Genomic DNA, 126,732 nt, shown 5'->3' on the forward strand with positions numbered 1-126,732 from the left:
CAAAGTATTTTGGTCTAGGTTTTAGTGCAAATATCTTGAAATAAGACAGAACTAACTTAAAGGTAACTATTCAGCAAGAAATATGATTTTGTTATAAGTAATTCCTTAATACTGATTTTTTTTTTTAAAAAAAAAGCACAAGTTCCCCTGGCAGATTATTTAGACTTAGAGACTTAGACTTAGACTTGACTTTATTGATCCCTTGGGAAGACTCCCTCAGGAAATTATAGTTACCAGCAGCTCACAGGCAAAAATGTGGCACACAGTAAGCATACACAAAATACAAAAAAATACAAATTAAATACAAAACAAAGAATATAAATACAACACAAAAGGAAATTATAGCAATTTAAGAAGACATTTTTACCATATTATAAGGGAAATAATCTTTCAGTGGTATTTTTTCATCACTATTGAGGAATCATTGACACAAAGGACAAGGAAGCTGGTCAAAGTTGAAGAGACATGATACTTACCTTCCAGCAGGACTGTAAGCATACATAAGTATCTGTTTGAATGGCCTATTCAAAGCCCAAATCCAGTAGAGAATCTGTGCTAAGATTAAATAAAATAATGTTACCCCTCCAGTCTGATGGCACTGTTTTCAAAAGAAGAAATCAGTTTCCAGACCGCCAAGAGGCTTGCAGAAGGTTCTACAAAGCCTCAACAGAGTTAAACACAAATGCACTCCACACCTTTCAGATTTTTCCTTGTAATGTCTGTTTCCACTTCACTATCATTTCAAATCCAAACAAAAAATGGTTACGTTTTTGGATTCAACAGTGAAATATGCCAATCTCAACACTTTTCCAAGGAAATATTCACTGAAATACAAAACCACAGCTTTCGCCCAGTGTTGTCTAGAGTTTGTCAGTATTGCTAAGAAATTTTTTTTTATCTTCTTTACAGGTGGCTACTATCTTACAACTCTATATGCCTCTCTCTACTACATCACTAGCTTCCAGCCACGGCTGGCTGCCCGCCAGCTCAGTGTAGAGGCCCAACACTCTATCAACCAATGGCATCGCAGACGCACGCTCCACTGCAACAAGTCCCGTCGCAGCATGCACAGACGGACAATTCGCAGGCAGACAGCCAAGCAGAACTTAGAGACAGAAACTGAGAGCAAGAGTGAAAGTGGGAAAGAAAATGAGTCTGAAAATGCTGATGTTTCAGAACGACACACAGAAACTAGCGCAAATGCTGAGTGGCGGCCAAGTGAGAACACAGAGTGTGAACCGGAACTAAGAGACCAGCCACAGACCACGGTGCAGACAAAATTTCAACCTGCAAAGCAGCAAGAGGTGATGACCAGCGAACACGAAGACAAGCTGAGTGTTTGCATAGAAACAGAGGAGGCCAAAGACGATTCTGATGGAGAGCTTAGAGAAGACCTGAGGTGACATCATGGGACAGTTTGTCAGTCTTTCCTCCTGGGTCAAACAAACCCTTCCTAAACCCACATTAATCACTCCTCTAAAACAGCACCATGGTACCATCTGCTTTTTCACATGCAGTTGTAAAAGTCCCTGATGTAGGTCTTAGTTGAGGGTGTTCAGTGTTGCTTTCTTTTTGGGCCCCTGCCTCTGTGCGTTTCCGCTCTGTGTATCGACTTTATCTTCCTGTTTAGATGGTGGTTCTAATTTAACCCATGTACGTGTTTGTATTAGACCTGATGCACAATGCTTCTCGCCTGTTGAAATTGGACATTAGGTTAATTTCTCCTCAACTCTAAACACCGAAAAGCAGAGTCAGCGAATTAGACAGCGATCTTAAATTATAGCTTGTCAATCAATATAACCTTGCAAAATTATTCATACCCCGTGAACTTTTTCGCATTTTATGACTTTCCAACAATGTATACGTCATACGTTGGGATGGCCTGGTCACAATTTAGATGTAAATTCAAATGAGAAGCAATGGCTAGCTGTTTCCCAGTGGGACCACTGACAGGTGACCTGATATGGAGTCATCTAGTATGTCAATTAAGCTTCTACCATTTTTAATATGCAAATGGAAGAAATATCAAATATATTGTTGTATTCAGATTAAAATTATACACTTGGCATTTCTTCTCAAATAGGCAACTGCTTCCAGCTAGAAGCATCACTTGCTTGTTTCTTTATCACTGTACCTCAGACAAATTGTTACCAGTGGGGGTTTGTTATAGGTCAGTAATATTTAACTGAGATTTCTATCTTTAAGATTATATCTGTGTAGCACACACAAGCTTTTATTTATCAGACAGCGATAATGTTCAATGGATGTGTAGCACTGCTTGCTTTTAAATAAAGATCTCTTCTCCTCCCTGCTAACCTGCCTGGCATCCAACAGTTAATTAATATAAAAATTTATTTCTATGGTTTTCAGTTTTCTTCAGAAACCTTAACCCAATCAAAAGTTAAAATGATTAAAATAGGAACGTTTTGCTAACTCAGTAGATCAACAAAAATGATTTTCATCTGCACCACTAGATGGCAGCATTACACCTTCGATAATATCTTAATTGTTTAGTAGTACGGCTCATAGTTTATCTACAAAACATGTTTCATGAGTTTGCGTCTATTTAGAATAGGAAGTAGTTGTAAAGCATGATCTAGAAGCAACTACTCTAATTAAAGCTGGAAGGCTGGTGAACATTAGGTTATTCCCATGAACATTAAAAACAGTCTGAAAATGGATACAAATAATTATCAGTGAGAACAAAAACGCATCTTGGCTTGTTGTTTAAAATAAACATAGTATGCATTTTTAGTTTGTAGAAACTCCCTTATTACAGAGGGGAATTTCCATCAGTAGTTTGAGATGTACATGCTCCACCTGACAGCAAACTTTGTGAACCTTCTGATTTCTTTATTTTCTGTTCCACTTTTGTCCCTATAGGACACTGTTTCACAGTTAGAAGACTGTCATATGCTTTTCAAATATCTTTAATTAATTCATTGACTTTGGTATTGACCATGCTAAATAAATATAGTCATAAAATTTCAGAAATTGTAAAAACAAATGAACTGAATTACTTCCTCATGTTCTCCTGAGTCCTGCTAATGACCTGATTATTTGACTCAGGTGTGTTGATGCAAAGACGCTTCTAAAAGTTGTCAAGGACCAGAGTAGAAAGGTTTGGAGCTCATCGCAAAATGCAAAATATTAGGACTATATATAAACTACTACACATAAATTTGTGAGTTTTAAAGCTAAGTTGTTCCAGTAAAATGAAGTTGCAGTGAAGAAGAGGCTCAAAACACGTCAAGTTCCAACTGAGGAGGGAAAAATTATTAATCAAGCGCTCCCTCATAAGTGTTTAAGGAGCTTAAAGCTGAAGGTTAATAGATGGTGTTGAATTTGAAGCACAAGCTAAAGTAGCTACTTGAGTTTTAGTCTGTGAACTGAACGTTGTGACTCTTAAATCACAGATCCTGTTCAAGTGAAAGACAACTGAATAAACTCCCAAGATCTGCAGACCTTAAAGGTTAAAAAGCTCTAAGAACTTTTTCTGGCTGCCTTTTTTCATATCGAATTATTGCAGTTATTTTTTTTATTGCCTTTTAATCAAAGTGTTGCCTGTAAATCCAAGTGTTCCAGCACAGGCTAATGAATGCATATGCACTGAGAATGCACACATGTAAATAGTTATCCAGGGGCCCTCTTATGTAAATGTACACACTCGAAGTCATGGACACTCGCATATGAAACTATCTCGCCTCTGCCTCCTGAACGCCCGAGCCAATCAAATTTGCCTAATGAGACATCTGGCATTCTGCCCGCATGTGGATGCTGAGCCCAGAAACACCTGGGTCGTCTCACACACACACACACACACACACACACACACACACACACACACACACACACACACACGCACACCACACACACACACACACACACACACACACACACACACTTCGGCCTAAATCTGAGGAAAGTGCTGTGGTCCAGACTAAACTAGCCAGAACCCAACCTCACACTCTGACTCTCCTCTGAAACGGACTTCTTTTACACGTGTGATATATTATGCATACATGAGTCTGTTACACACTCAGCATGGCCATAAATTAGATATATGGCAGCGGTGACTGCTGGAGGAAAGGGTGCACTGAGAAGAGAGGAGTGGATGTGAAGTAAGGAGGAGGAGGGGGGCAGATGGCTGTGGCCTGAGGCATTAGAGGTACTGGCAACTAAACATTGAGACTGCTGCAAATATACACATACCTCATATACCTCAAATACATACAGGATCTTATATACATTTATAAGATCTTATATACAAAGATGTTTATGTTTTATGTTTATGAGAACTGTTTAACATAAGTCAACGTAACTCTGCATCTAGTGAGAGCCAATTAAGTGAAACCTCCTTTGAATGTTGCTCTGAGTTTCTGCTTTTTCAAATGACACAGAATCAAACACAATCATCTCACAAATCATTACCTATTCTTTCACATTTTTTGCCTTAACACTGTCTACCTCTGTCGTTAGACGTGCAATACTGCATAGTTTGATCCAATACTATGTAAATACGAGACCAGCATCTCCGATACCAATACCTAGTATTATTTAAAGTTCATCTATAATCAAACTTCTGACCTTCAGGTGTTTTTGTGTATATTCATTTGTTTTTTTCTTTTAAATTCTCAGACAAAATTTTGATGAAGTTTATAGGTGTCTGCAAAACACTAATAAAGTATTTACAAGGTAAAAGAAACATTTTATCTTAGTCTTTTACATACGATACAAAAAAAATATCAATAGAGAGTAAATGAAAGCAAAATTTTTTTTTGATGGTAGAGTTTAGAAATTATGTTTTTTAATGTGTGTTATTTAAGTACATCTAAAAGCCTGGGAGATATTTGTGAAACACTGACAGAAACATCTAAAATCTGGTGCTGCTTTGATTGTCAAATTTGATTGAAAATCAAATTTTATTTTAACCTGAAAATCTGAAGACAATTATTGTAAATGCTGCTCATTAAAGTTCTCAATAAAATCATTATCCACACATGAGGGATTCTCACAAAAGGAAACTAGATTGTCCCCGGAAAACTGTAATCAATGCAGCTCACTAAGCTTCTTTTGATCCAAAGTTTATTGAATATTTCTGTTTTAATCCAAGTAAAGCCTCCCTCATGTTTCAGCCTGTCTTATTTCATACGAGATTTTTAAAATTAATTTTCCTGTTTGCAGCCCTTAAAGGTAACATGCACACACACACACACACACGAACAAACACGCACGCAGTTTGGCTGCATCTTTACCATCCTGCACTGCTTTGTTCTTATCTGCCACATGTTCGCTACCCTACATGTTTGTGTCTTTGTCTTTTCGTCGGCCTTTCAGAGACTTTCACCATCCAGCAGCTTGCCTCTGTCACAGCTTGTCCGCACAAAGACAATGAGCTTTTCCCCCTGTTGCTTCTTTACTCCTTTCAGTCCTGCTGGAGCTTCGGCATTCCCTCTAAAGTCATTCAGTTCCTCCCTGTTCTCTTCCTCCTTTCCCCGCTGCATTCCTCTGTTTCTTTTTTTACTGACTCCACCCCTCCCTCTTCCTCACTCCCCCTCTTCCCTTTTCTCCCTCTTGTCTGAACTCTGACAGGTGTGTAATTGAATGATTAATGATCAGAAGAGTGACCCTCCTCCTACGCACACACAAACTGATTATGTTAAAATGTGATTTTACATATTTATATGCACACACACACACACGCTCAAACTCCCAGTTTCACATTGGTGTGCACATTTTCACATCTCACACATTCATATTACCCCAACAGACTGAATGGTCAAAACCAGTAGGAGTCTTCAAAAGAAATGAAACATAATCAGGACTGTTGCGATTCGCTGAGAGGGAAATATATGGAGACGTGTCGACACAGAGGCAGCGCTGCACTGTTTCCTTAAAATGACAATCATATGGTTTTCATTTTACAGAGCTGTTTCCTTCAGAACTGGTGAAAATGTGGGTCACGCTTCAGTGTCTTTCAGATGTTAGCTGAAATCTCAGGTGACTGAATTTGTAGAATTAGATCCTCAAAGAATACATCAGTCTCTCCAGGAAGTTCCAGTGTTACAAATTTCTTAATTATCAGTAAATATTGCTCAACTTGCAATTTTGCCCAAGTTGGGGAAAATTGTTATCCCTACTTTTTCTGCAAATCTGACCAATCACCTTAACGTTTTATGCATTTTCTTGTTTTCTGCATTTTTAAAAAAATCGAAATCACTGCTTTTTTTAACCAGTCCAAAAACAACCAAAGTGAGCAAAAAGACCTAAAAGAGGTGACTATGGTTGAGTGAATAGGGTGAGTTCTTGACTCATCCCATATGATGAGTTTCATTTACAGTCAGTGACCTAGATATCGTCACTTCGTGGAAAACTATAAAACATGAGATTCTAATAGGATTTTAATACAAATGATTTAAAAGGAAATTAAATCAGACACATAATAATTTCTGATAGCAGGTTATCACTCTGAGGTTTAGCCAGGGGTCATAATATGTCACACATCTTGTGAGTTGATTAGCCCAAAAATATAGATTATAGTCACTATCAAGAGGAGCAGGATGCAATATGACAACCTCAGGTAATTATTTACAGAAAGAAAATATAAGTATGATGATTTACTAAAATACCTAGGAAGCATCAGAATCCCAAACCCTTAGAAATGTCTTTTCAGACTAAATCAGAAACTTTCTTTATCATCTGACATGCAAGAGGTGTTGCTTTTAGCCTACTTCATGTTGTCCAATAGGTCCTTGTGGTTTGTTGATTCTTCAAGCGTAACATAACAATCACAAGGCCTGGATCTGATTTGTGAAATTAAGCCAAAACGTCTGGCTAGTCACACAAATCCTTGATTTACAAAGGCATATATGTCATAATGATCTGGAACATTAGATCATTTTAAATTGTGATTAAACAATTTAAAATAAGATTTATCTAGCCGTGATATAAAGCCAATGTTGGAAAATGAAAATCAATAGTCATTTTAAAGAATTCCTTATTAAAATAGTTCATAATTAGATAAAATTTCTTTCCTGATCTCTTCTGGGTAATATTTTTTTAAAATCATCAGTATTTGTTGTTTTAAATCTACGACATTTTAACGTCCGAATTAATGAACGAAAAAAGATATTTTCTTGTTTGTCCCCAACAAGCTTTGCAACAAGCCGGAGTTCAGCCTTGTTGGAGGTCACAGTGAAGCAAACACTCCTCTGCTTAACATGACAGTGTGTTGGGAAACATGACGGGGAAAACAATCCGGCGAGGAGCTGGAGGAGTAAAAGTGAGGCCAGCGTGGTCGAGGACTGAGCGTGTGAGGGGACAAAGAAATGAAAAGTAGAGGGCCACCTAGGTCAGGACCTGGTGCCAAGGAGAACAACCATTTCCTGTTGACCTCCTACTGAACTCTGGCCCCTGATCCCTCCCTTCTTCTCCAGGCTGATTGGGGGCAGGGAGGAGAGGGAGTGGTGTTCAGGGTCTGTTGTGGGGTTGCAGGGCTGTGGATGAATGAAGGAGGACGTATCAGTGGATGTCTGATGGAAAAAGGAAACACTGAGTGCAGAATGGTGTGCTTGAGGAAGGAAGTGTAAAACCAAATTCTGAGCATGGTTTACAATTGGGAATAATAATCTGAAAGTTACTCTGTGCTTTAAAGCGTTTGGAGAGATTCAGTCTCGTGGCTGTGAAGATCCAGTGTGTGTGACAGATCGCTGCAGCTGCAGCCTGAGGCCTCCATCAGAGATAAAACAGATAGTTATGGAGCAGGGAGGGACATGACTTATGACTGCAGAAAAGGAGGAAGATCACACTATTTTTCAGGGAAAGATGCTTTTGAAGTGAATGGCTGAGATGTTTATCATGAATGTTTTAATATCTCAGGGGTGGAAAAAAAAAAATCCCAGCCGTGTGAAGGGCTGTAAATTCAGAGCAAACACAAACATGAAGTCTGTTTTATATTTTCAGGGTGTTGGAGTTTTGGCCTTAAGCATTTCTGCAACATTTCTATCAGTTTTAACACAACGATCCACTCAGTTCATCATCAAAAGTGACAGTTGCTTATTCTTCTGAGTTTGTGACATGCAGTCATATTCAAGAAATAAAAATATTATTTAAGAGTTTCTTTAGTTTAGGTAACTCAATACAGAAATTAGAGTTTATTTAAAAGTGTTTTTTACAGTTTAATAAGTTGGTATTTTGAAAAGGTAATTTTAATCTAATAGGATGTTGCCTCATTGAAATACATATTCTAATTGCAAAAACCTGTTTTCTTTATTTTTTTTCCTTAACTAATTAAATAAAATTACAACTAAAGGTTTTATACTTTGCTAAATAACACTTATTCTGAAAATATGTAAGCTCTCCCCTAATACTTGAGTGTTTTCTACTCTTAATTGTACTTTTTCTAAAGCAAGTAAAATGTCAACCTTTGTTTAATTAATTTTAATGTTTCTGAATTAAAAAGTGGTAAACTGTAAACCAGTCATGCTGCTGCATGATTTTTATTTTATTTATTTTTTTGTACTCTGAATGCTGACATTTGTATTTACTGAGGAGAAATATCAACAAGGTGAAAGAGTAAGAAACAGAGAATTTATATCTTTGATGCAGTCAGAAACATAATGTTGTGACCAATGAAAGGAGCTCCTTCATGCTGTTTCATTGGCTGTTCTGTGATTTTTGAAGCTATTCACACATCTGCAACTTTTCACATTTTGTCACACATCCCAGTAGATCAGCAGTTCCTGAATCTGAGTTCGTCTGGCACCAACCACCGCGCCCTGAAAGCCACTTCCACCAAATCCCGTTTCCTGATACTTAACTTTGACTTCATCACATCTAGAGTTGCCGCCATGAGATTGGCTAATTGTGTCTACCTGCAATTCAAATGGAGATGATTCTAAAGTAGGATTGTATTGGAATCCCAATCAAATGATGTTGTATATATAAAGTAATACCTTTTTCCTATTTTTCTTGAAAAGTGTCTTGAAATTATTGGGGGGTTTTGCTCATAAATTCTGTACACAAGGGGAAAAAAATTTTAAAAAATTAAAAAAAAAAAGACAGAAGTTATTTTAATAATGTATTTTCTTGAACTCTGAGCATGATATTTGTTTTGCCTGCAGTTGTTTTGTACTCTTAAAGTGAGTTTATGCACATTTCTTTCCTGAAGAACGTCTGGAGCTGCAGTGACTGATCAGCAGGTCGGAATATAATTTCATTCAAAAATATGAGGCTCATTATTTTCAACAGCTATACCGATCATGTCAAACAAACAGATGACAAGTGACAAGGCTTACAAAAAACATTTTAATACTTTAAGTTTTTTTTTCACCATCATCATCATTCAGAAATTCTTCAGCAGTCCAAGCAAGAGCAGAGAAGGAGCCGAATGTGTGAAGAGTCCTTTGGCTGCAGCTTCCCTCTCATAGCTGTGACAGTTGAAAGAAATGCTTGCAGAAGTCCTTCTGTATGTGTGTGTGTGTGTGTATGTGGGTGGGTGTGGGTGGGTGTGTGTGTGTGTGTGTGTGTTAGAATGGCTTCCTGTGTCGTGTCTGTTGCTTGATCTATCAGTGAGTTGGAGGAAAGCTTCTAACGGACGGCTGCTGGCGCCTTAAGGAGGTCAGTGGTGCGAGAGCGAGGCAGACTGGAAGTCATTCAGAGTGTTTAGCTTCATGCTGAGGAAGAGCACTAACATTTCAACAAGCTCACATGAAGCTGCATCTGCCTGGAGTGGCACACATAAATATAAAAATATAAAAAAAGAAAAACAAAGAAGAAAGCTTTAAATAAAGTGTGTGTGGATGTGTGTGTGTTTCTGATAGTCAGCGTGTGCAGGAAGACGGGGCGGCTGTGAAGAAGGTTTGGCTCGCAGGATCGAGTCCCGTCCAGGAACATCCAGGTGGTTGTGTTTCTGATCCGGTCGTCCTGTGGTTCACGAGGCATGATGGGAAGTGTAGTTTAAAGCGTGTGTCTCACCCACAGGACACAGTGGAGACATTTGAAGAGGAGGAAGCACTTCTACTCAGAGAGGTATGGCTTAAACCTGTGGGTCCAGACTCAGGAGTGTGTCGGTGAAATGTTTGCGTGTGTGTGTGTTTTTTTGTCAGTCGATCAGCTACATTAAGGTCAGTGTCTCTCAGTGAGGAATGTAAACTTTTGGAGCAGTTTGTCTTTAAATAGGTTACTGGAACAGCCATTACACACACACACTCCACACCCTCACATTCATACAGTAACTCTTTTATACCCACACACACACACACTCTCTTCTCCCCCAGATAGCTAGTGTGCGTGTATGTCCAGTCCTTGGGTGATGAGCGGCTCCGCTGGGTGTGCATGCGGCGGCGGGTGAAGCAGCATGGCGGGGTGGGGGTGCGGGCCAGGGTACGAATGGAGGGACGTTCCTGGGTGGGGGGGGTAGCCCGGCTGGGACAGCAGAGCGGCGGGGTACTCGCCCTGAAGAGAGGACATTCCCGGTAGACCTGGTGGAAAGTAAAATAAATATAATTAAAATTTAGACTGCATGATGTGAAAGCGACACTCGAGTCATATATTTTTATGTCCATGACTACAAATCACAATTACTATCCGTTTAGAGTCTCTTTTGATGGGAACAAAAATGTAAAATTGTTTTGTTTACATCAGAATAAAAACTAACCAACATGATTTTTATCTGAACTGATAGTTATCGTTGGTCTGAAGCGGTTGCTAAATAATTTTCCCCTTGTGACTTAAATAATATTTATATGAATAATTTAAAACTAAATATAACCAAGATGTGTAAAGATCAGCAGTGGAAGGATGTTTGCAGCAAACTCAATGTCAGAACTTGCATCCAAATGAACGATGCCTTTCAACTGATTGTAAAGTTAAACTTGAAAAGAAGACAAAGGCCTATGTGGTAAGTTAAGAACCGGTAGTCTGCATCTGGCGATTAAAGCGGTAAGGTTCAACGGGTTGCAAGAAGATAAACATTCTAGTGAGTTTTGTGACCTTAAGTATGATTTTATATTTTGCTGTTCTTTGTTTTATGATTTGACAATTAATCTACATATGAAGGAACAACAGAAAAACCCTGATCTGTTTTGACTGAACATGGAGAATCAGAATTCAGTTTTTATGATTCACTAATCTGGAACAAAGTTCCAGAAAACTGAAAAACTGTTGCAACACTGAGTTTCTTTCGAGTTGCCTTTGATTAATAATAACTGGAAAATTGATCAATATATTTGATGTTATGTTTGGTTGATGAATTTGATTATGGCGTTTGACAAAGAGTAATGCTTATTTATGTTTCATAAATGGTTTTAGTTTACTTTGAACTGGCTTGTAGCTGAAATGTGCTAATTGATATTTTGGCTATTTAATAAAGAAATGTTTGTTTCAGCAACATTTATTGAACATGTTTTGCAGCCAAAAAGAAGATTTTGTATCCTCTATGGTACATTTTTATTATGGAATTTCATTTGTGTTAATGTTTTACAATATTTTGTTTTGGTGTCTATTTTGGCATCTTGTATATATTTATGTCTTGTAAATAAACAAGGAAAGGCTGGGAACCATGCAATAGTCTATGACACTTAAATTTATTTTTAGGAACAGCTCAGGATTTTTGAAGCAAGGTTATGTCAAAATGTTACAAAAGTATCTTAGATAACAGCAGTAAAAATATTGGTGTTTTTATACTTATGCTTTATGTTGTATAAGTGACGATCAGCTGGTCCTGAAGGTTGAAGGTAACAGAAAGTAGTGGCTCGCTGACAATTTGGGTAGCCTATAAAAAAGTATTCACTCCACCTGTTGCAAATTCACAGATTTATGTGGGAGGTCATTGTGTTTCACCCTGCTGGACCTCAGATAGGGCTCATGGATTCCAGGAGGGCCCACATGCAGATGAGGACCAAGATGTCTGCCAGGTTCAAGGTTCAATCTCTGTCAACATTCTAGCTGAAGAGTTACAGTGCAGCTAACCTATGCAGTTCACCAAAGCTGAAGATTCCCAGAACTCTGCTGAGAAGTCGTACGTCTCACAGATAACCCTGATATAGTATGTAGAGACTCTTTTGTTGATTTAGAACAGACGCTGAATGTTGGTGAAGATGTCTGTTGTTGTTTTTATTGTTACGAGAATTATTTAAAGTGTTGGTTAAATTACTAACTTTACTTGGCGACTTAGAGGCCAAGCTGGACTTTTAGCCATATTACGTATTTTTCAGAGACATTGTGCCATTTTATAGCACAATAAAGTAACTATGTTACCATCAGTTGTTATAAAAGGCTGTATGTCAAATATGACTTTAAAAAGTTTGACTTTGTAAATTTAAATTGGGTCTCTGTCTCTTTAAGAAGCTTCTGATTAATCTGACACTCGGCACAACAATGCTTCTCATGATGCCGTTTACAGCCGTTCTTCGGAGCATTGGACTGAGAAATTGTTTGTATGATGAGCTCATCAGCGGTGCTTTTCTGAGAGCAATTGTTGAGGTAACGCCAAATATTTGCCATTGGAGATTCACAGCTTTCTAAAACATACATGAAAGAATAAAAGCAACACTCCAGGTATGTTTTTGATGAGGCAACTGCATCGCATGAAAAAATGTCTCCACCTCCCTTTACGACAAACATCAGTGATTTATATAAATGCTGTTTCATCTGTATCCCATCTGCATTGGGCAGCTGTTTACATCTGTCGATTACTCACACAAGAATAAAAAAGGAGGCAGTATGCCACCTATGATCTAATATCCAAAAAATATTCATTTTTTGTTTTGTTTTTGTTTTCATAACTGGGCTGTGGTATGTAATCTTAACAGCTGTAACTGGGGACAAAATTGAAGAAAACGAATATTTTTAACTTTAAGTAAAATAAAATGTTTCCTCAGGTATCCCTGAGAAAACTGCAGTAAAGTGTATATTTGTCAGGGACTATTTGTCAGCAGTAGATAATCCCGCGGTCAGCGTTCTGGTGAACATTTTCAGCGGCAGCATGGTGTCTCAGGAGGCTGAGTCACATTAAACTAAAGAGTCTCACAGTAAGTGTGTGACTCTCATATTTACATGTTAAACTGCGTGTAGATGAAAACATTCTTTACATCAGAGGGGTTGAGTCAGCCGGCTGTACCTGCCGTTCGGAGCCCCAGATGAGCCTGTCCGTCGAGGCCGTAGCCTCCCAGTGCAGCTCCCTCTGGACTGTAGGGACCGCCCTGACCTGGGAGACCACACACACACACACCTTCAGACACAAATACACACTCAGACACCTCACATATATACACAAAGACTGGCTGAACATTGACCTGAGCGGTTTGACTGATCTATCATCGGCTGAACTATTCTCCTCCGGGCGTTGATGAACCTGGACGAAGCAAGAGACGTGAAGACAGGATGTGAAAAGAGAGAGAGAGAAAAAGAGAGATGGACAAGGTCGACTGTTAATGGAGAAAAAGGCAAAGAGGGAGACTATTAACCTTTTCCCTTTTACAAGCACTTAACCCTTTCAGAGAGCAGAGTAAATCAACGTTAGGGCAGAGAGCGAATTGATCCGCCCTGTGATAATTGATTGATCTGCATTGATCTGCTCACTTTGTGTGCTGCTGCTGTGGCGAAGGTACACATAAAAACATGCAAGCTGCAACAAGAAGGAAAATCCTTTGGTCGGCGTGAAACAAAATAAAAAACTCTTATACACAGAAAATGAGCCACGTGGAAAAAAAACTTTCTGGAAAGCGAAACTGCATTTATGTCTGCGGCCATGAAAAGGAAACGGAGAAGCAGTAAATAATCTGATTATTGGATATTGATCCATAGTTTCGTTTTATGGGCAACAGGGTTTTACTGGACTGCAGCTTGAGGGAAAAAATGCTTTACAGGGCGTTTTTCTCTGCGTCATAAACTATGCTCCAGTGAACTAGATCATAATGATCTTTGTGAAAGTCTTGTAAAGCTGTGACCCTTTTTTTATTGACACTAAATGTGAGCATTATAAAACACTTCGTATCAATTTTAAAGTATTCATACCCCTTGAACTTTTCGCATCAATTTATAATGAGATGTATTTTATTGGGAATTTACGTCATAGTGCATAATTGTGAAAAAGATGGAAAATGGTCCTGAGTTTCAACATGTTTTGCTAAACAAATTAAAATGTGTTTCATGCACTTTCCTAAGTCTGCACTTCGGAGCTACAGCTTCTCTAACAGCTTTGTTCATGTAGAGATTGAGAATCTACCCTATTTTTCTTTGTTAAATACTTAAATCTCAGTCAAATTGGCTTGAAAACATCCTTGAACATCAGTTTTCAAGTCTTTCTCAGTTGGATTCAGATCTGTTTTCTTTTAATTTTTACTGCTTAAAAATTAAATAAATAAAAATAAATAGCATTTCTCATCTGTGAGATGTTAAACATACTGAGGTAACCGTACTTTAGATATCTCCACAGCCTTCTTCCTGCTTGTTTACATGATGCTTTTTGTTCACTAATGTTCTTCAACAAACCTGGATTTATATTGAGTGATATCATATTGTTATATATTTTTATGTTTTCTGGATTATGATGTACAGGGGTTGACCATAAATGCAAGACCACACTTTTTATTTGTAAAATATTTTAATTACCATGTGTAATTCTCCTTCCATCTTAAAATTATGCACTACTTTGTGTTGATCTCTTACATAAAGCAACAATAAATTACACTGAAATTGTAATTTAACAAAATGTGAAGAGGTTCAGCTGGTATGAATGCTTACGCAAGGTGAAGAAAATTTATAATTTCCTCTTAAACAAGAGAGTTTAACTGATTATTGGAAAGCCGTGGGGCTGGGATTAGTGTATTGATCGAGCAGAGCACTGACCAGTTGTTGACCTGTAAGATGGTCAGCCCGGTGTCCTGCGACAGCTGCTTCTTCTGCTCCTCCGATGGGTACGGGTGCTGGAAACATGGAGACACACACACACACATACACACACACACACACACACATGGATGGCGAGTGGAAAGTTAAGCAAATCAAAGCCAGGCCCTGAGGTGTGTTGCTGGCAGCAGTGAGACGACTGATGGGAGAATCCTCCCAGAGAAACATGAAGCCTCACCTTAAACCCAGACTGAAATAATGTGTGTGAACTCTGAGTGTGGATTCAGAAGACCCTTCATCTAAATTCCCGTCTGCTCTCACATTTAAAGCCTCACTAAGCCCACTAACTCTGTCTCTTTTTCCCTTTCCACCGCGCACACAGACACATACTGTAATAATTGGAGTGAAGCAACATTTGACCTGCCTCATTTAGTAGCTAATTACTAATCTAACCACCTTACCAACAATTACACACTCCATTTCTATCACTTCTAATATGAGCATATTCACATAATCACTTAATCCCCCAGTTTTTCATTTAATTTAATTGACCTCCATCGCACACTCGCTTCCTTTCTTTGTCTTTCCTCGCACATGACGTTTTTCCCACAGTAAATCCTCTGCGCAGTAATCACTCTCCCACCACTGTACACAAGCTATCTTTGTTTGCCTATATGTCTGCAGGGGTGGCCCCAATGAATGCATTTCAAATGTAATGGATAATTTTGACAATATGTGATTGGAAAAGAAAAATGAAAAGCTCACCGACAGGTGCTGGAAGAGCCACGCTCTCATGATGTTTGTGGCCACTTTGGGGAAGATGCCCCTCTTTTTGTTGTTCCTCCTGTCCCGGTCACTCTCATCCTCCTCCCCCGTGCTGGGGGAGGCCACTCCCCCATCGAGACCATCTCCTGCAAGAACGACCTTGACGTCATTGCATGCCAGCAAACGGACATATTCACACACGTCCAGCTGATATACAGCTCTGGAAAAAATGAAGAGAGCACTGCAAAATGATCAGTTTGATTTTATTCTTTATAGGTATATGTTTGAGTAAAATGAACTCTATGAACTACTGACAACATATCTCCCAAATTTCAAGTAAGAACTTAGTGTTTTTGCAAAAAATGAGAAATGGTACAAATAATAAAGAATGCAGTGCCGTCAGACCTTGAATAACACACACACAAAAAACAAGGCCATATTCATTTAGAAACAACAATTCTAATGTTTTAACACAGGAAGAGTTCAGAAATCAATATTGAAACATTGAGGTTTTCAATGAGGATCAGTGCAGTGAACTCTTAATTGTTTCCAAACTGTATGGAGGATTTTGTTTTTATTGCACAACTTACAAAGTCATCTGATTGGCGCGCACTGCCTGCAGAACTGACATGTACATTCATATTCAATAAAGTAATACATTAATTCACGTGAGGCCCATTTATCATATTAAAGCATCTTTTGTTGAAGCTGCAGAATGTAACTTTTAAAATATTATGTTTTTCATATATATTTGTGGGTTCTTTTGTTTCAGGGGACGTCAGATTTATGAGTTTCATCCAACAGCAGCTCCATTGTCATTGATGAATATTTGTCTAAATGAGACTTTTGTACAACCATAAAAGCTAAAATTTGCAGTACAAATGCAGATCATCAAACAGTTTACAAGACTTACTAGCTGTGTCAGACGTTTACCAAACATTTGGTCACATCTTGGTTTGCAGTATTTTCCAGCAGAGCTCGTGTGAACATGTGTGCAAACCTGCGTCACTGCAGTTGTCCCCTGTGCTGTGTGAGGGCAGCCCACAGGTGCCCGGTGTTCCTAGAGGCGTAGTGGCACATTCATCTGGCTCCCGTAACCACGATGCATTCTGCAGTGCAGAGAAAAGGATGGAGGAGAGAATGCTAGACAGAAACTCCTGCGAGGGACCATAAAAATGACCGGGTGTCTCACCTGTTCTGACAGACTGGTGCAGGAGCCGCCAAAGTCCTCCATGTCCGACTTGGAGCCGCCCTCCCGCTCATCCAGCACCAAGTCAGTGGGCATCTTTCCCTTCAGGCAGGTGATGTAGCGATGGCAGAAGTTATCACACAGGTCGTGCACCTTCAGAATCAAATTATGTCTTATTATGGTTGACATCAGCATGTGCCAGGAATATGCTGAGTATGTCAAAGCAAAGTCTCTCTATTATGAGCTTTCAAGAACATCTTGTTAGAAAATCTGCCAGGTTTGGAAATTTCAGGTTATTCATTTTTATTGAAAATACACATGAAGACTGATGTTTACATTTAGTTATGATGACTACAATAAGAACTAGACAAGATGCTAAAGACAATTCAGAACGGCAATTCCATTATCTCTTCACCCGCAAACTTTGTTTTACAGAAAATCACCTGGCACTTAAGTTTTATTGTATAAACAACAATGGCGGCTCATGGCAGAAAGTTAAGAAAGAGAAATGTTAAACACGGTTAAATTCTTAGGAAAATTAGGCAAAAGTCAGTATCAGCAAAAACACAAACACCAGAAAGCTTCCTCAAATTTCAAAGAGTAATGTCTGTTGATGCATTCACAGACCAAATTATGAATCTGAAATGCAAAGCCGACAGTTCAAGCTAACCAGAAATATATATATATATATATATATATATATATTATATATATATATATTATATATATATATATATATATATATATACAGACTAAAACTAAAGAGTTATTTGAAATCTGAGATAAATTAGCACATTTTAATAACAACATGTTGGGATTTGACCAACCTTCTCTAGCTCCAGTAAATGAAAGCGAAGAACCTGTATGGCCTGGATCATCTGTTGGAGAGGATTATCATGTTAACATCTCTCACAAAGTGCATTTGTGAGAGATGTTGTCAGTTCATGAGTCATACCAAGTTGTCAAGCTCAGGATTGGAAGAAAAAATTGGCTTCTCAGAGCGAATCTGCAACACACATTCAGGATCACAACACAAAATGCTTCAACAACAACAACAACAAAAAACGCTTTGCTGTTCCCCTGCTTCCTGGTCGGTGCTCACCCACCTGCTTGGCGAAGGCGGCGATGTCATCGTTGAAGGACTCGGAGGAGCAGACGTCGCTGTGGTTGGCCATGCCGGGGAGGTGGGAGGTGGCTGAGAGGGAGGAGGAGGAGTCCCGAGGGGAGCAGGTGGCCAGCTCACACTTCTCAAACACTAAGGCCAGCAGTGGAAAGAGTGGGTGACTGCCCACACCCACACACACGCACACACACATGAACATAAACAGTTAACATACTGGACATAAACACCGTAACAGTTGGTATAGAGAACACGTGATACAGAACGTGATACACAAACTGTACACAACAGCATGTATGAAGCAGACAGCTGTAAACACTTCACACGTAATTTCACATTTAGCATGCACTGTAAATACACAATGCTTGTCAGTCTGCTGCCAGGCCACATAAATCCTCCTACCCATAGATCTGGTCCTTGTGGTGTTTAAGGGAGTCAGGGATGGCGGGGCCGTACTGCGGCGGAGGAAGCGCCCTGACGTCGTCCCCGTACCCCCCCACCGGCATGCCCTCCGACCCTGAGTAGTGCACCAGTTCTTCATACTGAAACACAATTAGACAGAGAGACAGAAAGAGTGAGACACACTCAACATCTGCGGCCGTGCGACACAAAATCTTTCTGTTATTTTATTATGTGACCGATCTGTCAGGGGGACCAGAGCTACACGGCTTACTGGACTGCTGTACCGTTGGTAAACATGATGCGATTTTATAATTTAGGAGCTTTTGTGTGTGTGTGCCTCTGCAGGGACTTTGAGCTGTGGTTTGATCAAAAATTAACTATTGCCACTGCCTTTTATGTCGCTTGCATTGCTGTTCTTTGTGTGCAATTTTTCATGTCCTGCAACGCACTGAACTTTTTCACATTTTGGCACAATACAGACACAAACCTTTAAGGTACTTTATTGAGCTTTTCTGGGTGAGATCAGGAGTCAGCAAAGTTTACAATACAAAGATCCATTTTTGACCTAAATCTAGCTTAAAGCTGCAAAGGTCACACTACCTTTTGAAAAAATACAACTTGTAATTTTAGATAAAAATCTACTAAAGAAAAATTGCTGTCATTTTTAAAGAACCACCATTTTATGTAAAATTTGTAGGTTTTTAAATAAAGAAAAACAACCACCTTTTGCAAAAGTGGATGAATATAGTCTTCAGTGTAATGTTGATATTGTTGAAAAATGAAAACAAAAAAGCACTTTGTTTCCAACCAACTGCAAGAAAAATTGATCTCAGAATTATCACTCGTACTTTTAGAGTTGTTCTGTTGAGGAAATTAAATGCAATTAATCCATGAAGAAAACAATAAACTGCTAAAACCTGAATTTATTATCATAACTATACTTATAAGCATTAGTCTGTCTGTGAGGCTGGAAGCTCCTGTTTTAGCTCAACACAGAACAACACATTATTATGACATGGAAAGGAAATTTCATGATTTTAAATGTTAATGTTCTGTTATTTTCTAGTCAACCTTTTGCGACATTTATAGCTGAAAGTGTTTTTGTAGTATGTCTCCAACTTTTCATACTGAATATTTTGCTCATTCCTCTTTGCAAAATACCTCAAATTCAGTCAGACAGTTTGGATGAGGAAGCATCCATGAACAGCAAATTTAATGTCTTGAACAGATTCTCCAAAGGATTTAGCGCTGAATTTTGACCGCTTGGAGCGGCTTCCCTGTCTTTGCTGAAGACTTTGCCATTTTTTAGGGATGGTGTGTTCAGGGTGATGCACAGTGTTAGTTTTCTGCCACACGCTCTGCTATGCATGCAGGCCGAGAAGTCCAAATTAGGTCTTCTCTGAGGAGAGGACCTTCCTCCACCGCTGTGTCCCCCTACAAGGCACACTGCAAACTGGCTGTTTATGGATTTCCTTCAACAATTGTCTGTGGCAACAAACTTCACCAACTCCTTCCTAAAATCTAAACCAGACGAAGCCGCGCTGAGACATCCCCCATGACCCCGCTGCGAGACCCTCACATGGGGCCTGCTCGCACAAGCAAAAACCACCATGACACAATGAATCAGACACACATATGGCACGCTCTCAGGCGCATGGCACAGACAAATTCATAAGGAAAACACACGCTCAGCAGCAGGCCGTCAGGGCGCATGTTTCATGAATAAACACATCAGTCTGAGTGTGTTATGGAGCTAATCTGAGCCTGTTCGCTGCTCCTGCATGTCTGTGCTCAGGTCAGCAGATCTGCTTCTGTTTCTCTTTCTGATGAATTAAAGGGACACAGGTCACAGGCCCACAGGACTGCTCGGATCACAGGCGCACAACTCAAACGCACACCTTTCACTTCACTGTTGTTTTAACCAAGCCACAGTGTGCTGACTCTGGCTTTCTTCTGTGGAGGAAGAATATTGCAGCAGCTTACAGCTGAAATATGAGGCTCAAAAAGACAGCTTTTCTACAGCCGCAGGGCTGTTTGGAGCCATTAAACATTTCAACAAAGCTCAGAGACAAGGACATTTTGACCCAAACTGTCTGATTTCTGCTAATTTTGACTCCATGACTGTACAACCCCTGGTGAAACAAAAGTTACACTAGTTATTAAAAGCTGTTTTCTGCCTTTTTTTAAACTGAACTAAAATCCTTCCCCTCCACATCTACCACTGCAACCCTGCCAGCCTTCTGATGAACCCAACTTCTGTCCTAAATGGCTAATCCAATGGTTCGGGGCCCTATGTGGTCACAGAAAGCACCTGCTCTGAGGCCCAGTCCCGGGACACCTTCTCGTTTTTATGGTGGCCGGCTATTAAAACAATCGCAGCTATCAGATTGCGCGTCTCTTTTTACGCACGGAGCGAATCGGGTTTCTGTGCGTCAGGAGGATCAAAGCGCGCGAGCTCCGACACTGAATTTCAGGAATTTGTATGTAGCTACACAAAAATAAAAATAAAACAACAAAACTGGTTAACGACTGCGCTGTTTTCAACGGGAAAGTTATTAAAAGCAAATTAGGCTTGATGAGGCTGCGTCAGATCAGAGCGTCTGCTGGAGAATAACGTAAATATACGTCTCAGTGCTCGGCTTAATGTCGCGTTTAATGAAAGAGGGGCGAGCTAATAAACGAAACGTAGTTCTTAACAGGAAATACTTCAATAAAAATCAGTTAGTCGGAAGGCATCATGATATGGCTCAGTTTTTAAGAGAAATGGCGGAATAACTAACCAATTTGATGTTTATTTTAGAGCAGAAAAGGTCAGAGTATATGTCGAGATTTTCACCTAAATTTATAATATATTTAAGTGTAGAAATGGACATTTCAATCCCTGCTTAATAGGCTAAAAATAAAAAATAAATAAAAAAACCTTTGGAACAAATTCAAACCTAAAGCGTGAAAGCTTCGGGATGAAGGGAAAACATCTTCACGTAAATATCGTTGGAGTGATAAATCATGCTGATTCTTAAAATGTATAAAGCTCATAAACATGTAATAAGCACATTAGAAATTAAGACATTTTTAATCAACTGTAAAGGATTTCACATGGAGCACACACAAAGGAACCTGTTGCCGACTGGAGCGTCTCCAAACAAGATTTTACGCAGCGTTTTATCCATGGAGGCAAGGTTATTTATCCAAATAAGATTAATCCAGCATGGCTAGATGCATTTTTATTCCGACAAAAAATTGAAGACTTGTGTTCCTGAATTAGCTGGCCTGGATAAAATCTCAATCTTTAGTTTTCAATCTCAATCTTTAGTTTTCAATATCACGCATGCGCTATAAAAGGTGATTTTTGTACAGCATTCAACATCAGAAATCAAAACTATAAAAACAACAAACAAATATTAGTTTCTAAATGTAATTTTCAATCATGGTTAAAGTCTCACAACATTGATTCCCATCAGTACTTTGAGACGTTTAAATCAAACTTTCACTGAAATTGTTGCTTCAGTTGTTTTCATTGTGTTCCCAGCAGAGAACAGGAAGGTTGCCATGTTTATATTGGTGATTGTATGAATAATTTATCAGCTTAGTAAAACTTAACAACCATCAGATGAATTATGGCTGAGAAAGTAGGTAGAAAAACTAGTTATTTGAGCCTTAACTCTGGGGATCTTTATTCACCTCATCTGTGGCTCACTGGTCAAATGTTTCCACATCTCCTTGATGGAGCAGCTAAACAAATATTTATTACCCTATGAACATTTTGTACCTTCATCACAAGCCAGTTATTTTACCATGTTTCTTGTTTACAGGAGGCAAAGCGCTTAAAAGTAGTTTTGTCAGTTGTTTTAGATTCAGTGTGTGTTCAAATCTACTTTTTAAAATCCCTGCCTGTTTTCACACGGCCCTGGTTTTCTGTCTGCACACCCTACATCCTCTAATTGCTCTGTTCTCAGTAAGAGGAGCTCAGTCTGCCTGCTGCCCCTTCAGCCTCAGCCTGTTCCTCCTCCTCCTCCTCCACCACCACCACCGAGCCTCTGAATCAGTGTAGCAAAAAAACTGACCTACATACCGAGCTGAAGAGCTGTATCTCCTCTGCTCTGCCCTGCCTCTTAATGACCAACTCTCTAACCCTTAACTGACTGGCATCAGTCTGAAATCAGGGCCTTTTATTTCAAGTTGCCTCATCCATAGTCATCACTGAATTGAAGTTTATGGCTAAAAGTGATTTTAAAAGTGCTTGAGAATGAAATTTCTTGGCTTAATTTGGAGGTTTGCGATCAGGCTTCCAAGCATAAAGTAATAAACACTCCCTTTACGGTGTTTCCCCCATAAACATAAGCTGATGCATGCCACTTCCAGCCCACTGGTCTCCACTGGGCCTGGTGTGTTTTTGTGGCGGCTGTCCACTGCAAACAAACCTCCCAGGCATGTGCTCCGGTTCTGATGCTTTAAACCCGATCAGACTGTTCTTACCCACAGCTTCTCACATGAACTAATAAAGAAGCCGATCAGACCTACCCTTTTCTCCATGCGACTCGACAGCCAGACCTACACTGGAGAGGATGATGCGCTGCTCGGCTGTGCTCCAGCGATCCTTCCCCCCTCCCTTCCTCTCTGTCTCCGGGCTCCTGGAAATCAGAGTGCATTTGCTTTTATTTATTTAATTGTATTATATATTTTTTTGTTGTTGTTCTTCTTTTTCTTCTTCTTCATAAACGAATCAGTAATTAAGTTGCGAGCACGATCAACGCGGAGACAGAACAGCCCGCAAGGAGTCAACACAAACATTAAGTGAGCGGAGAGCCGCTGTGTTTACTCCCTGTCCATCGCGTTTTATGTTACAACATAATGACGGCACTGGAGGTTTTATATGGGCGGCTGATGACCGCCTGCGTAAAGCCTAATGGTTTATAATGCGCTCAAAGGTAATAAAGGCTTTAACTGGTTCCCGCTGCCTATTAAAGGCTACTGCTTGGCGAGTAGGAAGCCTACGGAGCTCCGGTAGAAAAGCGTGAAATGTCCCACCGAGACGTGAATATCCAGTCCGGTTCGGGCCGTGTCCGGTGTGGGATTTCGGGGAGGTGAAAGGGGAGCAGCGGCTTCCTGCAGCGGCTTCCTGCAGCGCCTCGCCTCCGCTTGGTGCGCCTCCCGCTCCGGATGGTGGAGGGATGATGCTCGGTGCTTCTCTTAACGGCGTCCTCCCCCCCTGCGCTCTCCTGCTTTTTGGCTCTCTGCGCTCGCTGTCCGCGCAGCAGCATACGGCGACAAGCTGGAAAATGTCACGGCCCGGAATGAGCGATGGTGTTTTCACCCTCAAGAGGAGAGAAAGAAGAGGCGGCGGAGGAGGAGGAGGATGAAGAAGAAGAGGAGGAGGAGGAGGAGTGACACTGGTGGTGGCAGGGCGGGTTGCTGGAAGGTTTCGGGGGGTCAAAACGCGACGGGATCTCTTTCCCCCCGCCCCACCTCCACGCACTCCACCCATCCCTCCCTCTATTCCACCATCCCACCGATCCCTCCCTACTATCACTCACAAAAAGCCAGCGAAGAACAGTCACAATGTTTACATCTTCTTTATTGTTTTCTCCTTCTTATATAGAAGAAAAAAAATACATAAAATAATAATAAATATTACATTTATATAATAGATGTAATTCCGATATTTTCTCATGTTGATCTCATGAGTTGATCAATACTGATATTCCACCTGCATCAAAGCATTAACACAGCATGATGCTGCCACCTCCATGCTGCAGAATTGGGTGGTGAAATTATGTGTACAACTTTAATCTTACTCTTTTTTTGTTGTTTTGGAGTAAATTTTTTCTTGGTCTGAGTGACTTTTCAGCTCAAGATACATTTCATTTTGGCTAATGACACTTCAAACCAACTTTAATCTGTTTCTTGAGTCAGTGTCTTTATATATATATATGTTATTATTGCCGTTTTTGTTACACATTTCACACAAAATCAGGCTCGTATCTTTAAAGCAGAACTTTCAACGTCCTTAGCTGTTTGATGGTTGAACATTCCCCTCATTTTTACTTTTACTGAACCTGTATTCATCTGGAAGAGGCAGAACGAGACTAAAGCAGTTATTTTCCTGATAGTTCAGTTGATTTGTTTTGATTGTCATTGTGTACATCCACATGTGTGTCTTCATTTGTCTTAAATGTCGCCAATGAATTGTTTTACTCTAGTAGATTAAATGAAAGAATTACGCCTGAAGAGTCATGTTTACTAGCATTTATATTAATTTAACTAATTACATTGTCTGGATTTGTCCAAGTGTTTCGGAGACAGACTAAACTTAGTGTATGCAAACTTCAGATTTGAAGAGAATAACACAAAAAAATCTCTAAAAACTGAATGCCACAGAGTATTAGTGATTCTAACTGACCAACAAGCTGAAACGTTTATTCAGAGTAATTATATGACCACCTATTTTATCAAATTGAGATAATACATAAGATTAAATAAGTGTTCACTTCTTCATATCTTTTCAGAAAATAAACAGAAAGGAAGTAGGAAAAATTATTTTGCTCTCATATGCACATGTTTTCTCTGTCCTACTGACTGATTGTTTTCTTGTTAAAAGCCTGTTTAAAATAAATAAATCAAACCACCTACCATTAGATCAAACCACCTAGTTGATCTAACGTTTGCCAATGCTCTTTCGTGGGTTTTTGAAAGCGTTCATGAACCATTTTTGGTTTGTGGTGGCATCCATTATGCAGCTGAAAGAGGCAATAATCATAAGGAAATAGCCTTTCAGTCAATCAGTAGGGTGTACATAGTGTTTCGGTGGTATGAGTGAAATTAATGGTCAAATTGATGGTTTGATGCCAGGTTTATCAGCAAGTCCCAAAGCATAATACTGCCTCTGATGGTTCACCTTTTCCCATGGTGCATCTTGGTGCCATGTGTTGTGACTTAAGAGGAAACCTGACCTTGTTGGTCCAGTTCTGATGTTTCTGGTCACCTCTAACTTCTCAGCACTTCCCTTGTTCCATCAACGACTCTGGTTGAGGTGAGAGTAGCGAAATAACCCTCTAATCTGGTGTTAGTAGGATGCACAAAAAACAACAAAAAGAAATGAGTCCCAACTTACCAATAATCTTTTCTTTATTTTTTGACTTCTTGTGCTCCTGATGAAAAGGACACCCTGGACTGAGAGCCATATCACTCATTCTACTTTTGCAGCTCTGCACTGATTTGATCCCTTCATCTGCTCCTTCCTTCTCCCTCATTCTCCCTGCAGCTGTGAGAGATTCATCAGGCCGAAGCTCCAGAGGAGAATCGTAATAATTCTCTCTGTAGAGCTTGATGTTGAAGAGACTCCAGGAAAATCTGGACTGGACAATCAATTCAGTGATTAGGCTGCAGCTTTACATCCAACACACACAATCCCACAGCCTGCAAAAATCAGGACTTTACCCATAAATTAAAACAAAAATACGTTGTTTGGTGATTTATGCGCCTAGAATGGTTGTTTTCATGCCTGAGGGCTCATTTAAGCTTCATTTTAAGGCTAATTAAATAATTTTAATTAGTTCACTTCTAATCTAAATAAATCTGAAACGTGTTTGTTGACTGACAGAGAGCTTTCAAACTGTTTTTTGTTTTTGTTGTTGTAGACATTCATTAAAGACCAGCCTTTTGACACATCTCCAAATGTCACCCTTTGGTCTTCTTGTTTATTGAAAAGAAGAAGAAAAGAAATGAAAGGAAAAAACAAAACCCTGAAAGTGGGACAGTTTAATTTTAACCAAAGAGACACAGTAGGTGAGAAAAAGACCTTTCACATGTTAGTGCGGCAGCCAAACTTCCAGGCTTGTGTTGTAAATGACACCTAAGTAACATAATAATTATCCAAAACGCAGCTCTTTGACGGGCCCTGTTGTGAGGGGTCGCTGCACTTCAATCAGCAGCAACGTGGAGGGGATCAGCGGGCCGGGGCAGGAGTCTCCGTGGGCGGCATGCTGTTTGACGGAGGGGCCGTCTGTGACCGCGGGCCCCTGCACCGACCCCTCCGTGCTGCCATGGGGTCTTTTAACTCCGCGGGGTGCGGGTTTCCTGCGGGGCTGATCACAGCGCTCGACCCCTCCTACACCGAGCCGCAATAATGCAGCCATGGAGCTGCGTCAGTGGTCTGGAAGAGGCGATCCCAGGCGTGTTTTTTTTACTCCAACAGGTCGAACTGGAAAGGATTAACGCTGAAACAAAGTTCATGTTTACAAGGATTTACATTTATCTCCCGCATGGAAACGTCCTGCGCAAAGCTGATTGTTTTATTGAGACGAATCGGACCATAAATCTTCCACATTTATCTAACAGGCTGTAATATAGACGCGACGATTAGTCTCATTACCATAAAAATGCGACAAGGATGAGTCGGTTTTATCAGAAACCTGCTCCTACATTAATAAAACACATCATTAGAGGTTAACAAGGAACATTGTTGTAACCAGCAAATAATGTTAAATCTGTGCGAAGTGCATTTGGGTAGATCTACATCAGTATTTCTTTAAAATTAAAAACTACCACAATTTAATACCAATGTTTAAAATGTTCTGCTTTAATTTTCAATATATTATAAAGACATTGAATTAATCTAATAAAATAAAAAAAGGTTTTAGCCACTATGTGTGCATCATAAACTTTAGATTTTGTAGATTTATAATATAGTAATTACGTAGACCTTTTAAAAAAATTCTAACTAAAAATGGCTCATAAGCATTTTCAGCCCAAAGTGATCAAAACTTATATGTAAAACCTACAAGTTGTGATCAGCTAATAGCTGCAGACATTGCATTAAAATATGCAGAAATGGGTTTTATGGATGCAGAGAATCCACTTCTGCTACAGAATCAGAGCTAACAATCACCTTCACTGCTGTTTCAATGAAATCATCTGCTTTATTGTTCAAATTAGAAAAAAATGTATGATTTGCACATGACACATTACAAAAACATTAACAATGTGAGATGTAAACACAACTTGGCTTAGGTTTTAGTTTGACTTTAACAGTAGCGCTGTGACTAAGGAAACTGAGGACAAACTTAAATTTCTGCTTCAATATAAAAACTTCGTCAAACAGGAGCACAAGCTAGTAAGCTCATGTACTTATTCATGTCAAACATGTCAACCGTACTGTTCTCTTTAATCAATTATTTGACAACAAAGGTTACACTGAAATAACATGAAAGTGAAGTTTATAATATTAGCCTCTAAAACAACTCTGGTTAAGTCAATTTGTTGTTCATGATTGACGGCAACAAGCCATGTGATAAGAAAGGCACTGTAAGTTATGAAATACCTGTGTGCTAAATTATTAAAATGCTTTGATATTGTAGAGTTGAGGTTCAAACAAATTGGAATAAATCATATCAGTATGATCAAGATTACCTTTTTATTAAAAATGTTATAATTATTCAGCAGTAATGAGAAAATGGACTTCCAACGCCTGTAAAAGTGATTATCTAAGGGTTTAAATTACTTTCTGAAATTAAACAAATTATTTAATTTTTGGTGTTTAAATGCCCCAAAAATAACCGTTTAACTTTGTTACAACTCTGAAGCTGAATTACATAAAACATCTCCAAGGCTTCAGCCTTTATTCTTATTCTGATTGTTGTGGGAAGGCAATAGATGAGGGCAGATGGGTGTTGGAAGACAGAAAATGGACAGTGCCAGAAGAAACCAAGCCAAACTAAAGTTCACTGGGCACTGATGCAAATTTGTTTTACGACGTAGTGGAAGTTGTGCCATGCTGATGCTGACGGGGGGATTTTCTTATTATCTCAGACAAATTAAAGATTGATAAAATAAAATAAAATAAAACATCTTGGAGGGCTACAAGAAATTCTCAGATGCTGGGATGGATGCCATAAAATGGTTAATGAGAAGCGTGAAAATGTATTAACTTATTTTATTGAAAGGGAAAGTGGTGTTGCATAGCCAATTACGGGTTATGCAGTATGTGCAAAAGTAAACCTTAAAATAGCCATATATTTGTTGATGTAAAAACTGTTTTTCTGAAGTTTAGACCTCATCTCTGTCCATTGTTCTGCGGTCTCAGTTTTTACCACCACTCAGAAATCCAACCTTTCAAATTATTTTCCATTTGTTAGCCTAACATGTTTGGCTGGTTCATACAATCGTTCTGTTCTGACACGTATAAATATTTGAAACTATTTTTCATGTTGTGTCAAAAATTAAAGCTCAAAAAATATATTGCACTTTAACTGCAATATTTTGAAAAATCTGCTGCAAAATAAGTTTTTAGATGGCAAAAAAAAAAAAAAAACTCAAGTCAAAAACAAAACTCCCCAGGTTTTGTATTGTTTTGTTTTAGAAGTATTTCAAAAAATAAATATTTTTTAAGCATAAATCTTCAATGTGACATCTGTAATATTTTGAACAGCATTTGCTTTTAACAACTTCAGATGAATGTGATTCTTGAGTCGGTTTATTCAGGCTTACAGGAGGTTTTGCATTCTATTTCAGAAACCCCCTGTAAAAAAAAAAAAAAGGCTCATTTTCTGCACCACAGAGTTGAATATCAGTCAGCCAGGTCCTCTGTGCCGGGCCATTCTGCATGTCAAGGCTGCTGCAGTTATTTGTCACTTCCTGTCAAGGCTTGAACGCTCGCTGCTCTACACCCACCAAGGCCAGGTGAGTGTGTGTGCCCACACCAGCATAAATGTGTGTTCACAACAGCAGACTCTGGAATGCATGCACTGTAATTTGCGTGTCTGTGTGTGTGTGTGGGCTCTGCTTGCCTGCTGGAAGGTCAGTGTCCTGCTGTTCCCTTTCTAAGTTGGGAGTCCCTCCAGGCGATTCCCAGGGCTAAAAAACATGACACAACAAGCACAGAAGTAGATGTGTCTGTGTGTGCATGTGTGCTTGTGTCTCTGTTTTTCTCTTTTAAAGATGCATCATCTTTCATTTCATTTTATGTCATGAAATGTTAGATTTAGCTGATATTCAAGCAACTCTTTTCCTATCCTTCTCAGCATGATTCTGTTTCTTCAAACATACACGGTTCCAGCTGTTTCACATGGTAATCCATCCTCCACAGTTTGATCATCTTGCCACAAAGGTCTAGTTTTACTGAACTTCAGAAGGCCACCCAGCCTTGTTGACTTTGGTGACTCCGCCATAAAGGAAATCTGGCTGCCATGACCCCTGGCAGCAACGACCAAGCAGCCGAAACATCAGACAACTGTGAACTGAGTCTGGCTGCGTTGGTAACAGAGCGGCAGGGATCAGACTAATGGAGGGATGTAAAAGGAGAAAGGGAGGATGAAGAAAAAGAAAGTGGGGTGAATATAGAGAGAAATGGAAGCATCTCCAGATTCTGGATATTCTTATTAAATATTGGAATAAATCCACACCCCCTTAAACCCCCCTGAAGCCCTCTCCAGGCTTTTCCTCCCTTATTGAACTGCTCTTGCAACCTGTTTGCAAACTTTCCCCTCCAGATTCTCTCATTGCAGCCACCTGGGTCATTCATCTTTAGATGTTTTTACCTGCTGAAGTGAAACATGTGACCAATTTTCCACTCCTTCTGCCTTCCCCTTTACTTTTTTTTTTTAGTTTTTAGTTTTCAGTATTATTTTCTTCTCCACTATCCCTCCCTGTTTTTCTCTTCCCTCTCTTACTCGCTCTCCTCCCTCATAGATGGAGATTAACTGGGGAGTGCAGCACCATCCGTCCTCATGACTGTTTGTTGTTAAGGAGATGGATGGAGGCTGCCTCTGCCAGCCCCACGCAGCCGCAATTACACCAGCCGCCATGATGGATGGGATGGAGAGAGCAGGGGGATTGGGTGGGTGGTGGGGGTGGGGAAAGGGAGATACAGAGAGGGGCATCTATCACCCCCCTTAATCTACCTGCCACTGCTCAGGCCAGGATGTGGAGGGGAAGGGTGGGAGGGTTGGAGAGTTTTGGCTTTTCCTTGACTCCTGGTCAAAGGTGTCTTCCCTTCTTCTTCCCGCTTTCAGTGAATTTAGTGTGCAGAGGCTCGGCATATTAAATACCCTGATCTGAAGAATTGATTTTCCAGAACTGATTGGATTCCTTGAAGCTCCCCGGTTCAGTCTGAATGTGTGTGTTTAGGACCGACATCAGCTTGGTTAGGACACAATCTTTTGACTGAACACCAAAAGAGTAAGAGTCTGTCACTGCCAGTTTAACATGCAGGCTGGAGAACAGGGCACAGAGATTCATATGACAAGTTATTCTTTCAGCTAAATACCTTATATGTTTCAAAAGGTTTCACATGCCTCTCCTTTTTTTGCATTTTTGTCACACTACAACCACAAACTTCAATGTATTTGGTTTTGATTTTATGTGATAGCTCAACATGAAGTATTATTAGATGAAGGGCAATGACAATTTTCAAAGATTTTCACAATTAAAAACATAAAAATTGTAGTGTGCATTTGTACTTATCTCCTCTCAGTTGCCCCAAAATAAAATCCAGACCAACCAAATACCATCAAAAATCACATTAGCGCTGTTCATTCTGCTTTAATTAAACTCTGGTTTGTTTGCAAGTTCTATTCATTGGGGATGTGTGAATTGGACTCTGATGAAACCAAAAAATGCTAGCTCTGGAGAGCTTGCTGCGGTCTCAGTTCGGTTGAAGTTAATATGTGAATGCAAGCGGACCAATGATCGCTCCAAAAGCAGGAAGTGAACTTTACCTCAGGACATTCTGGGCAAATACAACCAAAAACAAAAACTGCATGAGGCTAACGCTAGCGAAAGAAATAACATGTTTTTTTCTAATGGCAATAGAGAAATCCAACAACCACTGAAATCTGACACCACTTAATTCTTGTTTACATTTTGTTAAGAAGGATGTCGCGTTCAGGTTCTACTTCAGAGATTGTTGTTGTTTCCTTCAGTGGTTCTTGGTGAAAAATGAGATGTTGCAACTCATCAGTCATTATTTCATCCTCCTTCAAACTTGTGAGATCGTAATGGTCATTCCTGTCTGCCGTGATCACTGTGTTAACTAAACCAGTCAAAACACCGTGGTGTACTCTCTGGGACAAATGTTAGAAAAGGTTTACAGGGGCAGTAGCCCAGGGCTCCAGGTTTTCTGGTAGGCAAAGAGGGTTGAAAAGTTTTTTTATTCATTTACTTTTTTACCATTCTTAATCAATGCATCTTATGCAAAAAATCATGCTACATATAAACTCATAGGCTGAAATTAGATTTGTTTCTATGAATACTTTGGGGTTTTATTATAATTAATATCTTTGAAAACAACATAAAACTACTCAAAATCACTTTTGGCACACAAAAAAAAGCCAGTTCATTATTTTAGGAAAGTAAAGATTAATAAAAAACAGAAAATGTCATTAGTGGTGGATATAGCACCAAAACTGGCTGCAGCCCCGGGGCACAAATCCTTGTATATCCGGCCCTGGATATTCTGAAGTGGAGGGAGTTTTGCAGGAGCTCGGCACAGTCTGTGCTGCGTGTTGTGGAGGGGGTTCAGCTTCCAGCAGGAGAACAATCCGAAACACACAGAAAGAACTACAATGTAGTCAAAGCACATCCATGTTCTGGATGTGTTCATGTTCCTTGTATAATTGAGAATCTAAAGCGATAGATGTTCTTCACCCAATCCATCTGAGAGGGAGCAATGTTGCAAAAGAAACTTTTCAGATTTATTCATACTAAAACTTTTGAAATCTAGATGTTTTTATTCCTCTTCACTGTTATGGTAATATATGTTGATCTGCAGCATACAATCCTAATACAATACATTGAGATGAATTGTCATTGATTGAAAAAGTGAAAAGATTCAAGTCCAAATATTTCCACACAGCACTTCATGTTGAACCAGCGCAAAATTATCCCCGCGTGTACCTGTTGAAGGTACAAACACCTGCCATGCCTCATCATAATTTCCCACAATGCTACAGAAATGTTATGAAAAGTAATCGGAGGGCTTCTACCCTCTACCCCTCCTCCTCCAGGCCACATTTTTCTCCTCCACCTTCTCATCTGTCCACAGGAGTGAGAGATGGGATGGCGGGATTAATACTCTTCCGCCCAAACCAAGCCGGGGAATGATGGATGGACGGGCGCAGGAAGGGAGAGGAGGAGGAGAGACAGATTAAAGGAGAGAAGTCTGAGGGGTTCATAAATCCAAAACATGGGGTTGGAGAAGGGAGGGGAGACCTGCATCGTATCAGACTCTAATAACATCTGCAAGAAATCTATGAGGAGGTAGACAGAGGTGCAATGAGGGGGCTGGAGGGGGAGAGATGGGTGCAGCGTAATAGCATTAGATGTAATCCAATCATGGCAATAAGATGTGAATGGATGAGTGTGAGCAACTGTGATTATGCAGACAAGACACGTCGATGTGTTGAGGAAGGACAGGTCTTGGTGTGAGGAAAAGTTCTGAAGGAGCTTGCTGCTGCAGAGACGCCAAGAAAACACAGTTTACTTACTGGAGTTTTGTTATTTTGACTCAGAAAATGGAATCACACTGCTCTATCATGAAACCCATGAACTCTGTGTGTCTCCATGTTAAGAGCGGTTGTGCAGCCGTGACCTGACTCAGTTCAAATGGAGTGCTTCTTCACCTCCCTCCTCTTCTTCACGACCCCATCGCTGCCCCCCTCGCTCCACCTACCAACCTCCTCCCCTTCATCCACCAGGGCCACATTTTTCATGGCCCAGCTGTCGGAGAGCCGTGATTGGTTGGCTCAACGGACAGATAGCCGATAGGCTCTGATTAATAGTTGAGGCCCAAGAACTTTCTCATTGATCAACAGGACAGGCTGCAGAGAGAGAGAGAGGAGGAGGAGGAAGAGCGGTGGTGAGGAGAGAAAAAGCATTCCCTGTCGCTTTGCAAGTGCTGGCTGATAATCCAGATAGCAGCTTGTGGAGTTTGTACAAGTGTGTGTGTGTGTGTGTGTGTGTGTGTGTGTGTGTGTGTGTGTGTGTGTGTGTGTGTGTGTGTGTGTGTGTGTGTGTGTAAGCTTGCTTTATTGAGGGGATAAAGATTGTTTGAAGCAAGATGCAAAATAAAGAAATGCTTTTTAAAACTCCTTCCTTCTCATCAACTGGCCCCTGTTGTGAGATAACATCTGAGGTTTAGGTAGATAAACATTTACTTTCAACATAGATCTAATTTGAGTTTTTATTCCATAAAATCAGCTTTTGCTATTGTCAAGCCATGATTTAAATTAGCTTTTTTAAAGTGTTCAATCCCAGATTTGTGTTTCTGTGTGTGTGTGTGTTACAGTATCAGTGTGTGTTATAAAGCCTGCGTGCCTGTGTGTGCCCCCCTGCGGTTCTGTCCAACCTCTAGTTGATTGATGAGCTTCACTCCCACGGAGGTCAGCAGGGTCATGACCTCCCACTTTTGACCCCCCTGTTGAGAGGTTCACGCATAGATGCACACGCATACACACACACATGGGGAAACAGATGGCCTTGGTACAACTGGTTCTTCCCTCACCTTTTCTCCTCAAACACACCCCAAATCTTCATGATTCTCTTGATGTTAGAAATTCAACTGTGTCGCCTCCTTGCAAAAAGTCAGACACAGCATCCTGGTTTATTTTCAATTTTTATTTTTTCTTATCGAGAAAAACGAAACAAATCTGACCAAAATGTTCCACCATGACAGGCTTACTGCATTTAATCAAAAACAGCAGATTAACGGCTCCAAACTTTAATATCGGGTGTTTATCAGAGTTTTCTTAGAAAGTTGCAACACCACACCCTAGTGATAAAATATTGTAACAGCAGCAAGTGAATCTTGTAAAAACCACACAAAAAGATGTTTTTAATATCACAAAATGCTAACGACGGCATCCAAATCACACAAGCACAGAGGCTGACTGCAGAGCTGAGATTATTATGGACACAACAAGAGGAAATGCAGGAAAGCAGTCAGATTCTCTCAGTTTCAGAAAACATTGATAAGGGCTGATCTGGCTTTAATATCACTGATCACAATTATGCTCCCGATTTTGTCATCTTCTCCAGGGCGGCTGCCCTCAACCAGCGGGCAACATGGTTCTCAATTTCCTGAGAGATGAAAAGCAGGAAAATATTATGCTTAAAATGTCCATATATATAAGACTAATTTTTATGTTGAATCTTAAAGTAAAAGATGCTTAAGTTTCCAGTGACTAAGAGTATGTTTTTTTCTGATATTATTACACATTTTCAGATCCAAATTAAGTGTGACTCTTTTCTAGAACTAAAGTTAACATTTGACTTTAACAATGTGGCAAAACCAAAATTCAGGCTCCTGAGATGATGCTGTTTTGTTCATTATATGTAAATTATGGATTTTATTTAGAATATCAGAGAGAAAGCAGTTGAATACTTTTAGTGTTTCATTTGTAAAAAAAAAAAAAAAAAGTGGAAGTCATGTAAACTTTTACATAATTTATGTTTTGTTCATCAAAACATAAATATGTTTTATGTAGAGGCACACACAACTACCTTATGCTGTTCTGGCATAGGGATGGGCAGATGTGAAAACTTGGACCAATATCAATATTTGACAATCATATAGCTGTTATGGTCAATAACCAATATTTAGTGGTGGTCACCATCACATCACACTATCACTATCACATGACCAACCTCCTCCCCCTCCAGCAGCACAATAGAAACAAATATTGGTTGTTAATATTGTCCCAGATTCATTTATCGCACTAATATTGAGAAGTTAAAAAATGACTAAATCGACTCATACCGATAGTAGCACTAATATATCCAAGTTCTAGCTATTTAGTCCTGAGAAAATACATTGAAGTTTATGGTAGGAAATTAATATGGTTTGAATATTTTTCCAAACCATACTCGGTGCTGATAGCAGTCAGGAGACCATACCTGCCTGGCCTTCCTGAGTGAGTGGCCGTCTGTCAGTCTTTCCTTCGACATGTCGGCACAGTGTGCAGTGTCCTTAATGAAAACTGTCTGAGATTCCTCACTGCTGTCCTGAACCACTGACAGCTCCTTCCATGGGTCCACTCCACCTGCGGTGATGATGATACAGATGTATTTAATGACCCTGCTACGCTGTTTTCTTATCTAATCTTGTCACAACAGGCAGCTTTCTTGCTGCGGTTGACTGTCCAGAAAATGGGTCTGTTTCTGTTCACTGTGGTATGGAGCTTCAATCATTTGCTGCATGTTTTTTCTTTTTTCCTTCAATGAAGAGAATCTTACCATTAACATAAAGGACCCTGTATGTGTTGGGGTTGTCACCTCCGTAGTAACTGTTTGTGAAGGCGATGCGTGAAGGCAAAGATTGCTGGGAAATACCAAACACCTTGGTACAGATCTTAGTCAGGGCCTGTAGGGTTACCATGCCAGAGAACGGACAGGTAATGTCCTCACAGGTCTGATCTATAAGAGCAACAGAAAATAACGTTTAATATACAGGAGGAGCGACATTTGGGTGATTATTTGAGTGTGTGTGTTGTACAAAAGCCAAATTCAGTGCAGGTCTGGTAAGTCCACTGTCTCTCTGCTCTTCTACGGTTCTTGTGAGACGTGTCCTTCAGGTCCTTCACCGTTTTCTCATGAGAAATGTCCAGACACGATTCATCAGCGTTGGAATGGTACATCTACACATATTTACACATAAATCATTTTACCTTAGAGCTACTCTTTTACTGGTACATCTAGAAACATTTGAATATTGCACACAAATTTATGAAAGAAATCCTAAAGATTTAGTGTCTCAGAAAGTTAGAAGACTACATTAGTCCAATCAAAAATCAATGTTTTAATGTTATGATTATAGAAAATATGGACATATGGACTCAGTACTTGGCCTATGCTCCTTTTACATTCATTACTGTATCAATGTGCTATAGCATAGAGGCAATCAGCCTGTGACACTGTGTAGTTTTAGAGGAAACCCAGATTGCTTTGATATCTGCCTTCAGGTCATCTGCCTCATCTTCCTCTTGATAACACCCCGTAGATTTTCTAAGGGGTTAAAGGTCAGGGGAGTTTGGTACCTCCCAATCAAGAACAGGAACACTATTGTCACAGAACCAGCTTTTGGTACCTTTGGTTGTGTGGGATGGCACCAAGTCATGCTGTAAAATAAAATCATCATGTGGTGCTCTGGAATTTCCAAGAACACAGCTGCACTGACTGCGGATTTCAGAAAACCCAGTGGACCAAAACCAGCAGATGACACGGCAACCAAAACCATCATTGACTATGGAAATTTCACAGTGGTCTTAAAGCAGCGTGGTTTCTGTTTCTCTTCACTCTTCTCATAGACTCTGGGAGCTTGATTTTTAAATTTACTTTAATCTGAAAATAAGACTCTGGACCATTGTGCAACAGTCCAGTTCCTTTTCTACTCAGCCAGTGTAAGACACCTCTGATGTTTTCTCCGGTTCCCTGTGTCAAGTCATTTATTGCTCATGTCTAGTATTTATCTGTGTGTGGTCACAAAGCTCCCAGGACAGAGGTCCTTCCTGTTGCTGGTGAACTTTTTCCATCCACTCAATTTTCTGTTAATGTGCTGGGATACAGAACTCTGCGACCAACCAGGTTCTTCAGGAATAATCTTTTGTGGCGTTGGACATCTGTCCAGTCAGCAGTCGCCCCCATACTTATGTAACCGACTGACCACGAGTAACAGATTGTTCAAAAACTCAGGAAATTGTTGCAGGTGTTTTGAGTTAATTAGCTGATTAGGATGTGACACCAGGTTTTTATTAATGAGCTTTGTCACATTTTTTTATTTGTTGAGCCACTGAATATTGGGTTTTTATAATCATAAGAAATAAAACTTTACATCACTTTCTGAGATGACTGGCAAGAAATATTGCACTTTTACAAAACATTCCATTATTTATTATCTCTACCTGTAATATCCTAATTTTCTTAAATGATTTCTTACTGGCACCACCATATTTTAAACCTAAGTGGCTTGCGTGAGGAATTCACTGAAATGACTCTCTGCTGACCTCTAGTGGTCATTTCTAAACATGAACATTTAAAAAAGAGCTTAAAAAGCCATTTGAACCTGGGAGAGCTTCACAAGGCGGTTGTAGGCCTCCATCTCTGCCTCCTGTGTGACGTCATGACTTGTTTCGGTCATAACACCACATAGCTCCTTTATCGACATCAACACTCCTTCTTCGTTGTACTGCACACTTCCCATGATGATGTCAGCCAAGTTTTGCACCAACTCCATCTGAAGAAAGGAAGTGTGGGAAAAGTGTTCTGTATTTGTCTGTGACATGTATCTGAATCAGAATATTGTAAAACCAAGTTTGGAATGAAACAACTAAAATACATCAAGCTAAACTAATGATACTACATGGGCTAAATCGTTCTTGGTCATCTTTTCATTTTTTTAATTTGTCTATCAATAAATCATGTTCTACCCATGTACTTTAACCTTTGTTAAGCTTATTTTTATTACTATAAAAATCAACTTAACTCAACATTTTTAAACATATTTATATAGTCAACTTAATTGTTTTCTGAATCTTTTGAATTCATCCTTAATTTGAGGTTTTTTTGGTTTAGATTCATTAACTTCTTTGAAATATGACAAATTGTGCTCCAGACTTTAAGGAGATTTCCTTTAAGCAGCTGGTTTGTTACTTAATTGAGTCATAGGGTCACATTTTGTTACAGTAGATCAGAAATTAGTTGTAGAAAATTATGTTTGTCATTTGTCAAAGTAGGAAAAAGAAGTAAATATTACATTCTGTCGCATCTTGAAGCTGATTGCTTCAATTATTCCCAAAAAATAAGGACCGAAATTAGACTTTGTCAAAATAGCAATGAGATGAAATGACCAGCGCCCAAGGTAAAGCAGTTTGAAAAGTTTTTCAAAATTTCCAGCTATCTTTAAAATAAAGAGTAATTTGGCAAAACTCCACATTATAACTTAAATAAAAAGCAAACTATTTAATTTTAAACTATTTCTTAAAAACTGTGAAATCAACCCAGAGTTGAAACAATCAAGTGTTTTATTTTTGATGAGTCATCACCTGATCATCAGGAGTTTTGGGAGTCTGACAGCAGCCGAAGTCTCCAGCCACCTTGGTGAAATTTCCATCCAACAGCGTTGCTTCGACAAGAACAAATGCCTCCCGCACTTTAGCCAGACACTGCAGACAGAAGATGGAGCTGAATATACTTCGCACAAACACAGAGAGGAAGTTAATGATTCCCACATGATGAATAGACAACCAGCCTTCACACCTTCTCAGAGCCACCAACGGCCTCATTCATCAGGCCCAAGCCGACAACCTGAGACGGAGGGAATGGCAGGCGTGAGTAAGGAGCAAACACAAAGTTCCAGTCTGGAACCTGGAAACATTCTGTTATTTCTGCTGCAGTCACAGGCCGGGAATCCAAAGTTACATTGTTAAATCAGTTTCTTAAAATGTGGTTTTAAGGTTCACTTGGTAGATTGTAAATGTAATTCCTTACATTGCTGTATTCAGAAAAATCCAACTTTGCCTTCACAGGTGCAGAGGAAGCCACAGCTCCGTACACCAGATTTGGAAACTGCAACACAAGAAGGATAGACACAGAAAATCTACTAAGTAACTGTGCTTCATTTATCCAGTTTTTTTTTTTGTTACCTGTGAAACTTATATAGAAAGAAAATGTGTCGAGTTTCATTCATTATGAAACATGAAACAGTTAAAAGGAGTTTTTCCACAGAAGTTTGGTCATCACTTGACATGTTTCCTGCCCAATAACTACTATCATAAGATGTCCAGTTACATTTTTCTTGTTTTTTAGTCCAGAAACATGAGCTAAAATAAAAAGATATCTTGTTCAGCTTTACAAACAATAAACTAACAGTGGCAACAATACCGAGCAACATTTGTTAAGGCCTCTATGATCTGTTTTTATCACTGCGTTACATAGCAACTGAAAAAACATTTTACTAAAATTATACAATTAGAAATTAGAATATAACTAGAAAGCAGCAGAGAATATCGAACACAGGACTAGAAGAAACTGTTGATCAAAGTCGTCTGAATATGCTGCTATTGAGTCTTTCCATGTGACGTCAGATTATATTCATGCTGGTAAAGAATATAAAGACTAGAAGTTTTAACATGTTGTCCACAATGTCACAAACAGCTCAAAACATTAAATGTTTCTCAATGATCACTTCTGGATGAGATGAAAATTATAACATTGCAAGAATTATTTCAGAAAGAGGTTTAGAATTAATTCACAAATGTCTCTTTTCCATTTTATACAATTTGCTATTTTAAAGTAACATTTATGAAACCAAAACATTGATTGATGTGAGAGATTCATTTGTGAAGTGCTGCACCTTTCCTCTAAACCAGGCGGATAGAGATCCTGAGTATGAGCCTCCAAAGCTGATCCAGGTGTTTCTGCTGCTTAGATTGAAGCTCTGACTGATGTACTGATGAAATCCAGCCAAGTCGGCAAGTCTGAACCAAAGAGAATAAAAGTACGGAGTGAAAATGACCCAAACATGCTCTTTTTCTGTTGTTTTGTCTCAGATTATAAAACTAAACAAAGATAGCCCAAGTAAATACAAATGCAATTTCTGAAGGATGATAATTCATAATTCAAAAAAGTAATCTGATTGTGTGCATCATTAGAAAACTCTGTGACCTCCTAAATAAATCATGAATTAACAGTGACCAGCCAAAAACTTTTGAAAGCTGAGTTCAGTTTCATCAGCAACACTGATTACTACTAGAAACCAAAATCTCAAAAAACTACATGAAGTGTTCTGATATAAAAATAAATATCAAGAACGGATTAAGTTATTGACATCCTTCAGTCAGCAAACGAAGTGTATTTGCTGCTATGAATATGCTGGTCTTTCTGAGTCCAATGAATCAAAAATAAGAGCCACAATCTAAAAATCTGGACCAAAATTTCCAAAATTACTCTGAGAAGACATCATGACCCATTAAGGAACCCTTAAGCATGTTAAGCCTGTCTTGCCTCCATTAAAATCAATGTTTATAAGTCACAAATAAGAAAGAGAAACTGTGTCAAAAGAGCAGCATTTCAGGAAGAGAACATGATGGGTTCAGTCAAACATGGAGGTATGGAGGTGTGGAGGTGTGGTACTGTGACGCTACTCTGCTTCCTTACGATGTCTTTCTTGCTCCAAAACCCTTTTATATGGTTGACTTCATACAATTTTGCAAACAAGACGTAATTGGCATCCAGGTTTAGGGGAAATTTCCATTTTGATAAAGAACCAGGTGAGGTTGCAAATATTTCCTGAAGTTATTTTTAGATCTGTATACTAGACCTGAAGTATATCTATATACTGTATAAGTTACAGTACGCAAATATCTGCAGACACATGCAAAAGCAGACGAATCTATAATGACAGCGCAGTATTATGTGGAAAACTGAGTGGCTTTAACAAGGCTGGAACTTGTCCTGATTAAAGGAGAGTGCTCCTATTTTTGAATTACTGTCCTGGAAAATGAGCTTGGTAATTTGAATTAGAGTAGCTGAAAATGACTTTATGTCCGTCATTTCCCAAGGAGTTGGAATAAGCTAAGGTTTCTCAATTTACAGGGAAATTGTTCTCTTCATATAAGAATGGTAAATGTGACACCCAAAAATCTTCCCATATGCTACGAGCTATGGACATTTGGTTACATTCTAAAAAGTGCAATTAGACAGAGGGAAACACACGCACACACACGCAAGCTGACACACACACTAGTGAAGAGTCAACACTAACGCCTGCTGGCTGCTCAGGTCTGCCAGGTTCTCTGTTTTCAGGCCATCAGGATTGATGCTGCCGCCATAGAATCGATGCTCCACAGCCAGTAGCAGAGCCCGATGCTCTTTAGCTATGTCTACATGATGACCTGGGAAAACATGGTAAACACCGCAAAAAAGTGTGAAAGCAATTAAACAAGAAACAGAATGGAGCTGACTTAGACCTGAGTTTTCAAAGCTGTCAAAATGAGCAAAAAGTGAAAGTGAAATTTTATTTGGTCACAAATCTGAAATGAAGCCTGTCTGTCTAATTATTATTCTGAGGTTTGGTCTATAATTACTTATGCTGATTTTTATTCAAGTATTCCTGAACAACATGCCTTTGACATGAAGTTCTTCCACAATTAGGAAGAACTTAATATGTGGAAAGCAAAGCAAGACTTATAAAGGAGTTAATCAGATGCTAAGTGTCCCCAATAGGAACACATAATATTTAATGACCAATTTAGTGTCCTCTTTGCTTTTACTCTGACTTTAACATTTTAAAGTCTAGTTTAAAACAATGTTTTGACATTTTTATCCAGCTATGTTTCAGCAGTTTCACCCAAATCTGCTCATTTATTCAAGAAGCCGAATTAAACATTGAAATAAAAATGAGATATTTTACAAATAGGATTCTTTTTTTAAAGAACAAATGTATAAATGAGCTAACTTTACGCTGCACAAATTATTTTTAAAATTGCATCCCTCAATGAATTTCCTGTCTACGACAAAGAAATAGAAAGTATCATGCTTGAATATTACTATGTTAAGCTGAACATAAGAGATTACAGTAAAGTTGAAGATTTAAAATCTAAAATGAGTTTCAATATGTAACTATTCTCAATATGTAGTTTTGTTTCTATCACTATTTCAATTAGTTAAAATGAAAATAATGGTTGTGCAAGAATTATGTTTGGTTCATTTTGAGTTTTAAAACAAGTTGATCTATCCCTGTCCTTTAATAAGATTGATATTTCAATATAATATTGTGCAAAAGCTACATGTAGAAGTCATAAAGGTGAATGTTACATTTCTGGTTTAACATAATTTTTCAAAGTCAAAAAGATTAAAGATCAAATTATTAGTATATGATTGAATTTTTGTCTTGCCTTTTTCACTTCCTGGTGCTGTTTAGCCCATTTGTGGTAAGTTTAGTGGTAAATTTAGCACAAATTTACCACTGTACAAACTTGGTTCAGGCTCTCAGTATCTTTTCTGACATCACAGGTCTTTTACTTACATCCGTTTGTCAAAAATACACTTGTTCGCTTGTAAAGTGAGCACAGAGTGTTACATTAACAGATAAAGACTTGTGTGTCATACGGTACCTGCAAGAACATCAAAGTTATAGATGGGACCTTCTCCACCAATGAAGAGAAACACTGGACCATCGGGCCGCTGCCAGTACGCCTCGTTTACAAAGAATCTCTGCCACCCAGATAGACACAAGCAGGCGGAAATAAACAAAGTAAAAAATATGCAATAATACTTAAAACAGAAGCACATTTAGAATTTATTTCAACTACAAAAGTCCAAATTTGTAGCTCTTGCTTGGATGCAGCATTCTGTGTGAGAGAGATCCTGTGATCTGGCTGACTAAAAATAAATCTCACTTAGCAGATCGATTCACACCTGGCAGTTCAATCTGTCCTGAGCAATCAAATCACAGTTATGAACTTAACATGCAAATAAACACACGTTCATGTCACTTACTGAACTGTCAGCTGAGCAAGCAATTTTGAGGTAAAAGGTTAATTTAATGTCATGTGGAAAAAAGTTGTAACATATCAACATTTGGAAAAAGTGAAGCTTTTCCAAATGCTTCACTTTGGAAAGTTCCTCTGCACTGTATATTCAGTCACTTGAATTCTATAATTATTCAAGCAATGGTGCTCCTGAGACTCCATTTGTATTCATTTAATTCAGCAACAAATTTCTCAGTGAGCTTCATTCCAGATTAAAAGGCACAATGTGAGGAAATGAAATATCTCAAGTAGAAACTTTTTCAGAAGAAAAGTGACAGCTGTGAGTGCTCACTCTGATCATTGCATTAATATTTGTACATATGAAACATTGCTGTGCCATAAGGAATATTTTCAGGACGCAGTTATCATAGCTCCCTGTTTGACAAGCCTTGAAAAGTTAACCATTCAGACGTCCATATCTCACATAATACTGAGGTGTAACTCCTTATTACTTTACAGGAAATACTTAGAAAAGTTTTTCACTATTTCCTGTTAAGTAATTTTAAAAAACCATATGTGAGGGCAATGTCCACAAAACTACTAACTTTATAAGTTAAGCAAAAATGTTTCTTGGATAAAAATGATTAAAAATGCATAAAAATGTATAAAAATAAGTTGTTTTTTTTATATTTGTACAAAAAATATGGATCAAAAATGGAAGAGTCAACAAATACTTAAGTTACCTGAGTAAAGGTCTTGACATTTTGTCGATTGAAGTGATCCAGCGGTTGGTGAATCCAGCCCTCCTTCACATGTTGAAGAGGTTTACTTTTACTCGCAAGGAGCGACAGAAAAAACTCTTTGTGTTTCCGAGCCTGGAGATCACGGAAACGTTGATTAATCTCTGATAGGATGCGTCCTGCCAATAAAAAAGTGAAAAAAACAAAGACTGAAAATTAGATAATCCACCAAATAACAAACCTGAGCTGTGTGTGGGAGCTAACCCAATAGTTCTGGGTGTTAAACCTGAGGCAACAAAAAATTTTATTTTTATGATCAAAAAAATTCAGTTGTGCCCTAAACCACATTTACTCACCAGAATCTACAATATTCAGAAGAAACAAAAGGACAAAACCGCAGGCCGGAGAGAAAAGCATCTTTGATCGCATTCAAATATTCAAACTGAGCTCGACCTCCTGCATGCAGGATTCAAAAGGATCTCATCGTTCTGCAACTTATTATATACCACATGAAATGGGTTGCACCTCCCTGTCACTTTAGTTTTAGTGTATGTGCAAAATAGACTGTTCAGCATAAAGGAGCATCAATTTGGTTATGTAATTGGATATTTTTGCTTTGTAATGGCTTTTTTTGGAAAGCTTCAGTTACAGGCAATGAGAGGCCGTGTCTTCTTTCACACAGTCCACAAAGATTTGGACTGTAATTTTCCTTTTTTTTATTACACAATTTACAGAGACAAACACAACAATAAATAAATACAAATGGTTGCTAAAGTACTTAATTACCTCTTTAAAGTGATAATTTGTTTGCTTTTTTCACAAATAAATATCTGGAAAGTATGAAGTATGGAAATACAGCTATGAATCTTTTGTGTTTCTACCAGCTTTTTACAACTACTGACCTACATGCAGCTTTTGACAGTCAATCACAAAATATTACTTAATAGATTCACAACAGTATCTGCAGAACAGTCTTCAGGTGGTTCAAATTATACTTTAGTTTTCTTTTCTATTCTAAGCTCTGTATCTAAATGTAGTTGAGAGAGAGTTCAACAAAGCTCCCTCTTAGGTCTGATACATTTTTTACACTTAAGACAGTAATTATTTAAACTTTTGGATATAAATACTTTTCATTTAACTACAAAGTTTGTCTCTAATCGAGTTACAAACAGTAGGACCAGCTATGTGGGAAAACTGATAAGTGAAAATAAAAAAAGGACCAGAAAATATAATAAACAGGAAATAAAACAGCAAGTTAACCAGAATATCTTAAAAAAAAAAAACAGCAACAAATCATCAATAGAGTCCAAAACAGCAGACTGAGAACTGAAAGCTTTGTCTGCAATTCTGAAACAGCCCAGACATAGTATTTTCAGGGAACAAAGTACTGAATTGTCATAACATAAAACTATTAATTATTTCAGACACATTGAAGATTTAATGTGAAGAGGTTTTTTGTCGTGTTTCGGATTTTGACTGGACTCAGGGAAAAGAAGGTGAATTAGAAGAAATACTTTGGATCATTTAGCAGAGCTTCCAGATTATGAAAAATATCTAGTGCTCAATCTACTTTTCTTTGCCAATATGCAGATAAAATCTTTCAGGATTACATGAAAAATTAAGTAAGTTAAAGAACTATCCTTTCCCAAAAATATCCAAATTATTATCACAGAAGTGATAATCAACAAAATATTGCCAAAAAGAGTAAATGGTTAAATAATAGGTCAAAGACAGAACCTTCCTCTTTAAATGTAGAAGCAGAAAATTAAGTCAACCGGAGTTTTTGTGGCTATAAGAAACATAAACCCAGCTTATATCACTGACTGGTTTGATCTGGCTTCAGCAGAGTGCACGCAAAGGTTGAAGTTGTTTTCTAAAGGGGACGGTGTTGCCACATTGCACACTTCTACAAAAACAAGACCTTGAGAAAGCACTTCCTGTTAATTCACGATCAAATCCTATGAGCAGTATGCTGTTCACACATTGCCTAATTCTTTAACCACAAGAAACATCATTAATGCTGAGGAGAAACTTTAATTTGGAGGTCAAATGTGGAGGTTTGCAAGCCTGAGAACATCCCCATCTGTGAAATATGGGGATGGCTCCACCAAGTTCTGTGAATGCTTTGCAACAAGAAGGACTTCACAAAGCAGCTGCATCAAGAGGAAAGAAAATTACAAGGAAAATAAAAGTTATTTCTATTCCTGAAGAAGGCAATGAGCAACTTTCTAAATGCTGTTTCGACAATCTGGCAGGCAGTATTAAGGATGTTTTCTTTAATTTACAAATATTTGACTATTTAATTCTCTGTAGTTTATGTCCTGCATTAGTAAAAAAGAGAAAGTGGACACACACACAGTATATAAGTGAAATATTTGCACCCTCATGTATTTAAATCTGTATTAATGTCATAGAAATCTGTGATAATTTGGACTATTTGGATCCTATTCTATATGCAACAGAGTCAAACGAGTCCAGAGTCGCTTGATGGCGAGTCACCTGAGGGGGTGTATTTCACACCATATTTGAAATGTAATGCAAATACTCATCAGCGGAAAGGTGATATAAGTGAGGGCGTATCAACAGTACGATAAATTCTTTTTACACTTCTGGAAAGTTTTGCTATAAATAAAACCTACTTCATTAGCAACTGTTTCCATTTTAAATAAAAAAAATCCTCATCATAATCTTCTTTTTAGCCACAGAGATAACAAACTTTCAGTGAAATAATGTAAAACCAAACATGAGATTAATGCACTTAATCAGCAGTACCAAGTCCTGAAAGAAACAAAATTGAAATTTATTTCACAAATTTTGGATTAAATTTGAAAATGTTATACATCACAGGGGAAGGCATTGTTTGTAATTACTTTAAGAAATAATACCCGTGAAAAACAAATAAATTGTTTTCAAAGTTCTGTTTAACTTCTTCGAGTACATTTCCATGCAAGTAATTTGCTACCCAAAACGTGAAACCGCTGCCAAAGATTTCAGATAAGTCTTACCCTCTTCCTCTTACTACACAGAACACAGAAAGTTTAGGGTACGTCAGAGAGACCACAACTCAAGCTTAGTCATATACATTTCCTGTCATTTGCTACTTTCAATTCATTTCTCACAGATGAAAAGCAGGGAGAGGAACTGCTCCTTCAACGGCTTGATTGCGACATTTTTCTGTAAACAGCGAAATCATGGCTGTGTTTTATGCTGTGGTTTTTGGTTGTATTCTGGTTTTTGGTCTGCCTCTCAACGCCGTGTCACTGTGGATTCTGCTTTTCCACCATGGTCTCAGATCACCCAACGCAGTTTTCATGATCAACCTGGCAATTTCAGACCTGATGCTTGCCATTACTTTGCCTATGAGGGTTTACTTCTATGCCACGGAGAGTTGGCCTTTGAGTAACTTGACCTGTGTCTTTGTCACGATGCTGTTTCGCAACAACATCCGCTCCAGTTCCATCTTCATCACTTTCATCAGCGTGGACCGACTGCTGGCTGTGGTTTATCCACTGAGGACACGGCACATACGAACCCTGTCCAATGCCGTGAAAGGAGCTGTCGTGGTTTGGCTCTTCGTGTTGGTGCTCAATATCCCGGAGGGTATCCATTTCTCAAGACTTTTGAACAGTATGAAAAACTCAACATGTTTTGAATCTGTTTACTCTGATATAAAAGGAACCTCATCAACCATCTACATTCAATCCACGTTGGAGTTCATCTTGATGGCAGTCAATGTTGGATGCACCGTCATGGTGTTCTGGACTCTGCGTCATCACCTCGGTGAGTCTGCAAAGGTCAACAGCAAGGTGAAAGTGATGGTGATTTTTGCCCTGAACTTGGTCATGTTTAGCATATGCTTCCTGCCTTTGTCCATCACTGCATTAACGAGGACTAAAGGGTCTGAACTCACACCCATGATATGTCTCGCTACTGTGAACTGCTGCTTGGATCCACTGTGTTATTACTTTTCCCTTGATGGCTTCTGGAAGAAAAGAGAGGAAGATGACATAAGAAGAGATCAGAGGACAAATGAAACTGAGTGAGATTCATGATGCTTCACTTCACTTTTTAGTTGTGACTGATTCTTTATTGTTAGCATGTGATATTTGGTGCCAAGTTTGTTTGGTCTGTGCTGCTTTCTGCCGTCCTGCTTTCTTTTTTTCTTCTTCTTAAACAGGACCCAATCCTAGCCGTCCTTTAGTGATATGTTTGTGGTAGAAGGATGTCACATCATGCTGTTGAACTCTTTAGAATCTCATAAATTGAGAAATATCAAAGCATAAAACATATCAGGAAACTGCAAGACATGTAAAACACACAAAACTGTTTTTTATCATTTTGTGATAAACAAAATAAAGAGATAACCTGACAGAACAAAACATGTAAATTTTTTATCACATGTAGACAACATACATAATGACCAGGGGAATATGTGGTGCCACAACAAGTACTTGTGGAAATGATGGAAGAGAACACAATGAAGAGGTAGTTGGCCCAGGTGATGGTCACTCGGCTGATAGTAGCTATACTGACTTGAAACATGTCAGCAATGAGCTGCTCCTTCATGCCCACTGCAACCCTGAATGAGTACATCAGGAACTTTTACCTGCGGGTGGATGTGTCGTGTAGTCATGGTCCGCAGTAGCATCTTCAGCCTGGCTAGCTTTCTGAGAGGACAAACTGCCGTTTCTTAGCCCTCTCGAAAGCAGACTCTCTCATTGCCGGTGCAGTGAAGTTATTCCAGGCAAACAGGGAAGGAACAGCTCCACTTTAAGGCGGCTGGTAGTGGATTCGCTAACAAAATCCTCCGGTGTGAAGTGGCGGCTACATACGAAAGTGCTCCCCGTTTTTATGCAAAAGTCGGGACCTTCATCTCTTCGGATCGCCTGGATCCACTGCTTCCGTTGGTCCGGGTCCGTCGGGAACGCTTGATATGACAGATAAGGCTGTTTTCTTGCCCCACATGAACAACCAGGGACTGAACAAAAACAACTGCGCCGAGACTGAGCCATTTTCCTAGCCTTCTAATGCTAACGCTATAGGCACCGGAAGTTGTCCAACCCCACATCCGCTTTCAAACCCGGAAGGTCTATAAGTGTCTGAAGAAACAACTTGTTGACTAAATAAAATAAATTTAAAACATAAATAAAGTTATTATTATTATATATATTTTTTTTTTTACAAAATTCACATCTATAATGTTTTTAAATTAAACCCTGTTACACATGTATTGTGGAGACGTCTAAGAAAGAGATTAAATTCTAAGATCAACAGGGATTCTTCAACATTCGGCTGAACTGATGCACTGACATGGGGCTGGGAGACAAAATCCTCCTTTGGTCAGCAAAGTCCATGCCAACAAAGTCAGCACTTTGAAGGTGACTAACCTATCAAGTACAATGACTGTTTATTTAATTAGATCATTACTGTGCAGCAATTACTGCTTTTGTATTGCCTAATATGACATTGTTCAGCTCTTTTGTTGGAGTTTGTAATAGATTGTCTGTAGTATTAAGGGTTCTGTTTTTTTTGTGACTTTCTCAGTGGTTGAACCAGCAGCTCAAGTCTTTGGGCATCACCAGATGGAGGGCCAGCAGCATAAGCCCACAGCAGACTGTAAGGATGGATTACTTCAGATTTGAAATGATCCAAAACAAATGGCTGCAAGCTTAGCAGAATCCATCCCTCTATTGCAGTGCAAATTTAGCTGCTAATTCAGTACACACCACTTTTGGGTGCAACATCTCAACTGCTCTTTTTGCAGAGCTAATATATCTGATGAGAGAAGTGGAAAGCTGGTGATGTTAGATAACAAGTTCAAGCTTAAGTCAATGTCATACAAATGCAAGAAAGAAACCTTGGTGCAGAATAAAAATGAAAAGTCATGTGTGGATCAAATGGGTGTGAACATATCTTATTCATATAGGGAAGAGGTTGTTCTATCCTACTTATGGAACTAATCCTTTGGATAATGTCTTGCTGGGAAAAGGTTCACTCTGGTATTTAAAATGACACTAATTTCCTGTGTTAAGGTAATATCAATGGTGAGGTTTAGCAAGAACATTGCTTTACGGAAACAGAATTCTATGTTACTGCAGCTACCCATCAGTAACCTTCTAATAATGTTCAAGAACTCCTACAATGCAAGTGAAGTTAAATTCAAATACTAATTCTCTCACTCTCTGAGCTTCTGTCTATGGTAGAGCTGGTCGCTTGTTGAAATTTCAGAAGTTACGGCTGCTGCATTGCACCACAACAAAGGGGAAATAATGCAGAAACACGGCGAAGAACAATTCAAAACTGCTCATATCTTTCTTGTCTCTGCATCAGGTCTTCTCATACGCATACACACATTGTAGCAACTGACTGACAGACAGCCAAGAGAGAAAAGTGTGTCAACCCCAAACCAAATCAACAACATAACCCCACCAAACAGAACAGGAAGTTCATTACAGTATTATGGAACAACATGGCAGGCACCTCGGTCTCTTTAACATTTATTTTTGTTCCATTACAGCTACTTTGCCCTTTACATGACTGGTATAATCCAAACACTGTGAACACATTGGCTTTGTGTGGCCTTTTAAAATGCAACTTATGGAAAATTTCAAAATAAAAGTTTCTTGTCCAAGCTCTACATATTAAGCTGAGAAGAGAATTCATTGGGATATTGTCTTAGGACCACACATTCTAACGAGAGGGTCAACATGCTTGTAGTTCATCATCCTACTGCTAGCCCACACACTAAAGTTACCATTTCAGCTAACATTGCCATTTTATATAGGTTTTATTGAGTATGTAAGTGTTGGTCAGCATGCTGTTGATAAACTAAGGGTACCATTCATCAGTGGTACCTTTCGATGTTTTATTGTTGTTGGTGTTGACAACTAGTAAAACACTGCTTTTCTTTTTGCTATTATTTCTTTTGAATTATTATTTGTAGCATGTTATTTTCCTGACCACAAACGATCCTGAATCAATGCTTAGCATGTGTGTCATACACTAGACTCATGATATCCAATCTAATAATATATATCAATGAGCCTGACTTTCTCCAAGCAGATAGTTTTCTGCTGTAGGTAACATACTGACTACTGCAAATGCTCCATCCAACACCCGTTAGATGGAGAAAAAAGAAACCCAAATATTCTTCCTTAGTACATTTTTACAGTTATGTACCTTCACAACTGATTTAATTTCATTTTACAAAACTTTTTTTTATTTTATTAAACTTTTATTAAACCTGAAACATCCTATTGTGATTTTTTTAAAGGAAATCTGGCCAAGATAGACAACAGCATTCCCTAAATCTGGTGGTGGCTGAAACTGAAAAGCTGCAACTGTTGTTATCTACTAGTTTGGCAATGAACAGACACAGTGCAACCTTTTTTCAGCAGGCCCACAAAGATTAGCAATCCTAAGGGAATGTCTGACTGTTGCTCTCAGGACTTGAGTGACAAATAATAGCAGTCATATTAAAAACACTGAGTCTGTGCCGTACAATGTTTCCGATATAAGAGAAGTATTGTTGGAGCCTGCAGGTCAGGGAAAAAATGACCCGCAGGCTGAGATTGAAACCCACAGATGTACTTCCAATGTTGATTTGCACTGATTTTGTATGTTATGAGATTCTAAATCATGTGGACCATTTCAGAAAGATCCTGCAGTCTACCAAAATGCACCTTGATGTGACCCTGGACTTTCTTCCTGGGGGCAAAGACATCTCTGACACAAGAAGTGGCTTTTGCTTCAGAATAGGCCTTTGATACAGATATACAAGGAAATGAATGTGGAGGCTGTACAGAAAAAGAAAGTACTAAGGAACATAAAAAAGCACTTTACCTCTGAAATCCCAGAAGAGACTGTTGAAGATGCCTTGAAACAGCCATTGAATTCTTAAAGGATAGGTTTGAAACTCCTATCCTCCAAATCTGAGTTCCAGATTTGAAGTGCTTCTCAATTTCCAAAAAGTGGATGATTAGGAAATGTGCTAACAACCTCTGTAGGACATTATACACTGAAGATGAAAGGGAGATTGATGGAAAGGAGCTCACTATGCAGATCAAAAACTCACCAGGTTTGACTTTTGATAACGTGACTTCTCTTGATCTCCTCATTTTCATCCACAAAAAACGTTTGAGGGAACAAGAACTTTGTCCCAAGAGTTTCCTTCACTCTGTCTTTGAATGTGGCATTGAAGCTCATCCGGACCGACCACAGGCCATCCACAGAACAAAATTACCTCAAAGGTCTTCCAATAATCAGAATCAACCATGAGATGGGCAAGCAGCTATCACACGAGGACATCATTGATGACTTTGCAAGTAAAAGAGCCAGGAAGCAGACATTTTGAGGATAATATTTTATATTGTCAGGTACTATGGTAATAAGTTTGAGGTTTTATAAGCATTCAGTGTTCTTTATTGTTACACTTTGAAATTGATGTCAGCTTGTTGTATTTTCTGATTTAAAGGAAACATTTTTCTAATTTACTGACCTAAATCAATTACTCCACAGTATGAGGGAATAAATAGAAAGGAACAAATAGAATGGGGCCTAATACAGAGCCCTGTGGCATCCCCTTGTGGATTAAAAGAAATTAAGAACACAGACCATAACAGTTCATGTACAGAGATGGTTGCTGAGGTAATATAAAAACTTTGCAAATGTTTCCCAGAGTCAGAAGCTTTGAATTAGAATAAATTATATCCAGTAGGTGGCGCTGAATGGTCAGAATGCAGTTTTTAAGACAAAACAAATACACTTGCAGACAAAAGTGTAGAAGCAGCTACACATCCAATAATGCAGTAAAGCAAAATGTTGGGGTTCATGAAAAAGTAAGACAGGAAATGGAAAATTAAGTTGCTTTCTTTCACAAAATTCCAATTTGAATTGTGTTATAAGACAAATAACCAAATTGTTTTACTGTAATATATTCTTTAAGAAAAGAAGAGCCAGACTCTTAGTTTAGTCATTTTTATTGAATTCACAGACAGGTGCCATTTGGCAGACAAACTATACAGATCAAAGTTGTCAGGTAATGCGCTCCTTTCGTGTCTTTTTGACTTTAGCCCAGTTTCTGATCTGGTCTAAGGCTTTAACATCATTTCACCAAAACACTAAGCTTTACTCCTCTCTTATAGATAAACACATGCAAGATAAAACTATGTTTCATGAAAAATGAGTTTGGCATACTTTTCAGAAATATTTAAATTAAGAACGAGATGTGCATCTTCAAATGGCTGACTAATGGAACATCTTAAACCTAATATATGCAGCCTAAGTACTAATGCAATGTTCTATGCATTTTACATCATGATGGTGCTTTTGAAAAAAGATGAAAGGCATAAAAAGGAGCAAGAAGCATCAAGCATATAAGAAAAGATGCAAGCAAGCAACTAGCAGTTAAAATTTTACATTTCACAAAACAGAAAACGTATTTGATTCACGACTGAAAATCCAAAGGTTGACGTTCGTTGAGCAATGTAAGACTTTGTGCTCCTAGTAGCTCATTGTTAGTGAAGCTAAAACACAAATTGACCTCCAGAGCTTTAGGAAAAATAAAAGCACTGCCACCTTAATGACACATGGATACAGTAACCATCGCACAGAACAAATCCCCACAGAGGTAGAGGAGAGATGTTGAAATAAGCTTTTATTATTGGCTTAAGGAATTGCTACATGGAAAAATCCTGTGATAAAACAAACAGTTTAGTATTGCATCACGACTGTAGGGGTAAATACCATTAATTAAAACAAAAAAAAATAAGAGCAGCAACAACAAAACAGACAGTGGAAAACCATATTTATCCAAGAATAGCAGTAGTAAAGTGCAACTGAGATATGATCAGATCCACCGGAGGGATGGGGGGGTTGCTACAGTGGCTGGGGTAGTGAGTGGAGATGTGCAATCAGGTGTTTACGCCCCGTCACAGATCACCGTCTCCACCACAAACGTGTTCTCAAAGTGGCGGATGTGGTGGCAGTCCTTCGCCTCTCGCTTGTTGAGACCTACGAGGAGGAATGCAAAACGGACAAATCAGTAAAAGTTGGTTCTGGTTTCAGAAACACTTCTTCTCATCCAAACTTACGTCTGCGGGTGACGCGGCGCGTCAGGCGGTACGTATCCTTCCCATTGCACAGGCGGTAGATGAAAGGCCCCAGCTGACGCATGTTGTGCACTTTGCCAGTCACCACCATCTCTTCATGAATGATGTAAGTCTGAGGCAGGTATGTTCCCTTCTGCAAGAAACAAAAACAGAGGAAATATCTCAAGGGAATGGAGTTACCAAGGGGTTTATAACGAGGCAGAGGGAAGAAGATGTATGATGAGTTTTCATGGCTATGTTTGCTCATGTCAACAGATAAATTCATGGACTTATAATGCAAAGTCCACTTTTTTCTCTTCCATTTGCTTCTACTGCCTCTAAAAACAGTCCAACCACCAAGTAAGTCACCATTGGTAGGTACTGCCATACAATCTAGCAACCGCAGCCTTTCACTTAGCAACCCAAGAGGAACTACAGTATCTTTGGTCAGCTGTATTTTTGTATGCGCCGTACAATGATTGCTAGAAACAACTTGTATTTTGTTATTTTTTTATTATTCAGAAACCACTTCCTGCATCCTTGATCTATGTACAGGAGGATCTGCTTCTCAGTCAGACTTAAAGATTTATGGCTATAATAATGTTTGCAGTCATTTCCATGTGAATAAAGTGCAGGTGTAAACATTGAGCAGTTGGGTATGACCAGCAGATTATTTAGATTTAAAGTGATAGAGACCTTAAAACAGCTGGAAGGAGCTAAAAATAACCAAAGCTGACCAGACTAAAATCTTATCTGAGAATAATTTGATTCACAAAATGTAACATGTTTTGTGTAGCATAACAACATGCCCTCCTTTAACATGAATCTCAGCAGGCTTCTGGGACGTCAGACAGGTTCATGATGATAGCGGCGTTACCTTGACGTTGATGAGAAGTTCCCAAAGATTGCGAGGAGGCATCACAATGGTGGTGTTCAGCTCAATAACATAGCATTTGTCCAAAGCAATATCATGGTAGGCGGTCAATCCCTGGTAAAGGCGAGAAAGAAAAAAAAACTAATATAATCCAACAACAGGGATGCTACATTTTTGGATTTATTTTCAGTAACACTGCTTCTTTTTTATTTTTTGATAAGCCTATGATAGAGAGATTAAATGTGTGGAATTTTTTATTTGAGCAAAAACTTTTCAAGCCATCACTTGCAAAAAAGAATATTTACTTTCAGAAAAGCCTTCATTTCCAACTGGAAATAAAAGTACCCACACCCCTTGAAACTTTTTACGTGTTTGTCGAGTTAGGCCCACAAAATTCCAGGTATTTTAAGCAGATTTCATTCATATTTTCACAAGGCACGGTGCTTGGAAAGAATGAGATAAAGAGAAATCTAGTAATCAATTAAAGGGATATGACTCTGTAAATGCAGTATGCGTGTTTGTTTGTCCTCACCCTGTGGAAATCATGGATTATATCAGCAGGGTCACTCCCTCCAAAGTGAGGCACAGGCACAGTGATCTTCTCATAATTGTCAGAAAGGTAGATGCCGACATTTTCCTCCAGCTCCTGGCGTCCACGGAGCGGGGCATAGACGGAGTCTTCAAAAAGAACCCTGCAGTGAAACAGGTTCTCCTCTGGCATCTGTGTGCACACACATAAACATTCATATCAGTAAATCGGTTCAGGAGCCGAACTTAGAGGAATTGCAGACGAATCTTACATGAGGTATAAAGTAGTAGCGATACACATAGATGGAGGCCAGAACCAGACCAGCCATGAAGACCACCAGGCCGAACGTCAGGCAGCAAAGCCCGTTGAGGGGTGACTTTTTGGGGCGCAGCGGCAGCACCAGCTCATCCTCATCCTGGAGGAAAGAAAATGAAAAAGCAGAGATGGCTTGATGAGAGATCTGACCCATTTTAGATTTTCCTCAAGGACTCTCCACCCCAGACCTCCTGCTTGGAGCAGCTAATCATCATTATTACAAGATGATGCAACATCACACATTTTGTAAAAGTTTTACTCATTTCAAAACAAAAAGAAAATGATTGAGCATATCATATTAGCACTTAGCAAAATGGTGCCCACATTTTTGCCACAAGCCAAAATCACCAAGTTCAAAGCATTTAATTTTACTTTCCAATTAAAAATAAAAAACTATTTGACATAAACCAAGCATGTTATATTTTAAGGATCAAAGTATGTTGGGAGGTCTGCAAATCATCTGAAACATAAAAAGTTTTGCGCCTGATGCCTTAAAAAAGGCAAACATTTTTTGGGGGGGAGAAGGTGATTTTTTTTTTTCTTTAGTAACAGTAACAGTGCATAGGTCACTTTTTATTCCAAATACTAACTGCATTTAGCCAAACTGGTGTGTTAAAGTTGAGTAAAAGTCACTGGTTCTGTACTACAAATGTAAAGCAAAAAAATAAAAAAAACACATGCAAGTGACATATACTTGCCGTTGTACTTAACGTTTTACAGCTTAAAATTAAAATAAGCCACTAAAATTTCACTGTTAAGCATCTTTTGCTATCCAATTGTTTATTAGTTTGTACAAAAATAAAAAGCTTTACACTATTGATACTAAATGGCAAATCAAGCAGGAAGGGCTGAGCTTTTCATATGTTGATGTTGGAAGTATTTTCTTTAGTAACACTGGATGCATTTGTAGGATGCGTCCAGCAATAAAGTGCATTTTAGGCAATAAAGTGCTTTATTTCTTATTCAAACAAAATAATTGGATCATTTGTTTATTTAACTTTTAATGTATTTCAAATATTGTATAAAAAAGGCCTCACTGACTGCAGGAAAAAAATCTGCACAATGTGCCGATTTCTTGTTCTGATGATAGATCAATCATCAGAACAATTGATGGACTCAATTGTTTATTATAATAATCCTTAACTGCAAACCCAAGTCACAGCTTCCATACCAATAGTGTTTGGGTAGGCTCGACCTTTGAGAGTCTGGCTAGAGAAATTTTATGGTTCGTCAAGGGTCAGGGTGAAAAATCTTCTGGTTCTGGATAATAAGAACATTTCTTGATGTATTTCTAAGCATACGCTTCCAGTTACAAAAAGATGCTCAAGAAGAGCGCTAGGAGACAGCATCCGTTCTTCCCACTCATCTACACAAAGACGAGGCGCTAAAAATAGTCTGAATCAAACAACTGCTTTAAAAAAAAAATAAATAAATAAATCACAAAAAATGGAAATGCTGCATTTCCAGCAGGAATTATCAGACTGGGCTCCATTCAGATGAAGGCCCGTCATCAACCCTGCTAATGCAAACCCAGACTGGGATGAGTAATCTGCCAAAGCCGCCTCCAGTCTCACAGTCCATCTGCTGGTGCCATGCGCCTCAACCTGTGTGGGCAGAGTGGCACTACACGCTCAGAGCAGGTCTCCCACTTGCAACCGTAATAATTACCTGCAGAAGTGATTCAGCGCTGATTGTGGAAGTGCTGCTGAGTGATTGCAGCAGGTAAACAACAAAAAGTGGCTATTCCTGGCCGAGGAAATGAGAGAAAAAGCAAGCAGGCCGCTCTTAGAAAGAAACATCAAAAGCAAACGACGACTATCCAGTGAGCTCTAAGGGGAATCAACACAAAAGACTTGGAATCAGTGGCTTTGTTAGACAGTACATGGTGCCATTAGTGCAGGATCTTCCACAGAGTTGATGTTCCCGTGTCCTGCTGCTCTTCAAGGAAGCATTTGGAGAAAGAACACAACAGAACATGGTATGTGCGAACACACTTTTCTTTGGGTTCTTTGTGTTCCGTCGTCTCACTGAGGGACGACAGTGTCTCTTTCACACCAGCTGACAGCGTGACACACCAACAGGCCTGTCCGTCCTCCGTTCAATACTTTTGGAACATCACAGGAGGACGTCGCAGAAGCAGCTCTGTCCTTCTGTCAGATCCACTTCCTGTGTCAGCACAAGATCTTATCCACGCTGTCTTGCATTCCAGGCCGTCATCCTCAGAGCTCTGCCATGTATCATTGATAGAGGGAAGGTTGCTGCCACAGCAAAGTTCAGGACTCCCTGCTCTGCCCGCTTTGTCAACTGTAACAAATTATTTTGCATGCACTGCAAGATTATGCATCCCATCTGCCATTTTGATTGTCAAAGCAAATTTTTTCTTCAGCTTTACCCTTTTCCATTAAAACGTAAGGTTTGCACTTTAAAACGTCACTGAGGGGAGGAGGCGGTGACAGCAGCAAAGGCCCTGAGAAAATATTTATTTATTTATTTTTAACAATCCGATCAGTTCTGAACAAAGTGTGCATGTGAAAATGTTTTTTTTTTTTTAACTTGCATGATGCGTAGAGGGGACAAGTGGCGCCATGCAGCAGCAGATGGAATTCTGTTTGCAGGCAAATGGCGATTGATGCAAACAAATTAAATGTGCAGGAGTGCAGGTGCAGGCGGGTTTGCACCAACCGCAGATCGCAGTCTGGACAAAGCGGACATCGCGTTACGTAAGAGGACAAAGCGTCAATGTGAGATAAATAAAAAATAAATAAATAAAAACGGTATTAAAAAAAAACAAAAAAAGGTCTCACCATCGGACGGGGGATGAGGATTTCCGTCTTGTCGCCGTCATTCTCCTTGTCCACTTTCTGTCCCGCCACAGGCTGGAAGCTGATCTTCACCATGATGTGTCCTCCTCACCTCCTCCTCTGGACTGTCTCTCCTCTCGGACAGGAGGCTGGACGCTCGGAGACCCGGGTCAAATGTATCAAGTCCCACCAAACAGCGTCTGCAAGGCCGCGCTGCTCTCTTCTTCCCACAGCGGGGCCGTTCAGCTGGTTTTGTCTCTCTCCACCGGAAGTGCGAGGGGCTTTTTTTTTTTTTTTTTTTTTTTTTTTTTTCCTCCTCCAATAAATTTGGTTCTTAAAGGACCAGTCCGGGAGGGGCTTTTTTTCTGTTCTTTTTCCTTACAATTAAACTCCAATCAATAAAACTATATTAAAATACCAATAATTATCGCTGTAATGTTCGCGTTTTGTCTTCTTTTTCCGCCGTTCGGTCACATTTTAATTCTAGGTAGCAATAATCACATAACAACGGTGCATTAGGCAGACCCTGTTAAATGGGTCACACAGGAAATCTATTTGCAGCTCCTCTCTGCTCCAAAGACAGCAACAAAGCGCCTGTCACTGCGCCAGCGTTTCCATCATTTGCAATCTGATCGGATTTCTAAAAGTGCGATCACGTGGTTTGATATTCAGCGTCCTGCTGTTGCTCCTTGCACTTTTACACCAAGACCACAAACTTGGATGTGATTCATAAATCAAAACAAAACTGCTCATAGATGTGAGATGGAAGGGAAAGGATGGCATTTGCAAAGTAACAAATGCTTTGGTGTATAACTGTAAATATTTTCTAGCACAACTTTGTCTTTTTTCAATACACTTGAAAGCAACACTTGAAAAAAGACAAAACTGACTATAACTTTTCAGCAAGATATATTAGCCTGTTTCAAATCAATAATGCTTAATATTGATTTGATTAATATTGACAAAGCACTAGTTTCACTGGCAGATTATTTCACTTTGAACATGGGGAAAAATTTTTCTATATGTGAAATAATCCACCATTTATATCAATTTTAAAAATCGATATAAAGGAATTATTGACTTGAAATAAGCTCCTATATCTTGTTGAAAAGTTACTCATCAGTCAGTTTTATCTCATTTCAAGTGTACTAAGATAATTGCACAAGTTCTCAATTTGATTTCAGTCTGGACTTGGACTTGGCCACTCTAGTTCAAGAACATACTTTGATCTAAACTAGAAGTGGATCAGATTAATTGCTTGTTACCAGCCCTTAGCAGAGCTGAATGAATGCTAATGAGGAGATTTAGTGATTTAATTCAGGCGTGTTGGAGAAGAAATGCACCTGAAAGCTGCAGAATATTTCTCAAGGACTGGACTTTAGCCCTCTTGATCCAAAGCACTGAGTTGGTTGACCCTCTAATCTGGAAGGTGAACATCCACCCCATTTTCAAGCCTTTTAGAGGTTTCAACATGCTTCTTTCAGTGTTGTCCAATTCTACATTATTCCACAAGCACAAGACAAAATACAATGCTACCACTGTGTTTCACTATCTGTTTCTATCATAGAGTGATTTGCATGTGGGCCAGACATCTAAATTTTGGACTCATTTGACTAGAACACATCCTCCCACACATTTCATATGATACTTACTTATGGTAAACTTTAAATGGTATTTTTTGTTGTTTTTTTGGTACTCCTTTGTTTTCTTCTTGCCACATCTGTGGAGTACACAACTACAAGCCGACCAAGACAAACACTACTTGGGTTCACAGTCAGAAAACTCATCAGATCTTGCCTCCAGTATGCCATGGAGATTTCTTGTTGAACTTTAATTAAATTTATGAACTCTTATTTTCTGGGTTATTTATATAAAATAATATAAAGTCTGCTAAAAAAAATTAAAAGTCAGTTTCCAAACTTGTGGAAGTTCATCCCAAACTACCAGAAAATTCAGGGAGGGTTCAGATAAGAATGGAGCGCTCCTCAATTTTCAGGGTTTCAAAAGTCTTTGTCAACATTATGCTGAGCCAGAAATGCTGGTTCCCAGATTCTCTGTGAGAAACTTTGTGACAAGATTCCTATATGCAGGTAGTGACTAACTCTTTCATGCACAGTGGTCACTTCAGTGGACAGCTAACTAAAAGCCTTTTTTTGTGCTTCTGGTGGATTTTTATGTTATAAATGCACACAAACCACTGAAATGTACACTAATGCATCATAAAATACACTATCAACTTCTGACCATCTGCTGCAAATGCAAGAAATTATTAAAAATTATTTTGTTAAATCCAATATGACTGACAGACAGAAAAAATCATGCCAACTGACCCAGTCCCTCCTTCTACTGTAGGTGACTCTTGCAGGTAAAAAATATTGTGACATCAGATAACCACTAAAGAGCAATACTACTGACGTATTTTTCAAATAACTTTGTATTTGGAGAAAATTACAATTGATCACCTAAAAAAATGAAATAAAAAAATGTTCCTACCTTTTTTCATGCTTTAAGAAAATAAAAAAAATTGAAAACAATCTTGACACAAAGGATCATAATTCATGCATGGAAATAGCTAATTAGAACAAGGCAGACTGAACAGACTCAGCATATCTGCTTCCTGCTTCCATTCTTGCAAAAATTAATAAAGTGCTGTTTGAGTGAAAAATCTGCTATTTCTGCCTGGTAAGTAAAAGTGACAGTTCATTAGTGGAAACTCCTGTTTTCTTCCTTTAAATATTTCCCACTATTACCCCTAAAATCCTGCAGGTGGACCCTGGATCTGGCTGTAAAAATTATTGAACAATAATTTTCTTCTCTTTTCTGTTTTAGCACAGTATTCTACAACATAGAAAATATTTACTTGTGGTAGATTAAGTCTGTTAATACTGCAAAGGCCTACTTATAAAATAAAACAAAGACAGAAAACACTCCAAAAACTTGAAAACTACAGGCACACCTCCAAAAATTGGAATATTGTAAAAAAAAAAAAAAAAGTAGCTTTTTTTCTTTTTATTTTGTAACGTGAAATATGTCTTACATAGATATATCACACAGCATGAATATTTCCATGCTGTGTGATTATGGCTTATGGACAATAAACCAGACATTTCTGTCTAATTGATTTTAATAACAATCTTACCTAATGTTCCACTTTAGTGAGACAAAATGTTTCATTATTTTCTTTCTCAATAAAAATGTCAAGGAATGAAAGCTTGCAATTATTTCCCTCTAAGATTCACTTTCTGTAATAAGAGACAAAAATATTGAACTTTTTCATATTAACTTTTAACATGTACCTATATTTACCTTATAGTTGTCATTTGAAAAAAAAATCGAACCTTTATAAACGTAATTCAACATTTTAGAAAGTTAACATGTCCTTTTGTTATCCTCAGGATGAGTTTTATTCCCATGAATAAAGTGCGACACAGCTGCGTTTTATCTCAAATGTTTATTTAATCGTTGGGCTCAGGCCTTTGACACATCAGAAAGCTCCCACACACTCGCTGCTGAGACTGGAGATAAAGTCAGCACACTACCGTAAACTGTCAAGAATTTGTTTTTTGTCATTTCAATACTGTCCGATGCTGGAAGGGAGACGGGTGAGGGGACCAATTCCAGTACAACTTTTAGTGCAGCATCATGCAGAACCAGTGAAGCAACATGCATGTTCAGAGTGAACGAAGGGGTCACCAGGCTCTGATTGTAGTGTTTTCTGCTCTGAGATGCTTTTTAGAACGTCACTCACTGCAAATGAAGACAATATATGTGGTTTAATCAGTTGTTCTCAGCTTCAGCAAACCCAAAAGCACTCCGCTACCCATAATGCTTTACGCTCACCATTGTACTGGAATTATAAAAAAGGCTCAAAACACAAAGAGTAGGGTGACAGTGACAGTGTTATAATCCGGTCCCACTTGAAGCTCACAAACTGTGGGGAGGCTAACATGACATGGCACTCTGATGTTACAAACCGAAGCGGTAAGAAAACAGGGAGCAGAAGAAAACCACCCCGGTGAGGAGAAACGAATCACCCAGCACTTCGCAAAGTGCAAACACACGCTTTAATGTTGCTGTTAATGCTCTGCTCTTCCCTCCACTCCCCATCTGCACTGCACCCCTGCACATTTTCTGCAGAGATCCTCAAAATGTAAATGAACAGACCCAGAGCTGTTACTATGACATTCCTCTGCTGTACAAATTGTTAAAGATCCTATAGGTTACCTAAATCTGAGCTGGCCCTTTAAGTTATGTACAAAGCAACCCAACCAGCAATCATTTCACCAGTAAAATGAAATGCGGAAACAATGTCACTTTTCTTATGCTTCAGAAAGTAACTTGATAACAACCAAAAACAGTTTGTTTAAGGTGATATATATATAATATATATATTTATGTCAAGGTTAAACAAAAATCTACAAAGCAAAAAAAGGCATATGTACACAATCACCCTGTCCCAGATAATTAAAAAATAAAAATGACCCAAATCACGGGCTTTAACTACTTTATACCCTACAACCCTCCCTCCTCAGCTGTGCTTCAAGCGCTGTGTCATAAAGCGCACAGGAGGTAATTAATGGTTCTGATGGCATCTGGTTGCTTTGTTAGATGAAGGCCAAGATGCAAACTAAAGCGGCCGCTGGGATGCGCATGAAACCGAATGTGGCGGCCAGACGCTGCAGCACCGGCGCCAGCCACGGATCTGTCATATTTCAAGGCATGCAACAATAGTTCTGAAGCTCTTGTTCGTACCGTTTATCCCAATGTCTTCAGTGGCGGCTTGTGTCTGTCTGCATGTTGTATTATTATTATTATTTGCTTATGTGCGTATCTGTTTGATTATTGTCGCACCTCTCAGAAAGCCTGCCTTAGTTTGACTGTGTGGATTTGTTCGTTATGTGTGATGAACTGTTGTGGCAACATAATAAATCAGCAGCAGCAGCATCTACTAGTATTCACTGACATCTTTTGAAACAAAGAATAAACAAAAATGTTCTGAGGGGCAGAACTGGCGACTTCCTGGTGAGCTGACGTGGGTTTGTTTTGTTTTTGTTCCTCAGTTTTTGTTCAGAAATCAGAGCAGCTGCTGCCGATGGCTCCGTTAAGCAGACGCCGCCTGGATGCTTTCCAGACCGGGTCCTGGCGGCTCCGTCCTTGCCCTGCCGCTCGGCCCCTCAGGCCTCCTGCGGGGCGGGCCTCTTCAGGTCCCTGATCTGTTTGATTAAGTAAGTCTTTTCATCGTTGAACTGTTCGTCCTCTGTTCTGTCGTTCTGGAACTTGCTGAGAAACTCGATGAGTTTGGCCTGGTTCTTCAGCAGGATGTCCAGGATGGGCTGCGTCTTGTTGGGGTTGGCCACAAACACCTGGAGGTGGACGAGGACAAAGACGAGAGTCAATCCACTCGTGTTTTTGATGTGAGAATGCAAGCTAATAATTACATATTACAGGGTAGTGGCTTCAAACTAACATCTAAGACTTATTTCATAACAAAACATTTTTTTTCCTTTCCTTTCTTAAAAAGAAATGACAAATGCTGGAAAATATTTTCCAAAATGTCCTTATATTTTAGTAATCTGGACGTTAAACTAAATTACAAGTCTAACTAAATGCAAGCTGAAAAATGTGATGGAAAAACAAAATGGTATCACTGAGCACAACTAGTGCATTTGTGGGAAAAAAAATTATCTTTATTAACAGAAAATGTGATTAAATCGATAAAAAAAAAATGTAAATATTGCATTAAAGTGCAACATTTCTTGCGATTTAATGAGTAAAACTCATTAAATCGTTTTACTCATTAAATCGTCACATAGCTATATCCCAAACTTCTGTTTTTTTTCTTATTTTGATGGGTTAATGTAGATAAATAATGAAAATTCAATTTGACTACTGTGAAAAAGGTAATAATTGGAAACTCATAACGTCACACCCTAATCAACTAAGTAAATTGAAACAGGCTCTCACTCTGGGTCAACAGCTACACCACCATAGGGAAGATTGCTGCTGACATCGACAGCATTCACAAGGAGGATAAGCCTCAAAAAGGTAATTTCTGAAGAAGCTGGTTGGTCAGAGTTTTGTATCCAAGAAAATTGAGAGGAAGAAATAAGTGTGGTAGGAGCTATAGCACTAGTTCAGCTCAATAACCCTGGTTTTAAACCAGTCAAAGTTAAAGTGATTTTGTGTCTAGAGGAGCAGGCAGCATCTAGTTTCTATGCTCTTCAGTTCTGAAAACCTCATGAAAACCTCACTAACTAAATTATGTTTACAATTGTAGATGTAAATAACTTTAGAGGAGTAAATATATTTACAAGGTACTGTTTACCATTCTGCCTTTATGCAAAAAAATTATTATACAACTGCAGCCCTTTGTCATGGTTATCAGCTATCCCAGAAATGTTCACAGTAAAACGATGACGCATTCAGACTCAACTGAAGAAAAGTAAAATACACTTCAGGAGTTTTAAATGCACAAAAAGCTGAGATTTTCCAGGTCCATAAATTGTGGGACATTTCACAAACACTACAGTCTCACAAACATTTCCTAGAAAATAAAATATCTGATCCATCTTCTGCTCTGGACCAAGTATCGCTCATCTTTACCTTAAACACGTGGAAAGCCTCAAACTGGATGTTGCGACTCTTGTCCCGCAGCAGATTCATCATTAGCTTGAGATTCTCCGGCTTGCTGATGTATTTCGTCATTATGGTGAAATTGTGCCTGTCGAGAAGCAACTCCCCGAGCAACTAGACAATTTTAATGAGACAAAGAGAAGCACAAATTAAAAATGGTGCAATTCTGTTCGTTAAGCCAACCTAGAGAACCTTACAACTGTATGTGGTCAATAATGATCCATATAAATCTGTATTGTGAACTGAACATAAGTTTATATTTTAAGTATTAACTATAATTCATTTATAGTCATAGTATTCAGATATTAAGTCAAGTACACCTCAAAGCAACTAGCTTTAGTTAAAATAGTGAGGGTTTTTTTTTCCCAACCACTAGATGGCAGACATGAGGTGGCAGGGAAGGATGCGTTGGAAGAAATCCAACACTCTTCCTTTAACTCTCTAAATAGAGTTGCCTCACTCTGAGATCTTTTTGTACGTGCAACCTGGGGTTCTTACCTTGAGGGACTGCCGTTTAGTCACGTAGTTTTCTGAGTGTAGTAACTTTTCATATTCACTGAAAAACTGGAGGAGGTGGAGAGAGAAACATGGCTGTGGTTAGAGACGAGACGCAGATCAAGCACAGACTTTCACAGCGCTTTCTCCGTCTGATATCGACACACAAAAAAAATCTCCCACACGATCTGACAGTTACTTTGTGTTCTCATGCTGCGGACGGTGTCCCAAATGGCTGATTTGGACTCGTTAAGGAGGAAGTTGGTGACAAGCTGATCATCAAGACAAAGTGTTCATCTGCTGCTCTTAAAGAAATCTGAAGTTCTGGATTCCAATGGAAAAAGTGAACCTAAAAGTTCAACAAGCAGCTGCAGATTTCTTCTAACCATCGATTATGACTAAAGTTTAAATCAATTACAACTGGTTTTGTGAAGTGTTTTTATATTTTAAACCCTTAAAACTTCACTGTCTGCTCAGAGAGTTGTGTGTGAACTCACTCTGTCATAATGTTGCTCCAGAAACTCAGCACTCAGTAGCTTGTGTCTTGTGAGGAGGTCCTGTAAACAAAAACATATATTGTATGTTTACAGCAGTAAAGGTTTCATTTGTTCTGCGTACATCAGAAAACATGTTCAGCATTAGATGGCATCAAGGATTATCCTCAGAAATGCTTTAAAGTTTTGTTCCAAATTAAAGTACAGGTAAGACATCCTGCAGCAAAAGCATTTATGATAGTGACATTAATAAAATCCATTTTCATAAAATAACTTAGGCACAATTATAAAACTAATAGTGATGATGGGCTAATGATGCACTCATTTCTGCTCATCACTTAGTCATTTGAAAACAATATTTTAGTCGTTTTATAGTGTTCTTATTGAACATCAGAGCTAATGCTGCTTGATCATCAGCTGCTTGACTTACTTTGAAAGTGGCAAATGCATCGGAGGCGATGTCGAACGTGGACATCTCCACATATCTGAAGAAGTCGTAGAACTGCTCCGACCACAGCGTGATCTTGGCCAGCGGTTCGTGTCTGATGCATTCCCTCAGCATGATGCCACAGTTCAGGGCGATATCCGGAGACTCGTACCTGCAGGAAGCAGCGATTTACCGTTTAACGCAGGGGTCTGCAACCTTTTCGATCCAAAGAGACATTTTTGCTCCCCATCAAGCTAAAAAGTCACTTAGAGCCACAAATTGAGGATGACCGCTTGGAAAAAAGGCAGTTTATAATTTCTAATGAATATCTACTATAGAAAAAGCGCTTTTGGAAAGTATCCATAAAGAAAATATGGATACATTTTCTTTTATGGGATGTTGACATTTGCAGAAAATCTGTAAATAAATAAAAGGACATTTGTTTTATATCTACTATCTATACTTGAAAACAATAGTTGGCTCTTTAACAATTTTATGCTCTTGTGGAAACTCCAGAAAGTCACTTTGTCAGATCCAAGTTTTAACAGATGCTAACTATCTGAATGCAATTATCTGATTAGCTACAATCTTCATCATGAGCTGTTTAAAAACAAAGTGTGAGGAAGAAGAAATACTACAGAGGAAAGTATTTTACAGCACATCAAAACATGTCTGCAGATCATTTAGGCTGAGAGAGAGCAAAACTTCAGGAAACATCAAAAAGGCTGAACATATTACGACAACATTAATCGCTTAGAACAAATTTTAAATTACACTAAACATGGAAAAAAGAAAAGTTTTCAAAACATCTGCCTGGACTCTTACCCTTTCAGCAGCATAAAAAGGATGTTTTGCTGGGTACACAGGTACTCTACAGTAGGTGTCCGAGTGCCAATCTGGCGCCTCAGGATGTTGTTGAAGATCTGGGCTACATCTTTTTTACCCTGTTAGCGACAGAAGCATAAAATCATCAACTAATACCACAGATGCTTGAGACAAATCATGATGAAACTCAAGGTTCAAGATTTTGTGTTGCATTTTTGATGCTATTAGGAGTCTTGGAAAAATGAATAGATCTACCAATATTAGTCTGACTATTTGAGAATGTCAGTAATGGTAAGTGTAGAAGTGTGTCATTTTTATGCTGTTTCAGATGCAAATCATAATGTAAGTTATTGTCATTCAGCACAGGAAACTAAAGCAACCAGAGAGGAAGAGCCAATGGACACAAAACAAAAACAATTGTTTCATTCAGACCTTTTTCTTAGTTCCTCAAACCCTTTTTGTTTCTGTGCACCATCTGCATCCAGAAGAAATGCTTATTTAGACATTTTAGCTGATATGCCAGTTTTGTCAGAATAACTTCTCCTTGTTTACAGTTCCCTGTAAAAGTATCTGTACCTTTTGACCTTTGAAATACATGACCTTTTAATCGCGCACAAGCCTATTTTTAGAGGCAGGTATTATGCAACAAAACGATAAATGGCTTTAACAGATTTTTTAAACTAAAAAGCTTAAAGTGAAAGCGTGGTGTGTGCTGTACTTAGTCAAACATTGATACAATCAGGAAAGCAAAAGCTTGTTGCTGCCATCACCATATTCCACATCATGGAAATGTTTAATACAACTGCTTTAATTTTGGAGCCAATACTTGACAATATAGTAATGACGTTAATGTGACTCATACATCACTCGTCTTATTTGATCATTACATCAATTCATTTTTCTAATTTGCAGAGCAAAAATGTTTCTGGAATGTTGATTTGAAAGTGTCCATCATGCAATCATAGGAAAGACGCGGGTTCACAAAGAAACATGAAAACTTTTAAATCCCTGTCCTGCTTCTGCCTTGTATAATTTGTAATTCTTGATCAGCTCTTTGTCTAAAGTAAGCAGGATGTACCAGTGTAAAAGAGGAAATGAGCCTTCTTTCAGCACAATGACTCATAGATAAGGTGAGTCAGAGATGCCTGAAGCAGCTGCCTGACATTTTCCAAAAAACATGAGTTTGCACACGTATCAACACCGGCACATCGGTTATGAATAACCATATTTCTCTTCTGCAGTGTAGTAAATCATATCTGTGCTCATGCAGGACTTTGTCTGTGTTAAAGAAGCAGTATTATGTGTTTTCCAGGCACCCAGAGCCATTTTATAGCACAATAAAATATCTATTCTGCCTTCAGTTGTTACAAAAATGTTGTATATATCAAAAATAACTTAAAATAAATTCTACATTATAATTTGGAGTGCTGAAATTGAGCTTCTGTCTCTTTAAGAAGCTCCTGCTCTTTCCAAAATGCCGCAACAATGTAACTCATTATGCTGCTTATATCATGAGATTTCTCAAAAAAAAAAAAAAAAAAAAAAAAAAAAAAAAAAAAAAAAAAGAATTATAGCCACAACATGTATGTTGTTGATGAGGGAATAAAGTTATAACATGATGTAAAACTAAATAATGCTTATGTTAAACAATTTAAATAATAAAGAATCATTGAATATTTTCCTCTTTCCCGTTCCCTCTAACTCAGATAGGCCTAACAAATAGGATAACAAATTTGACTGGACAATTAATTGTCCCAGAAGTTATTGCAATAAACATTAACATTGTTATTTTCATGTGATTAAATGATTTATTGTTTATTGTGGCAGGCCTACACTCAGACCAATAAAACTAAGCTCTCACCTCGAAGTCGATGAGCTGCAGGTCGGCGATCAGGGTGCTGAGCAGGCCGCTGTTGTAGAGTTCCTGGGCCAGCTGCGCCACTGCCTCCGTCTGCGGCTCCTTCTCGTTTGTCCCATATAGGATCTCCTTCATCGCAACCAGGCTCTTCGACACCTCCTCTGCAGCCTGAAATATTACAAACGTCCACTCATTAAGCCGCTCCACTTAACAGATAAAGCAGAGAGGAGTCAAAAAGTGTCTTTAGGGCAAATTGTAAATGTCTTTCAGCGGCTCAGCAAGAGTCCCGACCTGAGTCCTCTGGTCAGAGGTCTGAAAAGGGCTGAGCGCCGATGTTTTCTATTTAAACTGATGGAGCTGTGGAAGAAATTGGCTGAAGATCGGCGTGCCAACATGATGCCGTCATATTCAAGAAGATTTGAGACAGTGATTACTGCTAACAGCACATCAGACTGTTAAACAAAGGCTGTGAATACTTATGTGATTCCTTAGTTTATTATTTATATTGTATGCTTGCAAAAGAAAAAGCAAATATGTAATATACTATAATGTGTAGAATTTTAGAATAAAAACTGAGTTTAACCCATTTTGAACTCAGATTGTGAAGCAACATGAGGACTTTCTGGCGCAATGTGGCCTGGAAGTCATGGTTGCGGTTTTGAGTTCAAGTTTTGAGGTCTGGGCTCAGAACAACAGCAAAAAGGAAACCAAATGCTAGGTTTCACTTTTTTACATAAAAAAACCCCATTAAATTAAATAAATAAATAAAACATAATCACCTTTTTTAAGAAAAGAGATATAAACCATTAACCAGGAGGTTTCAACATGTTGCCATAAATCTGATCTAATTTCAACCAAACACGAGACCTACAGGTCATAAATCAAACAACTGACGGCGCCTGAAGCAGGGAAGGAGTAGAGATCTTGCAGTCTGAAAGTTGCGAGTTCAGTTACGGCTTCATTCTCTGCCAGATGTCGATGAGCCTATAAACACTAAGTTGCCTACCAATCTACTTATAAACAAGAGCGTTTATAAGCTGAATGCGTGAATAGCAGAAAGCAGGCCAGGAATATTAAGAAGTTTTGCACAAACGTCATGCATATTTATAAGGTGATAAAGATTTTAATAGGTTCTCTGTAAATAATAATGAAATGTTCCGCATTTAAATGAGCTGAAACACCACCAGATGACTTATTTGGTGTCCACTGGAGTTATTAAATCAAAGGTGAAACGTAATCTTGCTAATTATAAGACGTTGCTAAGCAAAAAGCAATATGACGCAATGGCTTCCTGATAGTTTTACAAACTGCTGATTAAAAACAAGGCGGTCCTGCGTGTCGTTCGCTTTTAGAAAGCCACACGCTTGGCTTCATATTGAGGATATTTACACAGCTGCTGTTGTGAACAGATTCTGACGTTTCCCTCTGGACTCTAGCATAACAAATAGGCGTGAAACTAATTCCTATCTGTACTGTGACGGTTCGTATTAAAACATGAGTCGTGTTAATTAGGACTGAGACAATTAATCGGATTCATCTTCAACTAATTTAGCAATCAATTAATCATTAACTTGGGTATATAGACTTTAAAACATGCTGTTAGCTGAAAGAACAGCAAAGTCTGAGCAGTAAATAAGTCAAAATTGTGTAAGAAGTACATAAATTTCATTTAATTGGAGAACCTTATTTGTCTGTGAAAATGTTCTACCCAGAGCTTCCTCTAGTTTTAGTTTTAGCTTCATCTGTTTGAAATATAGAAAAAAATTATAATAAATGCATAAATAAAATCTCCTTAAAAGCATTTTTTCTTCTGAATTATTATTCAGGTGATCAAAAAAATAGTTAAGAGATCAAACTCACATTGTACTGATGTTCAGAACAATGTGAAGAAAACCTTTCACATGTTGATGTTGGAAGTTTTACTACAGATGGTCAAGTGTTCACAAAGGAATGTTGTTAATGCATTTTAGGCAATAAAATGTTCATCTTTTTTGATATGTTTGCAGTTTTATGCATTTCTAATGTAAAAAAAGGCTTAAGTGGTGCAAAGAAAATCTTCAAAATGTGCCAATTTTTAATCCAATTAATCAAAATAATTGATAGAATAAGTGAGTAGAATAAAGTAATCATTAGTTGCGATTCTAGTTTCAATTCCTGAAACTACTGCCATAACAGAAACACGTGTTTAAAGATATAAGTCTATTGTTACTGTGATTTGATTAGAGATAATGACATTCAAATCTGATAAAGAACAAGACGTTTTTATATGATCTAATCATATAAAAATCATTAACATTAATGAGAAATTAGGCTCAGACTTTGCATTAGCAAATGTCTAACTGTAAGCAATTTTGATCTGTGTCGGATGAAAGTTGATTGTGACATCCCAAACTTTAATGCATGTGCACAGGTTGTGTTGGAAACAGGTTGGACTGGAAGAATCTCTTTTACCTTCTCTGCCTTTTTATCGGAGATGTCGTGCTTCTCCAGCACGGTCATGCTGTCCTTAAGGTTCTTGACGATGTCCGCAGGTGACTTGTGGGACTTGCCAAAGGGAAAAGGCATGGCGGAGAGTTACCACGAGTAACCAGGCAGCGGACTGTCCACCTGAGCAAGGAAATGTACAAAATTAGCAAATGTAGCCCCAGACACTGTATTTAACATCTTGAAAAACACCATTAATATCCAATTTATGATTTAAATCAACACCTAATTCAATCGATGATTCAAGAATAAAAAGAGGGAGAGGTGTATTCTTTTTACACATCACTTCTACATCTCTCACATGTAGAGTTTAAACCTGGTGAATCACCTGGTTAAAATATAAATAATCACCCATGACATCATCTCAGACCTTTGTATGGGTCTGACGTCTCATTCAGAAACATAAGCCGTCAAGCTTTTATTAATAAAACACGCCTGTAAGATTTTTCCGTAATGGAAAACTTTGTAGCTCTGGATCAGATGTAGGAATGACTGATCCAACAGAATCACCCACACAACCCCGACCCATCCAACCAATACATCAGGTGTTTGTTGGATATAACTTGCTAGATATTGAAAGTTCCAGTTTTTATGCATAAATGGGCAAATATATTTACTCACATTACATTTAAAGAACTGTGTACAATTAAAATAAGCAAAAACATGCAGGCATAAAGACAAATCTTTATGTCTAAAAGACAAAGAGTTAAGAGATCTGACAGAGTAGTAGTGATCTTTGGAAAATAAAAGGATGTGTTAGAGACCAACTGTTTGTTCTGCTGTGATCCTCTAAATCTGGAGCAGTCGACACTTTCTCCTCTGTCTGGACAGAGTCCACATTTAGAAAGCAAAGCTAGCTCCAGGCATATGATGTTTGAGTAGCAGCCAAGTGGGAGATGTATTTATAAATATATATGCATGTGTCATGGGTGACTAAGCTGTAATGTAAAACCGCGTCTCACTAATGACCCATGCACTTTGACATGTCAACATCTCTGCTGACCCAGACACACCTCGCCGTCAGCAGGTGGCCAAATCCGTCTTTTCCACGGGGCTAAAGCTCGTTAATGTAGTCATCAGGCTGCGGCGCCGCCTCCCTGCCCCACTTCAGTAACAGTGACGCAAATAAGGAGGCAACACACATATGGCAGGTTCAAGACCTGCAGGTCACATCTTACCCTCCACAACTCCTGATCCAAACTGTGTGCTGTAGAAAACTAAGAATCCTTGAATCCCTCAGAAAAAACTTCTCATCATAACAGCTCGCTTCAGATGATTGATGAATAATTAATTATTGATGATTGATGGATGATTAATCATTAATGATTAATTGATGATTGATCATTAATGATTAATCATTGATGTGGAAATGTTTATAGTAGATTTAGAAAATCTACTATAAGCATTTCTCTTTGTTTGTTTTCTTTTTTGTGACTATAAAAGAGTTGTTGTTTTAAATAACTTTGACTAAACTACTTTTCTGCACAAATAATAATATGCATGGCTCCATTTTAGATTAGGTGGTCTTGGAAAAAATATACAAACAACATTTGTGAATGGAAGAGTACAGTTTTGTCATATTTTTCCTCTTGTTCTTTAGAAGACTTAGGCTGCAGTAGATAAGGGAAACTGAGCACTAATCAATCTAAAACAAACATTACCAACTTACAGTTGTGAAACCACAGATGTCAGCAGCTAAATATACACAAGCATTGAACTAAGGTATTTAAAAACTGTAGATTCCTATTTGGTGTTCAAAAATAAAAGTTAGACCCTGTGTTTAAAACCAACAACAAAGATGTTGGATAGCAGTGTGTTTTGCTTTGAGTGGAGGATGCTTCCTGGTTTTCAATTAACTTAATCAACGATCGAATTAAAGCTGCACATAATTTTAAAAGAACACAAATAAGAACCTATTATAAAAAATGCATATTGCTGAAGTTAGGATTCAAAATGTGATGCACCACCGGAAGAATCCAAACACATCGGCGTGGCAGTGTCGTAAGCAACTCAACCTGCAGCATATTTCACAGTAATTCAGCCCAAACTGACTTCATTCCTTGCAGAAACACAAGCCGCGGTGTTGACTGAAGTGTCTGCATCTTCCTGAAAGCAAATAAAGCTGTGAGAATCCCGTAAACCTTCCACCGTGGCGCACACACCCTTCAGTCCGGGCAGGAACAGGTTCTCCACACACCATGTGACTCAGAGATCAATTACTCATAGCTGGCGTTAACCTCATCAGCTTATCTTTAATTGTGCAGCGACGCCTTTCTCTGTTAAAACTGCAGCTATTAGCTGAAGAGACTGTCAAAAAACAGAACAAAAAAAAAAGAGCGAGGACAGGGCCCCGGGAGCTGACAGTGAGCACCGCCCATCCCTGATCTCCATGCCTGCTTTGTGATGGCGTGCAACGCGAACAAAAACGCACCTGAGTCGATTCAGTGCCACGCACGTTAACAACACAGTTAAAACACACTTGTCTCTGCTGTTTAGCTGAACTTTGTTCAGAAGCTATCGTGGCCTATAACCTTTCAATCACTGCCCAACAGAGCCACTGCTGCAGCTGGGCAGCGTCCGAAAGCGTCTCAACTCGACCACCAGGATTGCTCGAAGCTCAGAAAACTTTTACGACAAAGATTAGGGTGACCCGTATCAAAATGTAACTGGGTAACGAAAAGAAAACTTAATTTAATGCGCAGAATATGTCAGGTTAGAAAGCTAACTAGTTAGCCAGATGCTAACTAGGCCTGCCAGCGGCTCCTCGGTGAAACCCATGCCTGCCTTTAGCAGCAGGCCAGCCTCACACAGCCCCGCTCTGCTCCCTGCTTATTTCCTTGTTATTACTTCATAACCGAATGTAAATACACAACTAAATACCTTTTAGATGATGTTGTCGACGTTTTCCAACCAACTGTTAGCACTGCAAAAGGCAATTCAGATAATCTGTGGATGAAAAGGGCTTTGTTTTGCTCGTCGACTCCCCTTATTTTACTGTTGATAATTGTGCGGCCCCTGTTACCTCCTGGTTCTTTCTCTGAGCCCGATTGGTAACGCTGGCGGCGCAGCAGTAGTGGCTGCAGTGACGTCTTACCGCCACCTCTGGCCGTTCGGTGGTACAGCAACAACGTAGGTTTGTTTCTGCAATAAAAGTACCTGGCCACACGAGGGCGCCATTATCCCGTTACTAAAGCGTCACTGGAAACGTGTTTCGTTTATACGAGGAAAGATAATTTAATTCTGGATATCCTGTTCAAGTAAAGACTTGCTACTGTCGGACAACTCAACATTGTATCAAACATTCAAACTCCCTAAACTTTTTTTTTTTTTTTTTTTACCTTTTGTTATGTTACAACCAGATATTTCAATGTATTTTTGGAAGATTTAATTTGATTGAACAAATTTCTAGCAGCAGAAATTTGTGGCATGGTGCTTCCACTACATTTAAAGTAGCAATTTTTTTCTAATAAGATTTTCTTATCCAGAGGCTTTTTTTTTTTTTTCTTATTTGTTTGGGGTTTTTTTTTTGTTTTGTTTAGTTTAGTTTTTGTTGTTGTTGTTTTTTTTTTTTTTTTTTTGCTAAATATTGATTGCACATAAATTCCTTGCCATAAATTCCTCCTTTGATTTAGTGTCTGCATTGACCCTAAATGATTGCTATGGAAGATGAAATAATCTTTAAAGGAATCAAAGCAACAGGTTTTGATAAAGGAATAACCTAATTCAATGATGTAATGCTCAAAAAAATATTTTGCATAATTCCAACCCTGTAAATAGAGTTTGGTAACATTATCATTGAATTATGCTGAAGTGGACTCCATTTGCATTTTCTGCAAATTATGTGGTTTCTGCATGGGTGCAGTATCAAACCAATCTTAATAGTGTCACAAATGAATACCTCTACAGACAGAGTTAGAACGCTCTTTCCGCTGCACGTTTTATTATATTCACTCCAACATTTAACTCAAGCTGCTGGGAAAAACTCCAGTTAGGAACAGGTAAGGCATCATTTAGTTTAAATTACTATATAACTGTCAAGTTTCAATACAGTAATTTTTGACAGTATTTAATTCTGGTACAGCAAACATACCAGAATTAAATACTTTTCATCCCCTTTTAATATTAATGCATTTGTAATTATTTGTATAAAATATTTAGCTTTTTGGCATGTTTTAATATTCATGCTTTTTGAGGAACATCTTGTTTTATATGTAAAAAGTTCTACATTAATAGAAAGAAATCAGTTTTCATTTTTCCTACAGTTACAGTAGAAGATAAGAATAATCGTTCCACATTTTCTTTCAAAGGTGAAAAAGCATAAAACTTTTATTTTTAGGTTTTTAGTGTTTTCTCCATTCTTCATTTTATTCTCAGGTCCTCACAGTTAACTTCTCTATGCATCATGGATGAAAACGCTTTTAGATACATACTCTTCCTCGGTAAGTGTAACAGCTCTGTGGATTTTGTTTGCATTCTTATTCTTAGATAAACATTAAATTTCCATATGTCATATTTAAAATGTTTTACTGCTTTCTATTTAAATAAATTAGTTGGATAGCACATCTTGTTTCTAATAGTTTCACTCTTAGACACAACTGATTAACAATTCCACTTCATAAGGTGATATACAGAAATTTGTTTTTTATTTTTCAGGACTTCATTATTTTTGCGTTCTGAGTATTTAGCAGAGGTCTTTAACTTCACGCCTCGAGGGCAGGTGTCCTGCTTCTTTTAGATGTGTCCCTGGTCCAGCACACCTGAATCAAATGGCTGAATTATCTCCTCAGTATGCAGCCAAGTTCTCCAGAGCAATCTGCACTCTGATTATGGGACTCAGATGTGCTGCGGAAGACATATATCTAGAAGTGATAAAAGTGATAAGTGCAGGACATTGCATTTCAACGCCTACACTTCACTTTTACCACAGGAAGCTTTTTACTTCTTCATTTAAGTAAAATAAAATACTATTTGTGAAATATTTGTGACTAATATGACGTGAATGAGTAAATACAGTCAAATGTGCAAAGAAATGCAAATCCACATAATTTTCCAATTAACTATTAAAAGATGTTTCAGTAAAATTTATGGTTTCTGCCAACATCTCATTTGCACACGAAGCGATACTACGGTCCGCTATGAGATCTGTTCTATATAAGGATCTAATTTCCATATTCTAATGTGGAATATGGAAATCTAAACAAGAAAAAAAGAAAAGTAAAAAGAAACACTGACTGTCTCCCATAATTGTGCTCTAAAGGCTGTGGAAAAAAGCACTAGCAAGCTCTAGATAGCAAGAGGAGATTCATGAGTTTCCAATAATCAATAAAAGAAAAGTACATTCCTTGGTCTGTGAAGAGTTATTTACCCCTAAATGTCTTCTTTTTTGCCTTTTTGTTCACCACTGGTTTCAACATTTAGAAATTTGAGAAGGCTAAACCAGGTGTAGCTTCTGAGAGAAAGTAAAATGTTACAGTTGAAATAACAACAAATAAAACAAATTGGAGAGGAGTAGAAGAAGATAGTGAGAAAAAACTTGTAAGTTGGTCTTCCATCAGCCTAAGCCTATATCAGCACAACAGTGACAGCACAGAATAACCCAAGGCTGCCTATAAGGAAAGTTTAAAGCCTAATCTTCTATTTTGAGTGTTATCATTTGTTGAAACTTGTTTTTGTTGTCTCAGGGTTGTGCGTCCTCCCTCTATGTTTTTCACAAGTGTATCGTGTTGTAAATGAAAGAAAGAGCTGGACTGAAGCCCAGAGGTACTGTAGGGAAAAATACACAGACCTGGTCACCATCAACAGCACCGAAGTTATGGCCCAGGTGAAGGACCTACTCAGAGACCAAACTGATGAATTCTGGATTGGGTTGTATGGTGACGTTAATAATTGGAAGTGGTCTCTGGAAAAAGATGGATTTTATAAAAAAGGACAGGCTGATTTAAGACTGTGGAACTCAGGGGAACCAAACAGTCCTGAAGATCATTTTCTGTGTGCTGACATACAACCAGGAGCTGCATGGTCTGACTACCTGTGCACTGCTAAAAGACCGTTTGTCTGCTACAACAGTAAGAGAACAATAACGGCTCTGTTTCAGTGTTGTTTTCAACTCTCACCACAAATTAGGTTTACATAGATTAAACAAAATAGCATTAATATTTAAATGATACTAATATTGCAAAGAGCTTTTTTACATCCAAATTAAAAGTTTCAGTCAAAATCATATTACAATCATATTAGCTTCAGAAAATATCTTTTGTTTGTTTTTTAAAGGTTCAGGTTCAAATTACATCGTTGTGACGACAAAGATGTCTTGGGAAGAAGCTCAACTTTACTGCAGGAAAAAGTACATAGATCTGGCCAGTGTGAGGAACACATCCGAAAACACCAAAATCAATGCACTTGTGACTGAGTATTCATGGATTGGCTTGTACAGAGAGTCATGGAGGTGGTCAGACGGTCAGCGCTTGAAGATGACTTCGTTCCGTAACTTCAATAGTGATCAATCAATAAATGTTCAAAGCTCCTGTGTTACTACAACAAACAGGAGGTGGAATATAAGACTCTGCTCCAAGACATATCCCTTCATCTGTAGTGGTGAGTCAAACATACCAGGAGGTATGTTCGATAAAAAGATTCTTACTTTGCCTCCTGTTTCATGATCTGTTTCATTTTGTGCCATGTTGTAGATTTATGCCTACTTTATAAAATAACTTTCACCTCACCATCGGTCTCCAGCTTTGTTCGAAATTGGAAATTTTTTTTTTAGGATAAATTAATTCTCATCCAACCTAATTAATTACAAAAAAAACTCAAAATTTTTTCTCACCTGTAAATTTCTTTATGGACATCATCATGATTATTTTTTTATTAATCCTTTAGGAACTCCTCGGAAGATGAGTGTGGTAAAAATTACGTTAGATTCCTCGTTGGACCTGGAAGAAGCGCAGGATGCCGTCTTGCAGCAAGTATTTAAGAGGCATTTCTGGTTTCCAGAGGTCATGTTTTGTTATGTAATGAATAACTTATGGGCAGTGCAAAACTTTCATGTCTTTTATTTTATGTAATATGTGCAACTGACATCCTATTTTTAAAATAAATGTCACGTTTGAGATGAACAGATGGCTGTTCTCTTGGACGTTTGGGTGTTGAGGAGATTTTAAATCCTGTCCTCCTATTTCTTCCAGCTGGATCTCAAACTGAAGAGCTATGGCCTTGAAGATTTCAATCTGAAATGGATCAACCAGTCTGATGGAAAGATATTTCACTTGGAAAAGAAAGAAGACAAAAAGACAAAGAATAAAAACTAGGGGTGCACTGATTGCAGTTTTCTGACTAATCACAGATTAATGAGCTATTAAAAATCCTGACCTGACAATTTCGATTTTGGCCAATACCAATTCTTTTTTAATCTAAAATGTTGCTAAAAGAAAGTTGATGAGTTACCTACAGTGAGATGACTATTGTTAACAGCAAACATATAGACCTGATTTGGTGGGCCGGTCTGGTGGTCAAAGCTTTCTCACAGCAGAATAGAAGAAGATAACAGTTGATTTAAAAATCTTTCCTGAGGTACATAAAATTGGTAGTTAAGATTGGCTTCACATGTAAAAATCAGTCGATTACCAATTTCCCAAGATTAGGGAAATCGGCTCTGATAAATCAGATTGCCGATAAATCAGTGCATCCCTAATAAAAACATGAGACTGAGAAAAACTTTGTTCCCTGAAAAAGATGGCAGAGTAGTTTTTGATTTTCTTAATGATAATTCTCCTGACTGATATTCGCTTTTATTGTTGTAGCTACAGATCATAAACATTGATGGTCTAACAGTATCTTATGTTCCAACTTCAAAATAATTAATTTTCTCCTGATCTTTCTTGTCTTTGATTTTGTATTCTGATCTTTCTGTAAAGTTTGTTGAATTAATGTTTATGTGAATTCTGCCTCAATAAGCCAGACTTGGTTGGTTGTTATCACCTTGTGTTGCACTTTTTGGCATCTTCTTCCATGGGTTGGCTGTGAAAGGGAACCAAATTCAAGAAGAAGGCAATCCATCTGTCCACACTCCACCCTGAAAAGCCTCCTGGGGGCCAGCTTTCAGTCCAAACAGGAATCATTGGTCATTGGTCTCATCATCTCACTGCATGTGGGAGGGGCCTAAGCGAACAGGTGTCATGTGAAGTTGTGATTAAGTTGTGTGCCAGACTTTTTTATAAAAGTAAAAAAATTCAAACTCCAAACTCCAAAGAAAAATCCAATTTTGATGTCGGTGGACTGGATGATGGGACGGGGCGAACACCAAGGCAACAAATTGGCATGCAGACAGAAGAGGCAGCATCAACTGCAATTGTCTGACTTTTTAAGGCGACCCGTGTGAAGACGCTGTTGCAGAAATCAATCCAACTAAATACAAACACATGGATAAGTTTCTCTAAATTTTGCTGGAATATTTATCCTTTAATCCTAATGTTCTTCAGGAGATAGAAGTCCAACTTTGCAATTAATTTCATGTGTCTTTGAAAATTCAGGTCTGAGTTTTACATCCATTTGGGCCTCATTAGCTGTTACTAGCTGTAATAACTTACTCATGTGCTGGACTTTGGTTGCTCCTCCTTTAGTTTTGTTTCTGTTCAGCTGAAGAAAGTTTTGCCACATTCATGCATCTGTTTAGTGCTTGGCTGAGTTCAAAGTCACCTAATGATACCATAATGGGGAGCTTTGTAACATATCCACAACTTTGGTAGCTAATTGTCAGCAGTTATTGACATAAGACTCTGATCATTTGTTATGGAAGAGGGTCATTTCAAAGACTATGCTCAAAATTATGCTTTTTATTTAAATTATGGTCCGATAAATGTATGAATGATGATGGATTTGCGGTCTGATCTTCAGCCTCCTCCTCCTGCTGGACTGTCCACCCACTCTGAAGGTTATTACTTTCTTCATGCTGATTAGGTTCAGATGAATGCACGCTTTTGTCCAGCTCGGTTTCCCACGACCCGGCGTTCGGCTGGCAGTCGCGTGGCTCTGATACAGGGGGCCCCAGCTTTGAGGTGGGGTGAGGGGGTGAGTGAGACGAGGGGAGAGGACATCTGGTCGGTCTGACATCTGCTAGCGGCAAATGTGACCCGGAAATGTTTTAAAACTCAGAATATGATCAAAGCAAGAAGTGAAGACGTCCCTGATTCTTCCAGCTGAAGATCAAGGTGGATTTCAAAGAGATTGTGACACACTGCATCAATTATCATCAGCGTATTTATGTGGAATTATAGACCAACACAAAGTTGACATAACTGTAAAGAAAATTGTTGTTTCAAATTTTTCTGTACAAATAAAAATCTAAAAAGTACAAGATGTTTGTTTTCACTCCCATGAGTTCTTACTTTAAGTTTCTATGAAAGTATTTGTCTATTTTTCTTTGCACTCAAACTCAATCAGCTTGGACGAAGACTTCTTACTGATTCTCAAGAATGCCAGAAATTCTGATATTTAGGGCATTTTAACACATAAGCAAGTCTTGATTGATGGTTCAAGTAGTTGTCCTACTCAAAAGTTACTTCAAAAGTTACCCTTCATCAATGTCTCCAGACTCCAGCAGAATTTCTTCCAGTATTTTAATGTTCATCTTTACATCTATCATGAGTAAAGATAAATAAACTGAATTTAGACTGAGATTAAACTCAACAGACCTGATGATGGTCTCTGATAAATTGGTTTCACTGGATTTTGGAACAACAAATCAAAAGGGACTAAATAAAAAATGTGCTCATCACTGTAAACTAAAACACAGTAAAATTGGAGTTTGAGGCTGTACCTCACTATTTCACTCTGTTTTTAAGTGATCTGCCTGTCTCCTGTGTGGCAGTGAGTCTTTAGGAAGTAGGTTTTGGCCCTTCCTCAGACAGAGCAGTTTAATGTTGCTCTCGCTGTGAGAATGGGCCCCGGGCTCCCCAGGGTAAAACAAGGTAATTGCACCTTCTTGTTCAACACAGGGAGAAAAAGGGAAACTCAGGGTTTTTTCTGCTGTTGTGGTGGGGGGAAGGTCGTGCTTGGTTTCAGGCTGGACATCTGTCGCCGCTGAGACTTTTTTTTTTCTTTCCCCTGGGCTCTGCCGGTCACTGAATGAAGCCAATGACCTGTCAGACTTGACTGATGGGGACCCCGTGTGTGGGAAAATCCTGCAGGCAAAGAGTTGGGTTATTCACATGCAAATCGCGGCCTATAAATAAGAGGGTCGCGGCGCGCCGAGGACCCTAGAGACGCGCTGAGACTCAGAAGGGACGGAAGCACACCGGGTTAGACATGACTGCATCTTCTGCGGCGCACAACGCTGAGAGACCCCCCAGAGCCAAGGAGGAGAGAAAGGTATTCCTACGTTTAACGTGGTATCGTGTTTTTTGTTTTTAATTCATTGCTGTGCTGTTTGACTTCATAAGATGTTGTCGTTGCAGCTGAGGAAGCCGCTCATTGAGAGGAAACGACGGGAGAGGATAAACAACTGCCTGGATCAGCTGAAAGAAACTGTGATCGGAGCCTTTAGGCTGGATGTGAGCGCAAACACGTGTCTCCCATCTGCTCTTTAAAGAAATCTAAGCAACGGGTTTTTCTATTTTTATTTTAGCGCCTCTTTCTTCTCCACAGCAATCCAAACTGGAAAAGGCAGACATCCTGGAGATGACGGTGAAACATTTACAGAACATCCAGAATAATGCACTCAATGGTGAGGAAGTTTTGCCTTGGTTTTGACACGTGTGGTTTCACGTTTATTGTTTTTATTGTTAAAAAGAACAACAAAAACATTATATTTTACTATATTTTCTGTAAAAAGGTTTCACTATGTTCGCTTGTAATAACTTAGAAAAATGTCCAACGAAAACAATCTGAGCTACAGCCACACTACTATTAGGCAGCAGGGGGCAGCATAGGCACTTTACTAATAGCCCTTTAAGCCCCAAGTATACAATGTTCTTTTTCTTAGTTTATTGTTTATTTCAAGCCAGTAGGAAATCAAATACAGCACGATATTATGTATTGTTTTACATTTGGGAGGAATAAAATAGAATAAATATAGTGTAAAATACAGGAAGAAAAAAAAACATTCTTGAAAAAGAGTGGAATGAAGACAAACTTTTTCACTCTCACCTTTTGATTTAATTTCTTCATAAATTATGTGTTTGCTGCCATGTACTGCTTCATAACTGTTTCTGTCTTATCAACATAGTATTTTACATCAAAACCAGTGCACAAAAATAAATCATCATATGCAATATATCAGGGGTGGGCAACTCCAGGCCTCGAGGTCTGGTCTCCTGCAGCTTTTAGATGCATCTCTAATTCAACACACCTGAGTCAAATAATGAGGTCATTAGCGGAACTTGACTGCACTGCGGAGATGATTCAGCTGTGTTGGACCAGGGAGACATCCAAGAGTTGCAGGACACCGGCCCTCAGGATCAGGATTGCCCACCCCTGCAATATATAGTTATCATAGCCGTAACATACAAATATTCATCACTGAGCCAATCAGATCCTCTGTCAGCAGCCATTATTGTAACCAACCATTTCTTTATCTTGGTGTAAATATTTATACATTGCTTGAGGTTCCCAACTTATAACAACACACACCTGCAGTTCATTTTACTACTTGTGAGGTGTAATAAATGGATCTTCCACCAGAGGGCAGGATTCGATACAACAGGATATTGAGGAATATATTTGTGTAGATAATGTGACAAATATTTTTTTAGATATACTTTTTTTTATTTAGTCAAGCATATTGGGGTTTTATATAAATGTGACACTGAATGCTCATTGCAGCAATGTTTTTTCTGTCTCTTTCTCATGCAGACTCAGCGTCGGGCCTGGAGGCCCAGCAGAGATACAGCACAGGCTACATCCAGTGCATGCATGAAGTCCACAACATGCTCCTCACCTGCGACTGGATGGACAAAACCCTCGGCTCCCGGCTCCTCAACCACCTTCTCAAGTCCCTTCCCAGACCCAACAGAGAGCCAAGCCGCCCCACACAGAGGCAGGACGTGTCTCTATTGACCAGCCAAGGTTTCCCTGCATCACCCCTTCGCAGGGACGCCCTGGCTGGGTGGCAGCGTCAGAAAGAAGGTCCACCCGGTCAGGTTGCTGAGCTTCAGGAGAGGCCAGGACTCCACAGTTCACACCTGGGGATGCTGGAGATGTGGAGGCCGTGGTGAACTGGTGGATTGACGATCTTAGTTGTCCGTTTTGTTAGACCATCCTCTGTTATGTATCTTATAGATATTCAGAAGATAAAAAAGTGGGGCGGTTTTGTTCCAGTGCTTTTAGGTGTGCTATGATGATTCAGACCTTTTCTCAGTACTTCCCTAAAGAAGTGGATTTCTTGTAGCCTGCATTATAGAAGGCTCTTATTAATCTTTCCTTAATTTATTGTATTAACATCTATTTATTTCTTAATATATGGCATAATTTTGCTTCTTTGACCTGTTGTTCGATGTTGCATAGATTTCTGTCTGCATTTCTTTACTATTTAACCTAATCATTAATATTAATAATAATAATAAAGTCTTTTACTTACTCATTAAAAGCTTAATCGACTGTTTTATTTATCTGCAATTGTTCTTGTGTGTCGACAATAAGACTTTGCAAAAGGACATTGGATGTATCGCAGAACGTCGTCTTTGCTGATTTTTATTGATACATTATTTTAAATCTATACTAAAAATGCATTTTATTTTAAAGTGCAGTCACTTTTAGTTACTCTGAGACCCAACATGTGTCCTTACAGGGTATAAATGGACACACTGTTCCTTGGAAGACAAAAATGTACTTTTCCTGCATCCCTTTTTTGTCAATGCAGAATGTAATAAGACATGGTGTTAAAATGATGTATGATAATGTTAATGTCAGAGGGTTGTACTAATGCTTCCAGTTCACTAAAGCATTTAAGAGGTTGTTCACTAAATCTAAATTTAAACTTTTGCATTTCACAGGTGAGTGAAATGTTTACCATTGACCAAAATATTGGTGATAAAGTCCATATAAACAGGCTCCCTTTAATGTTATTTTTCAACCTTCTTGTCTTAATGTAAACCTTAGTTACTAAAAATCATCTTTTCGATTGAATACTTAACCTGATTTGTTGTGTTAAATCCAAAACTGAACCTGGTTCTGGTAAATATTTGTCCTCGGTTAGCAAAATACCCTTTACTTGTTTATTTTTAAAAAATAAGATGCGTTGCATTTAATACAGTGTAAACAATCAGATCAATAATGACTCTCTCAGTTCCTGCTTGAAATATTTTGTGGATTGTTGATGTTTCCCTGTTTCATAAAGTCATTTCTTTCTGTTCATCTGCTATGAATAATATTTTTAATTAAAGCATGACACTTCTGCTGTCTACAGTAAATTTATAGCTTTATAGCCAAGAGCATATCTTTACTAAAGGGTTGGTTAATGAGTCGTAATCGGATTTTATTTGCACTTTAGAACAAAGTTATCAGAGGATTTACGATTGACTGTTTTCTGCAAGGATTTCTTTCACATCAGTTGTGATGTGAAAGCATCTCCATTTGTACCCCATGAGTTCTTAGATTATTATTCTCTTGTTGTTGTTATGATTTCCCAGCGCATGCAGTCAGGTGGATGGTCCAAAATAAGAGGGAGAAAGGCGGAGAGGGGAAGGGAAGGGAAGGGGGGCGTCTGGTCCCTCAGCGCAGCTCCACAACAAAAGCAAGCCGAGACAGCTGCTCTCTCTCTCTCCCCTCTGCGCGCACCATTACAGCCCGGGAACAGTAATGTGGAGGTGGCGAGGTGCCAAAACACAGAGCTCCACTTCAAAAGTCTGCAGCGCTTCGGTCGGTTGTTTCCAGACGTTTTGCGCGCAAACTGGACAAATACTGTGCTGGTAAATATAGATAAATAAAATAAAAATAATAATAAAAAAAAAACGCACCTGGAAAACGAATTAATTCATTTACCTGCATGGCTTCACAGTTGCTTGCTGTCTTCTTTTTTTCCAAACAGACGGCTCTCCTCCATTATGGGGACGATTAGCATGATAATGGTGTGTACAGAACATGTATAATAAGGAGGGCAGAGGCCTGAGGGGCCTCGTTGGACAGAAACAAATAGACACTGTGCGTAAGGACTATCCAGACGCAGTACCGCACACATTTAACCCAAAAAAAATAAAAAAGAGAGAAAACAATAACATGCTATAAATAATCTGCAGGGTGCTTAATTTGAACAGGACGTCTTCATATTTGTCACTGCACTTAGAGACACTGAGTCGCGGTCAGTGGAGCAGGTTATCAATAAAAATCATCTCTCACGCGGCGGGGGGCCGGGGGGGGGGACTACGTGAGAAAGCCGCTGCGCTCGAACACGAAGACACCAAACAACAGAGAGAACAAACGAGGCGCAGGCCAACACCTGTCGCTTTCTTTTTTGGAGAAGGGCCCTTAATTCCCCCGGCTGATTCAGTTCTGGCCGAGGGGCCGCCGGCAGCAGCTGCCAACTGAAGGCATCGAGTTACATCCGCCAAACAGCGGGGTGGATCTGCTGAGGCTCAGGCAACAACGCCCAGCGCAAACTGAGGCGGGAGGGCAGCGAAAATGATGCACACTAATACAGATATTGAAACTTTAAAAGAAATAAAGTTTCACACTGTGCTTCACTGTCTGAAGGACAGTGTGCATCTCGGTCACTATTGGATACAGAATCCCATAATAATAAAACTGAATCAACCTGTGTGTGATTCAATCTTGGCATAAATCTGTCCACAATACCACTAATTTCTGCTGGACTTTTACATTAAATCCCAATTAAATACATTGAAATGTGATGGGGAAAATGGAAAAAACGTTGAACACAGTTAGTCCAGTGGAGTTAAAAACTATTGAACATCCAGAATATACTAACAGAGGTGGTTAGACTAACCACAAACTGTACTCAAGTAAGAGAAGCAAAATTTGTTTCAAAACTAGAAACATGAAATACTAATATTAGGGTATTTAGCTACTTCCAGTCACAATAGTGTTCACGTTGCTTAATCAAAGCCAGTCAGCAGGTAAAAAATAATTTTAGATCAACAAATCTGATTCCAAATCTGATTCCACTACATTGCAGTTACTCTTAGTAGGCTATGTCGAAATTTGACTTTAGTAAGCGATGCTTCACCATCAACAGCTGTTAAGACACAAGTTGGTCCATATAAAAGCACAAATTAAAATATAAATAAATCATTTAGGAAAAGAGATATTAGTCAAGTAAAAAAAGTAAGGTGTAGTAAAATGCTTCTAAGATTTTCTAAAAGTTACTCAAATAAATATCACTGAGTAAATGTAACTTGTTGTCACGCACCTCTACAAACAGTAATTGACTCAGTGCATTCTTTATCTTATGCAGTGGATTTAAAGTGGCAGCTGCTCATTATGGGGGAATAACTGCGCGGCCGTTCCCCTAACCCAACATATTGTGTGATTAAAGCCGGTCCATCTTCTCGGGGCTCTCACCGGGGTTGACCACGGACAAAGGAGCTGATCGCTCATTGGCTGCGGCCGTGTGCGCTCTGTTGGCCCCCAGCGCCTGCAGCTCCAGCCTCTATTCACATGTTAATAAGCCCCTATAAATACCAACAACAGCCAGTCAGCGCCAGCAACACGACACACAGGGGTGGTACAATAAACACAGGGCGCCTCGCCTGCTTTTCTCCCCTCCTGCGTCTGCCTGCAACCGGTTCTGTTCGCCAGCTGCCCCCCTTTCACGGACGACACAGAAGTGGAAGAAGCCACAGACGCGGCGTTCCGACCAACATGGCCCCCGCTGCCCGGCCCGGTACCGCCGGACTTTGCATGGAGGAGGACGAGTCCTGCTACGGGATTCAGAAAGCGGACAGAAAGGTGCGGCAATGATGGTGTGGCGCACTTGTCACGCTGCGTGCAGAGACAAGGGGATGTTTTACTAGATTTTTAAGTTGATTGCGTTTATATTCTAAATAAATGTAAATGCTCGTTTTTCTTTCTGGTATCCTTTAGATCAGGAAACCTTTGGTGGAGAAGAAGAGACGAGCTCGCATCAACGAAAGTCTGCAGGAGCTGCGGACTCTGCTGGCGGATACAGACGTGAGTATGCGGCGCACACGTTGGACCGCAGTATCTTACTGCAGGCCAGTTTATTTCGTGGAGATGATCTGACTTTTACTTCCCATTTCCATAGCTCCATTCCAAAATGGAGAACGCAGAGGTTCTGGAGATGACAGTGAAGAAGGTGGAGGATGTTCTCAAGAACAGGTCTCTAGGTCAGAACCAAAATTATTCACCTTTTAGCAGGATGAGAGTTATAGAATGACACTGTTTTTATACTGCTGTGATGCTGAATAGACAGATTTTTTTTCTGAAGAAACTGAGTCATATCAGTTGTGATAGAATGTATTGATCATTTTTGTATTCACATACCACTGAAAATTTCTTGATTATCGGCCCATGTTAATCATTTGAGTTGACATGATAATAGACTTATTGGGAGATATTTTATCATAAATAGTATCAAAGAAACATCAGCTAGATCGTTGATATCTGAGCTCTTTAGTTCAGTTCAGACATGAGAGTCTTTTATAGTTTCTATATCTGTTTAAAAGAGTAAAAGGCAATGATAAACATTATTTAACTGCTTTAAATAGAGATTACCCTGGGGAAAAACCTTTTTTTCTTACTAAGCAAAATCATAAGCATAGAACATTTCTGGAGGATTGCAAACTCCTTTACTATGTTTTTTCAGCAACTTGCTGCACTGACATGTTTTAATCAAACCTAAGATAAAACTGTAGATCAGAAACCCTGACCAGTTCATTTGTCAAATAGTTACGATGACATTTTATTTATTGTTGTTTCATTTTTGATTCAAAGACATAAAAACAAACATGGAATAAACTCTGTGAGTTTTTAAATTGTCTTTGCACTTTATGTTATCCCTTTTGACTGGTTTGCTTTTTGGAAGAGTCACACTTTTTATTATTTTCCCACATTACTATTAGATTTTTATGTGATTGGATCCATCTTTAACTAGCCAAATCTTACTGTTAGGCAGTCTATTGTCAACCTGCTGGCCTGCAGTGCGTAGCACCATCTAAAGGAGGGACAGCAGTGGTATTCTGTTCATCCTGGTACTTTGTTTGGCATTTCATTAAAAACACTTTAGACAACAGCAATGATGTAATAGAAACTAGTTTGTGTTTTTTCTAATTGATCAGTTTATTGCATGCAGAGCCGGGCTGCAGCAGTTCTGTAATGAAATTTCCTTTGCCTCTCCTCCCTCAGAAGCCGACGCACTCAGCCGGGAAGCCAGCGAGAGGTTTGCAGCCGGCTACATCCAGTGCATGCACGAGGTCCACATGTTTGTGTCCAACTGTCCGGGCATAGACGCCACGGTGGCGGCCGAGCTCCTCAACCACCTGCTGGAGTGCATGCCACTGAACGAGGACCACCTCCAGGACGTCCTGATGGACCTGATTACGGACACTCCAGGGACAAACGGCAGCACTTGGCTCGGCGCCGCTGAGGGGCCCTGCCCGACCCCGGCCCTTTCCAACTCGTCCAACGATGAATTGAGCTCGGACCTGGACGAGACGGACAGCGAGCACAACCAGAGCTCGACGGAGGGAGCGGAGAGAGGGGAGGCCCTGAGCATGCCCACTGTTACATACCCTCAGAGTATGTGGAGGCCTTGGTAGGAAAGGTCTGTAGCTGCAGCTGGGATCTGCTGGAAACAGGAATTGTGGGATTTTATTAATGTGAAGCGCCACTGCGCCTCCTTCAGAAAGAGAAAACTCCACCCTACAACACATGAGCACCATTTGCTGCTGAAGCCTTTCTGGACTTATTTAACCAATTCAAGAACTGCCAACTGACATGCACTGAAAGTCTTAAGATGATCGCCCCGCTCTGATTTCCATTTCTATTAACGGGACCAAACCTGGCTTCTGTGGACCTGGATCTATTCGCTCTTATTGAGGTGCAGCTACTGTACATCCATTCTTCTGCATTCTGGGAAGTGTAGAAGTTTACTAAATAAATTACAAGGTTAAGCAGAGGGAGCAACATTTGACCCATAAACACACGTATAGTTCTTTTGGAAATCACAAAAAAAAAAAAACAAAGAACCTAATAAGTGCACTAAAGGGTGGAGTTTTTCCTTTTTCTTATCAGCAGGGCCCCAATTCTTGTGGGCCACTGCAGCTTGGGACCTCCTGAAAGGACTCTCCCCCTTCCTTCCTCAATCCTGACACCCTGGCTTTGAGTACTCTCTTAAGACTTCTCTTCACACCTGGAGGATAAAAGAACGTCCCCTCTCAACACTTAGAACCCAACAAAGGACAGAAAAGGACCAGTTGAAGGCGGTCACACTTATTCTGTGTGTAACTGTGTACATGGAGTTTGGATGAGGAGAAAAGCTCTTTTTAGCACCTGAGAGGTTTGGCAATGCCTCTGATTAATATAAATAATGGTATTTCGTGTATTGCTGTAGCTTATGAGACACATAGCCTCTTTACGTTGTAACAATGTTTAATTAAATGTCTGAATTTGCTGAATAAAATAATGTAGCTGAAATACTTTTGGCTGATGTAGTGTGAAACTGAACCAATGCACAAAATATGTGTGGCAATTCTAAGAACTTTTCAGATTTTGTCACATAAGAAAGACAGAATTTGGTGTGTTTTATTTGGATTAAGTCAACACAAACTAGTTCACTGTTGGGAAAATTAGCTTGAAGGATAGGTCTTAAAACGTTTCAAAATAAAAATCTGAAACATGTTTTTTTTTTTTTTGTTGCAATTTTTGCTTTAAACCTCTCCATGCACAGTCAGTCAGTATGTTCAGGTTGTCCTATTGAAAGGTGAAACTCTGTTTCAGTGTCAAGCTGAACAAAAGCAGCCCCACATCATGAGGCTTCTCACACCTTGTTCCACTTGTAAAACTGTTTATTTATCTTGAGCTGAAATTGGTTTTCTCCCATGTATAGCATCATCAATATGGGCCAAAAAGTTACATTTTTGTCCTGTCTCACTGGGGTTTTCTTCCTCTGCATGGCTTGTGGCATCAAAGCGGACTTTCTGTCACTTTTGCTTTTCTAGCAAAAATGACAATCTGGTCAACCTTGCTCCACCTGAGCTGTAATTATGTGCAGCTCCTCAAGGGACAACATTGATCTCCTAGCTGCTTCTCTTAACATTGCTCTGTCAGGTTAGGTGACTTGCAATGACTTCTAGTTTTATCTTCCAAATTTCAGATGATCAATTGAACAAAACTTAATTGGAATATTGTATAGAAAAACCCTGCTTTGAATTTTAAAGCACAATGTTCTCAGTGATCTACCTGCTGTGTCCCTCGGTCTTTACAATGCTGGGTTTTTTTTTTTATGTTCTCTGACAAATTGCTAAGACTTTCACACAACAGCCGGATTTACATTTAGATAAAATCTTACAGAGCTGGACGCTTAACTGACTATTAAAGGTAACTGGTTGTACTGGGTGTTATTTACCAACACTACAGTAAATGTATATGCACATTATACCTATTAGATTATTATTACTCAAAAATCATGAATACCTTTCCTTTCTTTTTACAGTTTTGCATCACTTTGTGTTGGCCGCACAAAATCTCATTACAATACATTGAAATTTGTGGTTGCAGAGCAATAAAATAGGATAAAGTTCAGTGGGTTTGGTGAGGTTCATTTTGCAAGGTAGAGTAAACTCAAGTGTTTCGACTAGGGGTCAGCAAGTTCAGTCCTTGAGTTCCTGCAGCGTTTGGATGCATCCCTCCTCCTCCACACCTCAATCAAATGAATGGTTTAATAATCTGCCATCTGCAAAATCTGTGAACACTCTAAAGAGGTAAGTTATTGGAACAGGGATGCATCCGAAAGTTGCATTTCTTGAGGATTTTAGTTGCTAACCCCAAGTTTAATCTGAAAAACAGTTCAGGATTTAAACTTCTCTTTTTTGGCTTTTTAACACATCAAAACACTTTAAGTTGTTCAAAGTGCGCTCCCCAGCATGATGCATGCTGAAATAGTCGCACCTCCTCACAAGTGTTTTTAGTCTCACCCCTGCTACAATGAACGTTAACAAATTCCTGTTACATCCTGTCTGGACCAGTGGTGGTCCTCACAGCACTGCGGCCCCTTTCTCCTGACTCCAGGTTAGGTAGTTTACTAAATAGCCAGCCAGGCTTCACCTCTTAAAAACCCTTAGGAACCATCTTTTTCACAATGTACTTGTGATCATTATTCAGTTAGCAATTGCATATAAAGAATTTTGTTTAATATCTGATGGCCTTGTGAAGGGAACAGGATAATTAGTTAACAGTGAAATGGGTGGAGGCTGGAGGATCCGGGTGTGAAAGTGGAAGGAAACGCTCATGATTGGGATCAAAGTCAGTGGGTTATGTGTGACAGAATAGCTTCAAAGTCAGAGAAGGACAGTAAAACATTACAGTTCTTATTTAAACGGATCAAGTTCTCTTTCTTACCTTCTTTCTTTCTCATATCTATATAAACACACCTTCCTTTTGACCTTTATCCCAGAAATAACAGGCATGTAAAAATATAAAAGCATAGGCAAGTTTCTATTCCCGGTCAACAACCAAAAAGTTGTCCAGGCTTTTTCAATTGTTATAGGGTCATTTTGATGTGCTGAATCCAAAAATCACATTGGTTTTGCTCAATCAGATCAACCTTCTGAGCTCTGGATGCATCTGAATGCAAAACTTTTTCTCAGAAACGGATCAGTTTCCTGAGAATCTTGGATCAATGAATGATGAGCAGGAGGAGAGATTCCATCAGGACCTACAGACATGGAGAAGTTTACACAGTGAAGACTTAATGTTCAATTCACATGTATCTAGCCTCATCAGGGTTTAATTGATCAATTTACAGAAATCAACATTTGTAACAGCTGTATTCCAACTGTCAAAAAACAATGTTTTTCTCTTAAAGCATTTTTTGGATGATAAATATTAACAGAAATGAACTAAAAACGTCACAAAAATGTAATCAATATAGTGAGAAGATTTGAATTCTCTAAATCAAATTAGAATTAAAAACCTGACATGATTGAGAAAAATGGATGTCATCTTTGAATTCAGTGGTGCACAAAGGTCCTAATTCAGATGAAAAAACATTTCCAAAAACTTCCAAAAAATAGTTTTTGAAACCCAGTGTTATGCCTGAGTGTGAAAGTAGTCCAACAGAATCTCAAAAGTGCAAGAATGTTGGCAAAACTCTTTTTTTCAGCTGAAATGGAACATATAATTTCTTAAGTACACCAAAAGTGTAACAACTTCATATAATCAAGAAATTTATAAAACCAAAATGCCAAAATGTTTCACTTCATTATTACATTACATTACATTATAATAAAAATAATCTAAAAATTGCACAAGAAGCCCTGGACTGTGGGAAACTTTGCTCCATCAGACCCCAGCACATCGCTACAATCTGCTCACTTCAAGTGACCGATGAAAATCAGAGAAGTGGGGAGAACTTCTGAATCCAGCCCATCAGCTGTGAGTTTGTGAGCGAGCATCTGAAGTGTGAGGTTGAAGGTCAGCGCAGTGCAACAGTTGGAGTGGTGGTAGGGAGGGGTTTAGCAGCAGAGCAGCATATGGTGCTGAAACAGATCCCCAGGGGATATCCGGCCATCCTTGGGTGCTTCTCAACCGCCATTGACTGTGAGAGAACAATGGCCTTCACTCAGGACTCAGCACCTGCATCTGCAGACCGTTCACCAGCTTACTGCTTCTAAAAAGACGTTATCGTTATCTTCTCTGCTCCATTTTCCACAAAATTATTGACAATGTCTTCTGTGCACCAGACATGCTCACACGAGTTACCTTGTTCAAACCTGTCCTCTTGCATGAAGTACTGTTAAATTGAATTACAAGTCATACATCTTGTTTTTTCACTGTATGAAGTTAAACCAGGATAATTCTTATTTCTCATATTCAATTCACTGAACAGCACACAAACCATTTTTAAAACGTCATCCTACAGCTCTCAAAGGCATATTTTAAGTGAGTCAACAAGGTCTATGACAAGAACATTATGCTTAAAATGAAAATTTGCATCAATATAGCATGCTTCATTGCTGATACGCTGATATTATCAGTGGCAGGCAGGCTGTGCATGGATTTCTAATTTAAGGTTTTGCTGTTCAGTGTATTTGTAACAAGGTATGCTATTAATTACAGCATTTTTCTTGTTTGAATATACAGTAATTTTTGAAAAATGCAGACATTTCCTCAGGAATTATTCTTCCAAAGAAACGTCGTCAGACTGCATGAGATGGGAGGCGCTCATGCGCCACCTTGTGGTGAACTTAGTGCAGACTTCGGAGCATATATGCATCCTTTGGCACCAACAAGGCAGTTCAGAGTAGTTTACATCAGTCATTAATTAAACATCACATTTCAATAAAATGCTTATAGAAATCAAGCATCCGAAAACACATTTTCTTTGATAGCATGGAAATTCTCCACAAACTGCATCAATACTGTTTTAAATGTTTCCACTTTCATTGTTTTATAGGCTTCAACACGCACAGCTGAAAAATGTATCCATTTGTTTTAATTCTTCTAATTAAAATATAATATGTCTTGTCAGTCCTGTCCCAAAAATATCACAACTAGAATGTTTTCTTTTGTGGATTCTTGTGTTTAAATTTGATTTTTGGCTACATCAATTTCACAATAGAAAGGTTTTTCTTCTATGTGTATACCCATATGTCTGTTCACATCACCTGTCACCCTTCTTTAAGTTCATATCATGAAGAAAAAAAGAAAGTGGATCTAAATAACCTTTAAAAAATGGGCAACACACATACTGGTGTCAGTATTCATAAACTGCTGATCCACTGGGATTTTTCCCCACAACTATAAGAGGAGAATGGGAAGACTGTTTCAGCAGCTTAAAGTGTGTTGAGTGCCATCTCTGAACTCACAGCACTTTAAACCTGGAAGCAGACGGGCTACAGCAGCTGAAGTCCTTATCAGATGACCCTTCCTTATCAGATGTCCTTATCAGATGAACTGGAATTTGTTTGAGGTATTAACAGACATCTGTCTGTTTTCATTTCACTCTGTAACCCATTGACTCCACTGAGGGCAGCAAAGAGGATCCACCAGTACCTGCCAAGGCAAAATCCACTACAGGGACATCACCTGTCTTTGCCAAAGAGAGCGAGGAGAAATACTCTACCCATGCTTTGACTTGAAAGAGGGAATCTTGCACCAATGATGAAAATCATCTGATTGTATAATCAGACACATCGATTTTTCCACCTTGTTATAAAATGATCCACTGCGTGACGTTCCATTCCACCGTGTTTGAAAATGTTTTTATTAAATATTATTACAGAGACATTAAGTACTGGGAACTGAAGACCAATAAATGCACTAATTTTCTATGCTGTCAGTATTAATGGGTTAAAAAAAAAAAAACAAAAAAACACAGTTTTTTACAATGCAGACATAAATGATTCATAGCTACATGTTTTACAATTTCAAGAATAAAGCATATTATAAGTAAAAGGGACACACTCTTTTTAAGAAAACATCATTATTTATCAGAATTTACATGTTTAACTATTTGTGGTCTATATGAAACTGTTCCTAACAGGGTGGAACACATTCAGAGACAATTGTGGAAAAAAAACAAAAAAAACAAAACATGTAATTATTAATTTATGCAACCCTAAGGAGCCTCCTAGAAATATTGCTGCAAATTAAAAAAAAAAAAAGATTTTTTTTATTTGCATAAAAACCCAAATGTAAGACTAAGTTACATTAGAAAAGTTTTGCATTTTCTCTCACCAGTTGGTGGCGGTAAAGCGCCATTTAGTTGTTTGGTAACCGTCAGTAACTATCAAGAAGAAGAAGAAGAACTTAAAAAAAAAAGCAAACAATAATTAATATTTTTATTTATTTAATGTAAACAGTTATTATTATTTATATAAAAAAAAAGCAGAATAATAAGTATAGCAATAATACAAACAACAAGAACAACAACTCCGGATAGTTAGCGCCGTAGCACCGAGATGTTGGGTTAGTTAGGGTTAGGTTAGGCTCCTGATACCAAGATGGCTGCCTTGATGTGTGGAGCTGCGGTGTTTCCAGGGCTTTTCTTCAGCTTCAGGAAGACCTTAAGACACACCAGGACGGAGTGGGGCGAAGCCGACGTCACCGTTGTCAGCGAGAGGTCAGCCTCCTCACGAAGAGCAAGCTACACTTTCATGTTACAGGGAGCTGCTGCTAATGCTGTGAGGACTGAATTACTAATATTACAGGGAGAGAAGAGCTGTTGAAGTTTAGCTTGTGTTTCAAATGAAGAGCCTGGTTATGCTGGAACAGTCAGGCCACTTTATTAGGTACACTTGTACATCAGCTAATACCTGCAGTCCAACAGCTGTGGCATGGAGACTAAAGAGAACTTCTTTAAGTTCAAACAATAAATGAAAAAGAAGAGGAAAGTGGATGTAAATAACTTTTTCCTCAGACATGCTGGTGTTAGTATTTCAGAAACTGCTGACTCACTGGGATTTCAACCTACAACTATCAGAGCAGAACGGAAAGACTGTTTCAGCACCTCAGGGTGAACTGACAGCAATTTAAACCTTGAAGCCGACTGGCTACAGCAGCTGAAGAACTTACCAGATGTAAAAAGGCTCTCCACAACAATGCACAAGATGCCTGATGAGTCTGGAGCAGGTGCAATATTAAGATGGTAAGGGTTAGGTGTAAATAACATGAAAGCATGGATTTATCTTGGTGTGTGGATCTGATGTATGGAGGATGTGGTCCTCCATACAAGTGTACCCATCTTCTCATGGCCACTTCCAGCAGAATAATGCACCTCATCACAAACCTGAAATGTAGTTGATATGGTACAACAGGAAATTTACATCATGAATGTAACCATGAGAGTATTTTACTAAAATCTATGGGGGACAAAAATGGCAGTTTTCAAAACAAATGTGTGTCCAGCCTGCTGCTAGCAAAGTGTAACAAATAAAGTGGCCTAACTGAATTTGGAAAACAAATTCACATTAAAAATAAATAAATAAAAACATGCATCAAATTTGTTCGTACTCTATACTGTTCATTTCCTTGACTAACTAGAGTAACTAACTAGAGTATAAATGGAAAATTGTTCAACTTTTCTTTGATTCTCCTAATTATTATTCAGTAATCAAACCTCAACAGGACTCGAAGGATTTTAAAGTCAACATTTATAAAGAATAATAAAATTTTCAAGCTTGATTTGAACGTGCAGAGGCTGTTCCAGTTAAGTTTTTCAAAAGAATGCAGGAATATTTTAGTTTCCAGTCTAAAATATCAGCATTAGGATTCAGTTTTACAGTGAGAAGGTCTGATGTGTTTCTACAGACTGATTTCTGCTGTCCATGGGTCGTTGGCCACTGCAGTTGGAGTCACAGTTGTTTCATCTTGCAGGGATGTGATGACTGACAGGTGAAGAACTCTGAATGAGCTGCTGGTACATTTTCATTGCAATATAGGAAAAACAATCGAGTTAAAATGCTTCATGTCTCACAATGTACAGGCACTGGCTGGTGAACAGTTTTGTCCTGTTTGGAGTTCCTTACATGGTGTTTGACATCTACACCATGTATCTGAGCCACTTTCACACTGAGAGGAGTAGAACTGGGTCCGAATCTCCCAGTGGACACTCGCTGCAGACGGTCAGAGCTTTCCTTCGCAAGGACTGGATGCTGGTTCTCCATCACATGGCCCTGGTTTTTATTTTCACACCAATCACACTGGTGAGATCAGTGAGGAAACAGTCGTATTCATTCAGTCGAACCTCAGCCGTCATAGATTTTCATTCATTTGGAAAATTTGTCACAGATCTAAAATCAATAACTTTGAGTGAGATTCTTCTAATTGTTTTGATGCAGATCTTCACTGTTTGGAAATATTTCTAGATCATCAAACAGTTCATTTAGGTGAAATATTCTTTGCAACATAGTCTTTATAGGCCAGATTAAATCCTGATGTGAAATGATGAAGGGAGCAGATATTTATGACTGAAAAGAAATGCTAAGTTGATTATTGACTGCATTGTGCCTGTTTTCAGTTTTTCAGGAGAGGTTTGGGGGATTTCTTTATTGGCTGCATGCTCATCACAGAGCTCAGCACTCCCTTCGTCTCCATAGGGAAGATCCTCATTCAGGTGAACAATGAAGGAAAAACATGATCTCATTCCCAATCTTTGCATCACATCTTGATAGATTGCCCCAGTTTTTTCACTCGCATGTTTCTGTTCATCTGTTTGTTTACACACAGCTGCGCCTCGAAGGCACCAAGCTGCATGCAATCAACGGCCTCATTGTGCTACTGACCTTCTTCACGTGTCGCATCCTCCTCTTCCCCTTCATGTACTGGATGTACGGCCGGCAGTTCGGCATTCCTCTGCACCGAGTGGCCTTCCACCTGCCTCTGCACTGCAATGTGGGGAACCTGGTGCTGCTGGCTCCACAGATCTACTGGTTCACCCTGCTGCTGAGGAAAGCACAGCGACTCTACCTGAGGCAGAGGAGGCGGCAGGTAGACGAAGATGTGTCGAAGAAAGACTGAGGAACTCGTCTTGCTGTATATATCACTGTTAAATGAACAGTATCTGTTCATTTAAGACACGGGGACCAGAAGTCATGGCTTCTGTGCCTGGTTTTACTAAAGATTTATTTGTACTGAAACAAATAAATCTCATTTACAACAAAGTATTAAGGCCAGTTTAAGAAAAAACTAAAAATAACAAGAACAAAGTCAAAATCATAAGAATAAAGTCATATTCTGAAAATAAAGTTGTAACGTTACCTGAATAAAGTTGTAGTAAGCACATAAGCATCGGATTATTAATCAGTCTAAACATTTTATTTGTTTAACTGTAAAACCAGTATCAAAATATAATTCACAAGATGCTTAAAATTCTCATTTAACTGCTTTCAAAAGTTAAAGTTCTCATAATAGACGACCTTTATTCTGGTAACATGACGATATAATTTATTTTTCTTAGTCTGGCCCTAATATTCCATCATAATCTGTCATCGGCATCAGGGCAATGGAAAACCATTTACATTATGGTAACATAATTACAATATACATTACAAGATTATTTGATCATGTTGATCAAATAAATGTGTTCAATAAGCTGCTCAGTGGTCATTTTTCTCAGGTAGACTGGTTACAAACTTGAAGACATGCTAATGCTAACGAGAGGGCACATGTCCTCATGTTTAAATTTTTTTCAGTCTTTTCTACAACTACCACCATTTTTGCCTGTGAAAAGTTTATATATATTTTTAAGTGATTCAGTTGAACCATAATTCAAAACCCATTTTCATTTGTTGATTTTCAGTAAATTTTCTTAATTACTTTTGTCTGTTTCAAAGTTATTTCAGAGGCCTTAGTAGGATTTTTAGTCATTTACGGAGGGCCACAAACAGTTTTTTTCCCCATGTTTTTACCATCAAATTGAGCTTTCTGAAAATGTTTTCATCCATCCATCTTCTGCCGCTTATCCGAGGTCGGGTCACGGGGGTAGCAGCCTAAGAAGTGTTTTCAACGGCCCAGAAAATTATCAAAAAAAAACACTGGTGGATGTTTATGTTACAGTTTAAAAGAGCCAACCTTGCTGTATATATCAAGAATTTTTCCCTGCTATACTAACCTTATTTTCATATCTCCTAACAAAAATAATGAACAGATCATATCTTTGCACTAGAAAATAACATTTATTTACTAGAGTTCAGTTTTTACACCTGAGTAAAGTGCGCATTCTGATATTCAACGCATGTCATTATTTCGTAAAAATCTTCAATCAGCAGGTCGTCTCTAGTAGGAAACATGCACAGAGTGTCTGTTCAAGCTGCAGACGACACAAGCTGAGCAATCTTCTGCTGGAGCACTGCCTTCATGTGCTGGTTGCTCAGGTTGTCTGTGATGGTGGAGAAGAAGTGGCGTGTGTTGTCGCTTTCCGCGTGGCTGCAGCTGTCTGGGAAAGCCGCCATGACGGCCTCGTAGTGACTGAGGATCTCCAGGCTGCATAGGAACAGAGGCTCAGACTGGCCTCCTGGCATCATCACCTGCAATGAACAAATGTATGTCAAATCTCAATATCTTGGATAAGATATTTCAGGGTGCACACATTAAAGACGTGCTTTTAATTATCTTCATCCTGTTATGATCTTGTAACAATACCGTCAAGTCCCTTTGCTCAATAAACTTTAAGAAGTATCCATAAATTCCTCTTTCCATTATTATTTATGCTTCTGTAAATACTGCACAGCTGTGTGACATCAACATTCTTGTTCTGTGCATGCAGGTTGCTTTGGGAACAAAAACCGTTCACACAGAGGTGTCGCTGCGGTCACATTTAATTAGCAGTAGAGAGAGAAACAATGTAAATCAGTAAAGAAAAAAAATGGAATTGAGCAGTAAAATCTGCTTTGTGATCAATTTATCTCCAAGCTTTATCAGATATCTGCAGCCATGTCTGAAACTTCATAATCATTAAAAGCAGATTTTCCACACCAGACCTTTGCTGCAGCTATGTTGTTGGTGTGCTGAGGTAAAATCCAAATATAATTGTTTAATTCCTACCTGGATGTGCTGTATGTGGCAGAAGAGCTGGCTGAGAACGAAGAGGACCTCTTGGCTCGGAGCTGCAGCCTCCTCCTCCATGTGAGCATCTTCTGACTCCTGAGGAAAATCTTCTGTATATTTCACAGGATTATGATTTCTTTTAACAGCTTTAACAGACAGATTTAACTCTGAGGAATCAGGAGCTTTAGGACACTCTAAAGAAGAAGAATGAAGAGGCAGCTTGGCTTTCACACAGTTCATCATGTCCCTCACAGCATGGGCGTACAGCCTGCAGGTGTGGGCCCAGCCGTCAGAGGACAGCCAGTCGGAGCAGCTGGAGCCGCAGAGCAGCTGCAGGACTCGCAGCAGGAGAACCGACAGGCGCAGCTCGCATGAGAACTGCCTCAGGTCCAGGAGGGGCAGGAAGTCCACGTACTCCAAGGAGAACGGGACGCTGAGGCGAGCCGACGTGATCAGCTCCCTGAGGACGCCCAGCAGCCGCTCCCACTGGGAGACGGAGCACCAGGGGAGGGTCTGCGTCAGCACCACCAGCAGGCCTTTGCTGAACATGCTGACATGGTCGGGCCGGTGCTGGTCCAGAGAAAGACGGGACAGCATGGTGGACCGCAGGGAGTCGGACAGGGAGCAACACTCCATCCAGGCTAAAAGACCCGTTCCCTGGCCGTATTCAGGAAGGTCCAGGCCAGACCAGTCCTACAGGGGAGACAAGGACAGGAACATTGATACAGCCTGGTCCAAATATCCAAACCCTTTGATCATCTCAGTCTCTTACGTATATTTAATTAAGTCTAATTTATTTGAATAGCACATTTCAGCAACATGGCAGTTCAAAGTGCTTTACACCTTAAAAACATCCCAGTCACCAACTGAGAAACGATCAATAAATGTAACATTTTGTCAAATACTGTCATCAAAATAATCAATGCACATCAATTATATTGATCAATGTTCTAATTATTACTAATCAAAAGCAACGCTGAACAGGTGGGTTTTTAGACTTGACGTAAAGGAACTAAGTGTTTCGGCTGTTATGACGTTTTTTTGGAAGTTTGTGTCACTTTATGATTTCTTAGGCAGACATGTGAAGACACTGTTGCATTAATCGTTGTGACTAAAGATAAACACATGGATGAAATTTTCTAGAACTTGCTGGGACATTAATCATTCCATCCTGGAAGTATTCTTCAAGTTTCTTCTGAAGATTCAGACACTACACCCAAATTTCAGATGTTATTGACTTAAAACAATCTTCTGTGTCTTGTTGAAAAGTTAAATTTGTTTTATTTTGCACTAGAAATCAGGCCAAAAATACTTACTAATAAGTGTTTTTGCAGTGTGGACATGATATTCCTACCTCTTCAGGAAGGTCACAGACTTCCAGCAGAGAGGAGGGCACCTCGTTTTTAAAGTGCTCTCCCCACACTGGCGTCAGATGGAACCGAACGGTCCAATCCAACGCCTCGGTCTTGTTGTAGAGCCAGAACAGAGCTCTGGACCAGCTGCTGGGGGCTGCCTCGATCTCTGCCCCCACCAGCTGCCCCAGAGTGGTCAGCACTGACACCAGCAGCTCCTTCGTGTCCATGGAGCGTAGGTGGACGGCACCCTCTGCTGGCTCCTCCCAACATCTATCAGATGATTCATAATGAAGTTAAAATGTGGAAAAGTAGAAAATATAAAACATTAGAGACCACAAACACACCTGTAAGCCTGGTTGTAGAGTTGGGCCAAGACAAAGAGGAGGGGGAGTGGAGAGCACTTCAGCACCCAGTGAGGGGAAGGAGCTGCTTCTACTGACAGAGCAGCATGGAGAAGCTGCAGACTGAACTCTGTGTCTATCTTATCGTCACCTGGAGATACATGAAGAAATTACTGAGTGAATCCATCAGAAAATGTTTCAACACATCCTCCACCCAAATACATGTAAAGTCTTGCTATAAATACTAGTCGACATAAGAACTGAAGTTAATGACTATATATAAAAGTCAAATATTTATAAAGCCTTGAAAATAAAATTATTCATGGATTGTGCAACACTTTGTCAGATTACAACCACAAAGTTCAACGACTTGCTTCCCCTGATACGAAAAAACATCAACATATTTGCAAAAAACATCTGGGTATTTATTTTAAGCAGTGTGACTGGTTTCAGAAGTAGTTGAGACCCAAATGGAAGAACAAAAATGTGCAAAAAGACGTTTTGGATAACAGGTTTCCTTTAAAGTTTATGGTTGTATCAGGACAAAATGTGAATAAATGCAAAAATGAATTATTTCAAAGGCTCAATAAGTTTTCCAGAAGATTTTTAAAGAAAACCATCAACTCTTAGTGAGATAAATGATAACTAGGGCATCCTCACCCACAGCTGAGAGATTGGGCAAGACAAAGGTGTTGACGACCTCCTGAGGCAACAGGAAACTTTGCTTCTTCTTCTCCTCAGTCATCATGTCTGGCGTCATCAGAAGACCCAGGAACTTGAGGAGTTGTTGCTTTTCACTCGCTGACATGGATTTGTTCCTGATTGTGTCCTGCAAACACCTGCATAGCAGACTCCTACCACTCGCAACATTTACTTTATCATCTTTAGGTTCTCCTTCATTTTTTCCTCCCAGCTGAGCTTTGAGTCCAGGCAGCTGCTGCAGGATCTTGGCCATCAGGGAGAATGCTCCCTTGTTGAAAATGGCTGAGTGGCAGCAGGACTTTAACGTTGCCTCTGGGTTCTGAAAGGCCACTCTCGCCACCAACGAGACGGCAGTGGTCAGGTTGCCTTGCGACACTGATGCTGAGGCTCCGCCCCCTCCTTGGATGATGCAGTTGAAGGCCATGTTGAGCTCCTGTTGGAAGCCATCTGCTACAGGGTAGGGGACAGGCTGCTTGAAGAAGCCCCTGCTGGATAACCCCAACATGGCAGCAAGCGTCTGGTTCTTGTCTTCTAAAGAAAGTGCAGAAAAAATATCTGCGGCGATCTTCATCAGCTTCCTGCACTGACTAACATCGGAGTTCTCAGCATGTAGGAGACTCATGAGGGTAGAGGAGAGGCTGAGGAGGGTACGATGCTGCCGGAAAGCAGCTTGATTTTCCTCCAGGCAGGTAACCCAGAGCTCAGGACGAGCCCAGCTTGCCTGGCCTGCAAACAGCTCTGCAAAGCTTTGGTAATCCTGCATGCGGTGAGTGATGATCACTGCAGTTAACTGAGCCTGAATGTCAGGAGTGATTTCCTCAGCAGGAAGGTTCAGGGACTTGAGTAGATCTCTGAGCGTGTTCGTCTCTGCTGCAGTTTCAGGAACTTCATCCAGAGCCGTCAGGACTCTCTGGATGCTCCGTTGTAGCCGGACGGCAGAGAAACATGGAGTCAAAGGGTCGGTGACCACCAGAAGGCCTTTATCTTTCCAAAACTGTACAAGACATACGATGATCTTCAAGGCTTCAGACAGCGTCATCGTGCTGGGCTGAAACGGAGACGGTGACAGAGAGGCACTCAAGTCTTTCTGAGCGTCTCGAATAAGTTCAGCACTGAGGGTCTCAATCTTTCCACTGCAGTTGGTCATTTTACACAAAACGTCCAACTTCTCTGTTACAGGAAGAATGACTTCCTCCATTATGAGGAAGGATGTGTACAGAGCATCAAGAGAAATGCATAGCGACTGAAAACACACATTTGTAGAAGATACCAGATCCATCATGTCTTTCAGCGCATTAAAGAGAACATGCAGGATGTCAGTGTTTGGAGAGGATGCTGTCATTTCTGCAGAGTCCAGCTTCAACCTCTTTGCAGCTTGAGGAGAATCTGAGTTCAGACGGGCAAACTGGTTGGCAAACATTGTCTCCATGGTTTCTTCGGTCTCTGATTTAAGTTTCTCTCTGCCTTTCCACAACTCCCACCAAACTTCCAGAAAAAATCTGACATCTTCTTCTCTGGCGGGATCGCTCCTGACGTGCTCCGTTATCCTTCCCAGCTCCATGGCGATCCGATCTCGGGGAAGAAGGAGGAGGAAACGGGCAAAAATAGGCGCAGCAGCAGTCGACTTCACCAACTCCATCAGAACTGCGTGGTTCATCTCAGGGAGGCTGTTCTGGAGGGAGAAGAACGGATTCTCCCTCCAAGCCTTTTCAACATCCTCCCCAGCTTCTCTGCTCAACAGCTTCAACCACACGACACAAACAATCCTCTTCTTCCAAGTTAAAGCTTGAAGACTGGGTCGACTGTTAGGTTCATCTAGTCCACAGACTTCTTGGAGTGCTAGTAAGATCGGGCGCCCGACACGGCTCCAGTCGGCTTTGGGAAGCGAGGACAGAGACAAGGGGATACACAGCTTCTCCGCCTGCAGGAAAGCCGCCTGGATAATGGCTGAATCTGAAAGAATCAGAAAGTCACAGGAATACTGCATGTTTTAGTTCATTAAGCACGGGCCAGATTTATAACAAAGGCCATTTCTAGTTTCCTTGTAGTTCATCAAACTACAAGGAGACATTCCTAACCCTTTAAGTAGCTCACTACTACATTTTACAAGTCGTTGAAATTCTAAATCTTGATATGAGTTAAACTGATAAAAAACTATAATACAAGAAAATCAACAATCCTCTATCGGTCAGAAGATGCAACAGATTTTGAGTGTTTCTAAACATTTTGAATAAACAGTTCTGGAGTCATTGAACTTTGTTGATGGCATTTCTCTGGCCTCCTCCTCATTTAACGAGAATGATGGATACCTGTCTATCATACCTGCCTGTCTCCCGCTGCATAACTCCATGTTAGTTATCCTTTTTCGAATTATACATTTACTCATTGCATTATTAGCTTTTGTTTACTTATTATGTTATATTCAGCTTTGATACTTACCTCCTTATATTTTCATTTCCCTATTTTATTCATATTAGGAATCATTTAGCATTTATTAATTACATTGTTTTCGGTTAATCGTTTACTCGTTGATTCTGATTTCATCTTATTCTAGTTTAACCATAAATAAACAATCGTCTGGTAGATAATATCTTATTTATGAAGTATAAAGGTAATATTTCTGTACAGCAGACAATAAGCGGACTTCAAAGGGTATGAAAGCAGTGGAAATATGCATTTACCTTTGTTCATAATGAGCGCCATGGCGGCTGAGTGAGGAGAAAAGCAGCCCAGTTAATGAAGGCAGCTTTAGAAACCAGACCAGCGGTTCTGTGTCTCAGAACAATCCAGTTTACTGGTGTCGGCGTGCTGCAGTTGTCCTCATTTTTTTAACAGCATGTCAACATTTCAAGAGTCCAGCGCTTCCGCTTTTTCAACGTATGGCAGCGGTCAGCAGTAGCCACAGCGACGCCTCTGGACAACGCCGGTACTGCGGCTCACACAGCCACGTCGATATATAAAGTTAAAAAAAAAAAATTTACAATCCTCTACTGCAAAAAAATTGTTTTTATTCTCTTAAGCATTTTATAAAGTATTTTGTATTTTTTTTGTCATGCAGTTTTTCTATGATTGTCACGTGATACAAGTGGGGTGGGTGAAGTTTTCATTCTTCAAAAATGAAAGCGAAAGCTTCCTGACAAATGCACAGTTTTACACGGAGAATCAAAGAAGAGATCACCAATGAATAATAGCCATGGGTCTGCTGCTGGGTTTTTTCCTATGCTATTTAATAGCAACTGGTATGTCGTTTAAAGGTGTTTGTGTATTTTGGTAAACATGGAGTCATTTTGTGTGGAGTACCGTGTTATATTAATTCATCATGTATTTTTCCACAGGTGTGCACTGTGTTCATCAGATCCAATGGCTGCCCTGTCAGTTCACAGATGAGCATGTGAGCCGCAATAATGAGGGCCATCTTGAGACTCAGCTCATCCACAGGCAGGCCATGCTGCAGTTTGGTCAAAAAGGAGACTCTCCTGTTAATCCACAGGCCATCACTTTCCTGATCACTGGTAAGTCACTCCCTGCGGCCTGTAAGTCACGGAAATGGAGCTGGAAACTGTTGCATTTCAGGTTTTGTCCCGTCTGGAGTAGGTTCCAAGCTGGACCTGCGGAGGTATCTGGATGGGGTGGAAGCAGAGCAGCTGGAATGTGAGCTGAGAAGGTACAGCACAGAGGGCATGCACATCCACTGGCCCAGCCAGGAAGCGAAGGATTACAACCGGTGGTTCACCTGCACCCTGAAGCAAGACCAGGGCCTGTTCACGGTCACCGGCTTCCTCAGACATCCATCTAACGAACCTCCACCGGGGCAGCAGGACTACAACAGCTGGCCCCCTATCGCTGACACTGAGATCCTGACTACATCTGGTAAACCTCAACAGATGAGAAATACAGTGTTGAAAAAGTATTCTCACCTCTTGAACTTTTTGGAATGACAACAGCAAACCTTAAGTACATTGTAATTAGGGCTGACAAAATTAATCGGATTAATCATGACAAATGAACAAATTTTGTGATGAATTAATTGCTAACTGGAATATACAGAGTCTAAAACAGGCATCTGCTGACATAAAAACAACCTCAGAGCACCAGTTAAGCCAAAACTGCATAAAAATAGATATATTTTGAATTTACGATGAAAAAAGCTTATTTGTCTGTAACGATGTTCAACCCAGAACTCTTAAAGTGACATAGTTCAACTTCTGTAAAAAAAAAAACATCTTCCATTAGACACCTTTTGCTAATCTTATTGCAACTATTAATTGTTTAATCCAAAAAAAAAAAAAATCAACAGATCAGCACTACATTGTGTTGATGTTTACTCAAATAGAAAGGGCTGAGTTTTTCAACACATTGACCTTAGAAGTATGTTTTTTAGCTGCAGGTGCATTCTTTGCTACAAATGATCAAATGTAAAGGGAAGCTGTGTTTTTGCATTTTAGGCAATAAGATATTTTATCATTTAGAAAAGGATTTGAAATATTTGCTCATTCATTTAATCATCAGAAAACTTACTAGCAGAGTGTTTCACTTATCGCAAGACATTTTTTAATTATCAAATTAGAATAAACTCCCATTATATTCCTGAAAAGTGACTTGTTAGTTTGACCTTATTTTATATGCTCAACAAAGACATCTGCACTCAAAATAAGACTAAAATACTTGGTAAGATTTTGTGTTTTTACAATGCAACGGTTTTTCTGTAGACGGATTTTCCCACCTGAGCTGCAGATCTCTGCAGCTCCTCCAGAGTTACCTATTGGCTGCTGCTCTGATTAACGCTCATCGTGCCCAGCCTATCAATTTTTAAAATCTGTTGCCTTTTCCTTCCATTTCAGTAATATAGTAATATAACACGACAGTATATGTCGCCATATTGCATACGATTCCAATAAATCACATTAAAATGTATCAAACGTTAGAGGGGATGTAAAACCTTTGAAGTTACGAGGATCTCATAACCGAATAACGGTGTTCTCCACCCTAGTCACTCTTCACATATTGATGTATGGTTAACTTTGTCCTACAGTTGCCATGATTACCAAAACACAGACTCCCTCTGTGAAAGCCACCCTTGGTTCTCAGCAGAGGCTCCACTGCCAGTTCGCCGTCGATCACCGGGGAGCAAACATCACGGTGGAGTGGCACTGGCAGCAGCGTGGAGAGAGGACCAAACTCTTCAGCCACTGCAGCCGGACGGGGCAGATCCAGGGCTCCGGAGTGGGGAAAAAGGCCCTCGCTGGAGGAGATGCCACCTACACACTGCCCTTCGCCAAGATGAGCAGTGAAGGGACATACATTTGCTCTGTGCTTGTAAATCCGCTGTTTGGGAATCAGGACGTAGTGCTGCATATCGAAGGTGAGAGAGGGAGCTTGTCGGTCAGGTCAGTAAATAATGTAAAAGTAAAATAGTTTTAATAATAAATTCCAACAAAAAAATGGGGATTGAATATTAAAAATAATAATTTTTTTATTCACAGTTATTAAAACCCCTTAACCTGCAGTGGAACACCCGCATACCGTTTTTCATTGCATTTTCCAGGGGTGAGGTTAAGGGATTTAACCAGGCAATTAATTACATCCAGTTTGGAAACCCAAACAGTTCTCTCCTGGGCGATATGCTCTATCTCAGGAGTTATAAATAATCCTCCCAGCATAATCCAGGCTGTCCTCGCTGTGGGATGAATACCTTCAAAGTGATTCACATTGGAGGAATCCTGTCCAGCAGAACCACCTAAACTGACTCCTTCTGATGCAGAGGAGTCGCAGCTCTGTCCCAAGTTATCTCTGGATGACAAGGCTCACATCATCCACATTATTTCAGCCATTTCTCATGACTGAAGGCAAAGGTCAGAGTCTGCATGGCCTGGAAAATTAAAAGCTTTGCTTTTTTGCTCAGCTTTTTTCCCCACATGGCAAACTGGAGTCTGTCTTTCCATCTCTCTCTCCACTCTACCATCACTGTTAAGGTACTGAAACTCCGTTGAGTTTGAGACAAAGATTGACCTGGAGGGAATGGTCAGATGTTTCAAATTCAAACAGAGCTGAGAATGAGCAAAATTATGCAAAATTTGTATTTTGCATGTTTTTATGCTTCCATTTGGGTCTCAAACTGTTTCTAAAACCAGCCCACATACTTAAAATGTGGGCAGTTTTAATTAGACAAATAGTGTCTTTTAATACATCAGTTGTAGACCTTTGGTTTACATTAGTTAACACAGACTTGAATACATGTCGTACTGCATACATGCTTAAATTTTTCTACTGTCATATGTGTGTTTGTGAACACATTTTAAGGAAGAAAGTATTTTAGGCTGTTCCAAGAAACCTTTAATTATTTCTCATAACTGATCGAAAATCTATTTGCTCCATTTGCTAAACACTAAGCAGTTTTTTTAAAAGAATCATTCTATAGTTATCCTGTATGTCATCAGTTTTCCCATTCAAAACTTTCATCCTTTTAGAGCCTCCCCGTGTCTCCCTGAACGTGAACCCTGTTCTATCTGTGCTGGCCGGCACTGAACACAAGATTATCTGCGAGGCAGAGAACTACTACCCTCTGGACGTGGAGATAAAGTGGTACGAGCAGGACCCGGCGGCGTCGGGTCAGCGCGTCGGGGCCCCTCTTCCCAAGATGCTGCAGAACATCCTGCTGTCCAGCCATAAGCACAACCGGGACATGACCTACTCCTTGATGGGCTTCTTCTACCTCAAGGCTTCGCTCGAGGCTTCTGGGAGACAGTTCACGTGCATCGTCTCCCATAAGTCGCTAAAAATGCCCATCAAGAAAAGCTTCATCCTGCAAGTTGAAGGTTAGAGTTCACCTTCTCTGCAGAACCACTGTCCACCACTGGATGGCAGCAGAGGGTCATGTCTGTGGTTTGTTCTTTCTGTTCAGAGCCGACCAACTGGACCTTTTACCTCATGGTTTTCTTCATCTTGGCCTTTCTGCTCGTTGTTCTGGTTGTGATGCTGTCTGCCCTGCACACAGGTAACCAGTCACTTTAAAATGATAAGAAGATAAGGCCTATGTGAATTTATTATCTAAATAAGACTTGCATTTTTTCCCCACAGCAATGAAAAAGTCTAAGCAGGTAAAGTTACACTGAATCTGAATTATTTTTGAGTCAATTTCCAATTTCAGTGTAAAATGTAGGAACAACTTGATAAGTGTGTTTGTGTGTTTTTTAAATCTTTGTGTGTTTTGAGCAGGATAAACCATACTGAGCAGCGATGGATCATGACGAGAATTAACACAACCAGCCTGGACTTTCTGACTCCTTCGTCCATGTGCATTTTATGATGATCATGGTGATTTGGACTTATGTGAAGCTTCTGCTTTCTACATTGCACTGACTAATGGAATTTTAAGAATGATAATTCCTGGATATGAAAACTTGACAAACTAAATATTTGACAATTTAATGTGTCTCTTGCTACTAATTGAGGTGTGGAGACCCAGCATGTTTCTGAGTAATTATTGAAGAAGTTGTATTTATTACCAGAGCTACAATTCCATGGAAAGGTTTTCACCTCCTTTGACTTTTTCACCCCCTCAGTTTGCAGCGGTACAGTCAATATTTCATGCTATTTCCAGGGTTTGATGGTATAAAGCAATTCAAAGAAGTGAATAAATCTCAAGAGGGAAAATGATGCAAGCCATGGTTTGCCAAATTTTCACAAATAAAAATTATAAAGTGTACCGTCCATTTATATGTCTGCCTTCTGAGTGAATATTTTGTGGAATCACCTTTAGATGATGCACTTACAGCTTCAAATCTGTCCAAACCAAAGCATTTGCCTATTCTTCTGTTAAATAGTTCAAGTTCAGGCAGATTGGATGGAGAACATCTGTGAACAGCAGCATTTAATTCTTGTCAAAGATTCTTAATTGCAATTAGGTCTGGACTTTGACTGGACCATTCAAAAACATGAAAATACTTTGTTCTATATCAAGAATGTGCAACCTTTACAACCTAGAGAGCCATTTTTTTCTCTCAGGCCAGTCAATGAAACAAAACAAAAACAAAACTTACTTAGAGCTGCAAAAGACAACTGGATATTCCTTTATTTGTGGGATGGAAAATGATGCAAAAAAAAGTATATAGATTAAAATCTAGTTACAAGGAAAAAACAAAATTCAGAGCAAATCTGAAAATAAATAGAAAAATATTCTCTCCTCACAAGAACGTATCTAAACATGACTTAAAAAGGCAACCCAGGACTGGAATGAAATGAATAAAAGCTGTAATTCACTTAAAATAATAATAATAAACATTTCTTTGTTGCAATGTATACATTAGAATACATAATAAACACAATAATTTATCTAAACAGTAAAATACAGGCTCTAATGATGTGAGAGGGATGAACAGCGCTACGTAAGATTGTGATTGACAGCGCTAAGACCCGCCTCCTGGCTCTGATTGGTTGTTTCTACTGGTACAAAGCAGACAAAACTGAGTTTTTTCAAATTCAATCTGTCTCGTACCATACTGTCTCAACGTAGCAATCTATTTTATAATGTACAACCAGATTTGCTCTGTTTCTTTGAGGTTGCAGAACTATACTACTGTTAGTGTGATATAAATAAAGTTTACATCTGTTATGTAGAAGTTTCATGATGGCAAACTGACAGCTGTGATACAATACATTTAACCTGTGAGGTTCCACTTGCTACATACATCCATCCATCCATCCATCCATCCATCCATCCATCCATCCATCCATCCATCCATCCATCCATCCATCCATCCATCCATCCATCCATCCATCCATCCATCCATCCATCCATTCATTTTCTGAGCACTCTTCTCCACTTGCTACACTTGGATAGCATTTCTTTTGATTTCCTTCTCCACATTAGATCATTTCAGCACGAATCTTTTTTTTTTTGTTTGTTTTTATATGAACTCAAATTGGAAACTGTTGTCACTACATTTAGGCTCGGTGGACATTACATCATGCACAGATAGCCACGTCCAGCGTTCCAGACGTGATGTCCTCACTCTTACAATTTTCACACATTCCTCGGTGTCAGTCATGGTCATGAATCCAATTATTATTGTTCAGCTGAGAGATGGACTAAGGATCTTTAGAAAGTGTATTTTGCAGGTTTGATGCAGTTCGTATGAACTGTTTCGAGAAAAGCACTTACTGGTTTGGAATTGTCAAGAATGATTTGAGAAATGGACCAAAGCGACTGAGAAAAACTGCCAATTATAAACTTTGTCCAAATTCTGTCCTTTGTTTTAACCAATCATTTTAACGGAAACACCAAAAAAAAAAAAAAAAAAAACACCACAAGGTCAGAAGTTTGATGATACATCAAACTTGATTAAAAAGAATTGGTGCGGTATTTACATGGTATCAGATTGATACCAAAATATGCAGTATCACACATTTGGATTATCCAGAAGTTTTACTCATGAAAGAGTAGTGATGCTCTTACAGAACCTCTCTCTTAAAAAGATACAATATGAAGTGTGGTGAGCAGCGGGAGAGACTGGACATGATGTCCTCTGTGGGATGTCAGCAGGATTAGATAGGGCTGGAAGTGAGCAGGCCTCTAAAGTCAACAGCAGAGAGGATGCTGGAGGGACGTGACCTCAAGACCTGAGGGGAGCTCTGGGAAATAAACTGGCTGTTGATGAAGTGAAAGCATAAAAACAGGCAGACAATATCACCATTTTTTTTTTTAGCTAAACAAAACAGATTTTTGGATTTCTTCATTACTCTTCTGGAAGTACTTCAGAAAAAGAATAAACAGCCTGCTCACCAAGTCCAAATTCTGCACCTTTTCCAGGAAAAGAAACAGCTCAATCAGTTCATATAACACACACACTGATAGCTGGTTGTTGCGCAACACAATGATGTCACTCACCAGCACTGAGCCAAAATCCATCTCAGTCATATCCATCAATTGTTCTTTCTCTGCAGCTTGAGCACACACACACACACACACACACACACACACACACACACACACACACACACACACACACACACAATGTCTGCTGTATCAAAGTGTTGCCACATCAGCTCCTTGGCTGGCAGAAGGGCCCTGCTATTGCATTACATCACCCTTTCCTCATCCAGGCCCTGGAGCTGAACACTCAGCAATCAGCCGCACACACTCAGGCATTCGCCAGCTCCGTAACAGAACCCGTCCATCACGACGAAACCATATTTTTCTTTTGCTTAAATTCTGGAAAGACGGCATCATTAGCTCTCAGCAACCAGCGGCGCAGCATGTAATCTGTGGCCGCTCCTGGGAACGCAGAGGGAGATTTATTAAAGCTGCTGATTGCAAGCAGACGTCACAAGCTGCAGCTCCGCTCAGTCTGCTGCTGTTGAGTCGGCTGCACTGGAAACAGGTCAAACAAAAACACAAGTCAGTGTGACATATGGCAATACTGAACACCAATACTGTCGGTGTGTAATTTCAAGTCAGATATTTTGACTTTTTCAAACCACAGCAGTTGATAAAGCTGGAAAATTTTCAGAAGAAATAAAGTATCATGAATAGAAATCTACAAAGAGCTTCAAAAAATTGACTAAAACACATAAACTGCACTGAAAAGATTTCTTCTCCATTTGTTTTTTAGTCACACTTAAATGTTCTGAATCATCAAATTATTTTTTATTTATTTAATCTTTATTTTACCAGGAAAAGAACCAATTGAGATTAAATACTTCTTTTCAAGGGAGTCCTAGCCCAAAAAAAAATAATACACATTTAAAAGAAAATGTCAAGCCATAAAAAACAAGTACATGACACTGGATCCACCTCAAGAACTTTCAGTTTGGATTTAAATGAGATAAATTCAGCGAATATTTCTTGTAGGAAGTTCCAAGAGGAGGGAGCAGAAGCATTACCAATTTAATCCAAGAAAAAGAGACAGAAAGAAGTCACAAATCAGGCAAGAGAAAAATGTTAAGAGTCGATCATTTCTAATTGCAATTGCAGTTCAAATGTAGGCTGCCAGAGTCCAAGTTGTGCCTTGTAAATAAAACCTAACTAATAGAAGATGTTTATTGGTGTTTTAAGTTTTTGCTGCTCTTGACAGATGCTGGTTACCATAGTGACAGCTTGTCCCGCTTTTTCTGTGGCCGTTTATTTTTAAAATCAGTTTGTTTTTTTTTTTTAAATAAATATTATATTCTAACATATATTTTGGGTAAATTTGACAGTGTACAGTGTTTCATGAGTAAATGTGCTATGTTTTGTACATGTTTTTAACTTCTCTCATTATGAATGTTGTCCATTTTTAGCTATGCTTAATTTCACAAATGTTAACTGCTGCAGTGTGTTGGGGTTTGGTTTCGGCAGAAGTCTCTTAATTTCATTCAGTTTTAAAAATTTTGGAGAACATTGACTCATGTTTATGTTCATGTCTACTCTCAGATTTGACCTTCTACCATCCCAGTGAATATCAGACCCACGTTGCTTTTCACCTAATGACCTTCAAGTTCACTTTGGATGAGTGTATTCTTCTCCGCCGTGGTGCAGGATTCTTTTTGTCAGGTTAAAGTGTGATTAATTGATTCACCCAAACTCTGCTAACCACTTGGCCTGCGGGGGGAACACATTGGTTCTTGTTTTTTGCGGTGACTTCCTAACTATTGAACATGTTGGTTACTGTGGGCAAATTACAGCAGCATCAGCAAGAGAATGTAAATGATTTCTTTATTGGAAAGCAACCAGAAGGTAGGCAGGTATGCAGAGTGCAAAGAATGATTTTTGTGCTCCTGTTCTGGTGTTTTAAACAATGACAACTTGCACAAACACTAGAAGCTGTTATGTCTAAGTTTTAAATCTCTATTAAAGAACCACTGCAGCTTGTGGTGTTTGCAATGTTTCTGGGGGATTCTAGCAATGTCAAATTCCAGCCAGCACTCACTGAGAGTGTCTGTAATCAGAACTGTGACGATACTACTACTACTACTACTACTACTACTACTACTACTACTACTACTACTACTACTACTACTACTACTAATAATAATAATAATAATAATAATAATAATGGAGGAAGTGGGTTGCAGTCTAAGAATAAATTCTTGGAGTCAACATATTGCAGCCATGTTGACTCACATCTGCAATACATTTCACTGTTCATGTAGTGAAAGTTGCCACGTTTTATTCCAAGATGTCTTTGGCAATGACACCATTATCACAGCAACCTGAACCCGCTATTCTGGCAGTTATAGTAGTAAACATAACACACTGTAGTTGAATTTACATTTCTTGACAGTGGAATGTGCATCGTGCTTCCTCCGTTTGTACAGGGTGAAAAGTCAAACAATTTTGCCAATTGACTTGTCCTTCCCACACATTCAGTTATATCTAAAACTGAACTTCTTCACTTGATTCCTGAACAACTCCTATATTTGCCGTGCCTTGTGAACCAAAAATAGCACCAATGTTGGTTCAATCTTTTCAAGCTTGACCAAAAGTAGTCTTTTAGGTAAGTTAACCTTTGTTCTTAGCTTTTGTTAAGAACAAAGGTTAAATTGTTCTTAACCTTTTTTTGGAAAATTATGATTACAAATTCACAGTGTTTTCTTTTGGAGTTATGTTGTACATAAATATTGGGTTTCAAAATGGTTTTCAAAAATACAAATCTAAAAAGTGTTGTGTGCAAGTCAATGATGAAGAAAAACATGCCCTCAGCATAATGCTGCCACCGCCATGGGTGCAGCATGTTGAGGATAATGCCTGGAAAATGTTGCATGCAGGGCAAAAAATTACAAGAACACTCTATGTTTGCTGTGTATCTGTATCCAACATGGCTTGTGGCAAACTAACGAGGTGGGAAGATACCCCAAAAAAATGCAAGAGTAGCATTCAACACATTTCTACCTCAAGTAAAAATAAAAAATAGACTTTCAAGGCAAATAAACCAGAGTTTGATTAAAACTGACCCTATAGTTCATTTTAAAATTTGACAAATCAATTAAACTGAGAAGGGAAAGCGATAATGATAAAACAACAATAATTCAAGCAAACAATTGCTCAAAACATAAGCCAGACACAAACCACAAAACCCATAAAGACAAACAGGAAATAACAGATAAATGTTAGTAGAAGAGGAGGCACAGCAAAACAAACATGTCAGCAGTAAAACACTATTTTCTGCTGTGATGATAAGCAGTGTCATTTCGAATCAACCAGTAGCATTGCAAAAGAAACGCGCACTTGCCAATTTTCATGTCAAAACACACAAATTACAGCACACACAGTCACAGACTCTGCTCCATCTTTCTGCAACATTTATGAGCTCACTCAGGATGAGTTTTATCAGAGCTCTGGAGAGCTCATAAATCAGTGCTGTGTTGCTTTTACATGAGGAGAGTGAGGGTCCATACATGTGTGACGCACACACATGTAGATGAAGGGAGAGGAATGACTGTATTTCCCTGAACACCCCTTCAGACTCTTTAACAGTCTGGGAATTCGTCTTGCTGACCTTTCCCGCATTGCACTGTTTAGGAATCATGACTAACTATGTACACACACACACATATAAAAACCTTCACACATGTGGCCTCCTCAAAATCCCAGGTTGGGAAGGGCTTACAGTGTGGTTTTGTACATACTGTACCGCCTCAAGAGTATTAATCCTGGTCATTTTAAATCATATCTAAGTATAGATCCATTTTTAACAAAACTTTTTAAAAAGAATTTGATATAGGTTGTTGGGCACGGTTAAATTGTACAGCAGGAGTTTTCATCACTAGACCTCGAGATCTGCAGTGCTACGGGTTTTACATGCATGCCTGCTCCAGCACAGGACCTGGCAGACTATTTTACATTCAGGCAAAAAACAACTTCAAATATTCAAGCGTAGCAGAGTATGTTTTTTTTTTCCTCACAGTGTGAATGTTGCAAACATGGTTCTATTCAGATTTAATGACAGTAAATTAAACTAACATTTAATCAATACAATTGATTTTAGAACATATTTTATTGCTCCCAAAGCCAAAATAAATGTTGTTGTATCTCATATTAAATATTCCTCACAGAGCTGTTGTAGAGCTCAAGGGGATGCTCAAGGATGTCCATAATTTTCTTGATTTTATGAAAAAAAAAAAAAATCAAGAAAATAAATTTTCTGCACCGTCATCTCCAGACGATCCGCAGTATTCCCCAGAACTGGTCTTTTTAAAGTCCCTGGTTCTGATGCTGCCACCCCAGCAGATGATGTTAGAATAGATTATAAACTTCAAAATAGACTGGATCTTCAGCATCTTAAAAAAAAATTAAGTCTTTCAGTTTCAGGTAACTATTGTAGAGCTACGTCAAGTAGAACCCAGAAGAACTTTTAAGTGTGTCTATGAGTAAAAGGACTGGGAATAAACCAAGCACAGCTGGGAGTTAAGATAACATAAATGAAAACTCAGGACATAAACACAGATTATAAGTCTTAAACTGAGGATGATTTCAACAAATCCAGCTCCTTTTGGAAATGTCCTTCAAACAGTTTACTCAACAGCAACCAGAAGGGCTTAGCTGGATGATAAAACACAGCACAGACATTTAAACAGGAAATAATGGAGGAGAATCAAATGTGAGTGAAAGAGGAGGAGCACAGAAGCAAACATGTCAGTACCAGAAAACAATTTTAATGTTGTGATTATAAGCAGAGTCACTTCAAATCATCCAAAACAAAAGTGTTGCAAAAGAGCATTGGTTTGCCAATTTTCATGTCAGAACACAATTGAATGCAAAGACAGTCAGAGACTCTATAGTCTATCTCACTGGAATGAGTTCATTCAGGATGAGTTTTATCAGGGCCTTGGACAGCTCATAAATCAAAAGTGAGTTGTTTTTTACACTTTGTCTGCGTCTCTTCAGTTGAAATTGTTGGTTTATATGAACGTGCATGGCTGCATGTTGATGGATGGCTTATTTAGGATGTGGGGCAGCTTTTTGCCCCGCATTTTTATACATGGCAATGAACTAGATCAAAAAATAATAATTCAGATGAGGTTAAAGTGGACAGAATAATGAATCTAATATCCTCTGATTTTTCTGTTTATGGGTATAAGTTTGAGTAAAATGAACATTGTTCTTTCATTCTATGTTTTCCAAATTCCAAGCAATTTTGTATTTATTTGCAGAAAATGAGAAAAAGATTCAGCACTTTCAGATCTCAAATAATGCAAAGAAAACAAGTTTATATTAATTTAGAAAGAACAAATTTAATGTTTTAACCCAGGAAGAGTTCAGAAAATAACATTGAGGATCTCCAAGAGATTTTTAATGGGATTCTGTCTCTTAATTTTGTCTAAAAATATTAATAATATCAGTACCAAGTTGACATCGGTGTGTCACTTAATTTCAGATTCTCTTTTGGTTTTGTTGTTTATCAACTCAGCCTCTTCTTTTTTTATGCAGGATAAAAAATGCACAAAAGTGTGTTTTGTTTTTCTATCGTTTCTGTTCATCATCTTAATGTATTATTAAAGTATTTTGCAATCCATTTTCTGTCATAGATTTGAACCAAACACTTCCAAGATGAAAAATAAATGCACAAAAATACATAGTTGTCAAATGCCTAATGATATATCAAAATTGCAGAAAAAGTATTGGTATTGGAATCAGTATTGGTATCACAGGTTCACAGATTTGAATAAAGCAATCTAGAGCTAATAAAACCTTTCAAAAAATCGCATGAACCACTACAGGCAGCCTCACTTCTTCACCTCTCTTGCTGTGTTTTGGTGTAGACAGGTTGAGGGTTCAGACAGGAGTGGCTCAAAGGTAGTCATCCCAGACAGAAACTGGTTTCCCTTCCTAGGGATCGCCCACTCAGCATAAAAAGCAGCACATCACCCGAAAGTGCTGAAACTTATATGTTGTTTTTGTGGATGCTTTTAGTGGGAATAAGTTTATCTTAACAGATAAATTTACATGGAAAAGTCATGGCTAAATCATATACCCACCCATAAAGTCAACACCGGTTATAGAGGTATATTTATATTCTTTGCAGAGTACATGTAGATTTTGTCAGTAACAATGTGTATTGTTTAAACTGAGAATTTCAGTCACTGCGTGCATCTGATACATCTGATATGATGTAAACATCAAAGCGACGTTCTTGACGTCAGAATTCCCTGAAACATGACTAAACAGCTCGGGAGTGTTGTTTGCTGCTTATCTGATTAGCATTTTTATGTAAAACTGTGGTATCCTGGTGAAAAATAACAAGAAGCCACACGCACGTCCTCCCCTCAATCTTGCACATATCTATTTTTCCTCGAAAAAAATCACATCACAACCGCATAACAGAGCTCTGATGTCGTCGCAGAGTCTATGAGCTACGTGGTGAACCAGCTGGCACAGTTCAGCTTGCAGATGAAGATAACTGTAGAGGCAGGCCTTTTGCTGTTTGTCCACACACCACAACAAACCCCCAGCTTTACAAAAACATGTGTGTTACCAAGGATCCTCATTATCTACTGGTCCTGTTGAACCCACCCTGGAACTGAGCCTTATCCTCAGTCTAACCGTTCTGTTTGCGTAAATCCAGCAATCACTGAAGCTTTAGGCAGAAGAACATTACAGCGACTTGAAATTGATATGAAGTTGGCAGAAGCACGCCTCTACACTCCTTCACTGTTGTCTCCAAGGGCCACTATCACTTACTGGTACTCCCCTTCAGTTTCCATGTAAACATAAACAAGGAGACAAACAGATGGTAAAAATACAGCATCATTAACCTCCAAAAATCACCTTCTTCAAGTTGATGTTTGTTGACAGTCAGTACTTTTCCATCTCTACATCTTCTAGCGTGCTCTTCAGGGGAGTTTCATCCCAAAAAGATTCGCATTTTCTGTCAGTTTCAAAAGTGCATTATGTTTTTGTATTCAGTCCACTGAAGAAGTGTTTTGGCATCAGCATTTAGCAGTCGTGGATTTCGTGGACCACAAGCCATTCCTCCACTTGTTCTAGTTGCATTTTCCCAGCGCGCTCTGCCCTCCATCTGCTTCCTGCTTTTTTAGAACTCTCTGGTCTGTCAGAGTTCACTTTAACCGAACCAGAGTTCAATTAAAGCTGACTAAACAGGGTTGGTGTGAATAAACCCTTAAATAACAACACCTCAGTTATGTTTCACTCTAACCTTCCTGGATTGCTGTAATGTTTCTACAGATAGACCTTTAAACCCACGAAGTGTTCTGTGATATACTGGCTTGTAGAATAACTTTGACAGCCAGGCCAGACTCTGCAAGCATGAGCTCATGGCCTGCATGTAATTTTTTTCTTTATTATGTGCTAAAGTTTCATGCAACATGACCTCAGGAGCAAAACTGGCAAAGGAAGAAAGTTAAGTTTGAAAACAAAGTGAATGTTTGTTGGTTATATTAGATAAATGATGCAATCATTTATTTATGTATGTTTTTAACCCTGGTTATTGGAAATCTTTCTGGTGTTTTTCCACATCTGTCCCAACAGTTCAGTAGAAGAAGGCTGACAGAACAAAATAAAAATAAATAAAGTTTAAAACTGACAACCACCAAAGACAAGTTCCAAAACAAACTTGTTACATTTTCCACTAACTGTACATGGATTATTATCATCATCCAACACTATGCAGAAGTTAAATATAAGCCAGTGGTTTGGCTTTAAAATGTAGGATCACAAGTCAAAAACACTCTCAGAGGGGCTTTTTACCACAGTGGATCTAGTGCTATGTCACTGCAAGGCCTAACTTAGTACTCGTTCTTGTAAATATAAAAATTTGTGCTTTAGGCAATGAAACACTCATGAAAAAGGAGCAATATTCTCCTTAAAGCTTATGGATGATAAACCAAGTAACTGAGCTGATGAGCACCAGGGGTTAAAATACAAATATAACGTGGCACTGAGCTAGCTTTAAAAGATTTTCATCAAATCAGAAGAAGAAAACAATGAAATGAAATGCTTAACTTTTGCCAATCATTATCTCTGCCCTATATGTAGCACTAAGGTATTGCAGAAAGTGTTCACAAGTTTTCTGGAAAAATCCAGAATACATAGAAGCAAAGTTGAAATGTTAACACTTTAAGATGTCAAATAATACACCCACCTATGCATATCTAGCAAAAATATTAGCTGGATAACTGAAATTAATTTTACAGATATCTTTAGATGGCATTTAGCTGCTAATATGTTCTGGGATTTTCTGGGATCATCAACACATTAGTGTGACAGCAAATAACGCCAAGTTCACATGGCAAGACTCTTATGCTAGTTTCCATAGACAACATTTTGTGGAACAGCACAAAGGTGATTTTTATGTTTGTACTTAGTCTTTCCTGTTCTGTGTAAAAAGTAAATTTTTTCAGACAAACTGTGAAACAATAAACACATCATCGGCCCTAAATAATCACCAAATGCTGCTCTTTATTCCAACACCTCGGTCAGCCAAATCATATCTTGACATGTAACAGCAAGCCTAGAGACATAACATCACAAGTAAGGAGAAGTCAAAGATGAATACAGTTAGATTAGATCATCATTAAATTATCTTCATGCTGGAGCAGTACGTTGAACTCATTGTTCTGAAATCTGTTTCCTGCATCCAGAGATTAGAGCTGTGTGTTTCAGTTTATTTAATGTGATACCGATCCTAACTTGCCTTCTGTCTAGCAAACCAACTCAATGTCTTAATATATTGCTGCAGTCAGAAAGAAATCGTGCAACACATCTAAATCAAAATAAATGGTTTGTTTATGCAGAGCTGAGTGACATGTTGATTAGGGAAATCGCTCAGTTGATTCAAGTATGTTGGTGAAGAGGTACCTCTAAAAGTTGCAAAATCGTAGTTTTTGGTCACTGGATTTGAGAGATCTTGTTGTAGGGGTTCACATCAAGCAGAAAATGTATTTGTTGAATCTTGATAGAATTTTATTTTGTGGTGTAATGTGAACTGTTTTGGGACTTTTCCACATTTCCTCCTCCATTTTCTAACACAATCGGGTCCTTGTGTTTCTGAAAGGGCATATTTTCCAAAATAGCACTACAAGGAGTAGATATTGTGTTACAAATGTTTAAATAGAGATCTCCATTTCCAATCCTATAAACCCATTCAGCCAAAAAGGAATAAGTAATGCCCATGATTTTCTGAAAATCCAAACCCCATGGGGACAATCCTGGTTAGCTCAGTCTGGTGTGAATCACCAAGAAAAGGTCAAAAATGAATTTTCCTAAAATTTAATCTTTTTCCAGGAAAGATGTATTAAGCAAGGTCATTCTGTTTGAAGTGGTTAAATACATCACACTTTAAATTGATTGCAAACTGGCAGCAGCCAACAGTGAGACACATTACACATGGTATTGTGACTCAAAGTCAACTGTTGCTTCTCTAGCTTGACAGACACTGTACCTGCTGGCTTTAATCCCAGAAAACTGACACATTGTTTTGTTCCTGCCTACGTGTTAACATCAGACATCACATTTCACCCGAAAACCTGCCAACAACGTCAAACACCCTAAACTAGTGACATAATAGTTTCAGTGGGAATCTGTCTTGTCTAAACTGGCTTGCAGTTTGCAGCCAAGTTATGATGTAATTAACACCTCAGAAGGTGACTTTAACAAGTTGCATGTGGAGCACGGAGAGGCAGAGCAAAAGAGAAACAATGTGAGACATTTTCTGGATATTTTTTGTAAGTGTGTGAAAACTGTTCTGTTTCCTCATAAAGTACAGTTATTTTTCAGGGTGTTTTGGCAGATACAACTGCAATAAAGCCCACACAAAAAGGGAAGATATTTTATTTGGTGTTGGTGTGTTTCAAACAAGTCAGAACATTTAGGAACTTTTACACGTCAGTGTGTTTTAAGAATTTAGAAAGGTTACGGAAAGATTTGATTCTGCAAATCAATCATTTGAAGTTAGAAAACTTCAAATGATTTCTGCAATCAATCATGTGCAGAATCTGAGCACATATTGGTTGAAAATGTATTATTATGTACAATCTAAGGTAACATAAGTGTTTTATGCCAAAGTGGAGCTAGATGAAGGTGTGGAAGGGACTGTCCACTGCTGTAGAGTCTTGCCACTCCCAAATCTTAGGTTCTTAAAACCATACTTACAAAAACCAATTACTTGAAGTTTCGTAAAGCCTTGAAATTAAGTATTAATTCACCAAAACTATGTAATAGTAGGTTGCTGAAATTCATCTTTATTTATTTATGACCTTGTGTAATTGAGAATATTGTTTTCATAGTGGATTTTTTGACTTTAAAAACCACCTTTTGTCTTTTTTAAATTCATGTTGTGGGAAATAAATCCGATTGAGAGCATAACTTTAGTTCCATCCAATATTCAAATTATGATCAATTAAATTAGCTTTGCATTTTGGCTAAATTTTGCATCTAAATTGCATGACTGCAATTAAAATGAACTTTATGTGAAATAAATCAAAAAACAAAAATAATGTGTCACAATAACATGCAGAAATACAGATTATCAGTGGCAGCCTTGCTTAAACTAAACCACATGCAGACTGACTCATTTTCATGTTTAGACGCGGAAACATTTGGCACTTCACTCTGGCACAGCTATGCTTTTTGCATGCATTGCTTGCATCTGTACATGAGTGAATTTGTGTGTCTGTTTATGGAAGGCAGGCTGAGGGCAGAACAGACATATTTGTGTTGTGTTTAATGGCTGTGCTGACGTACACCAATCTCTGAACGTGAACTCTGAGTCCTCTTGTTAATGTTTACGGTTTGCATAACACTATGACTGCAATACTGGTGGGGGGGATTTATGAGGAGCTAAAGATTGTATGCCCCCAACCCTCCTGAAGAAATGTATGGGGGCACAGGGTGGATGAATGTGGAGTAGAAATTAAAGAGTAGTTAGAAGAATGTGGTTCATGTTGGGATCTTTAGCTGTATTGCGTCACCATATTTATGCTAGCACATCTATAATTAACAGCATAATTAGAAACAACAAAATCAGTAATTGCTCTATAGCAGCCATTATTCCTTTGCATACAGCTCAGAAATTATTACCAGCTGTAAAGCAAGTTAAAAAGCATTAAAATAAATTCATGGAATAAGACTGTCAAAGCAGATTAAAATAGTTTTCATTTAGCATTTTTATTCTACTTAACAGACTACGAATGTCAACATCTTTTAGCAATAAGGACACACTGAGAAGATGAAGAACCTCAGAGTAGTTTCTGTTGAGCTCTGCTCGGTGAATCACACCGGTATATGGTTTTCCTGTAAATGCCACAAGGAGAACAATATGAGAACTGTCTCTCCATCTGAATCTGTGAACTCCTGGTTAAGATTTCTACCCTTGTTTTGACTTAGTGGCATGCACTTGAAGGCAGATACCTCTACCGCAGATCTATGCTTGGCTTGATTATATCTGATTTCTTCCAGTTTAGTTTCACTGTTGCAATGTTTAACGGCATTCAGAGACGGGCCAGTGAAACACCTTCCACAACAAGTATGTGAAACAGAGCATCACAAAGCTGGGAGTCGCTCAACAACAAGCACGTCGACACTTGGCTCCCATGAAGCATTTGGGAGAAGTCGTTTATTTTCTTTGGCCATTTGACAGCAATTATTTCCTCATTCATTGATGTTTAAAAAGTTTTATATATAGCTACTATTTTTTTTTCCATAAAGAAAAATATCTAACCAAAAAAAGCCCAAAGAACTGTGAACGATCTTGTGTGTTCATTAAAAACCATTCTGCTACATGATCCTCCAACTATTTTCTGTCATCTTCCTCTATGTGGTACCAGTGCTGATCATGTGACTCGTGGTACAAAAAGGTATTCACATTGCAGTTTTGTGAAATAAATCCTATTTGATATGGCCAAACTTTTGATATTGAAATACTAGATTTTCAAAACTGGCATGTTTTCATTCATCAAACTTGTTTTCAAGATGTCCAATTGCACAATTATTTGGTCAATAAAAAAGCAGCTTTAGACAGTCTTTCTGTATTGAATTTTGTGAAGATCAGATGAGAAAATTAAGTACCCATCCTCATAAGTAATCATGAATTGTCTGAAATCTCACCTCTACATTGATATCAAGCCCCATTGCCAATTTTCTAAAGAATGAAAAAGCTCGACGGGGGGTAATGTGGGTTCACTCTGGGTCCTAGTGGTCCGACCACATTACATGCCGACTCATTGTTACTGTAAGGCAGTGGTCTCAAACTACATTCCTCAAGGCTCAGAGTTCTGTAACTTGTCCCACACACTTGAATTAAATGGCTAAACTACCTCAATAGCATGCAGTCAAGCTCTATGGAGCTAAGCTAATCAGCTAATGTTGGAACCAGGTGTTTGATTTAACTACAATATGTATAATAGGGTTCTGACTTGGTCAAAAATATACTCATGACTGTCAAGTTTTGGATTTTAGTGAATGGAAAATTTCATCAACCAGTGCGATTGAGAACGGGGGGAAGAGAGGTGCCATGATATGAGATAGAGGAATGAGAGGACTGCTACTCAAGAGGTCTAAGAAATCCCTCTTACATTTTGTGCAAGTGTTTTCACTGTACAGTTCCATATCTATTTTGCCACCAAACGAGATGAGCCAGACTAACATTGTGAGGATTTGGTTTTTCTGTGTATTAATTTAGGTTTCTGTGTTCAGTTGAGTGTCCGTCCCGTCTATCCCTTGATTATCCCCAGCTGTCCCATGTTTCTCCTCATTACCTTCCTTGTGTAATTAAAGTTACCTGTGTTCTCTGCTCCTTGTCAGATTCTAGTCGTGTCTATGGAGTTGTCTGTTGTCATTGTCTCATGTCTTGTAACCAGTGCTACCAGTGTTTGAGTTCTTAGACTCATCGTTCACCTGTGCTGCCTGGATTTCTGTTCACTTCTTCAGTAAACCATCATTTACTCTTCAAACCTGGGCCCACCGTGTCTACCTCACCAGCAACAAAACCACTAATCATGATAAATATAGCTTCCAGTAAATATTATATTTCACACTCCTTTTCCAAGACTGGTGACAATTCTCTCTTTCTCAGTTCCATCAGAACCGGGAACATTTCGATTGGAGGAAAGTATTTTCCTGGATTGTGAACTGCTGTTTTGCACAAAATGGAATAGATGATTCCTCTTTAACTTTTCCTGAGCGAGGCACCGCAGTGACTTCAATTAGCTCCAAAATGATAATAACAAGCTAATGATTTGAGAAAGAAATTCACTGACAAATAGTCATTATCTCCACTGTCAATAAAATTCTTACTGGTGAGGTGATAGTTAAACCTTTAACAAATCTCTTTTTATTTACACATCCCCCTTTTAGGGGCACCAGTAATCACAACTGAGCTAGTGCGTTATGGCAGACAAGGACAATGATTGGATTAGATTAGAACATTTTTCTAGTAATCATGTCAACGCAAACCCACTTTATGGACGTCGATTGTCCAATCAAGCTAATATCTCTGGCTTGCATTGTTCTTAACTCCCCTGTGTGTTTGAAGGAGAGAGCTAAATGCACTCATGCGGAGACAACCTCCCCCTGTAAACACACACTTACTGGCACACACATAGATTGTTGACAGTTTTCAGGAGGGCTTAGTGTCAAAGTATTTGCAGGAGTTTGTCAGTAGCATTGGCACTCACACGCCACTGCCATCTGGTGAGGAATGTTTGCTCTCTTGGGGTCCAATTACGAGTGGAGGGTGGCGCTCCTCTGTTTTCAGTCATAACCTTTAAGCATATAATTGTCTAAATGAATAAATTGAGTGTCTATAAATATAAATTGAACCAGGAGGATAGAACATATCGCTCCAGTTTTAACGTCCTTACTGACTCACTGCAGCTCAGAAGAGACTCTGAAATACTTTTATTAGTTATAAATCACTAAAAGGCTTTGCTCCAAAATACATTAAAAGATTTGTTGTTGCCGTTGTTGTATCAACCTTCCAGACCATTTAGTTCTCCTGGGTCTTATCTGCTCTGCATACCCAGAACCAGAACCAAACACGGAGAAGCAGCATTCAGCTTCTATGCACCACAAATCTGGAACAAACTTCCATAAAACTGCAAAACAGCTGAAACTCTGAATTACTTTAAATCAACGGTTAAGAGCCTACGCTTTACAATTAGTAGCAAATGGCACATTGATCAACATATTTGATGTGCATTGATGATTTTGATGGCATTTGATAAATGTAATTTTTAATGCTTGTGTCACAATTATGATGCTTTTACTATGTAAATCACTTTGAACTGCCTTGTCACTGAAATGTGTTTTAACACAACTTCAAATTCACACAAAATGTTTGATTTTTATGCTAAATGTGAAAGATTTTTGGGTCCGCTTTCA

The 126,732-nt window shown here is 39.0% G+C and overlaps 11 protein-coding genes across 12 annotated transcripts in view; 6 read left to right on the forward strand and 5 right to left on the reverse strand.

Moving 5' to 3' along the window:
* The window catches only part of rinl (Ras and Rab interactor-like), a 15,690-nt gene extending 13,375 nt beyond the window's left edge, over positions 1-2,315 (forward strand). Inside the window, exon 11 of the mRNA XM_055028347.1 lies at positions 910-2,315. Within this exon, the coding sequence (XP_054884322.1) occupies positions 910-1,403 (494 nt within the window). The 3' untranslated portion in view covers positions 1,404-2,315. The remainder of the gene's footprint in view (positions 1-909) is intronic.
* Positions 2,316-9,287: 6,972 nt separating this feature from the next.
* On the reverse strand, positions 9,288-23,726 carry meis3 (myeloid ecotropic viral integration site 3). The gene is made up of 13 exons (XM_055028842.1): positions 23,355-23,726; positions 22,848-22,957; positions 18,327-18,466; positions 17,911-18,088; positions 17,760-17,810; positions 17,632-17,682; positions 16,808-16,957; positions 16,616-16,724; positions 15,616-15,761; positions 14,851-14,927; positions 13,296-13,354; positions 13,121-13,207; positions 9,288-10,481 (listed from the first exon to the last, which is right to left on the reverse strand). The coding sequence occupies exons 2-13, from the start codon at positions 22,857-22,859 to the stop codon at positions 10,282-10,284; spliced, it is 1,260 nt and encodes a 419-aa protein (XP_054884817.1). The 5' UTR covers positions 22,860-22,957; positions 23,355-23,726; the 3' UTR covers positions 9,288-10,281.
* Positions 23,727-33,978: 10,252 nt separating this feature from the next.
* LOC129358864 (thymus-specific serine protease) lies at positions 33,979-48,878 on the reverse strand. Its single transcript, XM_055028089.1, has 14 exons — positions 48,835-48,878; positions 48,131-48,210; positions 43,528-43,703; positions 42,428-42,527; positions 41,077-41,206; positions 39,667-39,790; positions 38,802-38,879; positions 38,571-38,618; positions 38,357-38,476; positions 37,378-37,548; positions 35,812-35,953; positions 35,553-35,732; positions 35,214-35,359; positions 33,979-34,397 (listed from the first exon to the last, which is right to left on the reverse strand). Exons 1-14 carry the CDS (start codon positions 48,876-48,878, stop codon positions 34,326-34,328), a joined length of 1,611 nt encoding a protein of 536 aa, XP_054884064.1. The 3' UTR covers positions 33,979-34,325.
* On the forward strand, positions 46,600-48,045 carry LOC129359318 (lysophosphatidic acid receptor 6-like). Its single transcript, XM_055028865.1, has one exon. The coding sequence runs from the start codon at positions 46,716-46,718 to the stop codon at positions 47,565-47,567; it is 852 nt and encodes a 283-aa protein (XP_054884840.1). The 5' UTR covers positions 46,600-46,715; the 3' UTR covers positions 47,568-48,045.
* Positions 48,879-52,484: 3,606 nt separating the features above from the next.
* Positions 52,485-58,401, reverse strand: itm2ca (integral membrane protein 2Ca). Its single transcript, XM_055028866.1, has 6 exons — positions 58,135-58,401; positions 55,287-55,430; positions 55,019-55,207; positions 54,490-54,600; positions 53,616-53,766; positions 52,485-53,535 (listed from the first exon to the last, which is right to left on the reverse strand). Exons 1-6 carry the CDS (start codon positions 58,225-58,227, stop codon positions 53,444-53,446), a joined length of 780 nt encoding a protein of 259 aa, XP_054884841.1. The 5' UTR covers positions 58,228-58,401; the 3' UTR covers positions 52,485-53,443.
* Positions 58,402-61,563: 3,162 nt separating this feature from the next.
* Positions 61,564-74,423, reverse strand: cab39 (calcium binding protein 39). Its single transcript, XM_055028877.1, has 9 exons — positions 74,228-74,423; positions 71,315-71,470; positions 68,867-69,031; positions 67,006-67,124; positions 66,184-66,352; positions 65,757-65,816; positions 65,263-65,328; positions 64,735-64,878; positions 61,564-63,494 (listed from the first exon to the last, which is right to left on the reverse strand). The coding sequence occupies exons 2-9, from the start codon at positions 71,426-71,428 to the stop codon at positions 63,306-63,308; spliced, it is 1,026 nt and encodes a 341-aa protein (XP_054884852.1). The 5' UTR covers positions 71,429-71,470; positions 74,228-74,423; the 3' UTR covers positions 61,564-63,305.
* Positions 74,424-81,587: 7,164 nt separating this feature from the next.
* her8.2 (hairy-related 8.2) lies at positions 81,588-83,874 on the forward strand. Its single transcript, XM_055028686.1, has 4 exons — positions 81,588-81,712; positions 81,799-81,894; positions 81,989-82,067; positions 83,195-83,874. Exons 1-4 carry the CDS (start codon positions 81,650-81,652, stop codon positions 83,554-83,556), a joined length of 600 nt encoding a protein of 199 aa, XP_054884661.1. The 5' UTR covers positions 81,588-81,649; the 3' UTR covers positions 83,557-83,874.
* Positions 83,875-86,937: 3,063 nt separating this feature from the next.
* On the forward strand, positions 86,938-90,154 carry her13 (hairy-related 13). Its single transcript, XM_055027774.1, has 4 exons — positions 86,938-87,244; positions 87,380-87,466; positions 87,561-87,642; positions 88,661-90,154. Exons 1-4 carry the CDS (start codon positions 86,954-86,956, stop codon positions 89,071-89,073), a joined length of 873 nt encoding a protein of 290 aa, XP_054883749.1. The 5' UTR covers positions 86,938-86,953; the 3' UTR covers positions 89,074-90,154.
* Positions 90,155-95,473: 5,319 nt separating this feature from the next.
* Positions 95,474-98,567, forward strand: LOC129359294 (TLC domain-containing protein 3A-like). Of its 2 annotated transcripts, none has more exons than XM_055028834.1 (5): positions 95,474-95,597; positions 96,785-96,868; positions 96,960-97,179; positions 97,494-97,589; positions 97,703-98,567. In XM_055028834.1, the coding sequence occupies exons 1-5, from the start codon at positions 95,479-95,481 to the stop codon at positions 97,991-97,993; spliced, it is 810 nt and encodes a 269-aa protein (XP_054884809.1). In that variant the 5' UTR covers positions 95,474-95,478; the 3' UTR covers positions 97,994-98,567. The 2 variants fall into 2 exon arrangements, with proteins under 2 accessions (XP_054884809.1, XP_054884810.1); XM_055028835.1 differs by having other exon boundaries at positions 95,492-95,658.
* Positions 98,568-99,126: 559 nt separating this feature from the next.
* gemin4 (gem (nuclear organelle) associated protein 4) lies at positions 99,127-105,279 on the reverse strand. The gene is made up of 6 exons (XM_055028833.1): positions 105,101-105,279; positions 102,378-104,372; positions 101,721-101,868; positions 101,376-101,646; positions 100,019-100,714; positions 99,127-99,501 (listed from the first exon to the last, which is right to left on the reverse strand). The coding sequence occupies exons 1-6, from the start codon at positions 105,120-105,122 to the stop codon at positions 99,280-99,282; spliced, it is 3,354 nt and encodes a 1,117-aa protein (XP_054884808.1). The 5' UTR covers positions 105,123-105,279; the 3' UTR covers positions 99,127-99,279.
* A 265-nt stretch (positions 105,280-105,544) lies between these two features.
* Positions 105,545-110,137, forward strand: dhrs13b.2 (dehydrogenase/reductase (SDR family) member 13b.2). The gene is made up of 8 exons (XM_055028529.1): positions 105,545-105,658; positions 105,755-105,931; positions 106,014-106,289; positions 107,452-107,781; positions 108,887-109,234; positions 109,321-109,413; positions 109,497-109,516; positions 109,635-110,137. Exons 1-8 carry the CDS (start codon positions 105,613-105,615, stop codon positions 109,647-109,649), a joined length of 1,305 nt encoding a protein of 434 aa, XP_054884504.1. The 5' UTR covers positions 105,545-105,612; the 3' UTR covers positions 109,650-110,137.
* Positions 110,138-126,732: the final 16,595 nt, after the last annotated feature.

The sequence above is a fragment of the Poeciliopsis prolifica genome, unplaced genomic scaffold, assembly GCF_027474105.1.
Source record: "Poeciliopsis prolifica strain line A6 unplaced genomic scaffold, Auburn_PproV2 SCAFFOLD004, whole genome shotgun sequence".
Lineage (NCBI taxonomy): Eukaryota > Metazoa > Chordata > Actinopteri > Cyprinodontiformes > Poeciliidae > Poeciliopsis > Poeciliopsis prolifica.

Bases quoted from the DNA above. Each gene is read 5' to 3' on its own strand.
- her13 (XM_055027774.1), top strand. From the start codon at position 86,954: ATGTTAATAAGCCCCTATAAATACCAACAACAGCCAGTCAGCGCCAGC. The intron at 87,245-87,379 runs GTGCGGCAATGA...GGTATCCTTTAG, and splicing joins TTCAGAAAGCGGACAGAAAG to ATCAGGAAACCTTTGGTGGA. The intron at 87,467-87,560 runs GTGAGTATGCGG...CCATTTCCATAG, and splicing joins CTCTGCTGGCGGATACAGAC to CTCCATTCCAAAATGGAGAA.
- itm2ca (XM_055028866.1), bottom strand. From the start codon at position 58,227: ATGGTGAAGATCAGCTTCCAGCCTGTGGCGGGACAGAAAGTGGACAAG. The intron at 55,431-58,134 runs GTGAGACCTTTT...TCTTTCCTCCAG, and splicing joins TCCTCATCCCCCGTCCGATG to GATGAGGATGAGCTGGTGCT. The intron at 53,767-54,489 runs GTAACGCCGCTA...TGTTTCTTGCAG, and splicing joins AACTTCTCATCAACGTCAAG to AAGGGAACATACCTGCCTCA.
- meis3 (XM_055028842.1), bottom strand. The intron at 16,958-17,631 runs GTTGGTCAAATC...TTGATTCTGAAG, and splicing joins ATTTACTGGAGCTAGAGAAG to GTGCACGACCTGTGTGATAA. The intron at 13,355-14,850 runs GTCAGTGCTCTG...TGCTTCGTCCAG, and splicing joins ATCTTACAGGTCAACAACTG to GTTCATCAACGCCCGGAGGA.
- cab39 (XM_055028877.1), bottom strand. From the start codon at position 71,428: ATGCCTTTTCCCTTTGGCAAGTCCCACAAGTCACCTGCGGACATCGTC. The intron at 65,329-65,756 runs GTGAGTTCACAC...CACCTCCTCCAG, and splicing joins TGGAGCAACATTATGACAGA to TTTTTCAGTGAATATGAAAA. The intron at 64,879-65,262 runs GTAAGAACCCCA...AAAATTGTCTAG, and splicing joins CTAAACGGCAGTCCCTCAAG to TTGCTCGGGGAGTTGCTTCT.
- LOC129359294 (XM_055028834.1), top strand. From the start codon at position 95,479: ATGGCTGCCTTGATGTGTGGAGCTGCGGTGTTTCCAGGGCTTTTCTTC. The intron at 97,180-97,493 runs GTGAGATCAGTG...GCCTGTTTTCAG, and splicing joins TTTTCACACCAATCACACTG to TTTTTCAGGAGAGGTTTGGG. The intron at 97,590-97,702 runs GTGAACAATGAA...GTTTACACACAG, and splicing joins TAGGGAAGATCCTCATTCAG to CTGCGCCTCGAAGGCACCAA.
- gemin4 (XM_055028833.1), bottom strand. From the start codon at position 105,122: ATGGCGCTCATTATGAACAAAG. The intron at 104,373-105,100 runs GTAAATGCATAT...TGATTCTTTCAG, and splicing joins GGCGCTCATTATGAACAAAG to ATTCAGCCATTATCCAGGCG. The intron at 99,502-100,018 runs GTAGGAATTAAA...TGTTCATTGCAG, and splicing joins GCCACATACAGCACATCCAG to GTGATGATGCCAGGAGGCCA.
- LOC129358864 (XM_055028089.1), bottom strand. From the start codon at position 48,878: ATGGACTTTGCTGACCAAAGGAGGATTTTGTCTCCCAGCCCCAT. The intron at 42,528-43,527 runs GTAACTTAAGTA...TCTGGGTGGCAG, and splicing joins ATGTCAAGACCTTTACTCAG to AGATTCTTTGTAAACGAGGC. The intron at 35,360-35,552 runs GTAAGATTCTCT...TCATCACCGCAG, and splicing joins CAGGGTCCTTTATGTTAATG to GTGGAGTGGACCCATGGAAG.
- LOC129359318 (XM_055028865.1), top strand. From the start codon at position 46,716: ATGGCTGTGTTTTATGCTGTGGTTTTTGGTTGTATTCTGGTTTTTGGT.
- dhrs13b.2 (XM_055028529.1), top strand. From the start codon at position 105,613: ATGGGTCTGCTGCTGGGTTTTTTCCTATGCTATTTAATAGCAACTG. The intron at 106,290-107,451 runs GTAAACCTCAAC...TTTGTCCTACAG, and splicing joins TGAGATCCTGACTACATCTG to TTGCCATGATTACCAAAACA. The intron at 107,782-108,886 runs GTGAGAGAGGGA...TCATCCTTTTAG, and splicing joins CGTAGTGCTGCATATCGAAG to AGCCTCCCCGTGTCTCCCTG.
- her8.2 (XM_055028686.1), top strand. From the start codon at position 81,650: ATGACTGCATCTTCTGCGGCGCACAACGCTGAGAGACCCCCCAGAGCC. The intron at 81,713-81,798 runs GTATTCCTACGT...TTGTCGTTGCAG, and splicing joins GAGCCAAGGAGGAGAGAAAG to CTGAGGAAGCCGCTCATTGA. The intron at 82,068-83,194 runs GTGAGGAAGTTT...TTTCTCATGCAG, and splicing joins CCAGAATAATGCACTCAATG to ACTCAGCGTCGGGCCTGGAG.